Source organism: Xenopus laevis, chromosome 2S, assembly GCF_017654675.1.
Source record: "Xenopus laevis strain J_2021 chromosome 2S, Xenopus_laevis_v10.1, whole genome shotgun sequence".
NCBI lineage: Eukaryota > Metazoa > Chordata > Amphibia > Anura > Pipidae > Xenopus > Xenopus laevis.
The window spans coordinates 80,775,325-80,897,442 of record NC_054374.1 but is presented as its reverse complement, the minus strand read 5'-3'; the positions used below and the strand labels follow the sequence as shown (position 1 = coordinate 80,897,442).

The following is a 122,118-nucleotide window of genomic DNA, read 5'->3' as shown; positions in this document are numbered from 1 at the left end:
TCTGTGACCTCTTTCAAGACAAATTTGTCTGGGAGGGGGCAGAATATATTCCAAACACCCCCCCCCCCCAAAAAAAAAATTGGCAAATTGCATGAGCGGTTTGAAAAATTAGAAAGGTCTTCTTAATCACTCTTTAACCAAAATGTTAAAGGAGAAGGAAAGCTACTTAAGTTTATTGCCAATTGATTAGCCACAACAGTGCAAGCTAGAACACTATATTTATTCTGTGTAATACTTTACCGTCCCTTAGTAAACTGCTCTCTGCTTGTTTAGGATAGCAGCTACCATATTTGCTTGGTCTGACATGGCGGAGTCTCTCCCTACTTACTCTGATTACAGCAGGGAGAGATGAGCAAACTGAGCATGCTCAAGCTGATGCTCTGGAGGTTTAAAGGAAAAGTAACACCAACAAATGAAAGTGTAGTAAATTACATAAAACATAATGCACTGTTGGTCTACACTGGTAAAACTGGTTTGTTTGCTTCAGCAACTCTACTATAGTGTATATATAAACAAGATGCTGGGTAGCTGTGTGGGCAGCCATTCAATGCTGAAAACAGAGAAATGCACAGGTTACACAGCTGATAACAGATGAGCCCTGTAGCATACAATGCGATTTTACATAGTTTACCTGTTATCTTTTATTTATCTGGTGCTTGAATGGCTGCCCCTGTGGCTATGTTTATATAAACTATAATAGTCTTTCTGAAGCATACACCCCTGTTGTGCATGGCAACACTACATTATTTATTCATTACTTAAAACACTTTTATTTTTTGATGTTACTGTTCCTTTAAGCTGAGAGGAGGAAATCTGATACAGAAGCCTATGTGTACACAGAAGGAAAGAAATGTGCTGTTTATTTTGACAGACTTTACTTTGTGTGTGTGTGTGTGTATTGGTGTATTTACATAGTCCTTTCTGCTAAAGCTTAAAGGGATCCTGTCATCAGAAAACATGTTTTTTTCAAAACGCATCAGTTAATAGTGCTACTTCAGCAGAATTCTGAACTGAAATCCATTTCTCAAAAGAGCAAACAGATTATTTTATATTCAATTTTGAAATCTGACATGGGGCTAGACATTTTGTCAATTTCCCAGCTGCCCCTGGTCATGTGACTTGTGCCTGCACTTTAAAAGAAAAATGCTTTCTGGCAGGCTGCTGTTTTTCCTTCTCAATGTAACTGAAGGAGTCTCAGTGGGACATGAGTTTTTACTTTTGAGTGTTGTTCTTAGATCTACCAGGCAGCTGTTATCTTGTGTTAGGGAGCTGCTATCTGGTTACCTTCCCATTGTTCTTTTGTTTGGCTGCTGGGGGGGGGAAAGGGAGGGGTGATATCATTCCAACTTCCAGTACAGCAGTAAAGAGTTATTGAAGTTTATCAGAGCACAAGTCACATGACTTGGGGCAGCTGGGAAATTGACAATATGTCTAGCCCCATGTCAGATTTCAAAATTTAATATAAAGAAATCTGTTTGCTCTTTTGAGAAATGAATTTCAGTGCAGAATTCTGCTGGAACAGCACTATTAACTGATTCATTTTGAATTTTTTTTTTCCCCATGACAGTATCCCTTTAATAAGTTTGAACCTTTCACTCTCCTTTTAATTAAATCATGCTATGTTCATATGAATTTACTTTGTTGCGGCAGAACAACCCCAAAAATATACATTAAAAAAAATAAATAGAGGAAAACACAGTTACTATTATACTGCCATTGTCCATTTTAGGAATTCTTTGTGGAATAAGTTTTAATTTACTTTGTGGACCACATTAAACAAGAATAAAAAAGATAAAAGCAGAGAACAGTAGAACGTAAGATGTAAATGCATGAAACACATTGATAAAAAAAGATTGCAAAGAAGGATTGTTTGAATTGGCTTGATTAACTGGCAGAGAGATCCAAACTGAACTTCAGATTCAACATACAGAAGTTTCATTTTGCACCATCCATGTATGATTCAGGCCACCTGCCCAACAATGAATTAAACATTTTTATTTAAAATTGTAATTAATAGTTAGGCAGGGAGCCTGAATCATAATCAGACTAAGGATCGTAACTTTAGACACAGATCAGGATGGGATCTTGATGTGTGTGAAGGGTTTGCTGGTGCAATCGGATCCAAGTGTCAGTACTACTTAGTGGTGCAAGTAACTGCAGAGTTATGCCAGAGGCACAATGTAGCTCACTTGACAGGCAGTTTGGATACCTATAGGGTTTATTACACTCCGGATAGGGACATCGACCGAATCACCTGTGGGAGGGGACTCTGTGGGTGAAGGGCTTGGTGTCGGAAGGGAAGTGAATGGGTGATTCTGCCAGTTCCTAACACACTATAGGTACATACCTCAGATCACTAGATAGTATATCTGATGGGCAGGTTAGATATACCTTTACATAGTAGCTGTACATGATTGTGACCAACCCTTTGCCTCCGGGTATTCCGTCCCCCTGCTCCTAACCCTTATTTTAAATGATTCACACTGAACTTTTTATGGTAATTATTTATTAAAAGTTGCGTTTTATTAATTACACACGCGAGTTTTCGGATGCAACAGATGGGAAGGTGCAATTATAGGGGTCAGTTCTTTTCTCTTCTTGATACATGATTAATTCACTTGACCTTACCCACCATCCAGTGTCAGCTATATTTGATGGATGTTGCTCCCTTATTTATCTCTTACATTTTGCACCATCCATCAGCAACTGTATGAATGGTTATTGTATATCTAAAATTTGGTTCTGTGTTCGGCCTTTTTTAGCAGGATTCTTCCGAAACAAAGTGTCTGGCCAAACCAAATCATAAAAATTGCTTGACTTTTCGTCACACGGCATATGCAAATTAGGATCCAGATTTGTTTCGGTATTTGGCCAAAATAGTGAATTCAGTATTAGTTGTTCAATGTAGACATCTTTGTATTGTACAGGGCTGATGAATATTTATCATTTTCTGGTATTGACTCTAAAGGTTGCAGCCAAATTCAGATTTCTTGAGCTCTTTCCTCATGAGAAAACTTTGGGCGACTTCAGGAAGCTGAAGCGACCAGAGTGCCATCCCGCCAGCAATTCACATTCTAGCAGGCAGTAGGGAATTTCAGGGAGATTAGTCGCCCAAAGAAGAGGAGATGTGTCCCTGGGGCGACTAATCTCCCCGAATAGTGTGCCAACACCCTTAACAGGAGAAGACAATCCCTCTCCATGATGACCAGTCCTCAAACAAACTTTGTACTACGCACTAATTGCAGTAACCCTATACTTTCCCTCCTTGCTTAAAAGCTATTCAAACCTTTCTCGATCCTATCTAATGTATCTATCAATACAACCACTTCAAGAAGAGAAACAAACAACTTCACAGCTCTCAATGTAAAAAGGATGGAACCTCGTTTCTTCTAATGTCAGTGGATGCCCTTTTGTCTGCTGGAAGGGCCTGCTGAAAACTAAAGCATCAAAGGGGTTATTACATAGTTCCATTGTCTGTCGATACATGGTATATTTCCTTTCTCCAGTGTAAACAATCCTATCTTGGCCAGCTTTCTTTAAAGGACAAGGAAAGTCTAAAACAGAATAAGGCTAGAAATGCTGTATTTATATACTAAACATAAGCATGAACTTACTGCACCACAAAGACTAATCAAACAAATGATTTATGCTTTCAAAGTTGGCCACAAGGGGCTGTCATCTTGTAACTTTGTTAAACATCTTTGCCTGACCCTGACCCTGACCCTGCACATGCTCAGTGTGGTCTGGGCTGCTAAGGGATCGTCAAGCTGCTTGAATTCTGCATGGCTGGTAAGGCAGGGGCTCCCCCTGCTGTTCATAAGTATGATTGTTTCCCTACTCAGCAGTTAGGGAACATCTGACAATTCCTGTTCACAACAGTAAATGAAGGGAGAATTTCACTGCATACAGTCAGGTTTCTTATAAAAACGGTACACATTTTTTAATTAAAGTATATCGGAGATAGGTTTCTTTTTCATTAAAGAAAGTAAAAATGAGATTTTATTTGTTTGCCTTTCCTTGTCCTTTAAAATTGAGACCTTCAATAACCGTTAGCAGCATAGACATTTCAATTTCAGTACAGGTATGGGACCTGTTGTCCAGAATGCTCGGGACCTTGGGTTTTCCTGATAACTGATCTTTCCGTAAATTGGAACATACCTTAAGTCTACAAGAAAATCATGTAAACATTAAATAAACCCAATAGGCTGGTTTTGCCTCCAATAAGGATTAATTATATCTTAGTTGGGATCAAGTACAAGGAACTGTTTTATTATTACAGAGAAAATCGGTTTTAAAAATTTGGATAAAATTAAGTCTATGGGGGACGGCCTTTCCATAATTCGGAACTCACTGAATAATGGATCCCATACCTGTAGTTCATTAAAGGGGTCCTGTCTGATTTATGGTGTAGTTTTTATTTCTAAATTACATTGTTCACACTGCAAATAATTCACTCCATATAAAATGTTTTTCCTGAACCAACAAGTATACTATTTTTTTAGATATTGGTATGTATTCAGCCATCTCAGGTCATTTTTCCTGATCCTGTGCTTTCAGAAAGAGCCAGCACTGCAGGGTGGAACTGTTTTCAGGCACGGTATTGTTTCTCCAACTCAATGTAAGTGAAGGAGTCACAGTGGGACATGGATTTTTACTATTGAGTTCTATTCTCTTATGTACCAAGGAGCTGTTCTCTTATGTAAGGGAGCTCTTATCTGTTTTTTTTCCCATTGTTCTATTGTTAGGCTGCTGGGGGAGGAGAGGGAGGCGGTTGATATCACTCCAATTTGCAGTGCAGCAAAAAAAGAGTGACTGAAGTTTATCAGAGCACAAGTTACATGATTGGGGCACCTGTGAAATGGACAACATGTCTAGCACTGTGTCAGATTTCTGCTGGAGCAGCACTATTAACTGATGCATTTTGGAAAAAAGAAATGTTTTCCCGTGATCGTATCCCTTTAATATCTCTGTATTGAACCGCATATTGAAGACAAGGAGATTGACACCTTCCTCTCACTTAGCTACAACCTTTTGATACGGTTCAAAACGTTGCAGACTGGCATTGCCTACTATATTTAAAGGGATTCTGTCATGATTTTTGTGTATTTTTTTTATTTGTAAATTATTTACACTGCAAATAATTCACTCTACAATATAAAATTTAATTCCTGAACCAGCAATTGGTGTGTAGGCAGCCATCTCAGGTCATTTTGCCTGGTCATGTTCTTTCAGAAAGAGCCACTTTAGGATGGAACTGCTTTCTGGCAGGCTGTTGTTTCTCCTACTCCATGTACAATAACTGAATGTGATGCAGTGGGACCTGGATTTTTTCTATTGAGCGCTGTTCTTAGATCTACCAGGGAGCTGTTATCTTGTGTTAGGGAGCTGCTATCTCGTTACCTTCCCATTGTTCTGTTGCTAGGCTGCTGGGGGGGTGATATAACTCCAACTGTGACTGAATTGGATGTCAAACCTTAGGTTTTATAATTGCCAGGTTAAAATTTTAATTAGGGATGCACCGAATCCACTATTTTGGATTCGGCCGAATCCTTGTCAAAGATTTGGCCAAATACCGAATCCTAATTTGCATATGCAAATTAGGGTCAGGAAAGGAAAAAGTGGAAAAAAATCTTTTGTGACGAAAAGTCACGTGATTTCCCTACCTGCCTCTAATTTACATATGCAAATTAGGATTCGGTTCGGCCAGGCACAAGGATTTGGCCGAATCCTGCTGAAAAAGGCCGAATCCTGGATTCGGTGCATCCCTAATTTTAATCACTTTTAAAATAATGGAATTACATCAGATTTTCTCAAATCCATAGGTACTATACAACATGAAAGTGAATCTGAGAAAACGATAATGAAGTAGCCTACCAAAACTGAGCGCTCTTAAGTATTCAAGGGTGCATTCTATTAGGCCCTGGTGCCTGTGTATAAGATCTCTTGAGATATAATGGTTTACTTTCTATAATACCTTCTTTTAGAATCCTAAAATACGGTGTAGCAATGCAATTGATTGTCTCTTAGTTGCATATATCTCCTTCAGCTAACCGTTCTAAAAGTGTTGGAAAAAAAAAAAAAAGAGCAAACTTGTATTCTGAAATGTTTCATTTGTCAATGTTCAGCAACATACTGTACAGAGGTAGACATATGGTAAAGGCAAGGCTATAAAAACATCAGCTATGACCCATTCTGCACAGGAGTAACACTACAGCTCTTTGCATGTAAACCATACAGACACCGTGTTTCCACTTTCCATGATTTTGAGCTTTATTCATTTATTTTTTTAAAACACACTGCTATTATTCTGAACACCACTGTATATACAAACACAAAGTGAGATGAATTTGTGAATATACAAGCCAGACTCAGAGCCTCACAGGCTCGAAACAGGTTGGCAATAAAAGCACTACTTTACGGAACGCATTTTAGGACATCCTGCAGCGAAATACCTGTCCTTCATGCAATGCCCTATGCCTTCTGTTGCTTTTACCGTCACTCGTCGTCCAAATCTGCAATCACACCTGTGTCCTCTACCCTCCCTTCTCAGCTACCAGTCATACGAACTCCGCCCTCAGCCTTTCGCCCTCCATCCTTCTCCCTCAGTCCTCTGCCTTCTGCCCTCCGTTTTCTTCCTTCAGTCCTCTTCCTTCCACCCTCCTCGCTGACCACTTTAGAAATTTAGGGACAAGACTGTCGGATGAAAAGAGAGATCTGAGGGGGGAGTGCTGAAGAATGAGGGCGGAAGTCAGAGGACTGCGGGCAGTTTGTTTGAGTGACAGCTCAGAATGGAGGGTAGAGGACGGAGGTGTGATTGCAGATTTGGACGATGAGTGACAGCAAAAGCAAACGATGCGCTATTCTGAAGGCATAGGACATCGCATGAAGGAGAAGTATTTTGCTGCAGGATGTTCCGTACTACTTAGCAGTTAAGCTGTTGTGAAGCTCCTAATTCTTGTATTATACCCATACGGAACACATCGGTTATGTTTACCATCAGTCATCGCCAAATCTGCAATCACACCTACGTCCTCTACTCTCCCTTCTCAGCCGTCTGTCATACGAACTTCACCCGCAGCCTTCCGCCCTCAGTCTTCTGCCCTTAGCCCTCCATCCTCCTCCTTCAGTCATCTACCTTCCGCCCTCATTCCTCTTCCTTCCGCCCTCGCTCACCACTTTAGAAACTTTATGGATAAGACTGTGGGCTGAAAAGAGATCAGAGGCTGGAGTGCTGAGCAGCGAGGGCAGAGGACTAAAAGTAAGAGGGCAGAGGACTGAGGGCGGAGTTCATACGAGTGACGGCTGAGAAGGGAGGGTAGTGTACGGAGGTGTGATTGCAGATTTGGACGATGGGTGACGGCAAAAGCAACCGATGCGCCATTCCAAAGGCATAGGACATCGCACGAAGGAGATGTTACATAGTTAACTAGGGTTGAAAAAAGACAAAGTCCATCAAGTTCAACCCCTCCAAATGAAAACCCAGCATCCATACACACACCCCTCCCTACTTTTAATTAAATTCTATCTACCCATACCTATACTAACTATAGAGCTTAGTATCACAATAGCCTTTGATATTATGTCTGTCCAAAAAATCATCCAAGCCATTCTTAAAGGCATTAACTGAATCAGCCATCACAACATCACCCGGCAGTGCATTCCACAACCTCACTGTCCTGACTGTGAAGAACCAAATGCGTTCCGTATACCCACGTGTGTATCCTTATCAGACCTCCCCCACTTCTTGTAACATCTTACTTTGTGCTGACAGGTCCCTTTTGCTCTATGCATGTCTCCCTCCTGCCTGCCATTTGTTATACAAGCGCCTCTCACTTTGTGCTGACAGGTCCCTGCTTCCCTATTCATTCTCCGCCCTCCTCCACGCGACACCATCCATTGGCCCTCCTCCATGCAACGTCATGCCTTTCCTCCTCAGCCGCAACCCTTTGTATATATGTTTGTGGCTAGGCGAAGGACTATCGAGCTGCTGGTATAACGGAGCGCTGCACAATAGCTCCATTCACCTTAACACCGCAACTCCGCTCTGTCAGCAAAACGCCCTGACGGATTTTCTGTCCCTGCTCTATGGCTTCTTTGGGTGCAGCTGCTGAACCAGAGAGGAGTCTTTTTGGCAAGGACGGAGCTGAGGCCTGTGAGAGCCCTGAGGGGCGGAGAAGTGGTCGGAGGAAGCGAACCAAGGTGAGGGAGAATGGGCTGTTCCTTTATACAGTGTGGGCGGTGCCAGGGCTTAGATGCTACCTGTAAGCAAACCTATCTATTCTGCAGCACTGATAATTAGCTGGATGACTAGTTAAAGGGCTTGTTCACCTTACTTTTAGTATGATGTAGAGAGTGATTTTCTGATAAAATTTGCAATCGGTTTTTATTTTTTATTATTTTTATTTTTTGTGTTAGTTCACTTTTTATTCAGCCACTCACCACTTTGGTTACTAGGGTCTAAATTACCCTAGCAACCATGCATTGATTCCAATAAGAGATTGCAATATAAATGGGCCTGAATAGAAAATTTAGTAAAAACAAAAATAGCAATAACAATACATTTTTTAGATGGGTCAGTGACCCCCCCCCCTTTTCAAAGCTGGAAAGCGTCAGAAGAAAAAGGCAAATAATTAAAAAAAATATTAAAAAAAAAGTTGCTTAGAATATGATATGCTAAAAGTTAACTTAAATGTGAACTACCCCTTTAAAGGAATTGTTCTGTATAAAAACTGGGTAAATAGATAGGCTGTGCAAAATAAAAAAATGTTTCTAATATAGTTAGTTAGCCAAAAATGTAATGTATAAAGGCTGGAGTGACCGGAAGTGTAACATAATAGCCAGAACACTACTTCCTGCTTTGCAGCTCACTTGGTTTCCACTGATTAGTTACCAGGCAGTAACCAGAGACTCGAGGGGGGTACCTGGGTCATAACTGTTGGTTTTGAATTTGAGCTGAATGCTGAGGATCAATTGCAAACTCACTGAACAATTATGTCCCATGTGGGCCCCCTTCAAGTTGCTGACTAACTCAGAGTTCGAATGCTGCAAAGCAGGAAGTAGTGTTCTGGCTTTTATGTTATACATCCAGTCACTCCAGCCTTTATACAATACATTTTTAGCTAACGAACTATATTAGAAACATATTTTATTTGCATGGAAATGCATGGAAAGGTTTATCAGTGTTTATGTAAATCTTTAGGAATGTTTTAAAGGAACAACATAAAAAGTTCAAGTTCATTAACATTTCTGCCCAAAAATATCTCCACTCAAGTGTATGGTTTTGATATTTGAAGTAGTTTTGATTCTCTCTCGTGTCCTATTATTGTTTATATCTATAGGGAGGAAATACCATTTATTGTCTAACTAATATATGTAATAATACTTGTATATGTAATCCCCGGCCTAATCCCCCAAATCCTTTGTGTGAGATTTGGTGGAATACCAAACAAAACCCAAATCTTAATTTGCATATTGCTAATCAGGAACGTGTAGGTATAAAGAGAATCGTGCAATGTGCGGCCATGTAAAAAAAAATTTCCTTTGTAAAAAATTGTAATTAAGTATTCGGTTTGGCTAGGCATGAGAATTTGGCCAAATCGGAATCCTGCTGGAAAAGGCAGAATACCAAACCAAATCCTGGATTCAGTGCATCCTTAATGAGAATTCAGGCTTTGGAGGAAAAAAATAAAAATTACATTTCACCAGGCATTTTCATGGTTATTTTTTGTCTTAAAAGCTTGCATTCTTGCATTGGTTAGCCAATAAACACAAAAAAACATTTATTTTCCTGAACTATGAATAAAACCGTCTACTTCAGGTATAGGATGCCTTATCCAGAATTGACCGGATATCCTTCATCACACATAGACTCCATTATAGGCAAACTATTGCTAAAATCTATAAATTGTAGGTGCCTAATGTTCAGAGAATTTATTCCACCACCAAATTTTTCAATATTACACAAATAATAATATTAATAAAAAAATACCTTCAACAAGTGTTATTGTTTCATCCTTTCTACTAAAGCACAATATATATTGGGCATTATATGTCCAATAGTTTTGGTGATGCTGCAATAAGCATTAGAAATAGTCGTATGCATGGCATCCGAGGGGTTAAAGAAGCTTAAAGGCGATTCACACCCCTAACGTTAAAAAAACCCTAACCCCCTACCCTACATAGACCCCCCCCCCTTCAGATTCAGGCATCTGAGTTCACGGGCGCCATGTTCAGCCTCTTCAGTATTCTTTGGAATGAGACTGGCGCTTCTGCAATTGTCGTGAGTTTCGGCGCATGTGCAGTTGTTGCAAGAACAGATAATTGCTCCAACAGCGCATGCTCCGCCATGCCAGTCTCATTCCGAAGAGGAGAAGATGGCGCCTGTGAACTCTGATGACTAAATCTGCACAGAGGGGTAAATAAAATGTTAGGGGCATTTGCCTGGGGTAACACTTAGGCAGGAGGGGGGGGGTCTATGTTGGGTAGGGGTTTTTTAACGTTAGGGTTGAATTCTCCTTTAAGTTAAATTCCAGGCAAGAGTCAGGACAGGCAGTGATCAGAGCATTCAGAAGCAAAGCAGTAAACTCAGGAACCAAGTTAAGTCAAAATAGTAATTTAGGAGTACCCAGGAGATTTACAGAGAAATACCTAAAATCAGGCATTGAACTCAACATCTTTTTATTTTAAATTTTGCAACATGATGATATCACAAGTCAGTACACGCCAGCATTCTGTTGCCAGAAAACCATGTGGCACCTATGAGCGACACCATCTTTGATTCTAGTATTTTGCATTCTTATATGCAGGGCCCATTCTGGTAGCAATGTATTACGGTAAGTCTTGTCATGTAACCAGTAAGTGACATTTACTGGTCAGCTCTCAAAACAAATATCTGCTTTGTTTTCATGCTTTCTATTTTTTCCAGGGCTCCTCTCAAAAATGCACTGCGGGTACCAGTGCTGTAACTAGATATTATAGAGCCCCACAGCAAATTATATTTCAGTCCCCCAAAATGTCTAGAGGTTGACCTGTGTTATCAATATTTATTGGAATTGCTTATGAATTAAGGCCTTATAGGGCCCCTATACCTACTGGGCCCCCCTGCAGCCGCAGAGTCTGCTTCCTCCATAGTTACAACCCTGGCGAGTACTTTTCCTGTGAGCTCCATATAACCATCTTCACTCGCTTCTAGCAGTCCTATGTGGCTCTCTGTAACCATGTGCATGCACAGTACAGTATAACTGCTGACTACTATACAGTGCATACAGTCCGCCAGCAAAAAAAAAAAATCTACATGGGAGACCCAGCATCCACCCTTGGAATTTGGCACCTGTTTGGTTGCTAGTGTTCATTTTACCCTAGCAACTAGGCATGATTTGGCTATAAGACAGGAAGATGTTTCTAATATGGTTAGTTAGCCAAAAATGTAATGTATAAAGGCTGGAGTGACTGGATATCTAACAGAACACTTCTTCCTGCTTTTCAGCTCTCTAACTCTGAGTTAGTCAGCGACTTAAAGGGCCACATGGGACGTGAGTTTGCAATTGATACTTAGCATTCAGCTCAGATTCAAAAGCAACATTTATGACCCATGTGCCCCCTCTCAAGTCACTGATTGGTTACTGCCTGGTAACCAATCAGTGGAAACCAAGAGAGCAGCAAAGCAGGAAGTAGTGTTCTGTTATGTTACACATCCAGTCACTCCAGTCTTTATACATTACATTTTTGTCTAACTATATTGAAAACATTTTTTATTTTGCACAGGCTGTCCATTTACCCAGTTTTTATTTTTGCACAATTCCCAGAAACGTCCAGCATGGAAAGGTAAAAAATTGCATAAATAGATCATGCTTCCTTTTTGTTCCCAGCAGTGTTCTACTGATTTGTATGTATTTCATTCGCTCTACTCTACTATGCTGCATTGTAAAGTATTTCCACTTGAAGTAGCACATACAGAAACAGATCTTCCTGTTATTATTATATGGGAAATATTTGCTGTATAAAATCAGGGGCTATATCAGCTTCAAGTCACAGTGTATACCATATTAATATTCTATTCATTACAGTGGGAACTGCCTTACTGTTTTTTACTCTACCGTTATTTTATTATGTAAGGTGATTCTAATGAACTATGAATGATATTTAATCGAACGTGACAATCTGAATTGTTTGTTGTCTGGATGTGCAAAACAAAAACTTTTTATCCCCTAACCTCTTTGCATTAAATATTATGCTGTATATTGGCAAATTAACTAATAAAGCTGAATCATTCATCATATTGCAGGAATTTGACTTGATTTTCCAAGCCATAAGTGCTCAGTAAGAAAGACTTGTTTCCATTCTAATTTAAACATGACTTTGTTGTGCTTAGCATGCTTAGGAATTACATATAGCAATGACTGAAAATACACAATATGTATCGCTGATCAACATATATCATTTTTGCACACATTTATACGAAAATGTATCTTTATTTTCCAGATTGTACCAGTTTGGGAGAATAAGCCATGTGGATCTTCACGTAGCCTAGTGAGAAGAATTGGCTCTCACCTGCCACTAAAGCCATGCACCAGAGCTTGCTTTGAGGTAGTGGGTTCTTTCTGATTTTAAGAATGTTAATAGTATTGCTGGTTTTGCCAAGGCAAACCCAAACCACTAATTCCTAAATGTGAATGGTGAAATAGCGGTCACAATGCTTAAGGCTAATGCCGGACCAAGCTGTTTCTCAGCCTGTGCTTTTACAAAATAGCCCCTCTACTCTACTTTGTCTGCATCCACACTGAGCCAGTTTTGGTACTGAAACATGTAAGTATACATTTAAAAGCAGAAATCCACTCTGTGTGTGTCTGCAGACGCGGAAGAGAATAGATGTGAGTGAAGGAGCTGTTTCTTGGCCTGCACTAATATACAGACTGAAAATTAGACTGGTCTGGCATTCGCTTAAAGGAAAACTATACCCTATAAACTATACAGTTTACATCATATTAAGTGGCATAATAAAGAATATTACCAAACTGGAATATATATTTAAGTAAATATTGCCCTTTTAAATCTCTTGCCTTGGACCCTCATTTTGTAAATGGTCTGTGTGCTGCCTCAGAGATCACCTGATACAAAAAACTCTAACTGTAACAGGAAGAAGTGTTGAAGCAAAAGACACAACTCTGTCTGTTAATTGGCTCATGTGACCTAAGAAGTATAGTTTGTGTGCACAGTGAATCGTACGATCCCCATTTTGTAAAATGGCAATTTTCTATTCATGATTACAAAATGGCACATACTACTAGAAAAGTATATTAATATGAAAATTGTTTATTTACATGAAGCAGGGTTTTATATATGAGCTGTTTTATGCAATATCTTTTTATAGAGACCTACATTGTTTGGGGGGTGTAGTTTTCCTTTAATGCTTTCAGCTAATTTCAGCTCTGCTTTGGTGTTATCAAGTAATATTTTATACAGGTATGGGACCAATTATCCAGAATGCTCGGGACCTGGGGCTTTCCGGATAACGGGTTTTACCGTAATTTGGATCCTCACTCCTTAAGACTACTAGAAAATCATGTAAACATTAAATAAACCCAATAGGCTGGTTTTGCTTCCAATAAGGATTAATTATATCTTAGTTTGGATCAAGTACAAGGTATTGTTTTATTATAACAGGGAAAAAGGAAATCATTTTTAAAAATGTGGATTATTTGATTATAATGGAGTCTATGGGAGACGGTCTTTCCGTAATTCGAATAACGGGTTTCCAGATAATGGATCCCATACCTGTATATAAATATGAATGTGTGTATGTGTATGCACAATTACGAACACTGTGGCAAAAAAAACCCATATATCTTTACCACAATCAAGATTTTTAAATCATAATTGTAAAAAATAATTATTACAAGTCTTGCTACCTAAAACCTGCTAAGATGCATGTTTTAGTTTTTTTGCAGCAGCTGATTATGTGCAAATCAAAATCTTTATGTTACAATAATTTTTATATGTGCAAAATTATTATTTATACATTTTAATGTCTTTAAACCATCTATACCATAACAGTGTTCTGGGGTAAAATACATAGTAGCTTTGGTTGGAAGTCCTTTTGACCCATTTGTTTTTGCAGGCTTTCTCCATCTTGTTAGTTAGTTAGTTAGTTAGTTGGACACAATTATTTTTTGTTGCTTTTCTTATCAGACTTAATATTTCCCTGCATTCTGTAGCTCATCCATTCTTCCTTCTATGTTAACATTACGCCCAGACTCTGCTGATACTATATTTTACTTAAGACATCACATGATGTTATAACTCAATAAAATGCAAAAATGAAGAAAAAAATATATGTATTTATTTATAAATCAATGAGTATGTAATCTGTTGTTTATTTTCCAGGCCCTACCATCTCCTGCTAATTTGTATTTAACTGATACACCAATGGTCCCAACACTAGCTGACATTAAGTGGATTGCAGCAGATGATGATGAGACATACGCAAGAGTGAGGTAATGATTTATTAGTTCCATTAATTGATCACATTTTTCACACAAAGTCAAGAAATATCGGCATATAGTAATGATGAAAACTTGGTGACCTGAGTACAGTCCTGCCTAGTTCCAAACGGGCTCATCTTTCATTTCATCATAAATGTTTTTGTGAAATAATGTATAATCTGTTTTTTCTTGCAAAAAATATTTCAACTGCATTAAATTACTTAATGCGCGTGCATGTTCAGGTCTGCTTGCAGGGGGTAGCAGGCTGGCCGGCCTGGTTGCCTAGGGCGCCTAGTAGGCTTCGTCCGACCCTGTGTGTACCTCCTATGTTAGTTCTCCTATCTCCAGTTATTGTGTCCTGTTGTAAGAAACCAGTGTGTTGATGCACATAAGTTCCTGTAGTTAGAACAGTTCAACGGGGAAAAATTTAAGTCAATGAGCATTTTTTACGTGTAACTTTTTTTTTTACACGAGCTACAATTTTTCTTACTCAAAATGCATTGAAGTCAATAGGCGTTTTTCTTATTGCAACTTTTTTGTGCAAATGCATTAAAGTCAATGGGCGTTTTTTCGCAGCAATTTTTCTGTGGCGATTTTTCACCACAGTTTTGCGAAAAAATTTGCATATGGCGAAATTAGGAATTTTGTTGTGACTTCATGGCTGGCGAATACATTCGCTCATTACTATTCATATCTATCAACAGTATACAAAATGTGCACAGCAGCCCCCTTTTACCTCATAACTTGATTATGGATATATGAATACATGGCCTCAGTGGTTACTCTGTTATAGTTCCAGGTGTATCTAAAATATATTGTAGTAGATACATGACATAATGGTGGCCCTCCCTTTACAGTGTGTAGGGCTTTTCCCAGGGGGAGTTACTGTTTGCAATAGTGATTTTTGCAACACAGATTCTACAAGTTTTTTTTTAAATCCAGGGACATTTTGAAAAAGGAAATTATTTATTTGGTTGACATCCTAGTGGAACCCTAAGGGGCAGATTTACTAAGGGTCGAAGTGAACTTTCGAAGTTAAAAACGTAGAATAATTTTTTGGGTACTTCGACCATCGAATAGGCCTAAATTAGACTTTGATTCAAAGTAAAAAAGTTTGACTTCGAAAATCGAAGTACTGTCTCTTTAAAAAAAGTTAGACTTCGACACTTCGCCACCTTAAACCTGCCGAATTGCTATGTTCGCCTATGGGGACCTCCTAGAACCTATAGCCAACATTTGGCTAAGTTTTTAGAAGTCTAAGTAAAATCGTTTGATTCGAACGATGTCATCGTACGATCGAATGATTTGACTTCAACCGAATATGCCCAAATTCGATTTGATGGTCGAATTTCAAAGTTTTTTGCACTTCGAAATTCGACCCTTGATAAATGCTCCTTAGTGATGAGTTAGGTAACTAGGATGAAGAGCAGGAGATCTGGGTTTTTATTTCTCACAGCAGGGTGGCGGTTAAGAAATATTTTCATTTATGTGTTGTTTTAGACCAATATACGAAAAGGGGTGCCAAACATACAGAGTCTGTTAAGTTGCAAACATTCAGTCTTATTTTATTTATTCAGTTGCAGATAGAAACAACTTTCAGTCAAATAACCTAGTCCTGCATGATTCACCGAAAATCAATTCTAGTACTGTATAGTATATTTTGCCTTTATGGATTCAATTGTTTCTTTCATAGGTTTCCTTAAAAACAATTGTCACTCTTTATTTCTTGCTGCAGATTAAAAAAAAAAGACAGTAAATTTGACATTTTCTCCCTAGATACAGCTTAACTACTACTACTCATGAGAAGTTCTATACAGTGAAAATGTTCCACTTACCTATAATTCTTTTATTCTGCATTAGGAGTGACACAAGACCCCTGAAACATAAATGGAGGCCAAGCCCACTTTTAGTGATGCACAGAAATTCCTCTGTCCCCAATCTGAAAATGAAAGAAGAAAAAATGTTTTGTTTAAAGAAACCTGGCTTATCACTAAACAAGTCTTCAGACATACAAGAGGAACTTAGCATTCTGAGAAGTCAGATAGCAAGAATTGTTGCTGGTGATTCAGGTATTATTAGTATGAAATAAAATCTAAGAATGCATTTAAAAGTTCACAATATATGATATGATATGTTTATGTATATGAACTGTAAATATTTGTAAATGAAAAGCACTACTTATAGCTTTGCCTTTAGTAAAATCATTGGGCATGGCCTAAACTGTAGTAATAGAAGAATCTGCATCCTTTTCTTGCTTAACAGATAATGACTTTTTTCTGCACACATGTAGTTTCTCCATATCATATTTTTCATTTCTCTTTTATTCTGCTAAATTATCATTCTCCTCTAGCTGTTTCTGGTTTAACCACCACCAGTACGTTTACAATATGTGGATAGAGGGACCAAATTGCCATGCATTTCTGAATACAATGGCTATTATTTCTTCTTGGCTCCTCCCCCCCCCCCCCAGGCAATGAGCAGACCAGAGAAATGAGTGGACACTAGGGTGCAATCAAGTCAGTACAGCAACAGGTTTTTGTTGCAGCTATTGCTAATTAAGGTGGGGCAATCACTTAAAGGAACAGTAACACCAAAAAATGCAATTGTGAAAATATCATGTACTGTTGCCCTGCACTGGTAAAACTGATCTGTTTGCTTCAGAAACACTACTATAGTTCATATAAACAAGCTGCTGGGGAGCAATGGCGGAAATTGAAAAACGGCTATATGGCACAGGATAACTAATGGATAACAGATAACACCATTAGACAGACAGAGCTTATTTGCTTTCTGCTGTGTAACTTGAGCCTTTTCTCCTTTGAATGGTTGTCCCCATTGCTACAAAGCAGCTTATTTATATAAACAATAGTAGTGTTTCTGAAGCAAACACATCAGTTTTACCAGTGCAGGGCAACACTGCATTATATTTTCATTATTTTAAAACACTTTTATTTTTTGATATTACTGTTCCTTTAAGTTTCAGAGGTAGATATGGATTTCACATGGGAGATATGGGTGTTTGATCCTAACTACAGTTTAGTTTATCTAATTTAGTTTTTTTCTAATATTTTATTTTGGTTAAGGATGTGAAAGCAGTCATTGTGAATTATGTACAGTCATGAAACAAGAAGGGACAACTACTTTTTCTCTTACTGCTTTCATTATATTTTTCTTTATTATGAGAAATACAGCGAACTTTATCTTGCTACAGAAGTGTCATTCCACAAACATTCCAGTAGATTTGGAAAGTTTGGTGTGCCTTGAATTTATATACTTTTACTAGTTAGATTGAAGTTCTGGCCAAGAAATGCCCTTAAAGTGAGCACATATGTTCAAAGCTTAACTGTAAAAATCGTCTAGCACAAGAAGGGTTAAAGGACACCTGTTATGGTAACAATTTATCTCCTACCAAACGTGCAGGCTAACACTCCAGTTGGGGGGGAAACAATACTATTTGTACTAGAAAATGTTCCTGCTACATGCTTCATGCTACTTATGTGTATAATGGATGAGTCTCTCAGCTTGCTCATTATGTGCATGTGTGTGTGATGTAATTAACAAGCTCATTATTACACTTTCTCATTATTTGTGTGCTTCGAGTCCTGGCCCAAATAGTATTGTTCCCTCCCAACCTTGGGTGGAGGAAACCATTCTAGCATGACAGGTGCCCTTTCTTGTGGAATGCCCGGTCAGAAAGCCATTTTCCATGTTCTTCTTTTTGCAGGTAGTGTTTCATATTACCTGCCATTTTACAGCCATTTTGTTGATAGCATAATTTTGTGATTTGCAACATATTTATTTTTGTACAGCCCTGGTGAAGGTGGGTATATTGTTCATACCCACCTTTTATTCAATAACAGATTTTACTGACATTATGTGGAAATTATTATAGACTGGGCCTTACTCATTTCTTGCCTTTCCAGTTTCCTCCTGTTTGGGATCAGATTCCATACCTGTAAATGTGGATCTGGAAGCCACTCTTCCTGACTATGGCCCCTCCTATCAATCTACCACCTCATTTGTAATTAGTGATATCACAGAAGAAGATGAGTTGGATGTGTCTGAATACTCCTCTGCTTCACTAGTTGATTCAACCATAAGCCTGCAGCGCCAATTGGAAACCAATATGTCAGATGATGATGAAGATTCGCTATGCCTATCAAAATCCAATAGTTTTGCAGACATGATGGGAATTTTGAAGGATATCCACAAGATGAAACTAAATAGAGATTGGTAAAATTCTGAAATATATATTATTTTCCATACATACCTACATATAACTTGGTAAATGTATGTTTGTGTATCTGTATAGCATATCTAATTTTTTTTTTTTTGTCCAGGTCAAACAGAAATCAGTGTTTACACAAAGAAGAAGATCCAGTCAATCTTATATCGGAAGTTTTAAAGCAAAAGTTTGCACTTTGTGATCCTGATAATGTGAAAACGAATGATTAACCACATAAGTTAACTTATTATTTAGTAAAAAAAAACATGTAAAGGTCACCTATTTTGTTTAAAAAAAAAAAAAAGTTTTGTTTTCTTGAGTGCTTTGTTTATGTAAACTTAAGTTCATATACTAGGTTTGGAAATGGCTCGTGTTCTCAGTGGAAATAACTGCCACTGTTTTTTTGGTCAAAGTTGATGGAAATTGTTACATTTAGTTTGTTACATTGAAAATTACTTTAACAGGAATTGTGGCATAGTACCTGGTATATCGTTCTCCAGTGGAACAATTTTTGGGGAACAGTTAGTTACCAGCATAAAAAGGAGACCCAATATACTTGCATATACACTGAAAAGAGCAAAAAATTTGCCCAGTACTGTTAGGAGGTCTGGATACTGGGGGAGATAGAGCAGTATTTTCTGCCTTCATTTTTGATTCATGAAATGTGTTCCTATGTTGAAAGGGATAATCTATATATATTTTGGGGTCAACACACATATGGACAAATATGTTGTGCACAATTAAGCTAAAATGTCTGTTTTTAAAAGTATAAATCTGATTTTTTTTATGGTTTCCCTTGATGGCCTAGATTCAGGAGCTTTGGCACATACAAAATGTTTAAATATAACTACTTGTGGCTCTGGTCAAAATGTTCCCATTGCAATCTGTGCACTTAAATAGAAGATACAGCAAGTTGTCCTGCACTGATATATTTTACTTGAAAATGTTCACTGGTACATTTTAGAGGCATAGTCATAAGTACTGGTAGGACGTACGTGGTACCACCTGGTATAGGGTGTGCATCGACTTAGACTGTAGCAAATATGAGTTAAAGGGTTTGTTCACTTTCCAACACTTTTTTCAGTTCGGGTGCTTTCAGATAGTTCAGCAGTAACTATTTTCAGTTACTTTCTATTTTCTGTTTGTGGCCATTTAACGTAGAAGCTTAAAGTTGAATGTTTTACCTTCTGTCTCTTTAAAGCAGCTTGTGGGGGGTCAGCAACTGCGTAAACCAGGGGTGTCCAAACTGCGGCCCAGGATGGATATGAATGTGGCCCAGCTTGAAACTCAGTTCCCGAGGAAACGTCATAATAATAATATAATAATAAGTCTATTTAATATCCAGATGTCCAATATTCTAGTGCAGGGTTCCCCAACCTTTTTTTACCCGTGAGCCACATTCAAAAAGAAAAAGAGTTGTGGAGCAACACAGGCATGCAAAAACTTCCTGGGGTGCCAAATAAGGGCTGTGATTGGCTATTTGGTAGCCCCTATGTGGACTGGCAGCCTACAGGAGGCTGTTTTTAGCAGTACACGTGATTTTTATGCATTCAAAACTTGCCTCCAAGCCGGGAGTTCAAAAATAATCACCTCCTTTGAGGCCACTGGGAGCAACATCCAAGGGGTTGGTGAGCAACATGTTGCTCGCGAGCTACTGGTCGGGACTCACTGTTCTAATGTATAGCTCCATCTTGTTATTCAACTGGTATTGCAGTTCTTTTCTGTGTATTTTCTTTACTTTTACAAATCAAAAGTGTTTGTGTATTTCATGTGTGGCCCCGGACAATTTTTCTTTTTCCAATGTGGCCCAGGGAAGCCAAAAGATTGGACACCACTGGCGTAAACTGTTCTAAATTTATACATTTAGTTGATACATTTCTTATCTTTGCTCCTGCTGAGCAGAATCCCTGAGTTTTTGTTGAAAGCAGCTGTTACAATTGATACAATAGTAGCTAATGTAAAAAAAAATGGAAAGTAACTGAAAAAAGTATTTATTTCTAGTGAACAATCTGAAAACAGCTGAAATTTTTAAAAAAAAGTGTTTGGAAGGTGAACAACCCCTGTTTAACCAAACTGTGACGTGCTATTGTGCTTGACTGTTACAAGAAGATTTATGATAAGAATCTGCACATGTAATCGTAGAATATTATTTTCTTTCCCAGAATTTCAAATGTATCTTTACTATTTAATAGTTAATCTCTATAGGTGGCTGCCTAGGGCTTAATGGAGTTGGGGAGGGAGCTCAGTAATCTAATGATGATCTAGATTCTAGTTAATAACATTCAAGTGCGGGGGGGGGGTGGGTTGCTGGCAGTTTAGCTAGCTGATGGGCTTTGGGCACCAATACAGTTTGTCCAGTGCTGGTGATGAAATTGAAAACAGGCTGGTTTTATAAAACTGTGCAGTGACATTAATAATAACTAGTGAGTATAGGTATGCGGCAAGTTATCCAGAATACTCGGAACCTGTGGTTTTCCAGATAATTTGGATCTTCATATCGTAATACTACTATCATGTAAACATTAAATAAACCCAATAGGCTGGTTTTGCTTCCAATAAGGATTAATTATATCTTAGTTTGGATCAAGTACAAGGTATTGTATTATTTTAAGAAAACCAGTAATTGTCCTTCCAAAAAAGTCAATCAAAAAGTACAAAAATGTATATACACTATTGATACTCTACTTACAGTGGTAGTGCTCATACTGGAGTTATACTGTATTATAACAGAGAAAAAGGAATTTTTTTTTAAAAGAAAAATTAGATTATTTGGGTGAAATGGAGTATATGGGAGATGGCCATTCTGTAATTTGGAGCTTTCTGGATAATGGGTTTCCGGATAATGTGTCACGTATTGTAGTTATTTTTTCTTGTACTTTAACCTTCTGTGTGTTATAAGGGTAGGACTACATGGAAGTTTGCTTTATGAGAGGATGAACAACAAGGTAATGATGTAAAACAGTAATCCAGTACAGAGAATATATGCTCAAAAGGGATCTTGATTTCCATTGTATTTTTTTTAAATATCATTATAGCCAGTGGGTTGCATATGGTATGCCCAGCTGAAGTATGCCTCCATTACTAAATTGTGTCTTGTCTGGGTTACTAAGTAACAACTTTTAAACTAAGTAATATTTAAGGTGGCGTTACCTTAAGGTTCCCCTGTGTTAGTAAGTTCAAGGAGCGACTTTGGATTTAAGAACCTTTTTAAAGGGGTGATCACCTTTACGTTAACGTTTGTTATGTTATAGAATGGCAAATTCTAAGCAACTTTTCAGTTGGTCTTTATTCCTTTTTATGTTTTTTTTTTTAATGATTTGCCTTCTTTTTCTCACCCTTTCCAGTTTTCAAATGGGGGGTCACTGATACCATCTAAAAAAACCAAATTATCTGTAACGGCACAAATGTATTGTTATTGCTACTTTTGATTACTCCTCTTCTATTAATGTTCCAATTACTTATTGAAATTGATGCATGGTTGCTAGGGTAACTTGGACCCTAGTAACCAGATTGCTGAAATTGCAAACTAAAAAGCTACTGAACAAAAAAGCTAAATAACCACAAATAATAATAAAAAAAAAAGAAAGAAAACCAATTGGAAATTATATCAGAATATCGCTCTCTAAAGGTGAACAACCACTTAAAAATATTCATATTCTTGCAATGGCTGCATCATGTCTAGTGCGACTTCAAGTGCACTTGCAGCCATAAATTATACCTACAGGGCGATGACGTGGACTTCAGCATTAACATTCTTACACACACACTCCTGCTGTTTACTGCTGTGTGTTTGACTGACCTAAAGCTACCTAAATACTTTTTTTTTTTAAAGAAAAAATCCTTGTTTTTACATTGTGGTTATTTTAACTCAAACAGGCATTACTGGAGACATTAGTCGAGTATGAGCTTATACTAGCTACACAGGGGTCCTCAACCTTTTTTACCCGTGAGCCACATTCAAATGTAAAAAGAGTTGGAGAGCAACATAAGCATGAAAAAGTCCCTTGTGGTGCCAAATAAGGGCTGTGATTGGCTATTTGCCTATATCGACTGGCAGCCTACAGGAGGCTCTACTTGGCACTATACTTAGTATTTATACAACCAAAATTTGCCTCCAAACCTGGAATTCCAAAATAAGCACCTGCTTTGAGGCCACTGAGAGCAACATCCAAGGGGTTGAGGAGCAACATGTTATTCATGAGCTACTGGTTGGGGACCGTGTGCTATAGGATATAATTTCACTAAATTCTTATGTTATTATCTATAAGTTGTGAATGTTGTATTGTCTCCCTAAACTGTGGAACATTCCCTACAGATGGGATGCTATTTCGCTAAAGTCTATGGAGCAGGCATAAAGTACAGCAGAATCTGTTGTTATTGCCAAATGTAATTATGCAGAGGTGGAGTGTTCTAAACGCACAATAAAATATACTTTGTTTTCACTTTCCATTTCTCAGGTATTTACGTATGTCAAAAAATTATATCTGCAGATTTGCAGCTATAGCTTGCCATATTATGATATAGCGAACTCTACAGAACTATACATTTTGTCATTGTAACCTCAGAATATTTGCCATTTGTTATGTATGAGATTTAATAGCCTTTAAACTTTAAATAGTTTTTAATCCACATTAGTATGTTGAATGTGGTTATCAGATGGTTTGTCTGTTATGTTATTCCTTGAGGCAGGTTTATAAATAATAGAAATATTTATTTCTGGCTTCAGTTCAGATTGATGTTTCACATGTATATAATATAAAATCCTGAAGAAACAAATGCAGTTTTATGGAAGCTTTGTTTGCTATGAGCCTGGAAAATGTTTTTAGGATTGTGACCATTTTCTTCTTTCTGTAATGCAAATTTTTATTTATCTGGGGAGGTATTTCAACTGCAGAAAGATTTTACATCAAAAAGTTTGAGGAATTTGCCACCTGTGGACCTAACCATAAACATGGAAATTTTGATGAATGTAAGAAAATGTTGTACGATGTTGTACTATATACTCCTTTTATTTGAGGTGATTGTATAAATACATACAGTTGTGTTCAGAATAATTGTAGTTCGACATCACTAACCTGATCAATCACTGTTTTTGGTAGAAATGATATTTCTACATGGCAAATAATTTACTAGTAGGTGTAGTAGAGTAATAGAAAAACAACAGACCCAATAGTCATGACATGCATACTGCTGATTCTGTGTAATTAAATCATTAATTGAGGTGTGTTCCAAATAATAGCAGTGTTCAAAATAATAATAGCTTGTTCCAAATAATAGCAGTGTGGAGTTCAAGTAGTGAGGTCATTCGTTCTATGAAAGAACAGGTGTCAATTAAAGCCCTTATTTAAAGGAACAGTAACACCAGAAAATAAAGTGTATTAAATGAATTGAAATATAATGAACTGTTGCCCTGCACTGGTAAAACTGGTGTGTTTGCTGCAGCAACTCTACTATAGCTTATATTAACAAGCTGATGGGTAGCTGTGTGGGCAGCCATTCAGAGCAGAAAAAGGATAAAAGGCACAGGTTACACAGCTAATAACAGATAAGCCCTGCGATACAATGTGATTCTACATAGCTTATCTGTTATCTACTATTTGTCTTGTGCTTGGATGGCGCCCCCATTGCTACACAGCAGCTTGTTTATATAAACTATAGAAGTCTTTCTGAAGCAAACATGCCAGTTTTACCAGTGAAGGGCAACACTACATTATTTATTCATTACTTAAAAACACTTACATTTTTTGATGTTACTGGCAGCAAATGTGCAAGCTGGTTATAGTACATTTCTCTCTGAAAATCTGAGTAAAATGGGTCGTTCCAGACATTGTTCTGAACAACTTTCATTAAAAAGTTGAGAGGGGAAGCATATAAAGAAGGGAAAACATATAAAGAAGTACATAAAATGATAGGCTGCTCAGCTAAAATGCTCAAATGCTTTAAATTTTCAACTAAAACCTGAAAGTCGTGGAAGAAAACCAATAACTACCATTCAGATGGATTGAAGAATAGCCAAAATAGCAAAGCCAATGATCCGCTCCAGAAAGATCAAATAAGGTCTAATGTTACCTGTGGGTACTGTTACAATTAGAAGACGCCTATTTGTATTTGTTACAATTAGAAGAATGCCTAGTTTGTAAAGAATCTGCATTGCTGTTTTTTGTAACAGCCTAATATTCCCATTTTCTCCACTTTCTGTAAAGGATGAACACAAATTTGATAAATTTTTCTTAATGTTTTGATTTGAAATAGAATGTGCAGTGTTCCCAATGCATTTGCGTGTATGGAAATAAAAGTTATTATAAGGATTTTGAGCTTTATTCACTTTTTTTAAACACACTACTATTATCCTGAGCACAACTGTATATTTCTGGGCTTTTCCTTCCATAAAGATATTTCTAACTCTCCAAGCTAGATATGGACCCAGTCTAGCAATGTTTTGTCCAACTAACACATTGTAGGTTGGGTTGTGGTGTTGTTTAGCAATGACCATCAAATTCATAAAATCATATTTCGGCCCACACAAGAATAGGTATGTTTGTGGCCAGGTTTATTCTTGAGGGTATGATTAGAACCCCCAAGGAATCTTCTTTAGCAGAATAGATTTGAGAAGGCTTGAGAAATCCATTTAATTTTCTTCTAAGCCTATATGGCCAAAGAACCTATAGTTATGTCTAGCAAATTCATTCTCTTGTGTAAGGCTTATCTTATGTTATTTGTTGTTTTAGTTACAGTAGTATAGCTGAAATTGATACATCATGTTTTTACAAAGGGAACCAGCCAAACCAGACCACTTATTGGAAATCTGGCCAAATTGCATGGGCTAAAGGTGGCCTTACATATTACTATTATGATCTTTCCAAAGACCATTGGTCGTACAAAAGATCTTTCATCCACTTTACTAACGTTAAGAGCTGCATCGTCCGCTAAGCAGGTAAAAGCAAAAATAATTCTTTAGCTTAATGTCATGATTCGGCATTAACGGTATGATGTTCTGGAACTTTCAAAGGTGTCCGTTCAAAACTTTCAGTCCTGCTTGATTGACTAGACGACCAATATCCATGGCTTTCCACCATAAGCAACGATTATAGTATGAAAGATCTTTCATATGATATTATCTTCATCCCCCCCCCCCCCATTACCACCAGCATACACAATCAAATAAATATCATTTAGGACAGGAATGTCTAAACAGGCTGTATTTATCCCATTTTTATTCTTATTCTTTTAAGAGGAGGACTGCACTAATTTAGAAAGTATCCATCATCATTATCATTATTTATCCATATGGTGCCATGCTATGTTCCACAGTGTTTTGCATAACTAGCAGTAATTTAACAAAAGAAGGTTTAATCCCCTACACTGTTTGTTTGAATGTTTAGCATCACCAAAATCTCTAAAGTTACTATAAAGTATAGTGGGAATTAATAAATGAGATCATATGTTAATGGTACCCTACCCAAACAGGTGAACTATGGTTGGTTTACATAACTGTTTTATCATATTTTTCATTTACATCTGATGTGAACAGTGTGAGTCTACCGGAGACCACCAGAGGGCACTATTTGGCCATTGCTACCTACAGTTTCTACCAGTACAGCAATTTGCATTTCATTGTCCTTGTTTTTTCATTTGCAATCCTCTCCTCTTGTGATGGTAAGCTGCCTTCTGGTTTAAAGGGGAACACAAATGGGGTTAAAAAAAAAATCAATCACAATATTTGAACCAATTCTAATGAAGTGTAGCAACCAATAAAATACCTGCTTTCATACAGGTGGCCAGTACTTGCTATGAATTAATATACCTGGTGCAAACTTTGTGTCTTTGACCTCAAAGGGCTTTTGTATTATATATTATTCTTTATTGATAAATATTTTACTTTACAAATGTTATACTATGATTGACATCCTACAATCATTTTAAAAAAATGTCCATAACTGCAACTAACCTAAAGCATGTAAAAAGAAAAGCTGGATTCATGCTAATGTTACAACAACCTGCTATTCAGATACATAACATAGTTTGCAATAAACAGCTTGTAAAATGTTTTGTCTGTTTTTTTAATAGAAGCACTGCAGGAAGGTTACTGAATTTTATACCTGTGATACAAATCTTTAACTACACCTTTTTATCTCCAGTAGCTTTCTGTGTCCTTTAGATTGAACAAAGGATACATTTACAACCTGCATGAGTTAAGAGGCTGGTATACAAATCATGCAGCAAGTCAAGGTCCTTGCAGGAAAACACAATTAATGTGAATTTAATATAATACCACCAAGGATGAGGGTTATACAGTGCCTTATTTTTACTGACAGTTTACCCTTTATAAATAATCACATTACTTGTTCATCATTCTTTGCCATAAACGGTTACTAACTGATGGAGGTGGAGTAGCCATTGATTATACACAGATTAGCGTGCGGTTTTCACCCGGACACCTGTGGGTTTTCAGATTAGTGCATCCAAAATTCCCTGTAATTTCAATGTGGCAGTGTGTGCCCTTTTCAAAGGCTATTTGTGCTAAATAATGTGTTTTTACTAAATTGTCTGTATACAACACAAATGTATTGCATGTACATGTTTACCTTTGAGGGGAGCATCATTTAATAATGTGCATCCCTTTAATATTAAAATTTCAGTTCCAAGTAGCTGAACATACTATTCCTGTAGGAGAATTTTTTTTTATAATGGTTATCTTTTAGAAATTATTATTTTTTCACAAGGTGAAATAAGTTTTACATTTTTGTCCACAGGAAAAACTTCATAGAGAAAGTCAATTATGAAGGGAAATGGAAACAGCAGACACAATTTTTGTACGTCTTCATTTAAATTCTTTACATATCACTAAAAAGGAGATCTAAACACTGTTTCCCAGCAACAATCACCTCAGTTGCTGATTTGGGACTGGGGCAGCAGTGGCCCAGCAGGCCTACGATGTGACGGGCCCCCTTTTCAAAGTATGCACCACAGTAAACGAGTGTGCATGAGCTGCAATACACAAGTTTTGCCTCCTTATTCTGAATTTAGTGGGTTAGTGACGTCGGGGGCTGAGCTGGTAACGTTGGGGGAGGTGACGATGATGTCAGGGATGGGCTTGTGACATTGGGGTGGGACTGATTATGTGTCGATCAGCGATTGGTTGATCGCTATGTTATTAACTTTACTGTTCTGTCCGGATTTCCTCATTTGGAAATCCGAACAGGAATGTTTCACCCAGACAGCCCTTCCAGATACCAGGCTGCCAGGTGTGAGCACGCCAAAGTCTCTTTCACAGGAATCCATCACCAGACAGCTCCCTTACTTTCTCTGTTACCTTTGAGCTCCAAACATCAACTTCCAGCTGAGCTTATACATGATTATCGGGGTACTGGTATACCCAAGCCCCCGGGCATCCCCACTCATGTGGCTTTTCTCCATTTGCCTGGGGCCTATGGCTGCAAGAGCCCAAGCAGAAAAAAATCACTCCATCCTCGAGTCAATAGAGAAAGAAAAAGAGTCTGAGCACATGGAAGCTCAGCTATATATACTTCTTGCACAACACTTTTTGGCCAATTCTACCAGGTCATACTGCACTGGGAAAAAGGACTCACTCCCCCTCCTTTATCTAATTTAAAGGAACAGTAACGTCAAAAAATAAGTGTTTTAAAGTAATGAAAATATAATGCAGTGTTGCCCTGCACTGGTAAAACTGCTGTTTTGTATTTTCAGATCATAGGGAATTTAGCCCTATGGTCCCCTATGAATACATCACCTTTCTGTTTACCAAGAATACCACTCCAGATGTAACCTTTGGTAATTTTTTTATTCAAGCCTAAAACCTAAGCCCTCAGCAACTTGACTACCCACATAATCCCCTTACTCTTCACTTACGTAAACACACATACTACTAGTTTTCTATTTTTCACTATGCACTTACCATTACTATCCTAACCACAAAGAACCTTACAATAACACTGATTAACCCCACAGTATGCCTCACTTCCCCTCCCTCTTGTAAGCTCTTGTGAGTAGGGCCCTGCTGTCCCCTAACAATAGGTATTTGTACCTGTTCATCTGTTCTGGTGAAATTTTGTCTGTTAATGCAAACTGTTTTGTCTTCTATTTGTTTCCTTTACTGCAGTGTTGCAGGAGACCATGATGCTGTTGAAATATTATTATCATTGTCATACATATCCATAAATTTGCTTTTGCACCACCAGGGGGAGCTATAAATCAATTATTGTATTGTCTTGTAACTTGTTTTATTAAAATAGAATGGCACTGTAAGCATGTCCTACAACATGGTAGGTATCATGTGACACATTATATTCTTGTACGGAATTAATTGAAAGAAACAGAGGGGCATTAGGGTCCTTGTTTTAAGAGTCAGAACCAGAGGGGCAGACATAAATTTAAAAAAAAAAGTGTAATAAATGTGTATTGGAAAGTTGCTTAGAATTAACATCAGTTTCTGTGTGCATAACCACTTTAGGGTAAGTCCACACAGGGCGTTTTGGGGAGATTTGGTCGCCTGGCAACTAATCGCCTCGTTTTTGCGGCCAATCTCCCCAAACGCCTTCCCTGTTCCTGCGCCGGCTAAAATGCCGGCGCTAATCACACGCGCCAGTTCGTTTTCCGAAGTTGCCTCGCGAGGAAACGAATCGCCACGTGTGATTAGCGCCGGTGTTTTTTCGTTTTAGCTGGCGCATATTCAGGGAAGGTGTTTGGGGAGATTGGTTGCTGCAAAAACTAGGCGATTAGTCGCCAGGCGACCAAATCTCCCCAAAACGCCCTGTGTGGCCTGACTCTAAAAGTAATTGCCACTGGAAAGTCACTTAGGTACTTGTGATATCAGCTACTGCTAAGAAGAGTGTCCTTCAAAGCTTGCTCTTTCAGATTATGATAAAATAAAATGATTAGATCTTTTTTCCCATTGGCCAGGCTTTCCATGCTCTTCTCTGCAATGCATACCATACTTTGCTCTGACTGCTTTACAGTTTGGCACTGTACTTACATTCTGGAAAAAAGTCAAGAGATTGCTATTTTAATTTCTGATTTAGCAGTTTGTTTTGCAGCTAAGAGAATAATAAAAAGAAAAGGAAACAAGTGAAATACTTAATAGCACAATTTTTCACTTCAGTTTTCTTTCTCATGCCAATAGATTAGGATTTGGCCTTAAACACTTATTTATAGAATGTATTCCTGGAAATTCAACATAGTTGTCAGTTAAGCTTAGAGTTGGAGCAATCAAATATTTATTATGCTGTTAACAGGGCACTGACCAAATGCTGAAACAAAAATGTGTGATTAGAACCAGAAAATGTGAAAATTACTGATACTTAATGATATCTTCCTATTACTTTTTTTTGGAAGGTGTAGGTTACTGTACGGATTTGCTTTGCCTTGAACTCACCATAGTTTCTCTAGTTTCTCTATTTTCACATACTACTCTCAAAGAAACACTGACAATCTAAAATACATTTACAAAAAATATAAATGGGTGGGGGGGAGGATGGATTTCAGTGAGTGGGCCATATTTATTTCCATTAGAAAAACTTATCTCTGAATAAATTTCCAAATGTCCTCACGTACTTTTGAGATAACATTTTCTCTTTTAATTAAACCTGGCCCAATGTATCTTAACCTATGTTTCTGGGCCCGATTATTTTGGCATTGGTTTGGAACCATATATGCGCCTCCTTTTAAATACTTTTCTTGGTCAATGATCTATACAGTATATTAAACAGATGAAAGCAGACTCTTATGGAAAAGACCAAGCAAAACATTATCAGAAAAACTTCCTGGGTTACTACAGCAAAAGCTTTTCTGCCTCAAACCCTTTAAGATTACCCAAAGATACAAGGGTCTGTTTTTCAAACCCTCGCCTTCGCAGCCCCATTGATTTCCACTGGACCTGCTCCCCATAGTGATCATTGTGCCAATCTGAAGTAACGTCAAAATTATTTGTACGCCCATTGACTTTAATGCATTTGGACTAGGGATGCACCGAATCCAGGTTTCGGCTATTTTCAGCAGGATTTGAATTCGGCCGAATCCTTCTGCCTGACTGAACTGAATCCTAATTTGCATATGAAAATTATGGACGGGGAGGAAAATCGCGTGACTTTTTGACACAAAACAAGGAAGGCATAAACATTTTTTTTTTGCATATGCAAATTAGGATTCGGTTCAGTATTCAGCCAAATCTTTCAGGAAGAATTTGGGGTTTCGGCTGAATCCAAAATAGTGGATTCGGTGCATCCCTAATTTGGACCAAATAGTCACGCATATAAAAAATGTCGCTCAAGTCAAAATTGATGCGCAACAAAATAATTTTGACGCCCATTGACTTCAATTTGTTTCGCTAATTTTTTGCTGTTTCAGCACAAATTCACCCATCACTAGTTATGATCTTTTGCAATTGGTCTATCTCCTGCAGCATTGATTTTGCCCACACAGCTAAGGTATGGATGTTCCCTTACAAGCCATTCTGGGATAAAAAAAATACAATTAAATTAAAATAGAATGTGTGTGTTTGATCCATTCATAAGAGTCTTTCTAGGGTTTAGAATGTAGGACTGCCATGTTTTTCCATTCATTTTAATTAAATATGGAAATGTAGGCTGTATGTTTATAATACACTGTTTTCTTGAGATAGAAAAAGGATGAAGCGGATGATTCTGCTCCACTCCTTTATGCCACACTGGCTGCCCACTGCTTTACACATCCATACAACTATAGAATATGAAATCCTTTTTTATATTATACTAATATAGATGCTGAAATCTCTATACTTTAACAAGCTCAGTATGAGAAAACCCCCTCCACGACATACAGATATACTGTATATACCTTGTCACTTCCAAATTATTCTAGGTTTAGTAAACCTACTTCTTCATATTTTGTGTTAGTTTCCCTTTTAATGGCATCAACACCTCACCAACATTCAGAGCATGTTTTGTCTAGTTATGGGTGGGGAACTTATTTTGTGCTAGTGTCTTTCCTTGTTAGGAAGTATTTGTAGGAATGTTTGAGGATTAACTCTGAAAAGATAAGATTGTTTGCGTCACCCTATCATATATTATATTACCGCATGTGATTTACCTTTTAACTTCCTCCTGTAAGTGTACGTCTAGATATGGCTTCTTCAGGAATAAAATACACTGACAAAGAAAAACCTAAACATGTATCAAGTAAACCAAAGTTAACACTTTGGGGCAATTTAATAAAAGTTCCAACAAATCCATTCTATATCAGTCATACAACCAAGGCAATCCTTATGTCCCTAACTTTGCACTTCATTACAAAGCACCTATAATTTGCCAATTGACACAATGGTATTCTCTACCTGGGAAAGTATTTTGGGTTGATTTTGAAAATGCTACAATAGCCCTGAATAGAACCACCTCCTTGCTTTGGCTCACAAGTGGGATTTGAAATCATATCAGATAAATCGTAAACATTAGCATACATTAAAAAATAACTTATTGAGCCACAAAATACAGAGATTTTTTTTACAACCCATAGTCGGCAACCCAGACTTCCTCCCTGTATCATCTCCCCAGGCCTTAACCTGGTGGTCAGAGCATAACTTTCATAGACTAAGAGATTTATTGACCCCAAGAGGTATAATGTTGTATGCACATCTACAAGAAAAATCAGATTCCACCTTCTGAATTTTTGCACCATTGTCAAATATCACACTTTTATACTGTAATATAATGGGTCTTCTATATAACAATTTGGAAGGAGGCAAGGGGTTGCTTCAACCAACCTCATGTAAAACAGCTTCCACACTTGAAGAACACATGCTTCAAAAGATAAATGCACTAGTAAAACCTGTAATTGTTTTAAGTGACCTTGTTTAACCTGCTCATTTCTCTTTAGGGTTCACACAGATTAGGTCCTGTTATAGAACACCTCTGGACCTTATTACTCTCCATGAATGTAAACACCGGTGATGGTCCCATTGTTTAGTCTACTTCAAGTCTTTCTACTCAAAATCAGTAGCCATTGAGATAGTCATTTAGATAATAGACCCATCTTTTGTCTGACAGCCCATTCCAGGAAGGAGCTGGAGTAACCCATTGGCAGGCACAACTCCACATAGAACTTGCTTATGAATTGTAAATACAAATAAAAGCAGCTGTAGATGTTCTGGAGCCTGAACTCAAACTGGACATATGCCTGGCCAGCAACCTACATGCACACGCAATGCCTGCCTGACCACTTTGAATGAGATTCAGACTGCTTGTACACCACAGCTCCCTACAAAGTGAAAGACAATGGATCGACCTAAAGGAGCTCGAAGTCTTTTTTTGGGAGCAAGGTGCAAAGGTGATACCCTTAGATCTTTGACCTCCATCCCAAAGAAAAACATCAAAGTACCTGTAGTCAATGTCTTCCCTTCCAGCAACTGACCCCATTGTCCCCTTGCACCATCTCCCTTGTCCATTGTTGGTACCCTGACTATTTTCCACTACTTAACAGTCTATTATGAACCTTTGGAAGATCACTCTTTGCTTGATCAAGACTTTTCACATAAAGTTAAAAAGCTAACTGCTTTTAAAGCATGAACAGCATTCACTAGTCTATTACTTATCAGGGTTTCCAAACAGCTCTGATTGAATTCAGTGAGTTCTGCAGCTGTATTGACACAAACCACTGCAGGGAATTCACTGTGTAATAAATCACCTGTAATTCATCTCCTCTGTTCCCTCCATGCAGTGACTGACTGTAAGCATGTACTGAATAATGTAACATTTTAGTCTCTTGTTGTGGGCTTTTATACTCCCTGGTTTGATGGAGAGTAGTAGTCAAGGTCAGGCCAAGGTCAAAAGCATAGAAGATGAAGATCAATTTCAGAATGGCTATAGGTAAGAAATAGGTAATCAGTAGATCAGATGCTATTTACAGGGCAGGCTGAAGATCCCTCAAAAGATATATGTCCCAAGGCTTAAGTCCTGTAAAAACAGATTGTTTATTAATATTCACATTTTAAAAGATTGATACATACTGACCCCACATGGTCCACCTTACGTGTTTCGTACCTTCCAGTGTCTCTAACAGCAATATGTTCCACACCAGAATTTAAACCCAAGTATTCCCTCCCATTTTTGCCAGAGGGTACGAAACGCGTAAGGTGGACCATGTGGGGTCAGTATGTATCAATCTTTTAAAATGTGAATATTAATAAATAATCAGTTTTTACTGGACTTAAGCCTTGGGACATATATCTTTTGGTATAAATATTTTTGTGTTGACTGCCTTTTGAACCGGGGCATGACCCTCTGGCTGTGGTAGAAGATACACGGCAAGCAGCTGTATGGACTCCCAATCACACAATGATTGAAGATCCCTCAGCACATGGCACAGAAACGGTCTGTTTAAATACATAATGCAGCATCAAAATGTATGCCTGATAAGCAACACCGTGACACTTCATATCAGAGTAAACAAAACACCTGTAAGAGGTGTGCTTAAAAAGGTCACGACTTTGTGTGCATTTCGCCAGTGTTGAACTGGTAAACAATGAACTCCAGGGAAATATATATATATGTTTGCAGCAAGTGTGGCTGTATTTGTGGACCGACTCAGAAAAATTCAGATAAATGGGTCCCTGGAGTGAATGGAGAAGAGTAGCATGGACCTTCCATTTCATGCTCCATTGGATGTTTTCAGCTGGCCATAGACGCAAAGATCTCATCGTACAAATCGAGGATTCGTACGATTTTCCGAACATGTGTGGAGAGTCCCTATATTTTTCGTCCGGCGGAGATCGGTTGTTTGGTCGATCGGACAGGTTAGAAAATGTCTGTCGGCTGCGGGTAATATCTCTGCGAGTATTGCCGATTGTACGATTTTCAGTGGGAGACTGTCACTAGCTTTGTATATTGTACGATTGCTGTCAGGGCCAGGACATTGGCTGATCTGTTCTTTAACTACTTTATTTGGTCGGAATGGTAAGACTTTAATCTGAATGGTTAGTGGCAGGTCGGGAGATGGGAAAGTCCGATCATACATTGATTCGTACGATCGGATCTTTGCGTCTGTGGCCAGCTTTAGAGGTATCTAGGTAATTAGGCTGCAGGTGAGCTACAGATAGAAGGGGTGTGGGACTACAACTCAAGTGCTTCCCCCTGGAGACCTCCTTGTGCTGGAAGAGGATGAGTGGCCCATGGCCACATCTGTGTGCTGGAAGGAGGTGTGTGTGTGTGTGAGACTTGCTGGGAAGGAGACAGTATTTCCCTGCTAAGCTGAAGTATTGGAGAGAGCCCCAAGTGACTGGAGAGAGGAACAGAAAACCCCTCCCAAGAGTCTGTGTGTTAAGTGACAGTCTAACAGAGGGGTTTAGGTATGGTTTCTGGCTCTCCCTCCTCTCTTTCCTTGCAGCAAACTGCCTTAAAGGAGAAGGAAAGTCTTCTTCCACTTGGGGGTGCCAGATGTTAGGCACCCCCAAGTGATTGTATTTACTTACCTGAAACCCTGGGCCGGTGCTCCTATCAGCAGAAAACTGCACCAGCCCGGGGTTCTTCCAGTGGGCACCACGGAGTGATCCACTTCCAGGCTTCTTTTAAAAATGTCCCAGGGCAGATGCATGCGCAGTAGAACGAAATAGCCGACTTTTTAGTTAAAGTTTGGCTTTTTGCTCTACTGTGCATGCGCACCCGCGAGAAGAAAGAAGAAGACAGAAGAGGATCACTCTGTGGTGCTCGCTTTGTTCATAGTAAAAGCCAGCCAAGCTGCACCGAACTCTTAAAGGTGGCGTCAGACTAAATTTATGTGCTTAAACTGTGCCGTGGCTATGGTCCCTGCTTACCTGAATGTCACACACCCAAATTCACATACATGATTAGAAGCACATGTACTTACTCAAGTTCCTACACATGTGGAAATGCACCCAAGAAAGCAGAGATGTAGCTGCACAACAATGCAACAAAGTGGGTACCTTGTTGTTAATGCTTTATAAGACCCATAGGGACCCCCTGATTGCCACTTTTTGGGGGCAGAAAGGTTTTTGTGACTGTCAGTGTGTTAACATTGAATAGTGCTCTTCTGTTCAGATGATTATAGGAGTGCTTACCTGTTTCTACTGGGCATACTGATATATACCTAATCATGAGATAGAGACACAAAATCTAGGGCACGCTAATGCAGTGATTACACCTACTCTCAGCTTGCTTGCCACTGTGAGTGATGGGTAATTACAGATAATTTGGAGAGGCTTTATTCGTTGCCTATTATGTATCAAACTGACTGATTTATCAAAACTGTAACAGTTTTGCAAAAAGACATTTAAACCAAGCATGCCCAGCATCACCAGCCAGCAGCAGGCAGGTAACAACTGCTTGAGAGTCTCAAGTTAGCCTTAACTGTTCTTCAGGATATGCAGTTTAATTTACATACATTTGTTTCCAGATTGTCTATGTATCCTTGCATTATAATAAGCAGGACGAAGGCAGAGGCTGGAAAAGTTCCCAGTTCTATGAAAATGACTGTTGACTTTATGCTTGTGATGAGCCTGTACTTTAACCCTCACTTTCTTGCTTCCAGAATTTTCATCAACCAAAGACAAGAAACTGTAATTCACCAATTGCAGATTGTTGACATGTACACAGCTATCTATACTTTTTTGTGAGCTTGTTTTTTCAAGTACATATACACTACATTAACCAGCTTGTACACCATTGAAAATATGGGTACCACTCATGTACTAATATTTACAAATGTGTAGATGCCACATGCTGTTTTTGCTGTTTTTTTAAAACCTGTGCTTTCTCGGTATGGCATTGATTTGCAGCTGTCATCTGACTAAATTCTAGCCAGTTACCGTTGTATTACTCTCAAAAGAGAACTAAAGCTTAACTGAAGAAGTAGGGCACAAATTATGCACGTTGTATTTGGGGATTTGTACCAGTCCAAGGCAACCACAGCCCTTTAACTGTGAAGTTCTGTGCCTCATATAATATACCCCCAGTAGCGATCCCACCACCTCTACTGCTGCATTATGATCTGATCATTGGGCCCTAGCGGCCACAATTGGATCAGTCTGAAATTGCCCACCTCAAGGTGGGCATATCGGGGACAGATTCGTTCTTTGGCAACATCGCCAAACGAGCGGATCTCTCTGTCTATGGCCACCTTAAAGGGCATGTAAAAAAAATGAAATTATTTTCTTTAATTAGAATGAAACCTATCTCCGATATGCTTCAATTAAAAAATGTGTACCGTTTTTATCAGAGACCTGACTGTATCCAGTGAAATTCTCTCTTCACTTACTATCCCTAATTGCTCTGCAGGGAAACAATCATACTTATGAACAGCAGGGTCCCCCCGCCTTACTTCCCAGCCATGCAGAACTCAAGCAGCTTGGTTTGTTTCCCTGTAGAGCAGTCGGTGACTGTGTAGAGATTTGTATTGGATTTTATTTTTGCCTTTACATCCCCTTTACTGTTTCCAACTCCAGCTGCAGGGACAAAGATCATGGAGCCAGATTTAAACAGACAAACTGGGATTCTATTTGGAGGATTATTTTGCTGCAGCCACTGGTTCTGAAGATACAAAAACTATAAAATCCACAGGACCCAATGCAGTCTGCCTATTCTGATTATTAATCAATCTTGCTGTATCAGCTTCTGGCAGATATTACTTGACTTGTGCTGTTTTTATAATTTATGACGATCCCTAAGCAGCCCAGACCACACTGAGCATGTGCACAGTCTTGCTATTGCAAAGATGTTTAACAAAGTTACAAGATGGGGACCCCCTGTGGCCAACTTTGAAAGCATAAATCATTTGTTTGATTAGGCTTGTGGTTTAGTAAGTTCATGTTTATTTTTAGTATACAAAATACAGCATTTCAAGCCTTGTTCTATTTTAGACTGTTCTCCCCTTTTTTTGTTACAATTGCATCTATCACGTTAATTAAGTTTCAGAAACATTGTACCTTTTTCAGGCGTCAGTGCAGAAGATTAAAGAGAAACTCAGGACTTTTTTCAGACTGAAGAATGAGCTGACAAAATTGGGGCTGTCCTGCAGAAAACAGGACAGTTGGGGGTTATGCTACACAGTTAAGGAGACCCATCATTCATATCAGTCTCTGCCCCAATGAAGCTTACAGTTTAATCTTGCAGGTGGGCAAAAGCAGATGCACTTTGAGGGTAGTTGGTGATTTGCACAAGGTCGGTAACCAGGGACATAGGGAAACCAACTAAAAGAGAAATAGAAAGAGAACAGCAATACAGAACAAGAGAAGGGAAGGAAAGGACAAGAGCTGGGATTGGCAAATCACATTTATGTTGATGAGTAAGAGTGAGCAGATGGGCCCAGCATGTTTTGTGTTTTTAAAACTTTGTTTTAAATGTCTTGTATGCATTTGCATGCATGCACAGCCTTTTAAATAGATGTTCACTTCTGTTCTACCGCAATGAGGTTGGCAACTCCCCATTCAAGTTGGCAATCTGCCAGCCACATGGTGACGTAGATTTGAGGAGGCTTTTCACTCGCTTAACAAAACGAAAAGCTTGGATGAAATAAACGGAATCATTTAGCAGTGTAAAAATGTTTCAACACGTTTCATTCCACAAAGACCTTCAGCAGGTCTTTGAGAAGGATCTTTGCTATGAATTGACTGAGACCTGCCTCAAGCCTGGCTGAACAAGGTAGTACAATAGGACCATGGCCTATCATCCCTATAATCCTGGGTACAACTAGCATCCCCACTTCCTTATATTATAGTGCCAGATTTCTAGATGTGTAACTGGTATGTCAAGCTATTAAATTGTTTGTTCTGGGCCAGATGACAATCACAAATGATGGTAAGACTACACTTCCCGGTTAAGCAAATATATCCAGAAGCATGTCACTGTTTACATCATGAGGAGACTGTGAGGATTACTCACCTCCTTCTATTTTATAGGTGTCGTTACACCAGCGCGCAAGGGCGCAAAATTTAAACATATTTAAAAAAACAATTTGCATTTTATCATTACCCGTTATAGGTTTCCTCATTGTGAGTTCCTGGTGCCTCTGTGCTGTTTGAAGCTTCTGTATTCTGTGATCTGATTACCTTTTTTGACCCCTGCCTGCTACTGACAATCCTGACTTCTAAAATCCTGACCCTGCCTGGCAACGGACTCTTCTGTATTGGATTCCCTTCTGATTGATCTCCTGGTTTGACCCTTGAGTGTCTGATTCCACTTGTACTCTGCCTGCCCCGACCCGGCCTGATTGACTACGATTTCTGCCTACGCATTGTACTGTGACCTTCTGCCCAGAAGACTTGTGCTTTACCGTCGTGCCCCTTTGCTCGTCCAGAACCTTTTGCTTAATAAGACCTGGCAGCATCTGATTAGCCGAGGGCTCCTCCCAAGGTGAAAGGCAGCTGTTAAAGGCAGAAGCAAGAGAGCAGGGCACTTAGCACTGGCTCTAGATTTAGGGTGCTAACCGTGACAGAGGATATTGACATTGATATAATAGCACAATATAGATATTCTAATTGCCATATTCAGATTGTCAGAGTTGTTCGATGTTTAAGGAACACTTGTGAATATGGTTATTGTATGAAGATAACACACGTATTTTCATGGATATGCTATGCATGCAGGGCTGCCATCAGGGGGCCGCAAAGGGTACAGTCGTACCAGGCCCGGGACAAAAGAGGGGCCTAACTGTGCTGCACTTTCAAAATTAGTTGGGGCCCCCCATAACAGCGTGTGAGCTGAATCCAAAGTCTAAAAGTGCCAAAGTCCCAAGGTGGCGAAGTCCTAAGTGCTGAAGACCTGAACGGAGCAGGAGCAGCAAAAAGACCCAAAGTCACAAAAGGAGCCAAAGCTGAAGGCCCGAAGCCGTGAAAAAACCAAAGTCACAAAAGGAGCCAAAGGAAACTTTTTAAAATATTCTATGGAGCCCGTGAATGCCAATGTTTTTTTTTTAGTTGTAAGGGGGGGGGGATAGCCACCAATGTTTTTTTTTACCTTGTGGGTGGGACCCTGGCCACCAATGGGTTTTTCTAACTTGTAGGGGGACCCTGGCCACCAATTAATTTTTAATTTTTATGGGGGCCCTGACCACCAATTGTTTTTTTAACTTGTGGGGGGGGGGGCTTGCCGTCAGTGAAGTTTTTTGGGGGGCCCCTGACCACTAACAAGTTTTTTGTCATACAGCGCCCTGTGATTTCTGAAGGTCCTATATGCATGTCTTCAGGAATGAGAGGGTTGTCTTTTAAAGCAAATTCTTCACTCCCTCACCCTTAGGCAATAGGAAAAGGAGTGACTGGGGCATGAATTGAAACCAAGTGCCTGCTGTTGTCAGTTGTAGTCCCCAACACCACCCCCACCATTTTGGGGCACATGGCAATCGTCTGCCTGTCACTGGGTAAATGGCACACAGTTTGTACAGTAACATACATTTGTACACCAACAGGTGAGGGAGTTTTTGCACACTTACAGCACACACACACAATTTGACAACTATAAACCTATATTAATACACATACTTTTCTTATAGTATAGAGCATTGTTTTGCTCTATAATAATGTACAATATCTTACTGTGTAATTACATTTTACACTATATTTCATTGATTGTATGGCATATGCATATATATAACATATTTAACCATTTTCGATTCATCATAATGTGTCGTTTACAAAAATACTTTTAGGTTGCATTACCTTTTAGGGGCTTTTACTAAACATGATGATCAGACAGTGGGAGGAATTAAAAAAAAATTGCAATAAAGGAGTAGTATACCCCCTTGTTCAACATGAATAGGACCTGTGCTGAACATGTTTTTGCTTATTTTTTAATCATGGTTTTTGTTATTTGAGCTAAACAAGGCAAACAGGGAAACTGAAGCTACTCCAGACCTTGTGAAGCATATAATTACATTACCATTATACAACCTCTTCCTTTACCTTTTTGTTGTGACTGTTGTTTTAGCAGGATTCTATTTGCAGGACACTTTTCTGAGCTCTGTTAAAAAAACTAATTATCTACTTGCAAGGAACAAACATGGAGTAAATAACAAAACCCATAAATTAAAAAATTAAGCCATAAATTACTGAACTATTGGTGTAAGACATATTTGGTGTTAAATTAGAATACATTTTTCATTTACACAAGAAAATCATTAAACAACACATGAACAATTGCCCAGTCACCAATTATTTTACTTATGTGGAGAAGCTGAGGAGGTGAGCTGTTACCTATGGAAGCACCAAACACAAAAACAGCTTGAATTTTAATTCCCAAAAATGTTTTTCCTCAATCCAATTTCAGTTTACTCCTTTTTTGAGAATTCCTCCCCCTTTGTGATGATGTTGCAGTAGCTGAAGTGACAGCTGTTAAAAGCCGTTACTTTGATTCTGGGATCTCTACATGTCACATAGTTTGTTAAAAGAGAAAAAAACCCTGTACCCCCAACCCATGTAGACCCCCCTCCCTCCAGACTAACTGCCCCCCCCCCAGGGAAATGCTCCATACTTTATACTTACCCCTCGTTGCAGATTCTGGCAGCGGACTTCACGGCAGCCATCTTTCGGGTCCTCTGTAAGCTGACTGGGAGATCTGCAATCTCCGTCAATTTTGGCACATATGGAGTTGTCGAAAACCGGCAAATTGCTCCAACTGCACATGAGCCGACATACCAATCTCCCAGTCAGCTTACTGAGGACCCGGAAGATGGCTGCCATGAAGTCCGCTGCCAGAATCTGTGATGAGGGGTAAGTTTAAAGTATGGGGCATTTCCCCGGGGGGGAGAGGAGGGAGGGTGGTCTACGTGGGTGGGGGGTGCTGTTTTTCTACAGGGTTTCCTTCTCCTTTAACGCATTTTGGGTATCAAGCTACTCAAAAGACATAGTAACATAGTAAGTTACGTTGAAAAAAAAGACATGCCTATCAAGTTCAACCTTTAGTCTGTATATAACCTGCCTAACTGCTAGCTGATCTCGAGGAAGGCAATAAAAAAAAAACATTTGAAGACTCTCCAATTTCCCTCAAAATGGAAAAAAAAATTGAAAGACCCCTGACATTTGTATTAATGAGGTTTTGATCTTATACCAAGAAAGCCACTAACTTTAGCAAAGCTTTGCACTTATGTACCAATTGTAGATGAGGCCTTATATTTACTTATCAAAGAACTTATCTTCTGTGGGAAACAAGATGAAGTAAAGTCTGAATGCCCTGCCTTCCACTACCAACCTCTATACTATGTACAACACTACAATGAGACAGTCACAGGCTGTGGCTTATTTCAGTATGAACTGCACACATTATAGAAGCCTGGTATGTTTCTGTTTTTATTCATGTGGTGAATGGGCATTTGGCGGTCAGAAATGTGAAGGTGCTCAGCAGGACAGCAGCAGCCAATGCTTTCTCCAGACATACTGATGTGTCACGCGGAGTCAGAGGACAACAGATGTGACAGAGGCTGTTCATTAGGCGAGACTGTGGGAATGTCCCGCTGGAAGAGTTCAATTAGGCTTCATTTACAGGTAGTAAAGTCAGGCAGAGACGAGGCTAATTTGGGGACACATTTCACTTAAAGTCCTTGGAGCTATATTCACCCCCTTCGTGTCACATGTTCAGAGAGGTTTAAGTTTAAGCTCCTGAATCAGATGTGTTGTGCAGCCAATCCCTGCTTTAACCCATTCCCTCTCACACACCTGCCGACACATTTCATCCCGGCGCGTCTCAGTGTTTGAAGTGTCAAGGCAATGTCTGGTCACAAGGATAAAATATCAGCTATTTTGAATAATTTTTTTTTCTCTGAACTGCGCCCTCAACATCACCACACGCCCCACACCCAGCTTCTCGCCCTTCCTATTTTCTTTCGGTTCTTCAGCATTCCCCTCTCACTCCCACACGTCACTTACTGCTGAATCACACTTTTAATTCCCTCCTTCCCCCTCCTTAAATTCAAACCGTGCGTCTCTCTCCGGCATCATTTCTCTTTGATATTTCCACCCCCTCCCCCTTGTTTCGTTGGGCCGCCTCCCCCCCATTTCCTCCGGACTTTTATTTCCCTCTTTCCCCCTGGTCTCCCTTTGGCAACCCCTTCCCCGTGGCTCTCTTGGCCCCGCCTTCCTTGAGTAAAAGTGAGGAGTTAGCCCAGACTGTCCTTATATGGAGTGGGAGTGACGGCAGCAGAGTGGAGGTGGGTCCTGCTATAGGGAAGCCCACCTTACATTGTTACTATCCCCTGCCTGGAATGTGCTGCCTGAGCTCTGCACTGCGGGGAAGGGAAGAGGAAACGACTTTGCTAAGGAACTTGCTCTGCTCCATATTCTGATCATCCCATGGCACGGTAAGGAATGCCACCAAGGCAGCTGTTTGGACTTAATCCCATGTGGATACCGCTGTCTCCATTAAAGTTTTGCGGCAGTTGCATCACGGATTGGCCCTCCAGCTGCTGAACAGCACCCGCCTCTCCTCGACAGCCCGTGTGAGTTGTAGTTGAACAAGTGCTGAGGTGCGGTGTGCTGAACATTGCCTATCTCTCTCTCGCCTGCCCTTGGTGCGGAATGGCCGTGCGCCGCGCTCAATATTCTTTAGTCTTTCCTTTCCAGATGGGAAGAGGGAGGAAGGGGTGTCCGTAGGTTTCCTGGATGTGTGAGGGGACCTTGCTGGGAGGTTGAAGCCAGGCAGAGGTTAGAGAGGGGAAATGACTGCAGTAACCTCCTCTGCAGTGAGGGGGGATCAGGTGGCTGCGAGTAGCCCGTTGCTTTCAGCTAGGAATCAGCAGGGAGAACTCATTGCATATGGAGGAATTTAAGGCATCTCAATGAAGGTTTTTTTTCAAGGAAGCCATCCAGCAGTTAACTCTTCAGCTGCAGCACAAGCCCCAACCCATACAAAGGGCTCCCACCTTCTGCCAAGAATAGGTAGCTCAAAAAAAAAAAACCCCATTAATGGGGGGTTATCACTTATTTTTGGCAATGTGAAAAGCTGTACTGTGTAATTGTGTGAGATTCTACCATTTCATGTTCAGGTTTCCTTGTATGTGTTATTCCAGGACATTAAAAGGATGATTAGGTAGATGGATGGATTAAGATGATCTATTGGATGCGTCTATAGTTGACAAAAACAAGCGGGCAAACTATTTTGCTGCTCTCAGTCAATATTAAAACACATGGGGCTCGTTTACTGCTGTAGAGATGCACCAGTGCGGCAACTCATTCCAACAAATCGATGAATACCTTTGATTGGTCTGGGGAAGTTAGATGAATGAAAGCGGATATCTGATTGGTTGTTATGGGCTACTGCCTTGAGTACTTTAGGGCTCTGACACACAGCCGTTTTTTTCCTGTGCTTTCTTCCATTCAGACGCAGGGGTAGACGCACTCAATTATTGTGAAAGGGGCTGTACTCACACAGACGCATGTGGGACGCAGAATGTTGCATTTAACCTGCGTTCGGCGCATACATGCGCCTGTGTGAGTGCCTGTGTGAGTGCGTCTACTCTTGCGCTCCCCTGCAGCTGAACGGAAGAAAGCGCAACGCAGGGGAGCGCAGGAAAAAACAGCCTCATGTAAGTGCTCTAAGAATATCTTTACACATGTCTGCAGCAGGTTCAAATGAAACATGATGTATATTTCAGTGGTACATGGTCCTAAAGCACATATAAAAAAAAATGATAAGCAATTTGTCATGGGATTCATTGACTATAAAAAGAGAGATGTGTATACATTTTCATGGGATAGAATAAAAGCCTTATTATTCATGAAACCTTTGCTTCAGTACGGAATACCAGTGATATTCAGGGTGGTCTTTCCATTCCAAATGTGAAATGTGTTTATTTGTACTCTTAGCTCTTATGTGACTTTACAAAGCTGTGCAGACGTTTATATTGTTTTACTCACTGGACTTTATTATTTTTTTTTTTTTGTAAAGCTGCTAAGCCCAATGGGCTAATTTAAGTTCTAGGTGAACCTTAGTAACCGTCAAGGCACTTGAATGTACATCCAAAGGAATGCTGACGTAAGCACAAAACAGATGTGCATAATTGCATTTTGGGAGAATTGTGAATTTTTGAATAATCTACTGTACTAAATTCCTAGCTGAAGGAGCAAATGCTGAAAGTGTAGCTTAATAACCTTAGGAATAATATATCAATAGGCCCAGGGGACCTTTTTTACAAGTTTCAAAAAACAACAAATTCCAATTAATTTGATTGGACATATATCATTAGTGGAATGTAATCTTATGGCTGTGGCATACACCAATGCATTCTGGGTCTTATTTACTAGCAGTAAGCAAATTTGCCCTAGTGCAGCAAATCACAGCAACCAGTTAGAGATTTTCTTTCATTCTTCAAACTACAGTTAACCGAACAAAGGCTATTGCCAGTGGGCTAGTTCATGGGACAGATTTGCCTGCTGATATGAAATGACCCTGACTTAGCAATAAAACTGTCTGATAAATGGAACATTATTACATTGACTATTGCATTAGTGTTTTTAACTTTGGAGTTGCATGGTGTCTCATTGTGATTATTTGGATTATTAATTGATCTTATTCTAATAAAAATCTCATGTACCCATATAAGTATCAAGCCTCATCCAATTCCCAAATCAAGGGAGTGTTTATGCAGTGTTCATGGTGCTGGATACTGTTTATACACACTGGGAAAATCCCAAACCAATATCTCCAACATTTGTATACCAGCTTGTTTCTTTATTGTAAACTAGAATATGGTTGCTGTGGCTTGTGCTAGATTTGTATATTTAATAATTCTTCCCAATTTAACATCATATTGGGGTTATAAATGAAATGTTTGCATACCTTGTTAAAGGATGTTCGTATGTAGCTAAGTGAGTGTTTCACTGCACATGTGATACATTATAGTAGATGACAAACCAGGAAACATTGCAGAAGAGGCCTACGCCTATATGACAAATGCAGTAATTAGCTTGTATATATTTGATAGCAGGGACAAGGACATTATATCAGAGCTAGCTGTCGGGATATTATCTTGTCTTTAATTTAGTTGACAGGTACCTATCTTCTAAATGGTGGGCTCTCTTTCTGGTTAAATTATCCTGTTTTTCTAGAGTGATTTTACAATGACAGATGCAGTTTTGTTCATAGGGTTTCTAACATTTCTGGAAAAAAAAAACATTGAGGCATTTCTATCTTTATCCTTCCCAATCAATAACTTTGGCACCAAGAGTCGTCTTTCAGCTAGGTGCAGATTTAAGTTTCATGATTCTATCTTTTCTTTTGGATCGATTGAAGCAGCTTATCTGCACTATAGTCCAGATGTCAATTGGGCAGGTTTGATTTTCCTGTAAACGGATTATATTATATAGACTTAGATTTGTTATAGTGTATGGCCACTGTTCGTTGCACCACTGTAGTAAACAACCTATCATTTAATCAGATATTGGATGTTTTTATTCTACTAGACTGTGAAAGCTACCTACTAACCTTTTGTTGTCTGATCTGGGCATCTTTTAACCAAATTGTATTCGGCCTTACGATGCTATATGGAAACCGTCGGATAGTTGGTTCAAAAGAGATAACCAGTTGGACCTTTGTGGAGAGTCCGGTTTGAACCTCTAGCCAGCTAATAATCAAATCTGCCTATGCGGTAAGTGCTCTGTTTATTAAAGGGACAGTATACCCCCTAGTTTAACATAAATTCAATGCATAAGGCTTGTGCTCAACATGCCTATTGTTTTAATCATATGAGCTAAAAAGTAAGGCTACTCCATGTTTGGTCCTTGCAAGGTAATAAGATTTCCAGTATACAATCGTTCACCTTAACCATTTGTTGTGACTGTTTTGTTAATAGTTCATTATGCAGGCAATTGTCTATGCACTGGTATTCTAAGTATCTCCCTTACAAGCACCAAATATGGAGTAGTTTTAATTTCCCTGCTTGGCCTGTATAACAAAAACCATAGATTTTTTTTTTTTTGTGATAAATGGACAAAATGTGTGGCATAAGCTCTTTTTTTGAACGTCTGTTGAACAAGGGGAACACTGCCCCTTCAATTTTGGGTCTCTAAACCTTAAATCTTTCAGAATACTGTGACCCTTGATTCTGTGGAAGGATGTTTGGAAGTTGGGAGTTCTACAATATCCATATTTTTATTGCATGTACCAAGCTGTGGTTGCATTTATATGTAACCAGCTTTTCTTCTTAAAACTGGAACTGATGCTTTTTTTATTTGTAGTGCAGTGCTGATTTAAGATTAACCCAGCAAAAACATGAATCATATATAACCATATCTATACAAAGGCCTTTCATGGGTAACGTGTTGCTGAGTACCACCCAGCTGCAGAGTAAGAGTGATCTAAAATGTTACAGAAATGTTGGGAATGTGCTCTTCTTTTTATTGTTGATGAGGGTGAAACCAAATCCATCTACTGGTAATAGAATCTCATGATGTCCATTAAACCCAGGCAGAGGACCAGCTTTACACAAATGAGTTCCATGTGTGAAATGTGTACCTCTCCCTCCCCCCACTACATAAAAACCCATATATTCACTATTGAAATATATGTTCCCAGAAATATTGACAGTACAGGACATTCGTGAACAAATGGGATTTGCACTATTAAAGCTGCCATCTGATCGCATAATTTAAACAAATTCATACACCACCTAAATTTACCATAAAAGCAATAAAACAGTGGGTTACGGTTTGTAGCAACTGGATTTTGTTCTTTGTTAAATCATTATAAATTGTTGCATCCACAGTTTGTTTGGTGAAGAAACTAAGAATTTGAATAGAAAAGGTGTATTTTCTCTTCTGATTAAGTCTTTGTTCTTGAATGTCTTGAGTGAATAAATCATTTTAGTCCTTAATGACTGAATGGGTGTAATTTACCATGAAATGTGACATGTATACTGTCTTGGGTGTGAGCAGCAAATTTGTGATGGGTTTATACCTAATACAAAGGTGGGTAGAGCCCAAGGCCAGTGGCTCACACTTTACTTTTTTTACTTTTTTTTTTTTTTTTTTTTTTTTTAAACCTGTCTTTCAGAGGATTTCATTAAAAAATGCATATTTCCGCATTTCCTTGTGGAAATCTTATCTGTGCTGTTTAAAGCATAATGAGAGATTTAGTACTAGAGATGCCTCAAGTTGTCCACTTTTTCCTTGAAGGAGAACTAAACATGAATATGGCTAAAATGCCATATTTTATATATTGAACTCATTTCCCCAGCCTAAAGTTTCAGCATCTGAACAGCAGGATTTCAAAACTTTCAAACTTGTCACAGGTGGTCACCATCTTGGAAAGTGTCAGTGACACTCACATGCTCAGTGGGCTCTGAGTACGGTCGGACTGGGCAGACGGGACACGTGCGGTGGTGGTGCACAGAAAACTTTGCGCATGTGTGCCACTCAGGCATTTGCGCATGCGTGCCACCATGCATATGGGGGGGGGGCAGAGGTTTGGAACCCGGTGGGCCCCCGAATGTCCAGTCTGGCCCTGTCTCTGAGCAGCTGTTGAGAAGCTAAACTTAGGAGTTGTCGCAAATTATCAAGCAGAAAATGAGGTTCACCTGTAATATAAACTGATGCTACAGGGCTGATTATTAAATTCTGATGCTAGTTGCACTGATTTCTGAGCAGCCATGTAGTAATTATCTGTATTCAGGGGCACGGAGGGGCCAGGATCGCCCCTGTCTGTATTAATTACCAATGAGCTTTATATTGTGATGTTTATATTCTATGTGTACTGTATATTTTGAGTCGGTCCCTAAGCTCAGTAAGTGACCGCAGCACAGAGCATGTGCAGTGAATCAGCAGAAAAGAAGATGGGGAGCTACTGGGGCATCTTTGGAGGCACAGATCTTTACTTCTAAAGGGCTGTGGTTGCCTTGGGCTGGCAAAGAAGCCCAATACATAATGTACGTTTCTAGCCTACTTCTTTAGTTAAGCTGTAGTTCTCTTTTAAAGGAGAATTCAACCTTACCCTGCATAGTGCCCCCTCCCTCCTCCTCCCAGCCTAAGTGTTACCCTGGACAAATGCCCCTAATGTTTTACTTACCCCTCGGTGCAGATACAGGCATCAGAGTTTACAGGCGCCATCTTCAGCTGCTTCTGTAGTCTTTGTAATGAGACCAGAGCTTCGGCAATTTTGTACATTTCAAGCATGCTCAGTTGTTGCGAAACAGAAAATTGCTCCAACTGCGCATGCACCAACATGCCAGTCTCTTTCCGAAGAGATGGCGCCCGTGAACTCTGATGCCTGTCTGCACCGAGGGGTAATTAAAACGTTAGGGGCATTTGCCCCGGGCAACACTTAAGCTGGGGGGAGGAGGTCTATGTAGGTTAGGGGGGGTGGGGATTTTTTAACGTTGGTGTTGAATTTTCCTTTAAGAGACTAAACAATGTTTGTAATATCAGATGTGTAAATAAAATCATCCAGCCCCTGCATGCATACATTTAAAGTACAGAAAATTTGAGGTTGGACCGAAATGGATTCAAGTGAATAATAAGCACCGTGAATCTTAAAATGATGTTAAGCAGGAACAGGTGATCCAACATGGGAAATAGGGCACAGCTGTAAGCTCATTGGGTTAGTGGTGGTTTCTAGTAGTTGTGCAGATGAAGATATATTTAATGGAATGTGCTGTAAAAAAATTACCTATGAGAATTAAAAATCCGTCTGTAATTACCTGCTTGTTTTCTAAGCAGTACTTAGCTATGGAAAAACCACAGATCAGATTCCTGTGGTTCAAAAAGTAGTGAAACTCTACCTTTAGGCCGATGCTGATTGTTTGTTTTTTGTTTGTTTTTTTTCCCCGGTGGAATGCCTCATGTTTTGAAGTTGAAAGGATGTCATTTGAGATATGTTTAATGTCAACTAAAAATGTGGGCAGTCCCTTCAAACAATTTTACATTTGTGAACCAGACAAGGCCCATGCTAGCTGTTTGGACAATCTCTAGCTGCATTGTTCTCATGGTTTGGTCTCTAGACAGAGGTCAGCATGGTTGTTCATGTTACAAAAAGATGTTGTTTACCTACTAAGGCTAATGGTAAGGAAGTAGGATTGTTTTTTTGGGGGGGCATGGGGTTGCTGGTATAATATGCATTTGAATCCATGGCTTTCTTACCATATCTTGTAAAATTGTACATGGAGTTTAACAGACATTGATGTTAATGTAGAGTAAAGCAAGAGTCTTTTCCATTCCTTTTTTGACCCCTGTATTGTGGTGCAGCATTAAATACCATGAACATGGTTCAGGGTGGGCTAGGTATATATTTTTCTGTTCCAAGCAGAGTGAAAACTTAAAATAGTTCCACACTCATTGGGGGTCTTTGGTATAGTTAGTTTTCTCAATATGGTTTGCTAAAAACTCTTGTATTGGTCACTGGAGCTGGCAGGCTATGGCTGAACCTAAATTACTTTTGGAACTGAAAGAGTGACTTAATTATTCTTTACAGACAGAAACATTCTGATAAATAGACACATCACAATTTCCATCTGTTCACCTATTAATTTTGTCTACGGAGTGCACCATTCCTATGGATATATCTATAAAACCAAAGGAATGGTGCACTCCGTAGACAAAATTAATACCTGGGTGCTGGCAAGTTTGTTTTTGCTCCTGACGAAGATCCCTGTGGAAACGTTGAGAGATATATATATATATATATCTCTATCTCTATCTATCTATCTCTCTATCTCTCTATCTCTCTATCTCTCTATCTCTCTATCTCTCTATCTCTCTATCTCTCTATCTCTCTATCTCTCTATCTCTCTATCTCTCTATCTCTCTATCTCTCTATCTCTCTATCTCTCTATCTCTCTATCTCTCTATCTCTCTATCTCTCTATCTCTCTATCTCTCTATCTCTCTATCTCTATCTCTATCTCTATCTCTATCTCTATCTCTCTATCTATCTCTCTATCTCTCTATCTCTCTATCTCTCTATCTCTATCTCTCTATCTCTATCTCTCTATCTCTATCTCTCTATCTCTATCTCTCTATCTCTATCTCTCTATCTCTATCTCTATCTCTCTATCTCTATATTTATATCTATATCTCTATATTTTATATCTATATCTCTATATTTTATATCTATATCTCTATATTTTATATCTATATCTCTATATTTACTTTTTTTTTTTTTTTTTTTTTTTTTTAAAAAACCTTGAAACACATTTTTCAGTTCAGTGTGTTTCAGATAGTTTTAAAAAATAGTGGTGAGCACAACTTTCCCTTGTTTGTTATAGTTATACAGGAGCAGTGACCAGCTCCATGTTGTAGCTCCCAGCCCTCCGAGCTATAGTCAGGTGATCCCACTGGTGTCTAATAAAAGGGCAGCCAAGTTTGGGAGTTTTACTTTGAAAGCAGCTAGTAAGTTGCAGGTAAAACTTAGTCCCTTTGTAAAATGTATAATTAAGCAATTGAATTCTTAATGAATCAGATGAAAATTAAGCGTAGGACTGGCCAGATATGGGATGACTTTGACGTAGTTGGCCAGCTTAAATATATTGCAATATATGGACAAACAATCCCTGTGTTGTTTAAAGGGTAAGGCATTTTTTAGTAGCAGTATGCACAAAATGTCTCTGTCTTAAATATATTGATAATGGGTTGAGTGCAGAGGACCTCTTGTAGTTGACTATATGTTTCAGATAGTTCACCAGAAATTACTTTTTACAAAGACTTTGCATTTTATTTTTGTGACCCTTTTTTTTTTTTTTTTTTTTTTTTTTCTAATATTGAAGTACAATGATTTTCACCTTCTCAAGGAGCTCTGGGAGTGGGGGTCGCAGACTCTTTAACGGTTATAAATTGATACAGTTTGTCCCTGTTGAGCAGAATCCCTATGTTTCATTAAAGGCAGCTGTTAGAATTGATACAATAGTTGCTAATAGTCCCCCATTGATGCTGCTGAGAAATGTAGGAACTAAATGTAGCAAATTGTAACAGTTCAGAATGTTCTGGATCACTGATCTGCCAAACTGAAACAACTAGACATTTTTACATCTGCAATTAATATAGCGAATAAAAACGGTTCATTCCAGTTCTATAATTATATAACTAGCATCATTACTACATCTGCTGCTGGCATTTTTGTAAACAAAAGTTCTTGTAAATATGTCATAGAAAAGCTGTGGTAATGTGTAAAGTACTGAAAGACCTGGGACCGGTTATCCAGAAAATCCAGAAAACTGGGGTTTTCTGGATAACTGATCTTTCCATAATTTGGATCTTCATACCTTATGTCTACTATAAAATAATGTAAACATTAAATAAACCCAAAAGGCTGGTTTTGCTTCCAATAACGATTCATTATATATTAGTTTGGATCAAGTACAGGGTACTGTTTTATTATTACAGAGAAGAAATATATTTCTTAAAAAATTTGGATAAGTCTAGGAGAGATGGCCTCTCTGTAATTTGAAGCTTTCTGGATAACGGACCCCATACCTGTACCATGAATCAGAGCCGGGCCAACCCAGCCAGGCGTCCTAGGCAACTTGGCCAGCCACGGCGCCGGCTGAGTGTGCTCTTGATTGCGCATGCACAAAAATGCTCTCAAATGCGTACAACTGTGCTCGAGCGCGGCAGTCGGGGAGAGACGGGACCGGGTAGGAGACAGAGCAGGTACGTGCCATGCGTCTCCCCAGCTTTGCGCCCTAGGCACGTGCCTACTCTGCCTACCCCTAGTTCCGGCCCTGCCATGAATTGATCGAAAAATGCTTTAGGAACTAGAGTAGCGCAAAGATATGCATGGCATTTACCCCTAAATCTTTCCTCTCAACTTCTTGCCATGCATCATAATGATATGTAAAGAGAGGCCTTTATGTGACTTATGGTAATGTAGATTACTTGCTGATTAAACTGTGGCATTACTTGACATGAGTTAAGGTGGCCATACACAATAAGATCCACTAGTTTGGCAAGGTTGACAAATGAGCAGATTTCCCCCCCCCCCAGATATGCCCAACAACAGCAGGGTGATATCGGGTTATTTCGAACGTTCGGCCCTAGGGTCTAACAATCAGATTACAACAGAGACTGGATGCTGACGGAACGAGGACCGCATCAACTAGCGGATGCAGTACTTGATCACCAGAAAAATCAAACCGTGGCCAGATATTGATTGGGGAAATCCGTCGGAAGCTCCCATACACTGGCAGATAAACTGCTGAATCAGTCCGATATTGGCAGCTTTGATCTGCTTGTGTATGGCAACCTTTACTTGAGTTTGGATTTGATTTGGCTGAACCAAATCCTGCAAAAAGTGCTGGGCTTCAGACAAAAGTCATTTTGAAAATAAAGAAAAGTTGCTATTCTGTTCTCCCACACTTGTAGTTGTCTAACCAGAAATGTCTGCATGGTAAATGGGGCAATGATGGCCCTAATTGTTCAACTACCATCAGATATATAATGAGGAGCAGCATTACTAAATTTCTGTTTAAAAAAAGGAGCCATTTTGTAACTTAGCTGATACCAGTAGCTGAATATTTTTCCATACATTAAATTGCTGCTGTAATAACTTGATTTAAGTATATATTGATCCGATCACAGCACCAATGCATATACTATACATAGCCAAAGTTGTATTCTATTTTATTATGATGTCTTTTATGACCCTTTATATATCAGAAATGTTTAAGCACATAAGCATCAATAATTCATTCAAATCTTCCGCAGGAAAAATACAAATGGCTAACAGAGAGACCTGCCAGCACTACAACAGGTGTTACGGGCAGAAAATACTACTTTATTTAATCTGAATGGTTAGTGGAAGGTCGGAAAATAGGCTAAAATCTGCATGTCTATGACCAGCTATAGCCCCTGTCACTGACTTGTAGCTTTTATTCCATTACCTTGACTTTAAATGCTACTAATTGTTAGAAAAACTCACATTTTTAGAGGTTTTCTGTTTTTTTTTTATATTTCAGTGCATTCTTTTCTTCATACTTTTATTAATCGGAACGTTTAATAAATTCAATTCAGTCGTGGTTTTAGAGTTGATGAGTTTAGTTGTGGTTTAAAAAAGCTCAAAAAACACTACAATACGTTTAATAAATAAGCCTCCAAGTTTTAAGTTTTTAAAAGACCGAAATTGTTTCTCATTCATTATTTTTGTATTTTATTTATTTTTCACCCTGCTAAATAAAAGGCGTGCATAAACTGTTGCTACCTGCAATGGCCATTTAAAGTTAAAGTAATATCACCCTGCACTGGTAAAGAGACTTGCTATAATCCTTCTACCTACAAGACACAAAGGGGGGGAATTCACAAAAGTGGTGATATTAATGCAAAATAAAAGTGGAGATAAAAATGTAGGTGGTTTATTTTACCTAGGAAAAATATACATCATTTTTCTCAGGAAAACCTGGGCTTTCTAAATCTGCCTACGTGTTTGTGTAATTCCAATTCTGTAACAAGATATAAGGGTCTAAATACAAAAAATGCTATTTTGCATAATATAGAAAATGTTTTATTATCTTGGGTCAATTGCTGCTAAAACTAAAAAAAATGGCTGGGAGGCTTTACTTTTCCTTTAGATAATACAATCACTCAAATTGCTTAGATTGCCTCATTCATTAAGCTAAAACTAGTAAAATAATGCAAGTGTGAGTTAAAAAACTTTTTACATTTCAAATTGTATAAAATACACTTTTTTTTTGTTTAATCAGCCCTGACTATAAAATGCTATTCCCTATTAATATGCTAATTCTTCCCCAGTGGGGCACCTACAAGAGGTGTGAAATAAAGACTGGATGAACCAAAGCAGAGCAAGTTATCTTAGAATTGATCTGACACATGGGGAAGAGTTATACTGAGCTTTACTCCATTTTTAAAATGTTGAGAAAATGTAGTTAAAATGTAATTTTTGCACAATTTTTATGTCGTTTGCAAGACAAATTTATTTCTGAATTTAGGCGGATTTCTGTTTGTGAATATGGAGAAAGTATATTACTTCAGTTTCCCACCACTTTTACTCCGTTTTATTTCATGTTTTACTTCAGTTTATCACCACCTTTACTCCACTTTTCCCCCCTAAGTGTAAGAAACATTGTGGGTTATGCCTGTTTTTTGCACTTTACACACTGTTGTGCAGGTAGCAAATGACCCCAACTCTCTAACATGCAACAATATCATGTTTACAGGTAGGGGGATCTGTTATTTGGAAACCTGTTATCCAGAAAGCTCTGAATTATGGAAAGGCAATCTCCAATAGACTCCATTTTATCCAGATCCAAATTTAAAAAAAAAAAAAATATATATATATATATATATATATATATATATATATATAGAGATATAGAGATATAGAGATATAGAGATATAGAGATATAGAGATATAGAGATATAGAGATATAGAGAGAGAGAGAGATCTATATATATATCTATATAATTTTTTTTTTTTTCCCTGTAATAATAAAACAGTACTTTGTACATGATTCAAACTAGATATAATTAATCCATATTGGAAGCAGAACTAGCATTTTGGGTTTATTTAATCTTAACTTGATTTTCTAGTAGACTTTAAGGAACTGTAACATCAAAAACTCAAAGGGGCTGATTCACTATGGGTCGAATATCGAGGGTTAATTAACCCTCGATATTCGACTAGGAATTGAAATCCTTCGAAGTCGAAGGATTTAGCGCAAATTCTGCGATCGTACGATCAAAGGATTATTCCTTCGATTAAATCCTACGAATCGAAGGATTTAAATCCAACGATCGAAGGAATATCCTTCGATCAAAAAAACTTAGGCAAGCCTATGGGGACCTTCCCCATAGGCTTACATTGACTTCGGTAGCTTTTATCTGCCGAACTAGGGGGTCGAAGTTTTTTTTTTAAAGAGACAGTACTTCGACTATCGAATGGTCGAATGATTTTTAGTTCGAATCCTTCGATTCGTAGTCGAAGTAGCCCATTCGATGGTCGAAGTAGCCCAAAAAATACTTCGAAATTCGAAGTTTTTTTACTTCAGAATGTTGTTTTTTCTGTCTTTAAACACTCAAGTTATTAAAAAATCGCAGGTTTTGAATGTCGGAACCACTTGAAGTTCCTGCTTTACACTTCCCACATATTGCTGCCCCAGGCTCCCCCGTATGCTTGTTTTGCATGCCAGCTGCACCTCAACACTCCCTGGTGTCAGTAGTACATTGCATAAAGCTTCTGTACCTCTAACAGTGTCAGTGTCCAGGAAACCCACAGGAATATATATCCCTTCTAAAGAGTGCTAGGAATGTTTAAGCCTATTTGTCCTATTCTGGGATGTAGTATATGGTGCCCTATTCCAAGATAGTGCAAGGCTTTCTTAATGTAGTACCTCGACAGAAGTGAGTTTCTGGAATTTCTTTCAGGTGTTTGCAACCATGCATGGTAACACCAGGAATATGTATACTCAGCAAGATGCTGCTTTTGCATATGTTGCATATGAGGAGTGGTTTAGACAAGGCAAAGGTACATGACCGTTCCCAGTCCAATGTATAACCATGAAAAGCCATCAGAGGAATGTTGTATTTTTCCAATGCTGTGGCTGTTCTTTGCATGACATATGCAAGTGCATGTTTGCTCAGATGCAGAGACTGAACAATTTTTCTAAAGATCGTCACGCAAGACTTAAAGGAAAAGTTGTGAAACAAAAAAGAATAGGTGTTAATCGAGCCATGCAAAAAAGAATTCTTTCAGTTCTGCTAATGTTCAGCATTGAAATGTAGTCCATGTTCTTTCATTGGGACAAGAGCAGACAAGCTATACCAGGGAGGTAGATTTATTTTCCCCCGTGGCAAATTTCAGCATGAATATTGTCAAAGGGGAACTATTGCGAAAATGAAAATTTAATATAAGCTTCATCACACTGAAGTAAGAAACTTTCTAAATACAATAGATTAAAAATTATTTTCTGTTTCTAAAATAATAAAGTTCATCTTCAATATTCCTCTCAGCATCTGTTTCTCTTTATTCTGTTTTCATGCAGCAGTTGGGTGTCAGATAGTCATTGACAGTTAGATCCAATATATCTTACAGGGGGCTTCTTTTCCTAGTAGATGAATTGGAGCTCACTAAAAAACTGATTCCAGTACAAACAAAATCTAACAAAACTGCCTTTTGTAAAAATTCTGCATGTAGAGAGACATGATGTCTGGTGCTTTTAGCAGAGCGATCTCTAAAACATTTTTTAGACAAAATGAGCCCCCCTATAAGATATATTGGATCTAACTGTCAATAATTATCTGACACCCAACTACTGCATGAAGAGAGAAATAATTAAGATAAACTTTATCATTTCAGAAACGGTGCAATTTTTTTAATTAATTATATTTAGAAAGTCCCTTATTTCAGTATGCCGAAGCTTATATAAAATTTTCATTTTCGCGATAGTTCCCCTTTAAGTGTTAATATTTAAAAAAGGTTATGAGAGTATGTCGATTTTTGGATAATGTATGTTCCTGATTACTTAAAACATATTTTTTTAACATTATAGTTTGCTGATGCGTGAATCAGAGAATCCTTAAGCTGTAGAGCCCAGTACTATGACTTGATATTTCAGTGCATGAGAGTCATATTGTGGTTGATACAACTAACTCAAAGGTTCTTTCAGTAAAGTGTGAAAGGATGTCCAGTGATGTGGTCCTCTAAGGGTATATTTACGGCCCACAGGACTGATTAAAGTTTCTATAACATTGTTACTTTGGCATTATTACATTAATGCTATGGGGGCCCATATATAGATAGTGATGTGGGAAAAATGCTAGCTAGCATACTTCAAGTGTATCTAATACTATATGTGAGTAAGCAACAGAATGTTGAGTAGCTTTTAGTCTTCTTTAGGCTGTGATATACACGCTGATGCTTGTGTTTCTCTAATATCAGACTTTCTTTGCAGCTTATCTTTCATAATTATGCCAAATCATTTCACAAGGTGGCCATGTTTACTAAACAGCTTGGGTTGTTTGTGTATAGGTCATAGTGTTCAGTTTCTTTACTGGCGTTACAATGGTAACATTTCTTTCCCTGCTCTAAAAATAGTACTATTGTGTGATTTATTATTGATAGGGAAAGAAGGATAACATGTCTGCAATCTTTACCTTGGTATTCATTTGTTCAGTCTTCAGTTGGGGTATGTCAGAATACAGCAATTTTGAAATTTCCATTTATTATTTAATGGTACCTTAATTGACCTTAATTGTGCAGTCCTTGGGTAAAGCAAAATTCTTACCATTCCTTTGGCTTCCTACCAGCTGCTGGGAGTTTTGGTTCAAAAGCCAAATGACTATTTGGTTGGATATCTCAACTCTCCTAAATATTATTGCATGCATTCCTTCCTGCTAAATCTGAAGAGAACTTGTATACAGTATATGAAGCCTCAACCCTTCAACATTAGTGAACTGCGTTTTCCAGCATCCTCCGATTGGTTGGTGATTAAGTAAGCATTTGTTTAGAAGATGTATGGTCTAGGGAGCTTATATACTATCTGTTCATTATTTGTCCATAAATGCCTATAAACATTTTAGCAAATTTCTTCCACCCTGAAAACCACATCTTTGCTTTTCTAAATGTTGTTTTTTAAAGTACAAAGGAGTACTTCAGGTTAATGTAAGATGCCTTAAGCTAGGCTTCGAGCTAGGCTTTTCAGATATTTGGCTGCATGTTCAATTAGCAGTGTTTAGATGCTTTTGTTGGGTGTATGTTGTTGTACAAAAAATGGTTTGACCCTGTAGAACAGAAGAAGAACAAGAATGTCTTGCAGAGGAGGAAGAAACCCTTTCATTGAGGTGGAATGTCTGTGCATATGTGATACTTTGCTCAGCAGCTCCTCTAGATTGTGAAAAATGTGTGTTTGTCTAGTATTGTATTGTAAGATGCTTCTGGAGCTGATGGTAAAGAAGTGAAATGAAAAAAAAAGGCAAAACCTTAAAATAATAATGTATCTTATGTTTGGGGGAAAATAAACCATTTCCTTGAACAGAAGTCTGTTTATGGCTTCTCCATGTCCATAAGAACCTGAAATACGCCCTCTGCCTTGAAACTGTTCTGAATGAGGTGTTGTGTTTGTTATCCTAAAGAGGTGATCTCAGCTGGATAAAAATGTTCACCTTGTGAGAGCTTTGTTTTACATTGTAAGATCTGGGTGGGGTAAAGAATATTGTATTAAAAGGAAAAAAAGCGACAATTCCTGCTTTTCTAATCCTGCCTCGTCTTGTCTTCATAAACAGACAAAACTAGGCTGTTCACTGTGTTTCCTGTGGTGCCCTGGTAAAAGGATGCCAGCGGACAAGTGTTGCAACAATGTAAGTTGCTTATACAAATTAGTGTGCTGTTACTTCCATCATATAAATCACTTCAAGTAAACTGTAAGCTTGTATCCGTGGATCTATAGGAGGCAGGGAAAAATATACAGTTCAACGGATCTTGAGTTTGCAACAAAAAAGTGGTTTAGAAACCTCTATTTTCCTTGATTTATCCACACCGCAGGAAAAATCACATTAGGGGCTCCTGAAGACGCATATTTGAGTCTTTGACCATGGGTTAGGAATCCCTCATATAGTTCTCAAGTTTTCTCTTTTCTGCCCTCACATAATATATGTAAGGGGTGGTTGCATTGTGCTATTTTCCCACATATGGAATTTCAGATGCCATCTTTGTGGCTTTGCTGTACCGGATACCTGTAAAGGATATTCATTTTGTAAAATACTACTCTGTGGAAAGTTTTCTTATAGACTATAGAAAAAGAACTTTGCACACATTTGGAGCTAGAAACACCCTTGTAAAGATACAGGTACAGTGGTAGGGGGAAATATCAGATATACTCTACAAACATGCCTTAGGAACCTGCTTTAAGCAGAGATAATTACTGGAAAAGTAAGATTTTGAAAATGTAGTAAATCTCTTTATTTAGAATATAAATATATTTTCTATGTTAGGACATGTTTGGTCAAACCAAGTTTTCTTTTTTTTTTTTTTCTTCTCCCTATAAACCTCTTAAATAATGAAAAAAAAAAAAAAATCGAAATATAAAAGCGTCTGGACTTCATATGCCTGCACTCAAATATCCCCAGAATGTTTTGATTTTGATAAATCGTTCTATTTTGGTCTGGGGAAAAGGAAATGTTTTCATTTCATCTCCATCCCTGAGAGCTGGAAAAATAGACAGGCATTTCTATTCAGCTCTGCATATTTCTCTTGTGTGTTTAGTTTCTCTAGTATATTTGTAAAAAATGGAAAATAACATTTATTTTAGACATAACCAATTTGTATGTTTGTAATGCTTCACAAACAGAAAAATATAGTTATATCATATTTCTAAATGAAAATTAGACACAAAATACGTATTGTGTCCCAACATGGACCAAATATTAATAGTGTTACTTGCATGTAGAGACCTTATTTTCCTCTGTGCATATGCCAAAATGTATGCAATTTGTTTTTTTTCACCACTGGTTTTTATTTTTTTAATTGATTGAACTAATATTACAGAAAACACAAATATAAAAAGTGAAATAGGAAATGTGCACAAGTTTTGCAAAATTAGGTGTTTTTTTTTATTTATTTTTTTAATTTAACAGAATTTTTTACATGTGGCCATCACAAAATATGATTGCAGATGCTTAATATGCTTTACATGTAATTGTGTACAGCTTTATATTATACTCATGGAGGCTTATAAAGTTGGTTTTAGAGGTTTTTGAAACCACAACTAAACTCTAAAACTACGAATGTCATGAGATTTATTAAAAAATTTGAATACGAAAAGTACAAACGGGGAAAAAATTGCTGAATGATTTGCTAAAAAATATGAATACCTCGAAAAAATTCTTGTGGAGGAAAAATCTAAAAACCTCAAAGTTCAAATTGATTTAAAACTGCCCATTGGGATCAACGCAGCTCCCATTGACTTCTATAGCAATGTGAAAACTACGTTTTTGCCTTACAGGTTTTCGTGGTTTTTTCACTTAACAAATCTTGAATTTTTTTGTTTGTTTTAGAAATATAAACAAACCCAAAATTTTTAGAGATTCATGGAAAGAAAAAATCAATTGTGGGACTGCATTTATGAACAGATTTTTAACCCTGCCCAATCAACATCTGGCAACTTTCGGCTAGATATCGATCGGGGAAGCCAGTCAGAGGGCCCCACACACTGACCAATAAGCTGCTGACTCCGTTTGTAGGTAGCTTTTATCGGCCTGTGTATGGGGGCCTTTAGACATTTCAGTTTTTCCATACTCATGCAAACCTCACTTTCTTTTCCACCTGAATGCCCTAGCTATTTGAGATTAAAGTCTGTCACTTGTCATATATGAAGAGGTTTCTATGAGGGAGAGAGTCCAATTATAGCAATTAATGACTCTTGTTATAACCATACCATAAAATTATTGGAATTTTTAGATAGTGGCACCCGTGTTTACCACCTGGTTCCAATTTCTGTAGCTGCACTGTTCATACTATACAACAGCTGAAAGTCCTTTTGTTTGAGTTTAAGCAGTTAAATGTTATAAAGTACAGCTTCCAACAGTTCCTGCTTCCCACAGTCACTCTCTTTTTCTGGGGGGGCACGTGTCCATACACTCACATTAAAAAAAAAAAAAAAAAAAAAAAAAAATAAATATATATAAACAGGGGGGTTGTGGGAGCACTCTAAAGGCTTTAAAGTATATATATATATAAGTATAATAAATGCTATTGCATATGTACCCAAATAGGGGTTATTTTGTTACAAAGTTATGATCATAAAATTGATAAGCCACCATACCACGTCAAGGTAAACCCCAAATGGCGGTCCCTAACTTGTTTTATTTTTTATGTGCATTCTAGCATTACCTGTAATCAATGTCCATTGAACGCTGTTTTTTCACTGAGGGCTAAATCCTCCCCAGCCAGCAATCAGGCTTTTAAAGGAGAGATATTCCCAAAACAAACGCCCAATTTTAAAAGCATAGGATCACCACTAGTTTAATGGGGGGTATGGGGTGCTACAACCACTGAAGCTATGCCACAGCTTCCGGCTAAATATACAATATCAAACGGGGGTTGTGGGAGCACTCTAAAGGCTTTAAAGTATATATATATATATATATATATATATATATATATATATATATATATATATATATATATATATATATATATATATATATATATATATATATATATATGTATAATAAATGCTATTGCATATGTACCCAAATAGGGGTTATTTTGTTACAAAGTTATGATCATAAAATTGATAAGCCACCATACCACGTCAAGGTAAACCCCAAATGGCGGTCCCTAACTTGTTTTATATTTAATGTGCATTTTAGCATTACCTGTAATCAATGTCCGTTGAACGCTGTTTTTTCACTGAGGGCTAAATCCTCCCCAGCCAGCAATCCGGCTTTTAAAGGAGAGATATTCCCAAAACAAACGCCCAAAGGAATGGTGCACTTTAATACCTGGGTGCCAGCATGGGAAATAAGCGGTGAAAAAGGATTGCGGCACTCACAGGGTTTTAGTGAAAAAAACAAAAAATGTTTTATTATTAAGCCTCAACGTTTCAATCCCCCACAGGGATCTTCGTCCCCCTGTGGGGGATCGAAACGTTGAGGCTTAATAATAAAACATTTTTTGTTTTTTCCACTAAAACCCTGTGAGTGCCGCAATCCTTTTTCACTATAGATAGATAGCAACCAAAAAACCGCACTCACAGGACTTGATTTGTGCAAACAAAAGTGGTTTTTATTCCGACGTTTCGGCTCTAACACTCGAGCCTTCTTCAGGAAGTGAAGCCCCATATACGATATAATGACGTCACAAGATGGAGGTTTTGGCACCAAAATGGGGGTTTAAATGTTTGGTTTGTACATTGCACGGTGTTCACTTCCTGAAGAAGGCTCAAGTGTTAGAGCCGAAACGTCGGAATAAAAACCACTTTTGTTTGCACGAATCAAGTCCTGTGAGTGCGGTTTTTTGGTTGCTATCTGTATTATTATGTAACCAGCACCCAGGCAGATGCCTATTTTGTATGTGAGTGCTCCAGCTTGCTTGTGAAATAGAAATAGATATATATATATATATCTATGTTTTTGCAACATGGAGATGGGAAATTCTCTGTGTGGAGCCATTGAGTCTACTCCAGATCAAATCGGAAGTTTATTGTGCCCTATATAGGGTCAAAACTACCTCCTCAACCAGTCTCTTTGGAGGTCTGGCTAATATCTATTGGATATCATCATTTAGGGGATGATCTTGGATGGACCAGCAGATCTTACGAGGCATGTATTAAAGTGGACCTGTCACCTACACATAAAAAGCTGTATAACAAATGTAATTTGCAAATTAAACATGTTACCCAAATCGTTTTTTTCATTAAAGCATCCATACCTGTTATAAAGGAGTTTAAATATCTGAGCTGTCAATCAAATATTACCTACCCCGCCTCTATGCCTAAGGCATAGAGGTGGGGCAGTCAATTACTTTCACTTTCCATTCAGCACTTCCTAGATGTCACTGCACTCCCCACATCCTCCGCATACTCTATAATTGTGTAGGGCAATGTGTATGGACATTTGGTCCCTCATTCAGACGAATATACAAGATTTTGGGTTGGTATACAACTTTTCTTAAAGGGATACTGTCATGGGGAAAAAAATTTTTTTTCAAAATGAATCAGTTAATAGTGTTGCTCCAGCAGGATTCTGCACTGAATCCATTTCTCAAAAGAGCAAACATATTTTTTTAAATTCAGTTTTGAAATCTGACATGGGGCTAGACATATTGTCAATTTCCCAGCTGCCCCAAGTCATGTGACTTGTGCTCTGATAAACTTCAGTCACTCTTTACTGCTGTACTGGTAGGAGTGATATCACCCTCCTCCCTTCCCCCCCCCCCAGCAGCCAAACAAAAGAACAATGGGAAGGTAAGCAAATAGCAGCTCCCTAACACAAGATAACAGCTGCCTGGTAGATCTAAGAACAGCACTCAATAGTAAAAACCCATGTCCCACTGAGACACATTCAGTTACATTGAGAAGGAAAAACAGCAGCCTGCCAGAAATCATTTCTCTCCTAAAGTGCAGGCACAAGTCACATGACCAGGGGCAGCTGGGAAATTAACAAAATGTCTAGTCCCATGTCAGATTTCAAAATTGAATATAAAAAAATCTTTTTGCTCTTTTGAGAAATGGATTTCAGTGCAGAATTCTGCTGGAGCAGCACTATTAACTGATTCATTTTGGAAAAAATTTTTTCCCCATGACAGTATCCCTTTAAGTGTCCACAAAATGGCTCCTGCCTGTGTGCTGTGATTGTGTAATTCCGAGACTGAAGGAAACAAAATTTAACTAAGAAATGTAATGTAGGTAAGTTTTATTTTGCTCAACTTACATGATAAAAAATCATTTGTAATTATTTCTTAGGACGACAGGTCCCTTTTAAGATTTTATTGTTGAAAATAGAAAAAGGCAAAAAGATTTGCCACGTGTAGCACAGCGGAATTTTATATTTGCCACACCCCCCAATTACCATGTCAATTTTATAAAATTTGGCAGGTGATGGAAAGTTTGAACACATTTCTGTGGGTGTTAGATCAGGTTTTACAGTATGTGTTGCTAATAATAATGAATTGCCCTTTAATCTGCAAGTCACAGCTACTCCAAGAGACCTGCTTATCTTAAATTGTTTCAATTGTTTCTTTGCTTATATTTAATTGTTACAAATGTATTGAAGTGCACCGGACACATGTTCTGGGCTCTCTGCCAAAAGCCTCTTATTTAATTCCGTTTTAGAAACTTTGTATATTTTTCTGGCAGTTCAGTGCAGGAGATCCAAGAGAAAGTCAGGACATTTCAGTAACAATCTGGGACTGCTTGTTGAGCTGTCAAAATCAGGACTGTTTTGTGCAAAAAACAGGACAGTTCGGAGGTATTAACACTTTAGAAACGTAGCCAAAGGCTATAGTCAAAAACTCATGAAACAGTCTGACTGCTCACCTCTGCTCTGTGATGGTCCTGCACATTTAGGCACAGCTTTGGCCTTGGTGCAGACATACAGGGTGGCGTTCAACATGAAAATGCATTCTCAAATGTTTCCAAGACAGGAGATACATGATACCATTCCTACAGAAATTCTGAGAAGTGTTTACCTCCTCTTGCTGCAGGCAGAGTGAGATATTACAGAAGGAGGCAATTTGACAGCAGATAGAGGCAGTGACACTAGATAAGACATCACATGGATAGGACAGTATTCTGTGTTTTGAGGCTTGAAAGCAAGCTTAGATTACTTGGTTGTGAGCACTTACAGTAATTGTGTATAACCAGATCATCCACAGACAGGCTAGCTGTGCCAGCTGTCATGGAAAGAACTCCCAGTTACCCATTTTAGCTGCAGATGTTAGAGGCAAAGTTTAGCAACAGGAATGTGGGCATTTATTATTTTTCCCTGAGGTGCACAAATAGCTGATAGTGTTCACTAGAATATCTTGTTGAGGGCCAAAGGCTATGCATCTTATTTTTACATAGATTAAATTTTATGCAGGGGGTATATTGTTGCCTGTGATTTCACAAATACGCTGAATCATATTTTTTACATTTTTTTACGTTAATGTATGCTATATTAGTACAGGCTAGGCAACTAAAAATCTCACTCCTCATATCCCTATACTTTAAATGACAGTTGGGGTACCATATCCCCATTGGACCTGTTTTTAGCAGTGTTACAATGGTTTGATTCCAAAGCTAAAAAATGTGTCTCTTATGAAAGTGTAGGCAGCAAAAACTACCCTTATCTTGAGTGAGCTTTACTCTTCTGCTGCTCAAGTGATAAGCACTGCCTGAAATATTGATTGTAAACTCTTGGAGTGCATAGGAGTCATTGTGATAACAGCTTGTGCACATTTATGAACAATTTCTTGTGCTACTCTTTGTGGTATATGCAAAGGTGGTGTAAAAACGCCAGAATGAAAAGGCTGGACATTGACATTTTAGTTTTCTACATTCATTTTTTTATAATCTGACTGTTGGTTGCATTCTGGGGTCATTGTTATCAGATCATCTTCTAAGGAAAGATACATTCCTGTATAAATGTTGAATTCGTAAATTAAGTGGACATCTATTATTTTCCATGTAATTCAGAGCAAAGTGGCTGCCCAATATTTGCTGCATGTTGCATGTGTTTTAGACATGTCTAGATAGTCTCTTGTATATGTACCCGGCTTTTATTAAAATTACTTTTACATTACGGTTGGATCAAAGTAAATTCTCAGTGACTAGTAAATGTGTGCTAGATATGAGCAAAATACAAAACTCTGGTAAAAGGGTAGTAGATGAAAAGATTCAGGGACACCGCTTTACAGTTAATACATCATTAATTTTATTTGACTGTGTTGCATTTCATTCAGTTTCATGGGGGGTTATGGTAATCACTAACAGGCACATTTTTTTGGACTTAATACCTTTCCATTCCATGTTAATGAGTGTTAAATAGGCTTTTCAATCTATGCTAAATATATTCACATTCTCTAAAAACACTGTAAATAAAAGCTACTCGTAATACTGACTGATGGTAGCAATCATCTTAATAAGTAGCTTATGTTTTACTTGAACGTTTTTCTAGTGACTCGTGTACAGTAAAGATCCTATTTTCTTTTGACAGTGTGTGGCCAGCCTGGCAGTGCACAGAGTGTTCTGATAGTAGGACTATACTATTATCTGTTATAAACATATATTTATCAGTGCTGTACAATAAATGGATGTATAAACTGAATATGCTGATTGCATTCCAGAAAATTAAACAACCAAAACTAATACACAAATAAAAAAGGGCCCTGCCCAAAGGAGAGGGGCCATGAGCTCCACTAACTGCAGAACAATATTAGGAAAAAATGAAGTACAGGTATGGGACCTGTTATCCAGAATGCTCGGGACCTGGGGTTTTCCGGATAACTGATCTTTCCGTAATTTGGGTCTTCATGCCTTAAGTCTACTATATATTAATTTAAACATTAAATCAACCCAATAGGCTGGTTTTGCTTCCAATAAGGATTAATTATATCTTAGTTGGGATCAAGTACAAGCTACTGTTTTATTAATCGAGAAAAAGGAAAACATTTTTAAAAATTTGGATTATTTGGATAAAATGGAGTCTATGGGAGACAGCCATTCCGTAATTCGGAGCTTTCTGGATATCTGGTTTCCAGATAAGGGATCTTATACCTATACTAAACTTCTATAGTTACAAAAGGGGTCACCAAAGGACAACTCTTTGAATTTGCTGTGTATGCTATGGATTGAAATCTGTGTACCCTTATTTTAGTGTTTAGTTTAGTGTTAACAAATACCAGACGCAATGCATTAATATAGAAAGATTTTGCCTTATGCCAGTATCACAAATATTAATGTAGATTTTACCCATGATTCATATGTATAATACTAGGTATTTAGTAAAGACACAAAAACACACTGCTCTTTCCTAAATCAACAAATTAAAAATGTTTTTTCCATGTACCATGGCTTCCTTTAAAAGCCCCTAATTCTCACAGGGTCAATCAACTCCTCCCTCCCTTGTTCCATAAGTTCATGAATTTAGGGAAATAAAGTCCACTGATTTCCATAGTGGGAATCTATTATCCAGAATGCTTGGGACCTACGGTTTTCTGCATAAGGAATCTTTCCATATTAAATCTCCATACCTTAAGTCTACTGAAATCATTGAAACATTGTATAGGGTTGTTTTGCCACCAATGTGGCTTTGTACAGCTTAATTTCAATCAAGTACAGTGTACCGTTTTATTATTCCAGAAAATAAGCAAATTATTAGTTTTTTTTTAAATGTTAATTATTAGCTTACAAAAGACTTTCTAGTGCATTATTACTAAGGGTGAAAGTGAGAATTTGGAGTAAAAATGAAAACTCCAACATTGCAAATTTGCTAAAAGAAGAACATGTTTTGAAGAATTAACTTTTGCATAGGAGTAAATTCAAGTCTTGTCCTGGTGACATTTGTCCAGTGAATACTCTTCAATTTAGTAAGAGCGAAGAACAATGACAATTCACCATGTCTTTTTAATGATTTTTTTATTGAATATGAAATGTGTTGTTACACCTGGTGAATTGAGATAAACAACGGTGAGAAAATTCACACTTTAATAAATGTGCTCGTATAGGAGTTGACAATCTCTTAATTTGGAGCTGTCTGGATAACGGTTTTCCAAATAGTTTATGAACAGCATCCGTAAAGGTGAACTCTTGCATCAGAGAGTAAAAAGTGTAAACCTTGGCAGATAGGCAGTGGGATTCAGAGATTATTTTGAGCATGGATTTGTTGAGTTGTTGTTTCTATGTTTAAACCCTGTTTAGAGATTTTCTTTGTTTAAGGGTTTGCTGGCTGCAAACCTTCACACTCATTTGCAATACTATGGAGCAGATTTCTAGGGGTTTAAGAGCTGCCATGAAACACAGGCATGGAAAAAGTCCCTGGGATGCCAAATAAAGGTGTCCATACATGGGCCAATTAAAGCTGCCGACAGACCGTGTCGGCAGCTTATTGGCCCGTGTATGGGGCCCCCCGACGGGCTTCACCGATCGAGATCTGGCTGAAAGTCGGCCAGATCTCGATCGGATGGGACAAAAAATCCCATCGGATCGCGGCCGCATCTATTCGTTGATGCGGTCCCGCGATCCGACCGCCCATTGCTATTCATTAGGATCCAATCGTTGGGCCCTAGGGCCCATGATCGGATCAGCCCGATATTGCCCACCTCAAGGTGGGCATATCGGGGAGAGATCTGCTCGTTTGATTGCCATTATGGGCACCTTACGGGCTGTGATTGGGTATTTTGTAGCCCCTGTGTGGACTGCTAGTCCAAAGGAGGCTCTGTTTAGCCATACATCTAGTCATTTGAACCAAAACTTGCCTCCAAGCCTTGAATTCAAAGCAGAGAGCCTGCTTTAAGGGCCACTGGGAGCAACATCCAAGGGGTTGGTGAGCATCATGTTACTCAGGATCCATTGGTTGGGGATCACTTATTGACAGAAACAGACCTGATGGTGGAACCATGTGGTGATACTATAGCACCCATTTGGGTCATTTTAATTGTGGCTCATAATTGTGCTCAATATCTTGTTGCTGTGTGACCCTAAATATTGGTAAAGATACATTTCACTGACAAGTGGTATATTTTTGGTGCTCACAAGTTCTTCTACTATATTCAGCTTGCTTTTGTTATTTCTTTGCCAGATTTAATTTTTGTCTTTGGCATTTATCTGTTTCATTTCACTGTCGTCCTAAAAAATGTTTAAATGAAAGTCGTTTTAAAATGTGTTTTCATACAAGTCATGTTCCAGACCCTTTGAAACCAACATCGTTTCAAACCTATTTATAAATGCCTAGGCAAGCAGTAATAAAATACACATTAATACCACTTTGGGAGGAAAATATAAACTACATTTAAGCCTACTGAAATAGTGAAATTATAAATACATACTTGGCATAAATTGCAAGGTAACCTCAACTGCTGCCTAGGGAGTTGGTATTCAGCAGTCAAGTACATAATGATACAAATGATGGTTATATGAAGAAACATGAATACCAATTGTTATTCTCACTTTCTGGTATTTCTCTCTCTTTTTGCCTTTTTTATAACTTTTTTTTATAACTTTTTGTACTCCACCCACACGTTTTTCTTACATAAACACTCTCTATAGGACTCATTTATGACCGCAACTATGCAGAAATGAATGCATTCATTAAAGGTTTTTGCTTTCAGAGATGCTCCTTGCACTTCCCTATATTTGTCCATGGCTTCTACCCCCTGCTCTGAATTGTGCACATATTTGACTGGAACCCTGGAGCTACCACCACTTTCAGGACTTTGTAATTTTTTTGGATTTACTGCAGATGTAATTTTGACGGCAAGCACCAGAACTGACAGTCCTAACTCCGCAAATTTGCAGCATAATTGTTTGACACAATCTAGTCAGATGCAGCTCTCCCTTGCAACTGCAATTACTCTGGAATTGTGGGAAAAACTGGGCCTAGATTTCCCCTTTGCCATAGGGTCCTAGCAACCACCCCCATGAACGAGTATGCACACGCAGATTCCTGCTGGAGCACTGTGGATTAAAAAATCTGCTTGTTCCTAGTGCTTCTAAAAATATTAGAATGTGGCAGGGTGCCACCCCTAAAATCTTGCCAAATCTGGACCAAGAAAAAATGCTGCATTGTGGGTAACCAAATGCTAAATCCTATCCAAACTTGCACTTGTGGTTGTCCATTAGCAAATGCTGTTTCTCCATATCACAAACCCAATCCTTAAAACATACATGCTGGGATTAATACATGGAAATTGCACCTGGGCAGTAAACCATAACTGATTTGCCGAGAATTTATAAATGAGCTACACTATTTCTTTTATAAACACTGGGCAGTTTTGCAGCAGTGCAGTTACCCACAACAACCAACCTGCAAATAGCTTTTAAGAGCCTACTGCAAGTTAGAAATGTCTAGTTGCGATCAATTTTCTGCATGGGTATTTGGGTAAAAATTGTTCCATGTGTATGAAGAAGCCCTACTGTGTGTATCTTATTCTCATCTAAAAAACTATGATTTGTGGTGTGTGCTCTTAATGGAACAGTATACCCACTTGTAAGTATACCCACACATAAGTTCACTGAATAGGGCTTGTTCTGAATACAAGTTTTGCCCATTGTTTTAATCATAAAAAGGCTATAATTTTTTTCTTGAGCTATACAGGACAAACTGGAAGACTGATGCTACTCCATGTTTGCTCATTGCAAGGTATATAATTCAATTACACCCTCCATTCAAGAGCTCATAGTGCAGGCATTATATCAGAGTATTAGTAATCTAATTATATAGCTCGCAGGAACCAAACATGATTTGGCTTCAATCTCTTTAGCTCAAGATTTCAAAATGTATTTCATAATACTGCCGTGCCAGTTTTCATGCCATTGAAGCAGCACCGAGAGTGTTAACAAAAATGCAGCATTTTAAAAGGAAATTAATCACTTCTAGAACAAAGCTTAGTAGCTGGAAAAATATGCAGACAAATGGTTCAGACCAGACCTCAAAACTTCCTGCCCTGCCAAGTCTTTTCTTAGATATTTAAATGAATTGTTAACAAATGAGCAGAAAAAGAAATGGGACGGGTGTAAACGTAACTGTCTGCTTCACAAGAAACACATTATATATTATACATACATGCGAGTTTAAGAAAAGTCACAGTAACTAGAGAAAAGAGAGTTCCTGCTGTGTCCATTCTGAGTGTCATTTAGGTGTTTCTTTTTTATCGTGTGGTTGTTTATACGCTTACAGGAAAACTAAACCCCCCCCCCCCCCCAAAAAGATGGTTTATATTAAATTAAGTGGCATATTAAAGAATTGTACCAAACTGGTATCTATAGTTAAGTAAATATTCACCTGACCAGAAATATTACAACTCTAACTGTAACCGGAAGAAGTGTGGAAGCAAAAGACAGAACTCTGTCTGTTCATTGGCTCATGTGACCTTACATGTATGGTTTGTTTGTGTGCACTGTGAATCCTTGGATCCCTTATATATTTTTATTTATTTATTTTTTAAATGGCAATTTTCTATTTGATTACCCAATAGCACATACTACTAAAAAGTATTATTATGAAAATGGTTTATTTACATGAAGCAGGTTTTTACAGCTGTTTTATGCAATATCTTTTTATAGAGACCTACATTACATAGTTACATAGTTAAATCGGGTTGAAAAAAGACAAAGTCCATCAAGTTCAACCTCTACAAATGAAAACCCAGCATCCATACACACACCCCTCAATACCCTCACAAACATTATATATACCCATATCTTTACTAACTATAGAGTTTAGTATCACACTAGCCTTTGATATTATGTCTGTCCAAGAAATCATCCAAGACATTCTTAAAGGCATTAACTGAATCAGCCATCACAACATCACCCGGCAGTGCATTCCACAATCTCACTGTCCTGACTGTGAAGAACCCCCTACATTGCTTCAAATGAAAGTTCTTTTCTTCTAGTCTAAAGGGGTGGCCTCTGGTACGGTGATCCACTTTATGGGTAAAAAGGTCCCCTGCTATTTGTCTATAATGTCCTCTAATGTACTTGTAAAGTGTAGTCATCTCTACTCGCAAGCGCCTTTTTTCCAGAGAAAACAACCCCAACATCGACAGTCTACCATCATAATTTAAGTCTTCCAGTTTAGTTGCATGTCAGGGTTATAGTTTTCCTTAAAACATTTTACCATGTTTTATATGTGTCTTTGCCTGTGTTATCGCAGTGTATCCATTCACATACATTCTGTTCTTGTCAATACCCAGAATGTTTGCTTCTGTGTGTGTATATTCAAATTTGGGAATAATTGGTGCTTTGAGAGAGATTGGATGTTTGGTACAGTCAATAACAGAGCCATTAATTAATTGCTAAGACATATAATTAAGTTTAAAGGTAAAACTGCTCATGTGATTATGTGGTAATGACTGGAATAGCCAAAGTGACATCTATTTATGACTTTTAAGGGTGCTGTTTTTGTGACTTAGATGAATTTTCTCAGCTAAGGCAATTATTTTATGAGCTTTTTTATTCATTTTTTTTTTTAAATCTTTATTTTTTGTCAAGCAAAAAAGACATTACAACAATTGCACATAATTATCAAAAACATAGCATATAAGCCTAACATTGCTAAAACACATTACGTATGTTGCTACTGCAATTATCATCTCTTGCATATTAACAGAAAATCACAGATGTAGGCTAAGCAATGTATCTTTTCATAAATCAGACAGATCTGTCTTCGGTGCGCTGCCAGTAATATACAGTCTTAGTAAAGTGCAACCTGATCAAAAATTATGTAAAGGGGGATAAGAAAAGGGGGTAAAAAGGGGGGGGGGCTTTTTTATTCATATGCATAAATGGCAGATGTCACAAAAAAAAATCGCAGTATGCTGCTTTTTTATAATTTGCTTAGTGGAGGGTAAACCTTGTTTTCCAGTAGGTAATATTTTTTTTCTCTAGGCAAAAATAAAGGTCAGCCTAGCTTGGCCAACACCCCATGTGTATTTGCATATTTGTACATTATACCAGAGACATCCTTTGAAACTGCATTGTATTAGTCTATAAATATCAAGCTTGAGTGTCAGAATGTACTAATGTGTATCTTAAAGGGATACTGTCATGGGGAAAACCATATTTTTTTCAAAATGCATCAGTTAATAGTGCTGCTCCAGCAGAATTCTGCACTGAAATCCATTTTTCAAAAGAGCAGACAGATTTTTTTTTTTTTATATTCAATTTTGAAATCTGACATGGGGCTAGACATATTGTCAATTTCACAGCTGCCCCCGGTCATATGACTTGTGCTTTGATAAACTTTAGTCACTCTTTACTGCTGTACTGCAAATTGGAGTGATATCACCCCCCTCTCTTTCCCCCCAGCAACCAAACAAAAGAACAATGGGAAGGTAACGAGATAGCGGCTCCCTAACACAATATAACAGCTCCCTGGAAGATCTAAGAATAGCACATAATAGTAAAAGCGAAGTCGCACTGAGACTGATTCATTTACATTAAGTAGGAGAAATAACAGCCTGCCAGAAAGTAGTTCCATCCTAAAGTGCAGGCACAAGTCACATGACTGGGGCAGCTGAGAAACTGACTATGTCCAGCCCCATGTAAAAATTGAATATAAAAAAAAAAATCTGTTTGCTCTTTTGAGAATAAATTACATGCTCTTCTGAGTGGACAAAGATGCTCTTGTTTGGTGACCACTTCAAACAATTATATCATTCTGTGCTTTACCAGTTAAAGGAACCAAATGGTGTCAGTATCACTAATATAGAAATGTTGCCTATTTTATTGCTGATACCATTACCTGTGTGGGGTTCTGTGCCCGTTTTACTTCCAAGTTATAAATCATGGGAGTTACAGCCTCATTGGAGCTTAAAGGGGAAGGAAACCTAGTCGGTGCAAACCCCCCCCTCCCGTTTGTTTTCCACCCTCCCTCCTCCCCCTGGCCTACCCGTCCCGCTGGGCAAATGCCCCTAACTTGTTACTTACCCTTCTGCGCAGGTCCAGTCCAGGGAGTTCACAGATGACGCGATCTTCTTCCTGCTGTGAACGGCGTTTTGGCGCATGCGCAGTAGGATAGTTTCGCCGGTACGGATCTACTGCGCATGCGCCAAAAGTCACGCGCATGCGCAGTGGATCGTACCGGCGAAATGATCCTACTGCGCATGCGCCGTTCACAGCAGGAAGAAGATCGCGTGGAAGAAGATGTTGTCTGTGAACTCCCTGGACTGGACCTGCGCAGAAGGGTAAGTAACAAGTTAGGGGCATTTGCCCAGCGGGACGGGTAGGCCGGGGGGGGGAGGGAGGGTGGGCAACAAACGGGAGGGGGATGGGGGGTTTGCGCCGACTAGGCTTCCTTCCCCTTTAAAGGGGTTATTCACCTTCCAAACACTTTTTCCAATTGAGTTGTTTTCAGATTGTTCACCATCAGAAATAAAGACTTTGTTCAATTGCTTTTCATGTTTTAGTTTTTACTTTTTTGCCACATTTAAAACTTAAAGTTTATTGTTCCTGTTTTTGGTGTTTCAGTCTGGCAGCTCGGTGATCCAGTTGCAGATTCTAAACTGTTACAATTTGCTACATTAGTTGATACATTTCTCAGCAGTATATTGGCAACTAATATTATCAATTCTAAAGCTTTATTTAATGAAACTCAGGGATGCAGCTCAGCAGGGCCAAAGATAAGAAATGTATATATTTAGAACAGTTACAGCCCCCAAGCTGCTTCAGAAAGACATAAGAAGTAGTGTTGTGCGGGCCGGCCTGAAACCCGTTGGCTTACCCATGGGTCAGGGGTGGGTTTGGGCCAGTTCCTACACTTAGTCTTCTGGTCACAGGTGGGTCCGAGTTGAGCGCTTCTCCTGCTCTCCCCACCCGCGACCTAGCGACATCACTGTGGGGCAGGTGTGGGTCTATAAACTGATGGGAAATGGCGGGCTGAGTTGGGTGCAGGTTGGGGGGGGGGGCTGGTTAGGCGTGGGTCGAGAATTTCTCAACCCCACACCACTAATAAGAAGAGGAAAATGAATCTTTATACTTTAATGTTAAAAAAAATATCACAAATAGAGATTGGGACAACACAGGACCCAGTGCAGTCTGCCTATTCTGATTATTAATCAGTCTTGCTGTATCGGCTTCTGGCAGATATTATTTGACTCGTGCTGTTTTGATAATTTATGACGATCCCTAAGCAGCCCAGACCACACTGAGTATGTGCACAGTCTTGGTCTTGCAAAGATGTTTAACAAAGTTATGGTGACCTCCCGAGGCCAACTTTGAAAGCATAAATCATTTGTTTGATTAGCCTTGGTGTGCAGTAAGTTTGTTTAGTCTACAAAATACAACATTTCTAGCCTTATTCTATTTTAGACTTTACTTCCCCTTTTAAAGGCTGTAATTCCCATGCAGCTTGAGACACAATGCAGTTTTTTTTTCACTGGACAGCATTAGCTAATTGAGTGGCATCTTTGCTGAAATTAGACGCTTAACACAATTTGAAAACACCATTTTTGGAGACTTTTCACTTGTTTATTTTAAAAGGTTTAATATGTTCAATTATGCATAAATGTACATCTTCTACATCAAACGTGTATATAGTTGAGCTCAAGTATGGTGTAGTGATATTCCTGAATGAACAATGCAATGTTTCTGTAGGTACGGACCCACTTGTGCTCAAGCTGCAGTATCTGTAGGCAGCGCTAAAGATTGCCATTGTTCTTTGGAACACAGTGACTGGAAATGAGGATACGAGTTCTTGCTGTGACTCACCTTTTACAATGTAATAACTTCCCCACCCTTAAAATTCAGTGCTGAAGATGATTGTGTCATGATGAAACATGGGAGGTGAACTACTAAAATTCAAGTTAATGAAGAGTATGCTATAAAACCATCATTCGCAACTAATCCCAATCTAGATCCTTCTTATTGCCTACTGCATAAATGTACATAGAGGGGCTTATTTATTAAACTTCAAACTTTTCTGGTACAGTTTTTAAAGGGGGGGGGGGGGAGAAACAATTTTTTTGAGATTTATTATACTCTAAGATGCTAAAAACCTGAATCCAAAAATACTCATGTCATGTCAAAGTCAATTGCAGATGGTCCCTTTTACAATTGGAACATGCTTTTTGCCTTTTTGATTGTTGATAGTTTTGGCTGTTTGAAGCTGGTTTACGTTCGATAAATTGAACAATTTGTGCTGTCTGTTCCATATTCTGTATAGTTTGAGGTTTTGGGTGACCATTTGAAAAAGTCACGCACTTCGAATGGAAGTGCAAGACTTTTCCTGCACGGACAATTTTCGATCCGAAATCTTAGTAAATTAAGCAAGATCGTGGTTGAAAGTTGGGACAAATTTTTATTATTAATATAATGGGGAAAAATGTGAGTTTTAATAAATAGCCCCGTAGTATTGCTCCTGGGACACTTACTAATTGCCGAGGTTTAAATATCACTATGCAAAAAATGGAATTTTGTAGTATTTCTGACAATGTAAAACCAGTTAATAAGTGGCTTAAACACGTAAATTCTCCTGAGATTTTTTTTTTTCTGTGAAACAACATACCGAAATCCAGTATTTGGCCGAATATCTCTTGAAGGATTCGGGGGTTCAGCCAAATCCAAAATAGTGGATTCGGTGCAACCCTAGTTAGTATGTATCCACAAAGGCGAAGCCTTTCAGTTGAGTATTTGTAGCGTTAAATGGTTTTTGGAGACTTAAGGCATACAGCTTCTTATAATAGAAAGACTTCCCTTATCTGGAAACCCCTTGGTTATAGCAGTTTCTTGTGCCAACTAACCCACAGACTGGCAAAGTTTTTTTGTCATGCGTTCCCCTGTGGTGGCTCATGCATTTGTGTGGGTACATATACATAGCAATGCATAGCTTATGTTGACTCCTGCATTTGCTTGCTGCAGAATGCTGATAGAGCCACCAGGGGGGGGGGTTGCATGATGAAGCTCTTGTTTAAATTATATTCTTGATGTTTGCTGTGTATTCGTATTGTATTGGATAACTCAATCAGACCAGAAATGGAGACATTGTGGGGAAAAAAATAACAGAATGTTGGTGTTGACCTTTAAGTTTAAAGTCAAGGTGTAGCACACCTACAAACTGGGTTGTAACCTTGCATGTGAACAAAACAGTCTGGTTCCATAATTGTGAAATTATAATTAAATACCAAAGGCTATGCTAGATGAGTATTTTTTTCCTTGCAAGTAAACCCTTAAAACTGTATTCATATGAGGTCAGATGCACAAACAGCATGTCTTGGCTGGCTTATCATATGGGAATGCAGCTTGCAATGTTTTTTGGAGCTTTCATTTAGTGCTTGCACACAATGTCCTTACTTGAAATTTTGAAAGATTCTATAAAGTGTTGCTGACTACTCACAATCCAACATCAGTGAAATTATTAAGTAATTTTAGTAGCTGAGACAGCAATGTATTTTTACATTGGAAAGAGAAAAACTGCTTGCAAAGGCTAGCGTAACACATGAAAGGTATGTTTTCATCATATTGTATTTAATATTACTAAATCATTTCCTTATGATACTGACCCTTTGAGCTGTGGCAGTTGCTCTCAGCCAAGACACACAAGTAATGCAAAAGGAGAAGAAAAATAAAAGAAAAACCAGACCACTAGTTAAAGAGTGAAGAGCTGTTGTGGTCAAGATGTGGGAACGAGTAGGTGTGCAGGATATATAACCTGGCCAGATGCATTTTGACTTTTAGGACTTTTTCAGGAAGCCTTTGCAGCAAAATAAGGAGAATTTACTACTTTATATTCTAATGCTTGAGTACCATTATATCTAATAAGCATGTGCACATGATCCCCTTGATTGTTACAGTTGTAGAGTCAAATCATTTCCCTGTGTTTTATAAATGAAATTGACAAGGGAATATTTGCAATTTGTAATATAAACTAAAAACAACAGTAAATGAAAATCAATTTAACATATAGGGTTAGGTTACCCAATGATGCATGTTTCCTTATCACAAACAGCTGATTCGATTCAGGGCTGTGAGATTCATCACTTTGACTTTTCCTAAGTAAACTACATATTTAAGAGTGCTGATCTTATGTACCATATGCCTTAGTGCATTAAATGTTATTTTTCACAGCCTTTTAGCACAATACAAACATGACAAGGATTTTATTGCATGGTTTTGTCATAATGAATCTTTAGCCATAGAGTTCAAATACAAGGAACATAATCTACCGAAGTCCAAGTGAATGTGGCCCTTTAAAATGTTTTATGGTCTTCAGCATGCCCAAGATCTCTATAGACCTCTTTGTACGCCTTAACTAATCTGTCCCAACTTGCATGTGAAATAGAGGATCATTGGGCCAAGGCATTTAAAAATCTTGGACAGCAATACATCGGCAGGATCTTCTGTTTAAATTATATTCTGTTTTTCAGTCTATTCCGTTTAATCAGCCATTCAGGGAGGTACAAGATAAAGTTAGAGACTAGACAATAATATGCTGCACTTTAATTTACACAGCAGCCTACAGCATAGACCAGGGAGCAACCACAACACAAGAGAGTTTACATTTGTTTTTACTGTATAAAAAGGAAATTATTAAAACAAAAAGAATTGTGCATAAGTTGAACAGTATCAGGATTCAAGGAAAAACATGAATGGATTACGCTACATATAGGGCTGCACAGGAATAACTGTCTCTGGTCATATATAGCTCTTCAAGGATCTCAAACTACTTCTGGAATTTTCCAAAAGAACAAAAATACAGAAAAATGGACAGACAGATTACAAATAACCACTTCCCATCTACTTGTTATATTTTAGGTTTCTTGCCTGGACGTGGCATAAAAATTCCTGACGTCTCCCCTTTTGTTCCTTGTATTCTTCTCCATTCTCTGGTATTGCCTAACAGGAAGCCCATCTCCTCTATATGAAAAAGGAGGGGCAGGATGTATGAGGAGGCAGTTTGTCGGATTTAACCCTTTTTGGCTAAATTGGCAGGGGGGCTGTTGGACTGCATTAAACATCTGTGACGCATTGCAGTAACTGAGAGAAAAAAGATTTGAGAGCAACGTCTGCTAAAAAAATGTAGTGTGAGGTTTCATCTATAACCATATCATGAACCATTTAGCAGAGACAGAAATATGCCACATTGTTCCTTATTATACCTCGTCATCCAACTGACCTTTTAACTACTTTCCCCTATACATAACGGTAAATAGATGAATTATTGGTTGGGGAGTTTGTTACAGAAATCACAGATTTTATAGGACCTTGTTTCATAGTATGGCTACTTATTGCTAAACAAAGTGTTTTGTAAAACTGAAAAAAATATTATTGGTGTATGGTAAAAATGAATGCAGGACGTGGGAGATGGAAGTAATGCACCTCTCTGAGGAGTCACGGGTAGGGTTGCCGCCTGCCTGGCCAGTAAAAATTATGATTGATGTTATTAATAGGGAAAAAAGATAAATCTATAGTAAGGCCGGTATTTTTTTCCAGAAAAGGTGGCAACCCTAGTCACAGGAGAAGTCTTGCAATACAATGATGAGCAAAGTGTTTAATGTGTTTAAAACTTTTATAACCTGCCAAATTTTGTAAAATGAACATGGTAATTAGGGATGTGGCCACAAAATTTCCAAAAAGGTATGCATTTTCCCCGGTGGGGATATTTGGGGTGTGTTGGGTCTCTATACTGCAGTGGTTAAAATGCCATATGTGCCAGGGGCCTTAATTTTAATATTGCAGGGATCGGGCAGTTGGAGGAAGTAATGTAATAGTGTTCTTGTTGTTCTCCCTTTGTTGGATTTTAAGCTTTGTTTGTAGCACAGTTTTTATCACCGTTTTTATCACAGTTCTTATAGTTTTAAACAAACACAATTAAGTACATTGTGCAGGGGCGTAACTACAGAGGAAGCAGACCCTGCAGTTGCAGGGGGGCCCAGGAGGTATAGGGGGCCCTATGAGGCCCAATAATGAGCAATTTCAGTATATACTGGTAAAACAGGACAACCTTTGGATATGTTGGGGGCCCTAAAATTAATTTGCTGCAGGGCCCAGTATTATCTAGTTACGCCACTGACATTGTGTATGAAAATAAACTCTCCATTACAAAATGGGATGAGCCCAGTGTTGTTGCTACTGAGGTTTTGCCATAGTTCTCTGCAATTGCAGCACAATAGTAAGTCAGCGGGTTTTGGATCACTGAATTTGCTTTTGCACCACTGTCACAAATATAGTTACCATTCCGTCGTGTATGTCTGTGTGTGTGTGTAGATATACACATAACCAGGGAACCAACTGATACATGATGATCCACTACCAAATAGTTTTGTAACGCCAATTGTTTCTACTCTATTATGTCATGACTGTTGGGTCTGTTGGTTTTCTATTACTCTACTGCACATACTAGTAAACTATTTGCCATGTAGAAATATAATTTCTACCATATACAGTAATTGATCAGGTTAGTGATGTCAAACTGCTATTATTCTGAACACAACTGTATATCTTGTAATATTTTAACATGTTACGATATGTCAGTGTGCAGTAACTTTGGGATTAGTAAGAGAAAGATAAATGTGACAATAACCGTGTAAACCTAAAAAACAATCCATGTTGGGGGGGGGGGGATTTTGGATTAGGTACTACTAGAATGAGTGAAAAAGATTTAGAGGCCAATTGCTATGGGTGGATGTGTGTGACCTCTGGTATTAAGGTTTAAATACCAGAGGAGAAGTTTGATGTACACCCTCCTCCCCCCCTCCCTTCCACCTGAGGACAAAGAAACAGGGACGGGAGGAAAGTGGAAACAAAGAAGCCTTGAAAACTGAGGCAGGTATAAAAGAAAAACAGATGGGACATGATAACATGGAAGTATAATTCAGAGATAGTTGAGAAGATTGTTAATATCTTGCAATATCCAACAACCTCTCCTCTGTCCTGTGCATGTTTAGCTTCCCACAAGGCCATTAACTGGCAACTATGTCAGAAATGCAAAACACACAGTGCATAAAATTTGCCCCCTGTAGGAGTGGGTGGAGTGTAGCAGGCGACTGAATAGCTTCGTTGTTTTTCTCATTTCTTGTTATGTTGCCTCTAACCTGTTAACGTTATCACAGACACCTGAGTTTTGAACTGAAGTGAGGTCACGTAATTGTGTAGACTGATAAAAGTGGGATGGTGTGTCTAGGTGTTACAGGACAACAAAGTTACAAAGCTTTGTGATTCATTTACTCTGATGGCAATAGCCTGGAGAGTAAAGAAAAAACACTTTGAATGTACAAAGCATAAATTGTCAGGCGCTCAATGGAAGTACAACCTAAACTTTTCAACACAAATATTTGATTCTCTGCATTCGCTTGCTATGCTTTGAGAAAAACGTGTTGTCGGGAGATACTGTAAATTCCAAGTGTCGCTTGTTGACCGATAAGATCAGTACAGGTTCAGGAAGAAGCTAGTTTTATGGTTTTGTCACCCATTAGGAGGTTACAAAACAATTCCTGTCACAGAGCACGTCACTGAACTATCCTTGTAACCCTATACCTGACCTACACACCTGTGGTGCACAGTATTGAGCTGCAGCAGTAATGGATTATCCAAGGCTTCTGTATCCCTGGGCTGCAGTTAGCATTTGGCTAAATCTGTGAATTAACACTTGCTGGTTGAATCTTTGGTGTTCTTATATTGTTAATGTTTAACTGTTCCTTCAGAATTACAAGTCTAGGGGAGGCACTTATGCTGGCAACTGGAGTCACTAAACCCTTTCATAAAATCTAAGGGATAAAGAAAAAGATATGAGTGTCAAAGATTAAAAATATAATATATCCATAAGTTTTCCTATAGCAATGTAGAGCAACTTCCATAGTGAAATGGGTTATAAATGTTGCTTTGCTCATTTAAAAGGCTCACCTCTGAAGCAGAACTAACTCCAGCATGGACCTGGTGGCAATTCCATGGTTCCTCTTGTGGATTATGTCTATGGAGACAACTGATTTTGATGCAAGTTATAAGGATACCATTGGTGTTATGGACGCTGTGAGCATTGACATGCTGGATGTGACAAACTTATGCTGGAAAATGCTGCATGTGGTTAACTCTATTTGCATCCAAAAAATACATTGAGCCCTAGTATTTTTTAATAAACAGATGCAGCATGTCAAGTATAGACCTTCACCTTGGGAGCCCTGTAGATGGGACAGATTCATTATTTTATTTTACATTATATTTTTGGGACAAAATTTGCATCGCACAGGCTGGTTGCACCCTCATACTGCTACAATATGTGCTGAACTTTCTGTGCTAAATGAGTTGAACAGTAGACTTATCGTATCTGAATACTCCAATAATACAGCATAGAGCAACACAGTGGCCAAGGTAATACGTTCGGTCTTACTACGGTTGGTCTACAATATTCAAGCTGTGCTCTATGTATTTTTTTTTATACAGAGGCAGAATGGGAGTTGTGACTATGTTACGGTTTTTATGCAAAACATTTTGCAGTGGGGGAGGGGTCAGATTTAACCTGTTTGATGCACTTTGTATTTTTTTGGCTGAAATGTAGTTTTCCTTCCCTTTTTTTTTCCTGCAGGATTCGGTATTAAGAATAGCTGATGTGTACTGGAATGGTTTGGTACCGGGAAACATTACTCTGCATCTGGATGTAGAATTCTTGAAAGGTGAGCACATGTAATATAATTGCAGTAATACTACTTAGTAAGCCAAAACATCATAGTTCTTCCAGAAAAACTTTAAGGTTTAACCTGTTTTTGGAATGGGTGTTTCCATATTGTTCTTCCCTATTAATGTAATCTAAAGCATAAACTCCACTGAAATGATGACCTCCTGTAAAAAGACTGATTCAAAATGAATCGGTCAGTTTTTTTCTTTTTCTTTGCTTTAGTTTGTACCAAAGAACTTCTTTTCACACACACACACACACACACACACACACACACACACACACACACACACACACACACACACACACACACACACACACACACACACACACACACACACACACACACACACACACACACACACACACACACACACACACACACACACACACACACACACACACACACACACACACACGTCGTCCACTCGATACACACCATATACCACTCGATACACACCATATACTAAATCTATATCTGGGTGCCACAGCAACGAAAGCATATAGAAACAAATAAAGCTGCTACACTCTCAGGTGTATTTAGACTTTCATGTATTTTATCTTTCTTTGCTATAACTAACATTGTATCAAGCATCTTTTTTATGGCCCAGGTTGCAACCCTAACTGTGAGGATGGTTTTTTCAGAAAGCGTGGCGAGATGTTTGCAAGGCCGAATTTGAAGAAATTGCACCCCGAGGCTGCATGTCCAGCGCTGGACACTTGCACCCCGACCCCTGTGCCCCGCATGGTCCTAGGGCCGGCCTTTAGGGTGCAAAACCTAAACCTAAAAAAGCGCTCTTGAGCAGTGGAGCACTGTGGAGCTTTGAGTCCCCAGTGCTGCTCAGGATGTGGCATGCCTCCCCTAAAATTTGGCCGCCCTAGGCCACAAAATCTGGGCCTGGATGTTAAATATTTTTTTATCATAAAATAGTGTTTCTTAATTTTACATCCTATTTATGGGACCCTCAGTCTGTCATACAGAGACTAAGGTCAGATATCTCTATAGGGTCTTGCAGAAGGTCAAGTAAACACAGATAACCTCATATTTGTAGTCCAGTTAGGTTAGGGAATTGCTCACAAATATTCATGGATGCGGGTGCATGTTCATTGTGCACAAATACTGCATCAATGGTAACTTTGCGGGGGTAAATTTGCAATGTGCAAAATATTTGCTGGGATAGCGTAGCGATTTTCTGCCTCTTGGACAAATATATTTTTTCAGAGGCATTATATTGATTTTTAATCATTGAAGAAGTCACTGAGATTGACAAAGCGCGTTGTGACTGAGATTTGAACCATTTGAATGTACCGGTACATTTGATTGAAACTGAATTTTCCTATTGTACTATACGCTATTGATGCCTGCAAAGAATGTGAGGGAATTTTAGTCATACTAAATACATTTATTGTGAAGCTTTTACACTAGGGGAGTGTGCCCTTCTTGCTATTTATTTTTAATGTGCAAAATCTGTTTAACAAATATTTGTTTTTCTGTCACCACAAGTTGTGCGGCAACTCAAATGCAGAGAGTGTGCATAAAATATTCATAATTTGCAATTATGCCATGTTTAAGAAGGTCAATCGCAGCAAAAATTATTCTAAATTATGCATGCACATTAAATGCACCAATCGGGCCAAGGTAGTATTCTGCTAACTGGAGAACCGGCCCTGGGTATCCGGTGTAACTTGAGGATGCCTAACTTTTGGCACCCCCAAGTGACTGTGACTTTCCTTCTCCTTTAAGCTTTGAAGCTGTATCTGTGGAAGAGTAAAACAAAATAAAAATCACTATTGCAAAACAGAATCCCTATGTTTGGTTAGTTGACTTTTCAACCCTTTTAATGCTTAATGTACACTTGGCCCTGTGTGCCTGAATGCAGTAATGGAGCTGATAAACTATGCTCACTAGGTCAGGGACTAATTTAGATATTGAACTATCGTTGTAAAGTTGTTTAAATATTGTTTGTATATAATGAAGGATAATATGTAGATACATAATGTGGTGCTATTCAATAAAAACGTCATTTAAGTTGAGTGCTTTAGTGCTAGTGCGAGTGCTGTGAGAACACCAAAGACTAATGCTAGATGTAGAACAGGGATTAGAAAACATAAGTAATATCTTTGACAGAAATATGGTTCCATTTTCTCAAATTAAAAGACCTTTAAAATCTAATTAATTTTAAGGGTGTTAAAGGGGATCTAACACCAAAAAAACAAAGGGGGCCTTATTTATCAAAATCTGAATTTTTCTGACTATTTCAATTACAAAATCATGGATTACAAACTAGAATCCATGATCAGACCTTATTTATTATTTAAAAAGCATGATTTAATCAGATTGTGGACAAACATGAAAAAAAATTAGCGAAAATCCACGCAATTTTTGGGGAGGCTTTTTCCCGAAAAGCCTGGAATTTTCAGATTTTTGCCCGAAAAGTCTGAAATAGTTGAATTTTCAGGCTAATTCCAGCGCAGACCACAGAAACTTCCAAATAGCACAGGGGCCTCTCCCATTGACTTATATACAACCTTGGTAGGTCTTAGATGCCGAATTTTCAGCCTTTTCCCATCCTCTGGGTATAATAAATCTCCAAAAATGTGGGAGTTTTTTCCCACAAAAAAACTCTATTTTATAAATATAGAAATTTTTGGCATTTGGACTTTAATAAATATTCTTCTTAATGTAAGCTTTCTTGAAGTGATCTTCTGAGTTTACATTCATTTAATATTTTCAGTGGTTCAGTGCAGTTTTAGACTATCAGGCTTTTAAATGCCATATTCCCTGCCTATTCATTTCCTGTATTGAAGTTTTAACCCTAATGTTGCTGACTTTCAGAAAGCTGTTAAGCCATAAACCTGGTGTTAGCCATCTAAAATGGGTAATATCTTGGACACTAATATTGCTCTGAGAAGTACTCTGAATTTGACATATTGAAGGGGAACTATTCACACACGTCAGACACAGAGTTTTCATTCTGTGGGACAATTATCTGATATGTTTGGGGGGGGCAGATTATAATAAAACAATCATTTTATATCTTGATCATGCTTGAGGCTTTAATTCTAGTAGGACAACCCTGTATTAAGGGTTCATTGAAAAAGAGAACTTGCAAAAATAATAATTTTGCTCCAACCCATAGCAACTTACCAGATAGTAGTGTTGTGGGTTGCTGATTGATTGCAAACTTCTGACTGATTGCTGAGTTTCTAAATCTGAGGGCAGGACTACACGGCCGATCGCTCTGCGCAAAATCACAGGCGTCACGTTGGATGCGACGGAAACAAGGTAAGTAATGGCGGTGTCGCATTGTTGACGCGACACGACTGTCGGATGCAGACGCAGCATCGGCATCCGACAGTCGTGTCGCATTAACAATGCGACACGATGCGACAGTTGAATGACTTACCTTATTTCAGTCGCATCCGTCGTGACGCCTGCGATTTTGCGCGGCGAAAATCGGCCATGTAGTCCTGCCCTGAATCAAACTTCTTACGTGTTATTTATTTTGTTTCAAGCGTTCTTGCTTTAGGAATAATGGCAGTTATTCATTTTAGGTTTTATTTTCTCAAGTGGAAATAAAACTGCCAATGATTGCAGTATTGACTCGGTAACTTTTTGACTCAGTAACTTTTTGCCCTCTAAGGGGCCGATTCTCCAAGGGTCAAATATCGAGGGTTAATTAACCCTCGATATTCGACTGGGAATTAAAATCCTTCGACTTCGAATATCGAAGTCGAAGGATTTTAGCACAAATAGTTCGATTCGGTTCGATTATTCCTTCGATCGAATGATTAAAACCTTCGAATCGAAGGATTTAAATCCAACGATCGAAGGAATATCCTTCGATCAAAAAAACTTAGGAAAGCTCATGGGGACCTTCCCCATAGGCTAACATTGACTTCGGTAGCTTTTAGATGGCGAACTAGGGGGTCGAAGTTTTTTTCTTAAAGAGACAGTACTTCGATTATCGAATGGTCGAATAGCCGAACGATTTTTAGTTTGAATCCTTCGATTCGTAGTCGAAGGTCGAAGTAGCCCAAAAAACACTTCGAAATTCACAGTTTTTTTACTTCGAATCCTTCACTTGAAGTTAGTGAATCGGCCACTAAGTATAAATTAAATTTGATAAAAAAAAAAAAAACTGTGTGTGATTTTAGTGCTAACTGTTAGTGTAGGTAGTGTAGGCTAAGTGTAGGTACGTCAGTATTTTCCTTTTGCATAGCTTGTTTAGTTTAAATGCATCTTTTTATATACAAATGGCGTGTGAGGCATTGCATGCTAAGCCAGATGCAGCTATGTGGCTCAAAAATAAAACCATTATTGATGTCAGTCTAACATGTAGATCCTGGAATAGTTTGCAGGCAAAGGGATGGTGGTGCTTGAGCTCCATTATAGTAAATCAGGCTTCAGACTCATTAAAGTAGACCAGATTGGTAGCTTTTATTCAGTGTGTAAAATTCAGTTTTGTTCAGTATGTTGCAGCATGTCCAGCGGTACAGGCTTAAAGGCTGAAACATATTGAATGGGCAAAAAGGTATTAAACCACTATTTTTTTGTTGTGGTATTTGGCTTCTAATTTTTACTTTACAGTAGATGATAGACACTTGTATGCTGGTAGCTAATAGACTACTAGAGTTCAGGATGCTTATATCAGAGCAGCAACACACACTCACACACTCTCTCTCACTCTCTCTCTCACTCTCTCTCTCTCTCTCTCTCACTCTCACTCTCACTCTCACTCACTCTCTCGCTCTCTCTCTCTGTAGGAATGATACTTCACTGATATTTGCTGTGTTACTGGTTTCTGAGAGAACAGGTGTGTCTGTCTGCAAGACTGTACAGGTTTAAAACCTTTTTTTCCATATCCTCACCCTAAACTGTTACTTCATTGTCTCACAAATATGAACTGTTCCTAATTTCTATTCTAGTAAAATCTCATAAATGACTATATGTTTTATCCAGTTGGTCATTCCTGCTAAAAAATCTTTTAAACATGAAATAAACCCAGTAGATTATATTGATACCAATTTAGACTAATGGAGCTTAGTTACCATCAAGTATTGTGCATTATTATTTCTTAATATTCTCATATTGTTTGCTTTTGTAAAGTGTATAAATTCAAAGATATTATTCACAAAAAAATGAATCAAAGAAGGGATAATGTGCAAATATTTTAAATCTGATTTCTCTTATTTGCTTTGTTTTCTACAAATGTGCCATCGTAGGATTTACCGAGGATGAATAAAATGTCTTGTAGTAAGCTTTTCAGCATCCGCTCCATCTGTCAACTCAGCACTAATATGCTGTGTCTCTAAATATGAACCCATAGCAAAGATTTATTGTAGAAATAGTTTATTTTAATAGTTTCTGTATTGAACTGCAGCTTAATGCTGGTTCATTTTTAGGTGACCAAAGTCTGCTAAAGTATTCCCAACATTTGCATCTGAACGGTCTGTGTTCCTTGGTAGTTGTGTAAGACTCAAAAATACTCAAAGCCTGGGCAGATGTTTGTGATTTTCTTCTTTTGGACTGGTATTTTTTATGTGTAACCAACTTGGTTAGCTCATACTGAGCCCTGTGCTGACCTTTTTGGGTTTATGAATAACAATAGCTTGTTTGGGGTGTACTGTCTATTTAAGTAAGGGTACTTCCATGATTTAGAAACTTTGACGTGGGCGGAATAAAAATTTTAGCCTGCCTCACCCAAACTTCTGTTGTTCTTCATTTGGTTCTTTTTTGTAGTCCTACACCTCAAAAGCCGTATTCCAATATCTTGATCTTTGAACAGTGAAGTTAAAGATCACCACTGTCTGCTAGAGTGAAATTCCGCCACTCTCCATTCATTTCTGTGAGATTTTAAAAGGCGTATTAATCAAAGGATGAACTTTCACCCATTGATAAATACTCTTTTAAAAATCCCATAGAAATGATTGGAGAGTTGCAGAATTTCACTCCAGAGGACTGTGGTGATCTCTAACTTCACTCTTTGATAAACATACCCCTATATGTTTATTTACCCCAGGCAGTTGGGGTGGAATATTAAGCACCTGGTACATACAAAAAGTTCTGTCCAAGCTGAGCACTCTGTCCTTGCTTCAGATTCCATTGTCTTGATCTAAAATGATTGAAACCGGCAATTACTCCAACAGTTCTGGATGTACAGTTGTAGTCTTGTTGGAATCTCACACAAGACGCCATCTTATATTAACACAGAGATGGAGATTATGGCAGCGTCTTGTGCAATAAGTGATTACCTTCTTCTGTATTATCAAAATGTATACAAGAATTAATTGAAAGTGGTACTTAAAAGAACAGTTAAGTGTGAAAATAAAAACTTGATAAATAGGCTGTGCAAAATAAAAAATATTTCTAATAGGCTGTGCAAAATAAAAAATATTTCTAATATAGTTAGTTTGCCAAAAATGTAATCCATAAAGGCTGGAGTGACTGGATGTGTAACATAATAGTCAGAACACTACTTCCTGCTTTTCAGCTCTCTAACTCTGACTTAGTCAGCGACTTGAAGGGGGGCCACATGGTACATATCTGTTCAGTGATTTTGCAATTGATCCTCAGCATTCAGCTCAGATTCAAAAGCAACAGATATGACCCATGTTCCCCCTCCCTCAAGTCTCTGATTACTGCCTGGTAACCAGGATACCCAGTTAGTGTAAACCAAGAGAGATGCAAAGCAGGAAGTAGTGTTCTGGCTATTATGTTAAACATCCAGTCACTCCAGCCTTTATACATTACAATTTTGCCTAACTAACTATATTAGAAACATGTTTTATTTTGCACAGTCTATTTAACCAGTTTTTATTTTTACACTTTACAATTCCTTTAAATATAGAATACCATTTTGTAATTGTCCTTTATATATTCGCACAAGGCATTAATCAAGTAAAACCTACATCTGTCTAACTGTGCATATGATATTTTGTTTTTATTAAGAATAGTCTTTTTATACAAAAATGGCTTGTCTATAAATGTCCATTGTTTTGTGAGTACATGTTCCATCACAGTATTGGGAAGGAAAACACATGATTCAAAACAGACACGTTTTAATAAAGTCAAGCTGTGATAGTACAGGCTGATGTTTTCTCAAGTCATCATTTGGTGGCTGAGTACATTTTTTTTTTTCTCCTTTCTCACATGATAGATCAGTGCAAAATATATCTCAAAAACAGAGGAAAGTTTCAGATTGGATAGGGGTAGCTGGCAAAAGAAATTGCACAGATGTTTTATTATTTTGCCTTAGAACACAGTAATTCAGCTTGCTAGATACAGATCAGTGCTAAAACCCACAAGAGCTTTGAAGTTCATGTGCAATATTGTCTAGAAAAGTTTATGCTAAACTGAAGATAAATCTGGCTCATTAACACTGGGAAAATTTGCCCATAGGCAGTAACCCATGGCAAAAATCAGTGATTGGCTATTTTCAGCCAGCTGCAGGTTGAACAATGAATGCAACTGTTTGGTTGCCATCTTTTAATGCCCACAGGAAAACGTACACTGTGTTGTTAAACGACTACCATTGTTTTTACAACTTTGTTTTTCATGTATGGAATTGATCAGAATCACAGATCTTGATCAATATCATGGGGTGGGAAGCAGTGATGTCGTGGAGTGGGGCTATGATGTGTGATCCGCGATTGGCCAAACACCACGTCAATCTAGGAGTACTCTTGACCCAGGCAGCCCTCCTGAAAACCGGTCTTTCCAGGGTCAAAGCCAGGAGGGTGGCAACCCTAAGATAGCCATTGGATGGAGGTGCAGCAGAGGAGGTTTGAAGGAAAAGTTTAACCTTGTAGCAGAATGTTATGGACACATGCAAGTGAGTGACAATAAGAAGGATGTTGCTTTGACCTAAGTGTTAATCACTGAGTGAGCTGTGTTGTAACTAGCAAATGGCAAGGCTCCAAAAAAAACCCCCAAAAAACACAGCAACCCTGTGCTGCTCAACCACGTAAACCCACTTGTTGTTTTAAGATGAAAATAGTGAGATTTTGTAAGGTCTTCTATGTAAAGAGTAAAGGAAAATCCATACACAAATGTGACTGCAAGGCTACAGACTTCTACATTGGAATGAATTAGTACTGATACTAATCATATGTGTGGGTGGGTATGAACACAATGAGTTTTATTTTGCCTGAGGTTAGTTTTAGGAAGTGAGAGAACATCCCAAGAAAATATAGCATAGAGACAGATTGAGATATGACAAAGAACAGCAAGGATAGTGTGATGGAGGCAACTATGAGAAATCAGGAGGGTTAAAAGTCCTGATTTTATTTTGAAGTTGTTTTTGGCTTTAAAAGACAAACGTGGTGTTTAGAAAATGGAAAGCGTACGTTTGAGAAAATTTGCAAGTGCAGGTTAATGATATTGCCCATCAGATTGAGTTGAGGACTGGTATTACTGTGTTAGCATCTATAAACAGTATCCTCATTCATGTTGGTTGTGACGCGCTTGGATGGCTAATAGGGTAGTGCGTCAGCTTCCTGTAGTTCTTCGGTTTGTTTCAAAAGCAGACTCCATCTTTATGTAGCTTTACATTTGCTGAGCTTTGGCAGGGAATACATTCCTTAAATATTGCGTTCTTTCAATCAACATGTTAAATACATTAGTATATTAAAAAACAGAGGAGTCAGAGGTACAATAAACCGAGGAGTCAGTCGTAAGATTTATGTACAGACTCCACAGCCCTGCTTATAATGTTTACTTTGCTTGTGCGTTACCTGCCTGTGAAGCTTCCTCAAAACTAAAGTTTGTGAATTACTATTCTGGGCAAATGAATTGGATATTGTTGTTTGGAGAAATTGGTAAGCTTCTTCCTGTACCAATTGGATACCTAAGAAACCGGAAAAAAAAGGCCAAACTTGAATTATGGCATAAAAAATATTTAGATGACGGTTTAGTGTATGGGTTTCCTTTTATGTAGGCAGACAGATGCTTGAATAGGGAATAGTGTCAATATTAATTGAGATGGGAGAAAGTGTTGACACTGTTACTTCACTATATGGTAGATGCCTCATACAAGTCAAGAATTGGCATTAACACAAAATTTTCAGATTGGATTACGGTTCTGCAACCAATTAGAGGAGGATAGTCTGTTGAAGCAAACCCCTGAGAGCCCATAGGTATCCCTGCCAATGGTCCATAAGGTTATCAGTCAAACTACCAAACAATAGTATTGCTTGGATGGCCATCTTAAGGAAGTATGAGCAAGCACATTGACAGCACCAAACGAATGCTACCTTCTTTTGTGTCTTTTACAGGCTTTTTCTATGCGTGCCTAAAGGATTATCTTATTGTGTCCATTATATTCTATGTGGTTGTACTCGTAACCGATCAGAGCTCGCTTTTTATTGTATTTTTTTTAGACACAACATGCTGCATTTATTTTGCTTTTGATGCAGGTTCAAAAGACAATAGGGAAAAAAATGTTGCGTATGGAACATACAAAACATAGTTGCATATAAATACAATATATGTGCTTTCTTGTGCCCTGCGTGGGTTTGTAAATAAAATGTCTGTGTCCTTCAGCTGAGGACTCTAACACACAGACATTTTCTCTCTACCTAATGAATATTAATGATGCTCTGATATCAGCAACTGCATTTAAATGACCGAGTCCGCCTGTGTGCGGCTACACAGAGCCAAGCAGAGGGAGATTATACTTTAATTAAAAAAAAAGAAAAAACAAAAGCGGGTATTTTGAAGCTGATCTCCGCTAAAATCTATTTAGCCGCACATGGGAAGATATTGTAATTTTAAATGCAGCAGCTGATTTCAACTCATCCGCTTCTCTCCACCTCGTGGTCCCTCATAGGCCTGTGAGTGTACTGGATGGTGTGCCCAGCTTGACACACAATAGAGTGACATTGGGGGAGAGGCGTATGATGTCTTTATTACTGGAAGCTCGGCCTGAAGAGCCGTTCGGAAGAGGTTTAAGGTCACTTTGTATTTGCTGTCCTACATATTGCAACAAGAGTAGAATGACTGATAGGAAAGGGTTTACTACTCTGTTTTGAAGTAAAGGTGGCCATGCAAGGGCAAATTTAAACTGCCAATTTGGATCCTTTTGTTCAGTCCAGCAGTTTATCTGCCTATGTATGGGCCCTCCATCAAAATTTGTCCAGCTGTCGATTGGTCTGCCTTAATTTTTGCTGTTTAATCGAAGACGACATTGGCTCAGTGATGTGGTCCTCACTCAAACTTTTTGTATCCCCTTCATTGAATTCAATTGTTTATCCATAGTTTCCCTATAATTTGAAAGTGTATGCAGGGGTTGGTGTGAGGGTGTGTATGTGCATTGGTCTCATTTGTAGTGGCTGAACATGATGGACTTTGATCTTTTTTCAACCCAACTTAACTATGTAACTATGATATCTTATTTTTTACCAATGTTTTTTTTCTTAGTAATATTAAAAACCTTTTGCATAACGGTGACAATGCTAGAATACATTGGTGTCACAAATCTTATATTTATAATGTTTAAATATTTTATTCACCTAGGAGATGAGACTTCTGCAGCTTGCTCTGCTGTGAGTCTGCAGGGCAGTTGTATTGTCTGCCATTGGTGGAGGTTTATTTCAGGGCTGATTTTCAGGTAGGGCTGAATGGGTATTTATGCAGTATTCACAGCATGAAAGTTGAAGGAAAACATTTGTTGAAAGTACAGATTGCAGTTTTTAATGCATGCCAAAATTACTGTTGCAATCTTTTCCTGAAGCTCAGCAGTACAGCTGAACACACCTATTCAGTTTTTTTTCCTTGACTAAAATCAAAACCTTATGCATTGCCCAGGGTCCCTTTAGCCTTTGAAGTGGGGATGGGGACAAAGGTCTCTCAATTTTATGCAATTAATTAACTTTATTAGCTGTATAGAAAAATTAAAATGTAAATGCTTGCAGTAATTTTCATTTTGTTCTTTTTTTTTTTTAAGGTTAAAATGGTGACTGGGTGTCTGCCAAGGTGTGCTTATCAAGAAGAGAAAGGATAATTATTGACTTGCCAATAACAAACAAATATTAGAAAAAAATATATACAGTAAGGACCATCACTTTACTCTAGCCATGGAACACACAAGCCGGCATCTTCGCTTTAAGTTACAAAGTCTAAACCGTCGCCTGGATGATCTGGAAGAAGCTACAAGAAATCTACAGAAAGCAGAAGATGAAGTTTTGGAACTTCAGGACAAAATTGTCCAAGTAGAAGGGAGCAACTCTAGCATGTTGGCAGATGTTGATGCTTTGAGAAAAAGAGTTGTTAAAATTGAAGGTAAAGACGAAGAGGTTAAAAAAGCAGAGGACTTGTGCAGGCTTGTCAGGGAAAAACTAGAAAATGAAGAGAATGTTACTCGAGAACTTAGATCAGAAATAGAAATTCTCCAAAAAAAGATGACCGAACTGGAGAAGCTGGAAGAAGCTTTTAGCAAGAGCAAAAATGACTGCACCCAACTGTGTCTTGGTTTAAATGAAGAAAAAAATATGTCTAAGAAATTAACTTCTGAACTTGAAACCCTTAGGGCCAGAATCAAAGAACTGGAATCTTCTGAAAGCAAACTGGATAAAGCCGAAGAATTTTTGACTAGCGAAATTGAAAAGATTAGGTCTTTAGCTGTTGGGTTTGCTACTGAAAAAAAATATTTTCTGGAAAAGGAAAAGCAAAATGAAAAATTAATTTTGGAGCTTAAACAGCAGTTGGAGTTAAAAGGTAAAAAAAAAATTGGAGACCAGACCAGAAATGAATCAAATGTTTTGGAACAGTCATCTGATCAATTTGTGGAACATAAAATAAAAATTGAAGATAACCTTATATCTAAATTGTCACAAGGAGTTGGTTTTGACTATGTTAAATCAATGAATCAAACAACTAGTGAAAATGAGAGGAATAAACAGCAAGAAGACAACAAAATAAAAGATTTGTGTCAAGAAATTGAGAAACTTAAAAGTCAGATAAAACAATTTGAAGGAGTTGAGGAAGAGCTCAAACAGTTAAGAGAGAAAAATGGAAAATTGAAAGAAATCTTCATCAGTGAACGGAATAAAGCCCGACATTTGGATGATGAGCTACAGGCACTAAAAAGGCAAGGTCAGCATAATGAAGTAGAAAATGGGGTTATTAGTAGTGATGAAATAAGTTTACACAGTAAATTGAAAAATGAAAGAGCTAATAAATCAAAAGGAGTAACACCTGAACTTCCTGTATCAAAATACACTCAGAGAGACTTGTCTCCAAAGCAACTGAGAAAAGAGAGGCATCGTGACCTGGATGTAGATATTTATTCTAAGAGACATTTATCAAGCACAAATAGCAAGAGACCTTTAAAACCTGCTTTATCTGACATGACTATAAGCCATTCAAGGAAATCAGAAGATAGACTTTCTTCCAATGTATCTGCTGCTAAAGAGATTGGAGCTCTACATGAAATAAAGAAGGCTAAAGATCAGCCATCTGTATTAAGTCGGTATCCACCAGCTGCCCAAGAACATAACCAAAAAACATGGAAAACATCAACAGGAAATAAAGACCTATCCACAAAACAATTTGGAGAAGACTATTCTATTAAATTTGTTCCTGTTGTTGACAACACAAGGAAAGAGAGCGCATCTGAAGAAGATGAAGATTTAAATGAGACTCCTGGTGCCAAACTCAATGCAAATCTTCATGAAGAAATGCAGTCGGATGAAAACTCTTCATCTGCATTGCATTCAGAACCAGTTACTTCTGGGTTAGAGGCGACATCTCCAGATAAATATACTGCAAAGATGGTGGAAATCCAAACTAAAACTGCTCTTAATTCAGACACCAATGAAATAAAGGAGACCATATCTCAGGATAGACCTTCCAGATATTCGCGTCTTAAATCAAGAATGGATAGCACCACAAATTCTTCAGATACTGCTCAATCCACCAAGCAACTACCAAGTAAAGATGAAAAAGACTTACTTGGCAATCAAAACTTAAATTCAACTAGAGTGTCATATAACAGAGAAAGACAAAGACCGTTGTCATCTTTAAAGCCACAAATTCCTGAAAAACCTCATATTTCAGAATCTACTGAAAATAAAGAATGGGACAAAAGAAATGTAACTTCAAGAATTCAGAACAGAAGACCGTCAAATCCTAAAGAAAAAACACCCTTACTAGAGCACAGGATTTCCCAGTATGGTATGGACAGTCAGCATCAACAAGATTCATTTTCTGAAATATCCAGGAGAACATCTTCTGATAATTCAGAAAACATGGATAAACCTTCCCGAATAGAAATCAGGGCAAGATCATATAGCCCAAGAGAAGCTTTGCAATCCACAGTGATAATTAAGCCAGTTATTGTTGAAAAAGACAGAAAAGAAAGTATGGGTGAATACAGAGCAAGATCCAGTGGAGAACATGGTACATCACAAGAAAACACAACAACAAATAAAGTGACAAGTAGTATAACATTTTTTCCAACTGAATCACCTTCCTCTCGATCTAACACAGATGAGATCATAAAACAAAGACATACTTCTACTAGTAATATTCGGCTATCTGCCAATGACCAACCTTTGTCAAATAACATAAGTATTCCATATGTATTCGATATGTTAAAATTGGTGGATACAAAAGATGACTTGAATCATAAGGAGAACAGCAAGGCCTTTGACTCCGGCAATCTCAAAGAGCAAATGAAAAACAATAATAATAGTGTTGGCCTAGAAAGTGTTTTGTTGAATAGTCAGGAAATTGAAGGGAATCATTTGGATAATAAAAGTGTAAAGGGTAGATGTTCTTATGGACGCAATGTGTTTGGATCCACTGAAGAACTAGATATTCTGTCTAATCACAAAGATGTGTCAATGGATACTAAGCACAGGCGGAGGTCTGCTTTCGAGGATGAGAGACCTGGAAAACTTCGTGCGCGGGAAATATATTCAAAGAACAGGAATTCTTTTGAAAACAGTTGCACAGTCAATGACATTGTTCCAAAAAGGAGCTTCTCTGCAATGGAGAATACAGCAAGAAGACATCCAGTTAATGAATCTGGCTTTTCTTCTGGACCCGCTTCCTGGAATCGCCTAAGCACAGAGGTATGAATTGGTTATTTTATTGGTTTAACATATTCTACCCTCGATATTCGAAGTCGAAGGATTTACCGCAAATAGTTCGATCGAACTAAAAATCGTTTGATCGAACGATTAAATCGTTCGATTCGAAGGATTTTAATCCATCGATCGAATGATTTTTCTTTGACCAAAAAATTGTTAGAAAGCCTATGGGGACCTTTCACATAGGCTAACATTGCACCTCGGTAGGTTTTAGGTGGCGAAGTAGGGTTTTTTTTTGGTTGAATATTCAAACGATTTTTAGTTCGAAATGTTCGATTCGAAGGTCGAAGTAGCCAAAAAAAACATTAGAAATTCGAAGTTTTTTTTTTTATTCTATTCCTTCACTCGAGCAAAGTAAATGTGCCCCTTAGAGTCAAAGATCATTTGGTCAGCTTGTATGCAATCACAATTGTGTGAGCTCATTTGCCAGGAAGTCTTTCTAGGTGCCCATGTACATAGGTCACAGGGCCTGCGCATCAGATTTTTTTTATGTTAAGACCCAAGCGACAGAACACAGCAGAAGTCCTGTATATCAGAGATACAAACTAATGTAGAAGGCCAGATATCCGCTAAGACACCTTAGTATATGTGTACAGCACAAAAAGGACAAAGGATCCATTCTGTAAAGCATTCACTGCTGACCCAATCACTATCCTTTCTTTTCCAACTGGTGTTCCTTTTGGTAAAAACATTTTCCTGCCCAGCTATCCTTCTTATACCCAGTGTCATTACTTTGGCATATTTCTTACTTGCTGTTTTCAACTCAGTGCATCCTGTCTACAGAGTCTAACAGGAGGAATGAGCAAATGTGCGTGGATGGCCTAACAGACCAGTTGTATATCTGCCAAGATGGTATCTTTTCAGGTAAAGGCCAGGCACTAAACTGGAACACTAGCTGGGAAAGGGTTAGCAACTGAAGTCAACAGAGGATGCCTTACAAAATTGTATTCCCCCCCCCATATAAGACATTCCTTGTCTTTTAAAAGTCAAAAATATGTACAGATTTCCACCAAAAACTGATTGACAGGGTACCGAAAGCACTAGAACTTAAAATGGATCTCCTATAAATAATCTTGTACCCCCTGTTGTAAAATGTGAGTAAATTAGGAAGATCTTTGAAGTTCTATGACCCATTCAAGATATTTGCAGGAAAATTTTTGTTAAATCAAATGGAGCCAAACCTGCTAGGAATTTTTCTACCCCTGTTCGATATACAATCAATGAATCCTACCCATAGTGTTAAAGAATGTAGACCTTGTTTTTAGGTGTTGCTAAAACATGAGTGTAATGTCACTATCCTTTCCCTTCTACCCTCTCTCCTTTAATTCTCAGAGTGAATACAGTTATAGCTCTAGGAGAAAGGCGAACAATCATGAAAAACTTTCAAAAGTCGACGCTTCTGGGAATAAATCTCGGCAGCATCAGACAAGTATGGTGGAAGAGCGGATACGGCGGTTAGAGCAATAATCCATAGGGAAATACAAGAATAAGAAGGTGAGCTGTTATGTGAATTTATTAATACAAACTTGTTGTGCAAGGCTATAAAAAGACTTTCATGCTGCATCTCACAAACGGTATGTTCACACGTGCCTGAACTTGTACACATTGAAACATTCATTTATATATTTAAATGTTTCTCTGCAATGAAAGTAAGTGCATACTGTTAAAACTACCATAAAGGAAATTCATAAATGAAAAATGGGTTTAGAGCAAAAACTGCGACCATGTTTTAAGTTTTTCTGCCCCCTTCCTCAATGCACTGCTAAGGTTTCTTACACACAATTATTTTCTTATGCTGTTATTTGGGATGAAACTTTCATGTGTTTCACTGCAAGGAAATTCATGAAGAGATGCAGCCGGTTCATTCAGTTTATAAGTCTGTGCTGCAGGGGAGCACTGAGTGGAGGAGAAATGCATCAGTTTAGGTTCATTCTGTGTTTGGCTTTTTCCTGCAGCAGAATGAGTAAACAATTGTAACACCCTCTTGGCGACCCCCCTTGTGCCAAGGTTGTACCAGCTTACCAACTCGGGTCCTGGGTTCCCTTTGCAATGTGAAAGGTACTGGGAAAACTCTTCTCTGGCAGTGCCTCCACCTAATGGGGTCCTGGAATACTCCTGAGGATATTCCCATTAGGAAACCCATCACCCACACGCTTTATTATATAACAATATAACTTTATATAAAATAAGTGTAAATTTAAAGGAGAAGTAAAAGGTAACTTTTCACACACAAATGCATTTAAAGCATGACCCAATACCCTAGAACATGTTGCAGTCCAGTCCTGGTGATTCCCCGCCAGGCAAAGTCCCGCACCACACCTTTTGGCAGCCCAAGAGTTCCATCCCTTGTCCCCAAAAGAGTACAGTTCTAGGTAGCGCTACCTGCCCACATGCTTTGCCACAAGAAAGTGTTGCTCCCAAGTGGCAGGCTCACAAACAGCTGGTTTCCATAAACAGGAAATCACTGGATCTTTATTCTTTTTCTACCCTCCCTTAAGCACAAATCACCCTTGGGATTCACACAGATGGGTAGGCTCCTCCTGAGCTGGAACAGGCATCCACAGCGATGAAGGCTCCAGACATCTTCCAGTCAAGCACACACAGAAACATCCTAGATCCTCTTTCTCTACCATTCCAGGCAGACTCACATAGAGATGAAGCAGGCATCCCGACTTATCCAGCTCCCAATGCTGTCTATAGCGCGAGCACAAAATGACATCCATGCTGAACTGCATCTCTCACCCATCTCCAAAGGTGAATACAGAAGTCCGGCATCCAAACTCCAAACCATCTTAGTTGAGTTATCCAGGCACTGGAGGATCCTGCCCAGCCTTTGGCAGGCCTATTGCACTCCACTGGAAGCCTACATTTTGCCGGTGTTGTCACTATCCCAAAGTGAAACAAAGATCTGCAGCAGATAACAGCAGTCACTGTAACCTGAAACTGTAATGGCTGACAGAGCACATGGCATCCTCTTTTATATGGTTGCACAGCACCAACTTGTGATTCCTTTTGGGATCAGCCATGCTGCACCAATCCAAAGGCTCTGCCCCTGGAAACTTCAGGCAGAAAACCCATATCTCAGGCCATGAGGCTCCCTGGGAGGGAATTAACCCTTAGACCGTAGGATTAACTCTACGGGTCCCTACATTATGCTTGAAAAGAGCAGACTTTGCTGAGTCCTGGATTCCCATGCAGTAGAACCAGTGGCGTAACTAAATATTACTGGGCCCCACAGCAAATTATTTTTCAGGCCCCCAAAATTTTTAGCAGTTGACTTGTTTTACCAATATTTATTGAAACTGTATATGAATTAGGGCCTCGTGGGGCCCCTATACCTCCTGGGCCCCCCTGCAGGCGCAGGGTCTGCTTCCTCTATAGTTATGCCCCTGAGTGGAACGTATGAAAGAACCACCGCAGGGGAACACAGGACAAATGACCATGTGTGAACTCTTCAGCACCACCTTGTGGTAATGATTCCCGTCACTGGTATTGGCATTCACCTTATAAAAGCTATTCTGGACTTCCTGTTTCGCTTGTGTTTTCATGTAGAGGGTACTGCCATCTTAGGATCCTTGTGGGATTTGTACAGTGATATGTCATCATGGTATTGAAAGGCACAGATATTGAATTTAGCACTGCGCAAGCTCTTGAGGAAGGTGTATAGCGGAGGGGAGCCTGGCATCCATGTATGTGAAATATATTTGATTTAAAGATCAAAGAGGTGCACATGATACAGTGGACAATCTGCGCAGTTTATCCACAAGGGATTCATGGTATAAAAGACAAGATGGAGTGCAGTGCTCAATAGAATAATATTCTGTACCGGGCCCAGCTTTTTTTAAAGTGTTTCCATCTTGTATTGGCATTTACTTTGAGGTGTCACCATGGTGTATACAAAGCTTTATCCAAGGTTGAGGTACATGTCCCAAATGTAGCCCACTCTTGTATGCTGTTAAGTATACCATAAATATGACTGGTGACGCCCCCAAAGCTTCCCAGTAAGCACCAACACAAGTAGGAGAGTCAACCCAGAGTTAATAAGCAGGAACTAGGCTGTTATTAATTGTTTAGTTAGGATGAACAAGTTTTTCTCCAATGAACACCATTTCAATGCTTCCTTCTAGCAAACAGTATGGATTTTTTTTAGTAAATTGATATCACTAAATGGCTTCATATGATATAGAAAACATATCATTATGATTTTGTGCCTTTACATCCCCTTTAAAGGTGATCTATTTGACATAGTATCTAGTGGAGATACTGTAAGTCTAAAGCTACCGGAATCCATCTGAATCCATCTCTAGTAGATCCTTTATATAATAACCTGGATGAATGAATATCTCTGTAGGCATCATTGATATTGCAGCACTTATTTATATATTGTTCTATTTTGGGATCAGTCATTTACATATGTTCCTGCCGAGAGAAATTAAATTCATAAATAAGGTGTGTTTTCCAGTGAAAGCTTGATATCAGTAGAGTTTTCACCCCCTATAAACCAGTCTACAATGTTCTAAAACCTTTCATTTTCTTTGTTTTCTAGGGTTTTTGTACCTGACACCTCCAGAGATGCACACTCCATTTAAAAGCAGAAGAATGCTGCTCAATTGACAATGTATCCCCACATTCTTTCTTCCAAGCATTGTATGGACTGTAACCATCTTGTATATTTTGTAAATCTATATTCCTTTGCTTAGCAACATATTTTCAAGGGATGCAACTGCATGATCTCTCAGGGTAACAAGAAAGGCACAGATATTGTAACTGTATATAATAGTTTCAGAGAATGGCATTTGGGTCAGTGAGAGAGTTTTTTTTCCATATGCAGAAGAAAAAAAAATGGTTTGCATGGCTACTGCTCTAAAACTAATTCGGCATTAAAAGTTAATTTTTTTCCCCTTTACCCCCATATATTTTAAATCCATTTTAACTTATAAAGAATGCTGGGGGCAGTTCTCTGTACAGGGTAGGTTCTCTTTAACCATTCTGCGCATGCACCATTGTATAGATCAGAAATGTTTCTTGCAGTTCATTATTTTATGTGTGTATATAGGTGCAAAAAGTGAGTTCATTGTGTACAGCAGCATTTTGTTTCTCCTTTCAAACCATCCCTCACTTTGGTATTTTAAACAAAATCTTTTTTAATGAAAATCAGAAATGTATACAAGACTACTGAATAAAATATACCTGTTTTCTGTACCTTATATCAGAAAATATATTTTGCTATTGCATAGACACTAAAAATGGCTGGAGATGATGGGAGTTGAATGAACCAAAGAAATTCCAAGAGGAAAGCATTTGAAAGCACTTATCATTCATCGCGTCACTTTTAATAAATAACAGTATATTACGCTCTATAGATAGAGTTTTGTCACCAAGTCCATTAACTTACATTTTAACCTTCCAGTTGCTGTTAAATAGCACTGGTGGGGTAACATATAGTAAAGGTATTGAACCTATTATCCAGAATGTGCGGGACCTGGGGTTTTCCGGATAACAAATCTTTCCATAATTTGGATCTCCATATCTGAGGTCAACTAGAAAATCATGTTAACGTTAAATAAAACCAATATGCTGGTTTTGCTTCCAATAAGGATTAATTATATCTTTGTTTGGATCATTTACAAGGCACTGTTTTATTATTACAGAGAAAAGGGAAATTTGGATTATTTGATTATAATGGAGTCTATGGGAGACGGCCTTTCCATGATTCTGAGCTTTCTGGATAACAGGTTTCCTGGATAATGGATCCCATACCTGTAACATTTATAGGAACACCTGTTGCCAAGGCATGGAACATACCACTCAGTTGTCAATATTTGCATTGGATAGTCACAATTTTTGGCAGGGATAAAGCAAAGTAGACCGGGTAGGTAGATAGGGCAATTTGCTGGGCATAACTGGAGCACAGATGTGTTATGTAGGACTGTGACCTAAATTGTCCTGGTTTCCAGCTGTGAATGTTGGTTGGAAGAAATACTGGTGTAATGGAACAGGCAAGAGTATGTAGCATATCTGTTTATAATACAACCTCCATGGTAATAGGGAGTGTACAAATATACTGTATATACTTACGTACTGTGCATTAGAGATGGAATCTCACTGATCTGTTTGTCAGTGAGCATTGTAATATTTAAGATATGTATAAAATTATGTTTAAAAAAAAAAATAGGACCAAATATAAGCACACTCCTTTTATTTAATAGTTTTTTTGCACTGCTGGTTGGTGTTCTACAAAAATATAGGGCAGACTGGATATGGTCAACTTAACCAATTCTTAACATTACTTTTTGTGGTTGGTGTGATTTAAAGGGAATCTATAAGTAATATATTTAAATTCTAAACCTATAACATCTAAAAGTGCCAGTTTTTTAAAATGATCTTCAAATCACCCTTGCAAAACCTGATTTTATTTTTATTGAATACAATTGTTTAATTCTCACAAGTGCAACAGCCTGCAGTTGTCTTTATTTATTGGCAGTACGGTTTCAACTGCCTTTTTTTGTAGCTCCCAGCATTCCTAAGAGCTGAACGTTCAACAGTTGCTGGATTCTGGGAATTGTAGTTCACAGCAGCTGGGGTCACAAATTTGACATTCCTGCTTTAAAGTAGATTGACCTCTAAACACCTGCAAAAGGGCACGTTCTGTTTTTAAGATAGAGATTATGATCATGAATTAGGGTTGCCACAGTCCAGTTCTCAGGAGGGCTGTCTGGGTCAAAACGGTCTGCCTGGTTTTCCTAATTTGGGATTAATTTGGGCAGAATTAACTAAAACTGAAGTGGCAATCAGTCAATTGTTGATTGGCACATCATGACTCCACCCATCAACACCACCGATCGGCCCCCAGAACATCATCAGCCCGCCCACAATGTCACCGCCCCGACAATGTCATTGTCCCTTGCTGCCTGGAGTTACCGGCGGGGAAATGTGGCAACCCTATCATGAATGTCAGAATGATTGCTTGGTTTTTCTGAGCAGTGATCATTTAATTATCTTGTGACTTAATTCTCGTTTTAGATAAAAAGCCACATTTTACTGCTATTTTTCTCAAAATCAACAGGTTGGTTAAATGTAACTACAATCCCCCCCCCCCCCCCGTCCACTACTGGTTTTCACATAGTTTCTCCTTAAATTTTCAGCAGTGCTTGATTCATGGTGGCTTTCCTTTTAAGATAAAGCATTTTTAAACTTGAGTATGAGTTGTGTATATGTTCAAAGTGCTAAAACAGCAATGTTATTACAGTTAACGTTAATGAACCCAATTTTTTTCTATAAACCATATTCCATTTTAATCTTTGCTTTCACATATATTTCATATAACCTTAAGACTAGTGTAAGAAATTTTAGTTCTTTGTCTTAATAGTTCATTTTGGGCATGGTCAATAAATTAGCAGGGTTCTTACCAGTTATATTGATATCAATATATATGAAAAAAAAATATATATTATTGTTTTTGCTTTATGCTATTTAAACTGCTGCCTAATGGCAAATGTTTTAAGAGTAGAAGGATTCTGGGAGTATAACAGGTGTGCCCTGATTGGTTAATCTCGGTGCGATTTCATTGGTGCTGAGGGTATTTTCGAGAGAGCTGTGCCCTGGTTGGCTCATTTCTTGTGATCACTTGAACTTTTTTGCTTTGCAAACTGTGCTCTTAACATAACTGGGTAACTTAGAGAGCTTTACTTCAAATAAATCCTGGATGTGTTACCAAGTCATGTAAATATTTCCGTGCATTTTATTTTTGTTTATTTAGTCTGAACCAGAGAGTTTCTCGTGAGAATTTATAGGACCATGCCTTGTTTAGGAAAATGATGCCCCTGCCCTAATTTACAGACCGTCTTATGGATACTGAACATTGTCAAAAGAAATATAATGTTGCAGTGTTCCCATGTGACCAACAAACAAATAGGAAAGTGTATTTTTTACAATGTTATTTTATTTCTGTTTAAAATTGCAAAACATTCTTCTTGCCCATAAATCATTTTTATTTTAATTGTGCCTGTACAAATGACATTCAATATGAATCTTTGATAATAAAATACATTTGAAATATTACTTTCAGTTGTCATTTTAAATGGTTTTCAAGACAATAAGCTTAGGTGTTTAGGATTCTTAAAAATGTTGTATTGTATGGGCATGATAGTCACCCTTCCCAAACAGCAACCAGACGAGTGATCATTTCACTACTGATTTGGGAAATGGACTAAGGCTTCATCTGATCACTGCAAGCGTCCAAGGATATATATACTTATTTTCACGTATACAGTTTGTTCAAACAAATAGACCTTTCAAACGGAGGGCTTTTTTCTGGGCAATAACATAATATAATACACAAAAGCCATGAATATCCTGTAAATTATATCCTTATAAACGGTGAGTAGTGATGTCATCAGTTATAAACGGTGAGTTCTGATGTCATTTCTGTCACATGACTCATTGAAATGTGTGTATTATAATAAATAAAGAACCCCCACTTGCAAAATATGAGGATATTAGAAGTTACCTCGGAGTTCCATGACCTGTATAAAAACACTCGGCCTTCGGCCTCGTGTTTTTATATGGTCATGAAACTCCTTGTTAACTTATAATATCCTTATATTTTACAAGAGGGGGTACTTTATTCACTATATATTCTCAGACCATGACCAAATAAGAAATCCATTAAAAAAACAGCTTTTCAAAAATATGGCTCCCTTGTGCACTGTGTTGGGTACATTGTGTAATGATTTTGGGTAGAAGTATTCACAAGATTTGTACATGATTAGTAAATCGGCCCTAGGCATTCTTAAATCGGACAGCCCAATCAGTTTAAAAAGGGGACCTGTCATCCTAAGAAATAATTGCAAATTATTTTCTATCATGTTAAATAAACTTTACTTAAACTATATTTATTATTTACATTTTGTTTCTTTCAGTCTTGGAATTAAACAATCACAGCAAGCAAGCAGAAGCAGTTTTGTGGACACTTATTAAGATTATAATTGTGTATCACCCCAAAATCTTGGTAGTGCACCAGAATGGGGAACCTAATGCTCATGCACTGTGCCCTACACAATTAAAGAGCCTGGGGAGGGAAGGGGGCATGTGAGGAGAGCAGTGAAATGTAGGAATTGCAGAATGGAAAGAGAAAATAATTGACTGCTCCACCTCTATGCCTCAGGCATAAAGGCAGGGCAGATAACATTTGATTGACTGCTTAGATTTTCAAACACCTTTATAATAGGTATGGATGTTTTCGTTAAAAAAATAATTTGTTCCATGTTTAATTTGCAAAGGACTTTAATTATCCAACTTTGTACTGTATGTGTAGGTGACAGGTCCCTCTTTAAATGCCCTATATACAGTACCTGAAATATGGTATTATTATTATTTACATGTATTTATATAGCGCCAACATATTTCGCAGCACTGTAGTAGAAATGGTAGACACTATAGGTCTTATTTAAACACATATCTGCTGAAGTGTCGAATTGAAGTTGCTTAAATTTTCCACTTTGTTCAAGAGTAATTGGTTGCTATTGGAAAGTGTAATTATGCTTGTATATAAGCCCCTATATTTGGCAAAGACATAGACTAGAGAGGATGTATTCAACTGATTAGCTTCATGTACAGATGACGTTGCTCCAGTCTATAAATGTAAAAGTCTGAAGCTGGAGGATCTACAGGAACGTTTTGCAATTTAAAGGAACAGTAACATGAAATTTGTTTTATAAAAAAATTAGTTTGCCCTTAACTAAAAAAAAAACACCAGCACACATTTAACTTTACATTCGCAAAGACTTTATTAAGAAATATCTTACCGATACTCCGCTTGCGCTCCTCTTCTGAAAAGGCGACATGGCGACGATCCATATGGCGGTGCTCGATTTCTCCTCCCTGGCTATCTCCTATAGAAGGCAGGGAGGAGAAATCGAGCGCCCCCAGATGGAATGTCGCCTTTTCAGAAGAGGAGCACAAGCAGAGTATCGGTATGATATTTCTTAACAAAGTCTCTGCGAATGTAAAGTTAAATGTGTGCTGATGGGTTTTTTTTTTTCGTTAAGGGCAAACAAATTTTTTATAAAAAAAAAAAGTAATGTTACTGTTCCTTTAAAGCATTGTGACCTCTCCCTATGTATTCAGATGAAAAGTGATTTACAAGCTTCCTTAAGTCCTCCCTTTTATTCCTCTGCATCAACAGATGTCCACAAAAATGTGATTAAAAATGTAAGTTACAAGAAACGTTGACCACAATACACCTGTTGACTTTTTACAACCTAAGCAGTTCAGGAATTTAAATTCATCTGTAGTTTCTGAAATCCAAATATGGTAAGGTATTTCAGTTAACATTTCTGAGCCATTCCGAAATAGGGGAAAAACTCAAGACTGAGAGATTACGAAATCTAGGATCTATAAACTTGTTACAAAATCAAGATGCATCTCCTTTTAAAGGATAGAAACTGTCTTTAAAGTTCTAAAATATGTTCCATTTTGGGTTTTTACATAACAATATGTATTTTAACTTATGTTTTGTACAACAATGATAACGGTGATGTCACTTTTTTTAGGGGGAGGAATACTAAAAGTTTGGAAGAGATTTCAAAACAGAAATAGAAGGTAACTAAGAAATACTGTGGCCATAGTCACTGAAAATAGTATATAGGTGATGGTTAGCCATCATGATATAGAGGGCCTAAGGGTTGCATTACACAAGTGCCTTTGGTTTGCTACAGCACAAAATATTATTTTGTCCTGAAGTCAACAATAGACCAATCAGTGGTGTAACTAGGGAACCACAGCCCAGGGTGCAAAACCTGCTCCTGCCTCACCGCCCCCCCAAAAAAAGAGACAACTGCACCTTGTAAGGTGAAAAAACTTTCATGAAAGAGTCATTATTTCTGTAAGTTAATCATTACTTAATATTTAAAAAATTGTAGAGGGAAAACCTCTAAAAATAATCTCTAGCTCAACAAAGATGCTAGTGGTCTGGAAAATAACCGTTATCACTTTAACACTAGGCTTCAACATTTTTTCTTTTTGTTTTGTTCAGTCCTGCCCGAGGCTCAAATATCATGGCATCGCATTTCTTCAATAGACAAGCTAAAGGGTTCGTTTCATCAGAAGTCTGTTAACCCGCTGTAAGGGAATGGACGAAGAAATCTTGTACACAGAGTAGATGCCAATCGTTAGTCTGTAAATAGATCAGGATATGTAATAAGTTCACTTTTATTTAACCTGTTTATTAATGACTTGCGGGTGGGTATTGAGATGAATGTTTCTGAGTTTGTCAATGGCATAAAATGATGTGTAAAAAATAAATCCATCTAGTTTGTGTCATCCATGCAGTGGGATCTTGACAAACTGGCGTTTTTGGCAGTCAAAGTGGCAGATGAGATGGAGATGCCTTATTTATCAAAATTCGAGTTTGTGGGGCACATTTACTTTAGGTGGAATATCAAGGGTTAATAAACCCTCGATATTGGACCGTCGAAGTTAAATCCTTCGACTTCGAATATCGAAGTCAAAGGATTTAGCGCTATTCGTTCGATCGAACGAATAATTGTTCGATCGAACGATTAAATCCTTCAAATCGAATGATTCGAAGGATTTTAAACCATTGATCGAACGATTTTCCTTCAACCAGAAATTGGCTAGAAAGCCTATGGGGACCGTCCCCATAGGCTAACATTGTACCTCGGTAGGTTTTAGGTGGCAAAGTAGGTGGTCGAAGTTTTTAGAGAGACAGTACTTCGACTATCGAATGGTCGAATAGTCAAACGATTTTTAGTTCGAAACGTTAGATTCTAAGTCGATGGTCGAAGTAGCCAAAAAAATTCTGTGAAATTCAAAGTATTTTTTATTCTATTCCTTCACTCGAGCTAAGTAAATGGGCCCCTGTGTGTTTGAGTTTTTTTCTAAATGAAAATGACTTTGAAATTTTGCCAAAAGCAAATGTGTGTTTAATCATTAAAAAATTTGATTTAAACTTGATCAAATTGTGAAAAAAACTTCAAACGCATTGAATTTGTATTTTATTCAATGGGCTTTACAAACTCTGAAAACGTTTTTTTGGAAAAACTCAACTTAAAAAAAAATCACTTACATTTTGTCTTCGCCCACAGTTTTACATTTGAGGCTTTTTTTGTGCTTAGCAACTGGCAAACAGAGTGTATTTAGAAAGTGCAATCTCTGTGAAAATTTTAATCCAAAATCTGATCTGCCTAGCATCCAGCTCGTGGGCAAAGGGCAGCAACCAGGCCAGGGACGGAGGGGTGGGGGCAAAAACTGGGGGGCAGAGACTGAGGGCCAGGGGGGGGCAGTGGCAAAGCTTCAATCAGGAAGCAGGTCAGGGCCAGCAGGACCCATGAGAGCTGGGGCCTACTGGGTTTTTTCCCAGTGGCCCAGTTCAACCCTGAATCTGCCACTTAAGGGCAGATTTATCAAAGTAAAAAAATTAGAATTTCGAGCTATTTTTGTGTACTTTGACTATGGAATAGGCCAAAAATTGATTTGCATTTGAAAAAAATTGACTTTGAATATCAAAATTTATCATGTACTGTCTCTTTAAAACTTCAACTTGGACCATTCGCCATATAAAACCTGACGAATTGCTGTTTTAGCCTATGGGGGACCTCCTAGAAACTATTTGGAGTCAATTGGTGGACTTTGAAAAAAAGTTTTTTTTGTTTTTTTTAAATACTTTGAATCTAATTCGATCAAATACGATGTTACTTTGAGTCGAACAATTAGACTTCGGCCTTGTGTTTTTATATGGTCATGAAACTCCTCGGTAACTTATAATATCCTTATATTTTACAATAGGGGGTACTTTATTCACTATATAATTTATGTGAAAGTAGGGAGGGGTGTATGAATGCTGGGTTTTCATTTGGAGGGGTTGAACTTGATGGACTTTGTCTTTTTCAAACCAATTTAACTATGTAACTATACATAATAAATGCAGGCCTGGAATTGTGGTGAGGCTGTGCCTAGGGCGGCGAGATTTTAGGGGCAGCATGCCACCTGGCTGCAATCCAAGGAGCATGTAGGGGTGGGGGCGGTGCGAGTGTGGTTGCCAGGCACTAGGACCCAGTGGCATAGGGGCGCTGAAGTCCGAAATCCAGGCCTGTACATCTGTTTAAAATCTGGTCACATTGCATTAATGACTAAACACATTGGTCAAAATTGTTTAGAAATGGGAAGTGATGTTGTTTGATGGAAGCATCTTGTAAAGCTTTTCATTTCCTGCTTTCCTCTATGTATTAATAAATTCTTTTAAAAAAAAAAAAATAGATCACAGTTGCTTTGTACAAATGAGCATGTACATGCGTTAGCAATTCCTGGCAAGGCATTCTATGGATATAAGCCATATGTCAGTGCTGCGCAGTGTGTGTGTGAGGTATGTTGTTACAGGGGCTGTAATTACTGTAGAGAGATAACTGTAATTACTATGGTGTAAGAATGCTGCACGACCACATATAAAATAGTCAGATGCATCAAACTAACATCAGGAAGCCATATATAATTGCTTTAATAACATGTCTTCCTGTGTGCTCAAGTCAAGTAAAGTTCTAAGGAGAAAACTCATAAAGTCATAATTTATGTGTGAGAAAACACACTTTCCCTGTAAAGAGCAACGTAAAACACCCATAGACGGGAAATAGATGGCATTTTGCTATGTCTTGGCCAAAAAAATATGATAAACTAAGGGGGTGATTATCAAGGTTCAAATTAGAATTTTTTTGCCACGATCTGAAGTTTTTTTGCACAAAAATTCATAAATTTTCAAAAACATGAATGTCTGATAATTATTCAGCCAAAAAAAGCATATGTAAAAAAAAACGAATGTAAAAAAAATTGGCATCTAAAAGCTGGCGGGTTCTTGTAGAACGTGGAAAGATCACTGGCACACAGGAGTTTGTTCAGCAGGGCAAGCCCTTGCAATTTTAATAATTAAAATTGCAAGGGCTTGCCCTGCTGAACAAACTCCTGTGTGCCGGTGATCTTTCCACGTACCTTGGCTGGGTGGTTGCCGATTCCCCTACCGCCGAGCACCTGGAAGCTCTGCTCAGGTTTGTGAGGTGTGTGGTTTCTCCAAATTGGCTGGGTTCTTGTAGAAGTCAATGGGAGTTTTCGTAGGCCAAATTTTAACCATTTTTTTTAAATTTGAGCTTTTAAGCCTAGAATTTCAAGATTTTTGTATTCAATCAAGTTTTTTTTTTCAATTAAATTTTGGTTTATGTGAAGTAGAAATGATTTATTATTTTGGATAAATAAGACCATAACTGTTAAATTAATGTCAACCACCATTCTTCTTGGCTCTCACTAAGGGGCACATTTACTTAGCTCGAGTGAAGGATTAGAATAAAAAATACTTTGAATTTCGAAGTATTTTTTTGGCTAATTCGACCATCGACTACGACTTCGAATCAAACGATTCGAACTAAAAATCGTTCGACTATTCGACCATTCGATAGTCCAAGTACTGTCTCTTTAAAAAAAAACTTCGGCCACCTACTTCGCCACCTAAAACCTACCGAGCATCAATGTTAGCCTATGGGGACGCTTTCTAAGTAATTTGGGATTGAAGGAAAATCGTTTGATCGATGAATTAAAATCCTTCGAAGCGTTCGATTCGAAGGATTTAATCATTCAGTCTAACAATTTTTCCTTCGATCATTCGAACAAACGAATTTTCGAAATATTCGAAGTCGAAGGATTTAACTTTGAGGGTCGAATATCGAGTGTTAATTAACCCTCTATTCAACCAATAGTAAATGTGCCCCTAGGAGTGACTAGTTTGAGACTACAGCATTGGAAGTCACAGCAATGCCCATGGGATAAAAATTGCTGAACAGCATGTGACACATAAGGCAAGCAAACTTGCTATTCTGCAACATTATTATTATTGCTATTAAAGAAGCCTATTCAAGATGAGTTAAAGTTGTATGGGCAATGTTGCTACAGCAAACTATATTGGGTCTCAGTCTTTTTATTAATGTTATTGTTGTGAAGAACATCAGGGGGCCTATTTATTAAACCTCAAATTTTTCTGGTTTAGTTTTTAAAGGGGATATTTTTAAAAACTTCTAAAAACCTGAATCCGAAATACTCCAGTGAAAGCCTGCCGAAATCATGTCAATGGCAGATGATCCCTTTTTTTTACTTTATGGGGCCGATTCACTAAGGGTCGAATATCGAGGGTTAATTAACCCTCGATATTCGACTAGGAACTAAAATCCTTCGACTTCGAAGTCACAGGATTTAGGGCAGATAGTACGATCGAACGATTATTCCTTCGATCGAACGATAAAATCCTTCGAATCGAAGGATTTTAAAGGAGAAGGAAAGCTACGGAGGCATTTTATTGCCAATAGATTAGCTTCAATAGTGCAAGTTAGAATGCTATATTTATTCTGTAGAATGCTTTACCATACCTGAGTAAAAAGCTCTAGAAACTCTCTGTTTGTTTAGGATAGGAGCTGCAGTATTAACATGGTGTGACATCACTTCCTGCCTGAGTCTCTCCCTGCTCTGGGCTCAGATTACAGTAGAGAAGGGAGGGAAGGGGGAAGAGGAGCAAACTGAGCATGCTCTTGCCCAGGGCAATGAGTTTTAAGCTGAAGGCAGGAAGTCTGAAACAGATGCCCATGTATACACAATAGAAGGAAAGAAATGCAGTGTTTCTTTTGACAGGGGACTCAGAGCAGCACTACTTTGGGGGTTTACTGGTATATTTAGATGGACCTTTCTGATAAGGCTTACTTAGATTTTACCTTTCCTTCTCCTTTAATCCAACGATCGAAGGAATATCCTTCGATCAAAAAAAGTTAGCCAAGCCTATGGGGACCTTCCCCATAGGCTAACATTGACTTCGGTAGCTTTTAGATGCCGAACTAGGGGGTCAAAGTTTTTTTAAAAGAGACAGTACTTCGACTATCGAATGGTCGAATAGTCAAACGATTTTTACTTCGAATCCTTCAATTCGTGGTCGAAGTAGCCCAAAAAAAACTTCGAAATTCGAAGTTTTTTAACTTCGAATTCTTCACTCGAAGTTAGTGAATCGGCCCCTACGTATTCTCAATAGTTTTGGGTTGTTTCATAATCCAATCATTTAGATGTTGCAGCGACAATTCGATAACATTGAGTTTTCAGGACATCAATTCAAATTCCACTATTTTGATTTGGTACATTTTGTCTGGTATTATGAAATAGTTACTCGGAGAAAGAACAGCCCTTGGTGTTTTCTGTGCTATCATGCGCTGCCGAATTTGGAAATTAAGACAGGATGTTGCCCACAAATGTTAATCTCCTAATCAGAAACACATTTTCCAGGTTTTTGCTGTAGAAATGTTTCCATTACCGGTAAAAGAAGAATTTTAGTGTGCAGCTTACAGAAATTCCTCTCAAAAACATACATCAGTTTAACTCTTCACACTCCTATGCCTTTTGTAGAAAACCATATTTTAAAATCAAAGTGACATTTTGTATTGTAGAAACTGATAGTGAGGGAAGCTGAAAGCTTTGGGACAGGTGGTTAAAAGGTTTAAAGGACTCTGTTTGTATCCCATTCTTAGGGGGAGATTTATCAAGGGTCGAATTTCGAAGTGTAAAATACTTCGAAATTCGACCATCGAATTAAAATACTTTGAATTCGAATATCGAAGTCAAAGTATTTTTCACCGAATTTGGCCATGGAACGATCAAAGTAAAATTGTTCGATCAAACGATTAAATCGATTTTGGCGTATGATCGAACGATTTTACTTTGATGTGTAAACACTTAGGGGCCCATTTACTTAGCTCGAGTGAAGGAATAGAGGAAAAATAGTTTGAATTACAAATGGTCGAATATGGCTACTTCGACCTTCGACTACGACCTTCGAATCGAAAGATTGGAACTAAAAATCGTTTGACTATTCGACCATTCGATAGTCGAAGTACTGTCTCTTTAAAAAATTCTTTGACCCCCTAGTTCGCCACCTAAAACCTACCGAGGCCAATGTTTGCCTATGGGGAAGGTACCCATAGGCTTCCTAACAATTTTCTGATCGAAGGAATATCCTTCGATCGATGGATTAATCGTTTGAATCGTTCGATTTGAAGGATTTATTCCTTCGATCGTAGGAATATCGGAAGTCGAAGGATTTTACTTCTACCCCAGGTAAATGTGCCCCTTAGAAAATGGTTGTAGAAGGTCCCCATAGGCTTACATAGCACTTCGCTGGTTTAATTTGGCGAAGTATTGAAGTCGAAGTTTTTTTAAAGAGACAATACTTCGATTATTGAATGGTCCAATATTCAAACGATTTTTACTTCGAATCGAAGTAGAAGTAAATTTGAAGTTGGAGTATCCTATTCGATGGTCGAAGTATCCAAAAAATTACTTTGAATTTCAAATTTTTTTACTTCGAAAATTCCCTCTAATTCACTGCGATCCTTGATAAATCTGCCCCTTAATATCGTGTCCCTTTCTGTTTGTTTATTTTTTTGTAATCACTTCTCCAGAGGAAACCATTCCAACCAAGTCTTTCCTCATAGTTTAATTGTTTCATTCCTTTTACCGGTTACCCTTCTTAAGGATTGGAGCCCAAAACTGCACTGCATAATCAAGGCAGAGGCTTTACCAGGGATCTTTAAAGAAGCAAAAATATTTTTTCATCCTTCGAGTTAATGCCTTTTTTTATGCAAGTACTTTAGTAGCCACTGAGTGACTCTGCCTATAGTTACGCAGCTTGTTATCCATATAAATCCCCAAATCCTTCCCACTTAAGGATGCCCCAACACACGACCATTTAGTGCATAACATTTAAATTTTCCACACTGAACCTCAATTGCCAATTTGCTGTTCAGTTTAGTCAAACCACACTGCAAAGTGGCAGCATCCTGCATAAAATGTATAGTTTTACACAATTTAAAATAATCAGCAAAAATACAGACCATACTTTCAATGCCCACCTCAAGGTCATTAATAAACTAATTCAAAAGCAAAGGGCCAAGAAAAGACACTTGCTCAATTGCAAAATTGGTCCACTTAGAAAATGTGTACCGTTTACCGCCACTCTTTGTAATCTATATATAAACTAATCATCTATCCAATTACAAATATTTTGTTCATGGTCAATATTCCTTAATTTAATTGGTAGCCTTCTGCGTGATACTACATGACATGCTTTAGCAAAGTCTAAGCCGATCATCCACTGCTATACCAAGTCTAGATTTCTGCTCACCTACTTGTTAAAGGCATGTAGTATGGCAAGATCTTTTACACATAAAACCATGCTGGCACAAAGTCATAGTATTGTATTTGGACTATTTCCTTCTGCAAATCCAGAATTTGAATCCAGGTTATCCTGATTATATATACTTCTTGTCTATACACTATGCTGTATGCCTAAATACACAGTCTCTTTATGATTTTGTGATGTTTAAAGGACAAGGAAATTGTAAATATAAAATTCCATGGAAATGCATATTTTAATCCTCTGATATGATAGGCTCAACTCTCTACCTATTTACTAAATCCAAATCTGCACATTGCATAAAACCACTAAGTACAGAACACACTTTGGGGCTGATTTACTTACTTCTGGATTTTCACTTTGGAAATCTTTGCAATACTTCAAACACCTTAGGGGCCCCTAACAATCATTTTCAAATGCTAACAAACCCCCAGAACAAATACCAGGCTTATGTTCCACAGACAGAACAGTGCAAAGACAAGCAGAGAATGAAAATAATGATTCCAGCAGCACTCCGATCAGTGATTTAAACTTTTTTTGTGCCACTAGCAAGATTTGCAGAGTATGGCACACGCAGGCAAAGTAGGGCACACGGCACATGAAGGCAGAGTAGGGCACATACAGGCAGAGTATGTCACACACAGGCAGATCATGGCACACACAAGCAGAGTATGTCACACACAGGGAGAGCATGGCACACACAGGGAGCATAGGGACGGCAGAACAGAGCAGAAGATAGGGAAACCCAGCAGGACCAGTCTAATATGTACTACATACAGTAACACAGTGCTGGTGCCCCATTAGCATTATTTTAAAGTGTGAACAGATGAACAATGTGGGCAGTTTCAGTCTGAGTCTCAGGTGTGAACAGTACAGGCTTTAGGGGTGTGAATAATAGAGGTGTCACAAGTGTGAACAATACAGGGGGATCACAGGTGTGAACAATGCAGGGGATTAGTCTGAATTTGAGGTTTAGACAATGCAGGGGCCAGTTACTGTAATCTCTGTAGTGATACCATTTAAATTTTACACATGGCAAGCAAACAGGTAGGTGGAGGGCCAGTTGGACAGCCCTGCTTTAAAATATTCTTATATTTTACAATAGTGGGTGCTTTATTCACTATATTTTTTTCAGAGATGATTTTACTAGAGTATAAAGTTACTATTATTACAGATCCAGAATTGAAATCCATATTTCCCTGATCATATTGTGTTTTTTCTTATTAACTGTATACTGTGCTTTGTGCAGTTTGTGCTCTCGTGATTTCCAATCATCTGAGTTTCAAACGAGTTATGTAGTGGGGGTGATTGTATAGATAACAGACAGGGATAATAAGTGTAATTCAGTAGCCTTAGCAAAGGTAAATGAATGTGTAATAATACAAAGTATATAAAAGGGGTGGAAGGGATCTAGTTCACATAACAGACAGAAAAGCTACACTGCTGTGTTAAGCCTCAATAATTGGGTTAACCAACTACATGCGCAATCCAATCAACAATGAAACAAATATTGTTCCTAAAAAATATCAAATACATAAAGAACTCAAGGGGGCGTGGCTGGCCTCACAAGCTGCAGGACGCGGGTGCTCCAGGGGCAGCGTCATAAATCATTGGCCATCCACCCAAGCCCCTCCATTAACATTCAGGGAACTACGACAGGCATCCACACCCCAGACCCACAAAAATTAACTCGCTAGGGCCCAGGACAGCTAAGATAAGATTGCAGCCTACTGCAGCACAGAAAGTCTGGGCCTCATCATGTAGCCGCCAACCAGACGGCCGGCCGCACCAGAAAGTGAAATAACGCTGGGAACACTAGTCTCCACTTAAAAGGTTGGTGATGGGAGGGCCCCAACACTCCTGTGCTGCTGTGGCCACACACTGGACCCCAGGGGCACCCCCTCCTATTACACTACAAGTCCTTACCTGAAAAAGGGACTACCAGCCTTTTAGTACAAGCCCCCACAGACAGGTCTGCTGCAAATCTCCAGCACTCTCGGCCCCATTAGTACATGCTATGAGGGGCTGGAGAGTTCTCAATACCTGAGCTCCTTCTTTTGACCCCCACTGAGAGAGACTTTATAAACATAACATATGCTCTGTTCATACCTGTATCAGCGCTACTACTGTGTCTGGGTCCTGATATAAGGGGCATGGATAGCCTACTTCTTCCATTAGCCACTGACTCCATCTGTGATGACTACACCACCCAAAACCAGGTCTGGACTGAGAATCAAAATAGGCCCTGTCATTTCAAATATCCAGAGAGGCCCCAACAGGCCACACAGAGGCCCAAACAGCCCCCAACCAGCCCACTAAATAGTGAGTGTCTATGACATCTTACAGCAGCCGCTCTGGCATTTGCCAGAACCCACAGATTGCCAGTCCGGGCCTGCCCAAAACTATTGGTCTATCTAGCTCCATGTCTTGGATACACCACTCACGCCTGCACAACATGATATATCACCTCATGTTCTATTAAGACTCAGTGACTGTTTGGCTCATTCACAATTTGGGTCCTTGGCAGACCTTTGTCTATCAAAGAAATGACAGGTTGAGGCTACTATAAACGTAGTGTCCAGTGCATTGCACGCAATCTGCAGCCTATGCACATGCCAAAGGAACCAGAACCTGCAAAATACGGAATTTGTTTATTACCAGAAACCAATGCATTCCTGACCAGACTATCCTTTGCTTGTTAAAGTTCAAACAAATATATAAAAAACTAAAAAAAAAAAAATGAAGAACTCCAGTCTATGGTGATGGTTTGGGGGTACTTTAATATTAACATGGTAGATGTTATATTAGATAATTTTATGCTAATTTTGTTAGTCTGTAAGATTAAATTAGAACAAAAAATCTGTATCTGCAATGTAGGGTTCTTTTATGTTTAAAAGTGAAGTGAATGTTATCGCCTAGGTGGATCTTATTTAGTTTGGACAGTCCCAAATCTCAGATCCCCAAAAAGAAATTGTGCTTAACAGAAGTGGCTTGGGGTTATGATCAGATAGGGGCAAGTCTATCTGGGACAGCTCCACGCATTACCTTAAATCAGGGATCCCCAACCTTTTGAACCCAATAGCAACATTCAGAAGTAAAAGAAGTTGGGGAGCAACACTAGCATGAAAAATGTTCTTAGGGTGCCAAATATGTGCTGTGATTGGCATGTGATTGGTAGCCCCTATGTGGATTGTCAGCCTACATTGAGACTCTGGTTTTTATACATCCAAAACTTACCTCCAAGCCTGGAATTCAAAAATAAACTCCTCCTTTGAGGCCACTGGGAGCAACATCCAAGGGTTGGAGAGCAACATGTTGCTCAAAAGCTACTGGCTGGGGATCACTGCCTTAAATGATCCAATTTTTTGAAGTTGGTTGGTAAAGAATACAAATTAAATCAACATGCTGCAGGTTTGCTTATTAATCAGCTCAGGTACTTGTTGCAGACATTCTTTATGTGTAACTATGCACTACATATCTCATTTCTAATCACAGCTAAAGAATCTGCTAATAGGGAGCAGGTATGAAATCAGCCTTTCAAAACTAAATACCTATAAAATATAAATGCTATCACTGATTTGTTTATTATTTCAGCTTGATAGCTTAGGCAGCCTTCAAGTTGTGATAGGTGTGCCACGTCACTAGTGCAGACTGCACAATTGAAGAATTTGGGCTCTTTAACACTGCTCATACTGCAAAGACTGGAAGATCCTGTGACTGTTAAGATAAAGATAATGTTTGTACCAAAATGCATGCACTAAACAAGTGATGAAAAATGTCAGCACTTGACATAACACATATGCTGACAAAAACCCAAGGCAACCCCCCCCCAAAAAAGGTTAAGAGGCACATCCCAGGGTTTCTGGGCTGAAATGCATTTAATTTACACCAGTCACCTGCCTATCCAACATTTCATTCTGAACGAAGAGCCTTTATAGGGTTGGTCATCCATTTTGTGCTATAGCAGCTTATACTATTCTGGGATGGCTTTCCTCTAATGTTGGAGAATTGTTGGTGGCCTTTGTTATCAATCATTCAACCACATTAAATGAATGATCCTATAGACAAAGCAGTATAATAATCAAATTCATGCATTAACAATCAATACTGGTTAAATATTGGTTAAATATATCAATTCATATATTTACAAGTATAAAATTGATCAATGAAATCATAGTTAAACAAACGGACAAATAATAGGACCCTCTCTGCCCATACCCAATTGAGATAATTGAGATTGTCTTTTGATGAAGTGACTAGCAGTCATGAAACACATTAAGCCTTGCTCTCCCCTGCCCACTTCAATAAATTTTATTTTTTTTAAAGCGGATTAATGAAACTTTGTCTACCTCTACGTTAGTTTGATGGAGTATTTCGGTGAATCGATCTGAAGATGCATTTTTCTGAATTGGTGGTTGCATGAATTTTGTACCTGGGCACTAGTTGTAGCTGGTATCACAATCAAGTGATCAGTATCGGACTGGCCCACCAGGATACCAGGAAAACTCCTGGTGGGCCCAGGTGTCAGGGGGCATCTTGCTTCTAACCATTTGGCCGATTTCATGGTCATTCCCTATTTCTCATAATGGAAGAATAGAGTATAGTAAGTAGATATAAAAACTATGAGAATAAAGAGGTTAAGTGATGAGAGGAGAAATAATAGTTTGGAAAGTGGGCACATGGTCTAAGGTTTTCTGGTGGGCCCCTAACATCCCAGTCCGACACTGCAAGTGATTTGGTGAACCGTATGGGTTTATAAAAGCCATCTAACTTTGTGAGTTTGTAATTTACCTGAGGAAGGCCCAGTTAGGTCCGGAACATGTTGTGCTGTTATATGTATAACAAATAAATGACAGCATTAATTGAAGGCACTCCAGTGGATCTCTTTCCTTGTTGCATAATTTGGGGAGTTGGTGATGTCCCTATGCTGTATGAGTAGCTGACCACACATGACGGAGGAGTAAAGTACAAGTCAGCTTGGGGTTACAGTAACCATTGGCTTAGTCCTGTAACTGATGAGTTAATCTATATCTGCCATTGGTGCCAAACTAAAATTACTGCATTTTGCTATGCTTATATATATTGTTACTGTCAACCATTTCTGTATAAAAGTTATCATGTAGTTCTTGGCTCAGATTTGATAACACTATAAAGGGGGGTAATATCATAAAAGACACAGAGCTTGCACTCAGGTTGGCTATCCTATACCAGGCAAAACAAAAATATATGGCCAGTAAACAGTATCTTGTAGAATTAAGTCAAAGACAACTGGACATTTATGGACTTTCACATATCTGCGAGTTTCAGCCAACACCTTACTGAAGTTCAATGGAACCATTGTGATTGGATGTCTGTGACTTTACTACCCTCAAGAGTTTAAATGCCGGGGAATTCCCTACCACTTCAGTTGAACTGAAGAAGCCACTCGGATGAGTGGTGAAACTTGTTCAAGAGAAACTCTAAATGTCCAGTTGCCTTTGACTTAATTCTACTAGATACTGTTTATCATGACCTGGATAAATGCGAATCTTCACTAAATGTTACTTGGTGATTGGTTGCTACAGGTTATTAAACCTGATGCAAAACTTTGCAAATTTCATTACCTGAGGTTTATAAGCCAAGTCAGGGAATAATGGCCCATATCAGTCTCATTTACAAATGCAAAGCACTAGTTTAGATGTAAAATTGAGACCACATTGACACTATTCAGCAATGCACATGGTTCTTTACAATTTGTTGCAAGTGCAAATGTGTTCCCTCAACCTGCTTTGATTAAGTGCAAGTGCACGCCAGCACAATGGAACCTTGGAAATGTAGTCAGATTAGACCTGCTGGGAATTTCTGGTTTCCCTAGGGGGGTGCCTCAGTAGCCACATGTGACTAGCTGAAAGTGATCGGACACAATTGCTGCTAATAATAATGTGCACCAGAAGTGAAACCAATGCAACACAAAAGCAGTGAAAAAAAGCATGTGATGCAACTAGCATGTGGTTTATCATAGTGGGACACTGAATGCAAATTGCAGTGAATGCAGTGAACACTTTATACGTTTACTACACATGCTACATTAATAAATGAGCCCTATAAACTCTAATAGGACAGACTTATTATTTTGTCAAAATAAATAAATACATAATTAGTATTGTTTTGTTGCCGATGGCACTACTTTACCAAAGGCTTATATAAGATATGGAGGGAGTACCTATTTTTGATCGAAATAAAAAAAATACAGCTAAACTGATAAATATTTTTTTTTGATCTTCTGTTAACCACTAAAACTGGAGGAGACCAGTCACACAGAGATATAAATAGTATGAACATATAATTTACACACCCAGTTAAGTATTTGTTCCAATTCTGATTTTGGCAAAGGACCCTATAATCATGTGCTACCTATAATCTGATTAAAAAATACCTTTTATGGCAGAGCTGAAGGTAGCTTTGTTCCTGTATAAACTTGTACACACACATGCATATTACAAGTAATAGGATCTAATGCAGATACTTGATCTTAGATTAAATCAGGGAATACTCCCTTTTTTGTTCAGAGGGGCGCCTATGACATGTGGAATACACAAGTGTTTGTAGGTATGTTTGACAGAACCATATAAAACCATTATTACAAATGGCTCAGCTTCTGTGGGACAAAACAAAATTGATCCTTGCATGCTAGGGAACATTACAGGGATATATCCTTATGAAAAGCCCTAATCTTGATTAATGTTTGAACAACCTTAAACTAAAACTTGTTTTGCCCCACAACAAAATCATTCTAACCCCCACACTTCAGGTACATAACTTGTTTCTCAAATATGTATTGAAATTATTTATTAAATGCTCTACCAGACTCTGTTGACAAGGTAAATAAAGCCACATTGCGTTGTAGGTAGCCAGCCTGCTGCAAAGGATCTTGGAGGTGTGAAACCCCAAGAGTCTGAGAATTCACTTAAATAGTACCTGGGCTAGTACAAAAGTTACAATGATTTTCAGTTCTTTGCTGTTAATTTGTTCCAATACTTTTCTAGTTTCAGAATGAAATAAACACGAATAAGGGAAAAGATATAACTGCAACATAGAATTGTTATCGTTACCTTCATATTTCCCAGTCATCTCTTACAGTGTCATGTGGTTCTTGGTGGTTTTAAATTTAACCATAGTGCTTTGATGCCCTCTAGAGAAAACAAGGAACTAGTTTTCAAAGGATAATACATTTAACAAAGCATAATAACTAAAGAGTTAATTGTGGGGGGGTTTTTTTGCGAAAATTCTCAGAAATTACAATTCTCAGTGAATTCACCAATTTACTAAAAGGAGAAAAAAACAATTCACTAGTGAAAAAGCTCAGCGTTAGAGAACTTTTGCAGCATTTCACCAGGTGAATTTTCGCTCAAGCGTTTGATCATTGATCTGCAAATTTATCAAAGTGTACA

General features: G+C 38.3%; 2 protein-coding genes across 8 annotated transcripts; both read left to right on the top strand.

Annotated features, from left to right (window-relative positions):
- The first annotated feature begins 7,996 nt into the window (after window positions 1–7,996).
- Window positions 7,997–19,009, top strand: mtfr1l.S (mitochondrial fission regulator 1-like S homeolog). Its single transcript, NM_001096026.1, is given in 6 exon segments — window positions 7,997–8,199; window positions 12,481–12,585; window positions 14,383–14,492; window positions 16,341–16,549; window positions 18,404–18,713; window positions 18,821–19,009. Coding segments are annotated over 6 exon segments (963 nt in total). The 5' UTR covers window positions 7,997–8,085; the 3' UTR covers window positions 18,936–19,009.
- A 22,973-nt stretch (window positions 19,010–41,982) lies between these two features.
- Window positions 41,983–102,634, top strand: luzp1.S (leucine zipper protein 1 S homeolog). 7 transcript variants are annotated; one of them, XM_041583169.1, is made up of 6 exons: window positions 41,986–42,990; window positions 82,279–82,366; window positions 92,885–92,978; window positions 93,315–96,444; window positions 97,795–97,956; window positions 101,009–101,664. In XM_041583169.1, exons 4-5 carry the CDS (start codon window positions 93,445–93,447, stop codon window positions 97,927–97,929), a joined length of 3,135 nt encoding a protein of 1,044 aa, XP_041439103.1. In that variant the 5' UTR covers window positions 41,986–42,990; window positions 82,279–82,366; window positions 92,885–92,978; window positions 93,315–93,444; the 3' UTR covers window positions 97,930–97,956; window positions 101,009–101,664.
- The last annotated feature ends 19,484 nt before the right edge of the window (window positions 102,635–122,118 follow it).

Coding starts and splice junctions, on each gene's coding strand:
- luzp1.S (XM_018248320.2), top strand. CDS start 93,445: ATGGAACACACAAGCCGGCATCTTCGCTTTAAGTTACAAAGTCTAAAC. Junction 96,445..97,794: donor GGAATCGCCTAAGCACAGAG/GTATGAATTGGT, acceptor TTTAATTCTCAG/AGTGAATACAGTTATAGCTC.